This window comes from Borostomias antarcticus, assembly GCF_949987555.1.
Source record: "Borostomias antarcticus genome assembly, chromosome: 4".
NCBI lineage: Eukaryota > Metazoa > Chordata > Actinopteri > Stomiiformes > Stomiidae > Borostomias > Borostomias antarcticus.
The window spans coordinates 6641554-6785732 of NC_140237.1; the positions used below are offsets into that span (position 1 = coordinate 6641554).

At 43.7% G+C, this 144179-nt stretch overlaps 6 protein-coding genes across 9 annotated transcripts; 3 read left to right on the forward strand and 3 right to left on the reverse strand.

Moving 5' to 3' along the window:
• Nucleotides 1-15781: 15781 nt before the first annotated feature.
• LOC311308112 (ornithine decarboxylase antizyme 2-like) lies at nt 15782-17547 on the forward strand (the record flags this gene model as incomplete). The annotated part of the gene is given in 6 exon segments (XM_084437048.1): nt 15782-15795; nt 15929-16001; nt 16003-16083; nt 16530-16708; nt 17064-17149; nt 17417-17547. Coding segments are annotated over 6 exon segments (564 nt in total).
• Nucleotides 17548-19151: 1604 nt separating this feature from the next.
• psma4 (proteasome 20S subunit alpha 4) lies at nt 19152-26359 on the reverse strand. The gene is made up of 9 exons (XM_084436677.1): nt 26304-26359; nt 25717-25739; nt 25455-25497; nt 24753-24915; nt 22514-22591; nt 22280-22368; nt 22004-22134; nt 20960-21083; nt 19152-19417 (listed from the first exon to the last, which is right to left on the reverse strand). The coding sequence occupies exons 2-9, from the start codon at nt 25717-25719 to the stop codon at nt 19263-19265; spliced, it is 786 nt and encodes a 261-aa protein (XP_084292803.1). The 5' UTR covers nt 25720-25739; nt 26304-26359; the 3' UTR covers nt 19152-19262.
• A 1571-nt stretch (nt 26360-27930) lies between these two features.
• LOC311308559 (solute carrier family 25 member 44-like) lies at nt 27931-30424 on the forward strand. Its single transcript, XM_084437531.1, has 4 exons — nt 27931-28057; nt 28720-29390; nt 29574-29701; nt 29848-30424. The coding sequence occupies exons 2-4, from the start codon at nt 28763-28765 to the stop codon at nt 30037-30039; spliced, it is 948 nt and encodes a 315-aa protein (XP_084293657.1). The 5' UTR covers nt 27931-28057; nt 28720-28762; the 3' UTR covers nt 30040-30424.
• A 21672-nt stretch (nt 30425-52096) lies between these two features.
• LOC311307790 (cellular retinoic acid-binding protein 1) lies at nt 52097-56953 on the forward strand (the record flags this gene model as incomplete). Its single annotated transcript, XM_084436661.1, has 4 exons — nt 52097-52166; nt 53461-53639; nt 54145-54258; nt 56903-56953. 4 exons carry the CDS (start codon nt 52097-52099, stop codon nt 56951-56953), a joined length of 414 nt encoding a protein of 137 aa, XP_084292787.1.
• A 448-nt stretch (nt 56954-57401) lies between these two features.
• Nucleotides 57402-80701, reverse strand: LOC311308003 (paired amphipathic helix protein Sin3a-like). Of its 4 annotated transcripts, XM_084436916.1 has the most exons (21): nt 80565-80701; nt 77414-77621; nt 76872-77054; nt 76643-76749; nt 76170-76479; nt 75678-75929; nt 75384-75536; nt 74606-74761; nt 73525-73611; nt 73216-73334; nt 69844-70054; nt 69607-69723; nt 69218-69456; nt 68930-69113; nt 68069-68645; nt 67570-67739; nt 64549-64722; nt 64246-64338; nt 63884-63978; nt 61147-61354; nt 57402-59938 (listed from the first exon to the last, which is right to left on the reverse strand). In XM_084436916.1, the coding sequence occupies exons 2-21, from the start codon at nt 77597-77599 to the stop codon at nt 59720-59722; spliced, it is 3840 nt and encodes a 1279-aa protein (XP_084293042.1). In that variant the 5' UTR covers nt 77600-77621; nt 80565-80701; the 3' UTR covers nt 57402-59719. The 4 variants fall into 4 exon arrangements, with proteins under 4 accessions (XP_084293042.1, XP_084293040.1, XP_084293041.1 ...); XM_084436914.1 differs by lacking the exons at nt 57402-59938; nt 61147-61354 and having other exon boundaries at nt 62709-63978; nt 68033-68645; XM_084436915.1 differs by lacking the exons at nt 57402-59938; nt 61147-61354 and having other exon boundaries at nt 62709-63978; nt 75669-75929.
• An 8975-nt stretch (nt 80702-89676) lies between these two features.
• On the reverse strand, nt 89677-107481 carry taldo1 (transaldolase 1). Its single transcript, XM_084437080.1, has 8 exons — nt 107321-107481; nt 104328-104451; nt 102679-102786; nt 102329-102460; nt 100671-100846; nt 91806-92003; nt 90546-90691; nt 89677-90305 (listed from the first exon to the last, which is right to left on the reverse strand). Exons 1-8 carry the CDS (start codon nt 107418-107420, stop codon nt 90273-90275), a joined length of 1017 nt encoding a protein of 338 aa, XP_084293206.1. The 5' UTR covers nt 107421-107481; the 3' UTR covers nt 89677-90272.
• Nucleotides 107482-144179: the final 36698 nt, after the last annotated feature.

A 144179-nucleotide genomic window follows, 5' to 3' on the forward strand; every position in this document is an offset into this window, starting at 1 on the left:
TGAGGGTTAATGGGGTGCTGTCGGAGGGCTTTCCTCTGGAGCGGTCTGTGCGACAGGGGTGCCCTCTGTCGGCGCTCCTCTATAGCCTGGTTGCTGAGCCCCTAGGGGCTCTGGTTAGGGGGGACGACGGGGTGAAGGGGGTGCGGTTGCCGGGTGGTGGGGTGAGCGTTGTCCACCAGTATGCGGACGACACAAACTTCACTTTCAGGGATGAGGCCAGCTTGGGGAGGATTGTAGAGCTGATAGGTGTGTATGGGAGAGCGTCTGGTGCGGTGATGAATATGGATAAGTCGGAGCTGCTGTGTTTGGGTGGTGCGAGTGTGAGTGTGAATAGGTTCGGGTTTGCTATTAGGGACCAGATCAAGGTCCTGGGGGTTTATGTGGGTGGGAGGGGGGATGACACAAGGGATTTCACATGGTCTGGCATCCTCAACAGCGTCAAGTGTTGCCTGAGCCTGTGGTGGCGGCGAAGTCTGATGCTGGCTGGGCGGGTCACTGTTGTAAATGCATTAATCATGTCCAAGTTGGTATACGCAGGTGGGGCCCTGGACTTTCCGGCCTGGGTGTGAGCTGAACTGAATGCTGCCATCGTTAATTTTGTGTGGCTGGGTGGGGGAGTTCGCGTCTCTATGAAGACCCTGATGGGGGAGGTAGGCCGAGGTGGCCTGAAGCTCGTTGACCTGGATCTGCGTTTCGCCGCCATGAGGGTCAGGGCGGTGCTCCGGTTCCTCTACAGTCCTTTCCGGGTAGGGTGGATGGGGTTTTTCCAACAGTGCAGGCACTGCCGCCTGTTTGGATTGCTGGCGGGGCTCCCGAGGACGGTGGTGGCGGCTGGGGCTTCCAGGCTCCACCTGGAGATGCTGCGTGTGTGGGCAGACTTTCTGGCCCGTGTGCGTTATTACTGTGTTTCTGTGGCACAGGTCCTCTCCCTGCCGGTGGTGGGGAATCCCATGCTCACCCTTCATGGACGGCCGCTAGACTCCCCCCTGCTGCTTAGGGCTGGCCTGTATCAGGTGAAACATTTTGCACGGGAGTTTGTGCCTGGCTTTTTGGGTGCCGGTGTTCTGTTTGACTGTGTACAGGAGGTGGACGGTTATGTGGGTCGGGGGACGGTCCAGCGGCTCCGCGAGCGGGTGAGAGGCTCCCTCCCTGGGGCCTGGCGTGCTATGGTGGAGACTGCAGTGACGGTGGACAGGGACCCCTCGCTCCCCGGTCTTCTGATCGAGCGGGGCGTGGGGTCTGACCCTTTGGCGGCGGCGGAGGCGACGACGGGTTTCGTTTACTGGCTCCTCCGGGACAGTGGCTTCAAGCCGCCTGCTTCGGAGGCGGTCTGGACACGCGTGTTCCCCGACCTGGAGGTCGGCTCCGTCTGGCGCTCGCTCCGGGTCCGCTACAATGACCCTGTGTGCGAGGACCTGGATTTTCGCCTGCGCCACAATCGGATCTTTACGAATGTTTTTTTGCATGAGGTCAACAGAAATGTGAATAGGTTGTGTGATGTGTGTGGGGTGGAGCCAGAGGTTTTGATGCACCTTTTTGTGCAGTGTGCGGAGCTGGGACCTTTTTTCTCACGTTTAAAGGGACTGCTGGTTCATAATTGGGGGAGGGCGGTGTTGGAGGAGGCCCCGTGGCCTGTCCTCTTCCTTTTTGGCAGGTTACGGAGGGGGGGTGGTGGTGTGGGTGGCCTGTTGAATTGGATCCTGAGCCAGGCCCGCAGTGCTGTCTGGGCCCGCCAGAACTACGCTCATTTTGAGCAACGGCGGCCGGATGTATGGGTCCTTTTTCGGACTCGTGTGAGGGCTATGTTCCGTTTTTTGAGACCGGGGGTTTTTCTTGACTTTTTTGTCCAGGGGAATCGTTTTATTACTGTGGATGGGGGGGGAAGCTTCATATTGATCTTTAGTGTTGGGATGTTTCCTGGTTGTTTTTTTTTATGGGTTTGGTTTCCTTTTGTTTGTGGTGTGATGTCTTTATGTGTGGTGTGTGACAGATGTTTGTCTGTGTTGTGTGGTTGTGTGTCTGTTTGTTCTGCCTGTGCGTCTGTGATTGCCTGCTGGTGTGTCTGTGTATGTTTGGTGTTTTTGATGTTTCATGTGTGGTTCTTTATTTTTTCCTGTGGAGTTCTGTGGTCTGGTGCTGTCACCTAGTGGCAGTGGGTGGCGGTGCTATCTGTTTTCGCTGGTGTTGTGTTTTGTTTTCGCTGGTGTTGTGTTTTGTTTTCGCTGGTATGGTTTCCCTGGTTTTTTGTATTCCGTTTGTGGTCTCGTATCGTGCTGCTTGTATTGTTGAGTAGTATTATCTGTGTTTTTGATAATAAAAGTCAAGGTGAAAAAAACGCCCGCTCTCGTCCGATCTCGGAAGCTAAGCAGCGTCGGGCCTGGTTAGTACTTGGATGGGAGACCGCCTGGGAATACCAGGTGCTGTAAGCCTTTTACCATTGCCCGACGCTCACTGGAGAGAGCATAATATCAGACCAAGTTAAATTGTCAGAACACAAGATCATTCAGTCTATAAGTAGCCTGTCACCCTCCTCACAAGTGGCTTACGGCCATACCACGCTGGTGAACGCCAGCTCTCGTCCGATCTCGGAAGCTAAGCAGTGTCGCCCTTACCAAAAAAAAGTATACTTGAAGTTTATTTTCCCAAGTATACTTAAGTATACATTAAGTTTATTTTTAAGTATACTTTAAGTAGAAGTATACTTGTTTAAGTATACTACTAGTACACTTGTGAAATAAACTTGAGGTATACTTAAGTATACTTGGGAAACTAAACTTCAAGTATACTTGTGAACTAAAAGTGAACTAAATTGGCCCACTTTTAAGTATACTTAAGTAAACTCCAAGTGTACTTTAAGTTAATAGAGTATACTTAAGTGTACTATAAGTATAGTTGACTTGTATTATTCCTATACTCGAGTAGTACTATTCCTATACTTAAAGTATACCATTCATATACTCAGATATTTACTTAAAGTACACCATTTTTATACTTACGTTACAGTACTCATATACTCTAGTTATACTTAAAGTGCACTATTTCTATACTTTACATATACTTATAGTACACTCCTCCTATACTTACAATATACTTGAATTACACTTTTATTATACTTAAATTATACTACTGTTATACTTAATTGACACTTGAATTGTGCTAGTCTTATACTTAAAGTATACTATTCATATACTCAAATTACATTACGTGTATACTTAAAGTACACCATTCTTATACTTACGTTACACTACTCATATACTCTAGTTATACTTAAAGTGCACTATCTCCATACTTATTTCTGCCATGATGCCCGTGCTGCTCGCTGTCTGTCTGGCAGCTGTGGTCCAACGAGCACATCAGTGGGAATCTTGTTGGCGCGCTGCGCGCAATCGGTATTACTAGCCTACTTCTTTTTTTTTTTTTTAAAGCTATTTTGTAAAACTGATGAGGAGGCGAGGGGTGATTGTAATCACGACTGTAATCCCCGTTACTATGCAAATGTAACTGTAATCTAGATTACATATTTTAAATTGTACTGTAACGGATTACAGTTACTGTTTTTTTGTAATCTGATTACGTAACGGCGTTACATGTAATCCGTTACTCCCCAACCCTGCCTGTCACCCTCCTCACAAGTGGCTTACGGCCATACCACGCTGGTGAACGCCCGCTCTCGTGGGATCTCGGAAGCTAACCAGCGTCGGGCCTGGTTAGTACTTGGATGGGAGACCGCCCTGGGAATACCAGGTGCTGTAAGCCTTTTACCATTGCCCGACGCTCACTGCAGAGAGCATAATATCAGACCAAGTTAAATTGTCAGAACACAAGATCATTCAGTCTATAAGTAGCCTGTCAGCCTCCTCACAAGTGGCTTACGGCCATACCACGCTGGTGAACGCCCGCTCTCGTCCGATCTCGGAAGCTAAGCAGCGTCGGGCCTGGTTAGTACTCGGATGGGAGACCGCCTGGGAATACCAGGTGCTGTAAGCCTTTTACCGACGCTCACGGGAGAGAGCATAATATCAGACCAAGTTAAATTGTCAGAAATCAAAATCATTCAGTCTATAAATAGCCTGTCACCCTCCTCACAGTTGGCTTACGGCCATACCACGCTGGTGAACGCCCGCTCTCGTCCGATCTCGGAAGCTGTTCCTGTGTGGTGGCAGTTTCCTATTCCTGTGTGGTGGCAGTTTCCTGTTCCTGTGGGGTGGCAGTTTCCTGTTCCTGTGTGGTGGCAGTTTCTTGTTCCTGTGTGGTGGCAGTTTCCTCTTCCTGTGTGGTGGCAGTTTCCATGAGCTGCAGAGTCACCTGCTGCAGAGCTGCAGCGATCCCCAGGTCCTGAGCTGCAGGTCTCTCCTGAGGTCTCTCCTGTTGGTCCCCATACCCCCTCTGTGGCTGAGCTCCTGCTCTCCCTTGTGGCTGCGTTCCCACAGGTCCCAGTTCCTGTGCTCCCGCAGACCTTTGTGTTTGAGTTCCTGGGGTCCTCAGAGCCTGGAACGGCCCCTGTCCTTGTAGATGAGCCTGACCCTGTCCCCGACTCCAGCCCTGTTCCAGATCTTGTCCCAATCGTTGTCCTCTTAGTTGTGGCTGTTTTTAACCCTCTCAGTAGCCTCAGCCCTGTTAGCCTCAGTCTCATTAGCCCCAGTCTGATTAGCCCCAGTCTGGTAGTCCCAGTCTTATTAGCCCCAGTTGGATTAGCCTCAGTCTGGTTAGTTTCAGACATGTTAGCCCCAGTCCAGTTGACTCCTTCCTGGAGTGCCCGCAGCCCAGAGCCAAAACTGAGGTCCGGTTCCGGACCCGTCCGGTCTGACACACAGTCCTTAAAAGCCCAGAGCAGCCTCTTTTTTTGGCCCCGGTCGTTGGTGAACTTGGACACCTGGATATCCACAAAGAACCTGCAGAGAGAGAGAGAGAGAGTTTTCACAAAGGAATTCTACTGTTGCTGTATGTGGACCATGTGTGGTGTGTGTATGTATTGCACAGTAGTACGTGTGTGTGTGTGTGTGTGTGTGTGTGTGTGTGTGTGTGTGTGTGTGTGTGTGTGTGTGTGTGTGTGTGTGTGTGTGTGTGTGTGTGTGTGTGTGTGTGTGTGTGTGTGTGTGTGTGTGTGTGTGTGTGTGTGTGTGTGTGTGTGTGAGTGAGTGAGTGAGTGAGTGAGTGAGTGAGTGAGTGAGTGAGAGAAGCACCTGAAGAGGTTTGCTCCCGGTACTGAATTCCAGACTCGGTGCTGCTTGCAGAGCCCTTGGCAGAAACTCTGCAGGCTCAGAAGACTCTGCAGAGTGGAATTCAGGTAGCAGGTCTGCGCAAGGTTGGGGAACCTGGGATGGACAAACTCAGTGAGTAAGTAAAGTTACACACACTGTTTTGTTAGTTTGTGTGTAAATGTACTCTGTTGTGTGTTGGTGTGTGTAGCATGTCTAGCATGTGTGTGCAGCCAGTCCATTCTCTCAGAGCGTACCCCATGCAGACCAGCTGCTGGTGTGTGAGGGTGGCGGTGGGGGCGGGGCCTCTCTGTCCATCGGCGTGACCCCCAGGAACCCTGATACTCGCCCAGTCCAAACTAGGCAGAGCCGGCGCTTTCCGACCCCTGTGGTCCTTGATTGCGCTGAGGGGTCACACACACAGCCAAGGTTTTAATCAAGGTCCCGGGAATAATTAGTATGCCCCCCTTGCCTGTCACGCCTTCACCCTGTTTCAATAAAGTACTTGTTCTTCACCTGTCCAGGGAGCTGGAAGCGCAGACGTCCCAAAGGTGGAGAGAGCCTAGTGAGGCACCAAGGGAAGACACAGGAAACTACTAATAAACAACCGTACGCACCTGACGCACCAGGTGAGAAGTAGAACAATATACATGACTCTAGAACAAATATGATTTAGCATCTAGTCAGACGTTGGACAAGGAGACAACAGAGTTGACAAGAAAGACAGGGAGGAAGGCATGGAACGTACCATTCACGTGGGAGGGGGTGGTGGCTCCAACCACTTTGATGGGGATGGGAGCTTCAACCACTTTGATGGGGGTGGCGGATTCAACCACTTTAATGGGGGTGGGAGCTTCAACCACTTTGATGGGGGTGGCGGGTTGAACCACTTTGATGGGTGTGGGAGCTTCAGCCACTTTCGATGGGGGTTGCGGATTCAACCACTTTAATGGGGGTGGGAGCTTCAACCACTTTGATGGGGGTGGGAGCTTCAACCACTTTGATGGGGGTGGGAGCTTCAACCACTTTGATGGGGGTGGCGGGTTCAACCACTTTAATGGGGGTGGGAGCTTCAGCCACTTTAATGGGGGTGGGAGCTTCAGCCACTTTGATGGGGGTGGCGGGTTGAACCACTTTGATGGGGGTGGGAGCTTCAACCACCTTGATGACTGTGGCGGGTTGAACCACTTTGATGGGGGTGGGAGCTTCAACCACTTGGATGGGGGTGGCGGGTTGAACCACTTTGATGGGGGTGGGAGCTTCAACCACCTGGATGGGGGTGGCGGGTTGAACCACTTTGATGGGGTGGGAGCTTCAACCACCTGGATGGGGGTGGCGGGTTGAACCACTTTGATGGGGGTGGGAGCTTCAACCACCTGGATGGGGGTGGCGGGTTGAACCACTTTGATGGGGGTGGGAGCTTCAACCACCTGGATGGGGGTGGTGGGTTGAACCACTTTGATGGGGGTGGGAGCTTCAACCACCTTGGGGAGGCTGGCGGCCTTCACTTTGGTGGGAGTGGTGACCTCAACCACCTTGGCAGGAATGAGTAAGTTCACATCAATGGATTTGACCATTGGGGTCAAGGTGGCTTCAACCACCTGGCCAGAGGTGGTCTTACTGGCAGGGACCCCATTGGTCTCCTTGATGTGACTGACACTGGGTAGAAAAGAGAAATGGTGGCCAATATGAAACTGACTGCATGGTGGTGCTCCTGGATGATGTTTGATGCTGAATCAATGTATTTCTTACCTCTGTCGTGGGCTGCCTGCAGGATGAATTTGTTTCTTCTGTTTAAGAAGAAGTTGGTTAGATAAAGGTATGAAGCAGCTTTGCTTTTCATTTTCACACCAAAACAGTAAGCATGAGATAGAACACCTATTAGGCCTAGTACAAGTAGGCCTACCTATTCAGAGAGCATAGTGCCAGCTTCTAAAGCACATTCTCGCCACAAGCACTGTTTCAGCCAGCAGTTCACATTATTGCTTCATTGTATCACAATAGCCGAGCCGAATTCATAGCCCGGTCCGTTGGACTATATGAGCTAATATGAATAAAACGGGAACTGAGGCTGCTTAGACTAGAACTGTGCAGCAATTAACACACAGCTGTGACTTCTAGATGGTTCTGGCTACGGGAAGACGGGACACTGCGCGCGGTACCGACAATTTCCATAATAACGCGTTAGCCTATTGGAATTATTGATGGGGTAGATTGATTTTAATTTATGCTGAAATTACTGTAGGTCTACTCTACCAACCCCACATAGGACCTGCACATTTGAAGCTATACTTACAAATCCAAGTTATTTAAATTGGGCACAGATAAACGTGTCTTGGTCACTTGCGCTCTTTCTCAGTAACCTGAACGTGAAGCATATCTACAGCTAGGCCTATGCTACTGTAGCCTCATTACTATCATTAGCCTACTTATCATCCGCTGCATTACTACCAGCTTGTTCAAAAAGTTATAAATCTAGGTTCTTTTTTTTTTTTAAGCAAGGGGAGTTCTATGAATGGAGCGAGATAGCCATTATGTCTCCATCTTCCACCAGTGCCACCAATAGTCTACTACATAATGAAGGGAACTCATATGCACATGTAACTCAGTTATTTGTGAATATGATCAAGGCCTACAATGGCAGGTCATGATGTTGCCAAAGTTATGTTTGGATTCCAGGTCCTTGCTACATACATACATACATTACACACACACACACACACACACACACACACACACACACACATACATACATACATAGGACAGAGGGGTAGGAGCATAGGCAGGACAGAGGGTGCCAGCCTGCCATGTTTGAGTGGTGTTGTAGCAGGAAAAAAGTGTCACACACTCTGGCTCCATATAGCCCAGCTAAGCATTTTCTCTTTTAATAGAATTTGCATTTAAGCCTTCAGGCCTCCTTCAAAATCAAACACAGTATCTCGCAGGCACTGGTCCACAGCCCATAGTAACACATCTGATGGTGATTAGACAATTATGTTGAAAATAATTTCAAAAGGCCTTCTTCAGTAGTCACAACTCTTCAACAGTGACAGAACAAACCGCAGACCACGTCATCCAGGGCTGTCCGATTTATGGGGCACCCAACGGAATGCGTGGCCTGACGGTTGTGGATGATGAAACGGTGACATGGCTCCTGGACCCCTGTCTACTGTGGATGATGTAGCATGTCCGTAGAATATTCTCTCTCCTATGATGCTTTTAGCCTCTCTCACTCTGAAATGTAATTCAATGCAATGTATTGCTTCATAAATGTTCTTAGCCGGTAGACAAACATACTCCTGGAGCTTGCTCGATCGCCTTGTTGAGAGGGGTCAGGGAAGAATTTTTACAGCTCACTTATCTGGCCCCCGGGTGATTACTGTTTTTTTGCTTCCCTCTGGAATATGTAGAGAGTGGATCGTATGCCCACCTCCCTTGTTCTCTGTAAAGCGCATTGTGTTGCCTCTGGGTATGAAATGCGCTATACAAATAAAGCTTTGATTGATTGATTGATTGATAACCCGGGTGACCCCCTTACCCAGGCTCAGGGTGGTAAAAGGATAGCCCCTCGGCCCCGAGACTGGGGAGGAGAGGATATAACAAACCCACACGTAGAAGAGTGACAGGAACTAAAACCAATAAAATCACTAAACAAAGTGACAGAAATTACTGTCAATCATATCAACAGACAAGTTAAACATCAGCTCTAGATGAACATCATAAACAACTTAATCTAAATAGCCAATGAAAAGAGGTACAGAAAACACTTTAAGTCATCATTTATATTCAGTCCATAAGGGAACAGAGATCCCAGGCAGTGGATCCAAGTGTTCCCCTTGAACAAGCTTCCAGAAAGCTGCAGGTCTGCTGCAACTCTTAGTTCTTTTAAATCAAGATGGAAGACTTATATTTTTTGACAGGAGGGGATATTATACATGTCTTACAGTATGCATGAGGTGAGGTGATTGTAATTGATGTGGGGATCAGACCTGCTGGGTCAAATACGTTTTTTTATTGTATTTCAATTACTTTTAAATGCTTTTATACCACTGGGTCCCTGTAGAACAGGGGTGGCCAACCCGCGGCTCTTTGCCCGTCAATGTGCGGCTCCTCCATCCATCCTCCAAAAAAAGTTGGCTTGCGGCTCTTCCATCCTTTCATTAAAAAATAAATTCATTCATTCCATAAGAACGTTTCTCTCTCTCTAGTTTCGCTGTGCATTTCTTCCCGCCCATTTTAGTTTATTGCAGATTTGTCATAAAATCATGATTCGTTTCGCTAGTGAGGAAGTCGCGTGAGAACCACTTCAAACCAATCATATAGGTAGCAAATCACCTTGGTAACAAAATTATTAGGTGCGTTTACATGGACGGTTTGAATCGGTTTCAAATAGGTTTGGAAGACCAAACCGATAGAAAATATGTCATATAAACACCTCAATCCGACTGAAATGCCCCAACCCGATTGAAATTCCAATCGCTTTCAAGAAGGTAGTTTAAACCTTTTCGAAACCGTTTGGTCCGTCATGTATACTACCTTGAAACGGATTGATGCTGCGTTCTGCGTTCATTCTGCGCATGCTCAAGACTTGACTAATCAAGGCACGCTCGACAGTTCAGTAGTCAGCTGTTTGTAACCATCGTAACGCAATCACTCACGGCTGCGTGCGCGTTCGGTCGCATGTAAACATCCAACCAGTTTACTTTGTATCCCATGTATACGCTCAAGCTGAAATCAGCTTGAAATCAACCAGATTGAAAAATATTTGTCATGTAAACGCACCTATTGTAAACAAAATAATTAGCTTTGCGTGGGTCATTCTCTTTTACGACAAAAGCTAACGTAGCCTAGGCTACTGTACACAACCAAAGAATGGCTGGAAAGAAATGCGCAGCTAAAAGAAAATATGAAGACGAACACAGGACATTTTTTACCCGAGTGGGGAGAGTAATTTTTTCTTCATAGAACGTAATGGTAAGCCATTCTGTCTGATATGCCAGACATCATTGGGACACTTCAAAGCCTCAAATCTCGAGCCCAGTCCAGCCCAACCCAGCCCAGTCCAGTCCAGCCTAACCCAGTCCAGTCCAGCCTAACCCAGCCCAGCCCAGTTCAGCCTAACCCAGCCCAGTCCAGCCCAGCCTCACCCAGCCCAGTTCAGCCTAACCCAGCCCAGTCCAGCCTAACCCAGTCCAGCCCAGCCTAACCCAGCCCAGTCCAGCCTAACCCAGCCCAGCCCAGTCCAGCCTAACCCAGCCCAGTTCAGCCTAACCCAGCCCAGTCCAGCCTAACCCAGCCCAGCCTAACCCAGCCCAATTCAGCCTAACCCAGCCCAGTCCAGCCTAACCCAGCCCAGCCTAACCCAGCCCAGTTCAGCCTAACCCAGCCCAGTTCAGCCTAACCCAGCCCAGTCCAGCCTAACCCAGTCCAGTTCAGCCTAACCCAGCCCAGTCCAGCCTAACCCAGTCCAGCCCAGCCTAACCCAGCCCAGTCCAGCCTAACCCAGCCCAGTCCAAAATATATTATGTCAGAAAATATCTTGTTGTATGTATTAATTTTAAATAAATTAACTTTAAATGTATATTTAATGGACAATAATGTTTTTCTTCTTATTTTAGACTGGGGTGCCTTGGGATTTTAAGTACTAATGAAGGGTGCGGTGACTGAAAAAAAGGTTGAGAAACGCTGCTATATATGGTGTGGCTCTGGGTGGTACCACAGTCATTTTTGTGGCTCTTAGTCTCTGACTGGTTGGCTACCCCTGCTGTAGGAGATGTAGCTAATACTTCATCCACTGGAAGAGCACACATCTTCTTGCTAGGAAGTAACTGCTCAATCAAAGTGTACTGTCCAGGGGTTTAGAAGCAGAGCCCCTGGAGTAGGGCCCAGGATTTCACATTCTCAACCATGCAGATCCAGGCCCTGCTCTAGGCCCTGGTCTATGACCTTCTCTAGGCCCTGGTCTAGGCCCTGCTCTAGGCCCTGCTCTAGGCCCTAGTCTATGACCTGCTCTAGGCCCTGCACAAGGCCCTGGTCTATGACCTGCTCTAGGCCCTGCTCTAGGCCCTGCTCTAGGCCCTGGTCTATGACCTGCTCTAGGCCCTGCTCTAGGCCCTAGTCTAGGCCCTGGTCTATGACCTGCTCTAGGCCCTGCTCTAGGCCCTGCTCTAGGCCCTAGTGTAGGCCCTGCCCCAGTGCTGACTAGAGCCTCAGCACCCAGGGTTGTTACATGTTTAGGTCACTGGGTGGTGCTCTAGAAACCACATTTGTAGTAACAACTGGGAGCAGTTTAAAGGCGGGATAGGATTTTGGCAGCCCCCCAATAACAATGGTGTTGATAAGAGCTTCATTCACAGATATCTAGAGGTCTGCTGCCTCCTGGGATAGAAAGTCCGGACAAGTGTTGTCCCGAAAATGGTGACCCACTGAATTATGTGACCCTAGAGAGCGCTGTTGCACATTTTGTGCAGGTAGGCTTCAAGCAGAAATGGTGGCCGGTTTGTTGCTGGCTCTCCGATCATCCAGACTGTCTGAGAGGATGGGGAATCACCGTAAAACACTGGGTTAGTGTTTGACTTATGTATTGTGCAGGTAGCCTACAGTGTGTTCACATATCTGACCTGGTCACATATTCTGACCAGTGAGTGAGTCCCAAGTCCCAACTGAATGGCGGTCAAGGAATGGTTATTCTCCGTGCTTATAATGACATTTATCAACTCCAAACTGCCCAAAGCAGATAAATATATAATAATATATATAAGATATAAGATATAATAGATTCTGTAGGCCGAGGGGAATCTAACGATGTCCACCTCTTGACATTTCTTTCCTGGGGGTCATGTCCCCTCTGCTACAACTCTATACCCCTTGCACCACTTCCACACGACCTCTGATTGTTCCACATACCTTAACGGCACACACACTGCACTCACTGTATATAACACCGCTCACCCACCACACCACACTCTGCACACACACTGTACACACACTCACCACACCCCATTCTGTATATAGAACACACACTGTACACACACTCACCACACCCCATTCTGTATATAGAACACACACTGTACACACACTCACCACACCCCATTCTGTATATAGACCACACACTGTATACACACTCACCACACCCCATTCTGTATATAGAACACACACTGTACACACACTCACCACACCCCATTCTGTATATAGAACACACACTGTACACACACTCACCACACCCCATTCTGTATATGTGACTGCCACTGGAGGTTTGGTCCGGATGTCTGCAATCCTCAAAATGCACTAGAGGGCAAAATGCTTTCTTCTTTTTTTTCTTTTTTCCATTATATGAAAATTGAAGTTGCGAGGAACCCACTCAATATAACAAACAACACTTTTAGGATGAGTAAATTAGTCATATTTTGTCAGGAAAATCCATGTCCTGTGAGAAGTGTGAACAGCTCAATCTTTGAAGCCCGTTTTCAGATTTCAATGCATGGTACATCATTTGAAAGCTTACAATTTATACTTTCATAATATGTAAAACAAAACTCACTCATATAGTATGCCATCTAACAGCATTTTCCTTAACCCGCGTCAAATTCCTAGTATGTGTGAACCAAATACATGGCAATAAAGAGATCTTGAATCTTGCATTGAATCATAATGATCTTTATTTTGTACACAGTGTATTTTAATTGAGAGGCTGTTTACTTCCACACATCAGTTGAGGACTTTGAGTTATGGCACAGGCCCTTTTCTGTGGCCTCCACCTCTGCTAATTAGACTGATCATAGCCACCAGTCTTCCTGCGCTCACCTGGCTCCTGTTGGGTAATCATCATGAGTATATCTTACGGTGGCCCTGAAGTGTCACAACACAACACATCAATAAAAGTGACAACGCATCAAAAAAGTGGCAACGCATCAAAAAAAGTGACAACACAACACAAACCGGCCACAACACAACACAAACCGGCCACAACACAATACAAACCGGCCACAACACAAACCGGCCACAACACAACACAAACCGGCCACAACACAACGGAAGTGAGCCACAACACAACGGAAGTGAGCCACAACTGGGGGGGCGGAGTCTCACCATCACGCCACTATCCACGCCATGACCTCACAACTCGGCCTCAGAGTGGGCTAGAGACACACGGCCTTCACTAGTGGGTGTGGAGGGTGGCCCAGAGAGGGCTACACTGTCCGCGACTGACTATAAGACTCCGCCCCCTCAGGTCAAAACCATTCAGCAACAGTGTACCACTCACCGGGCCACCCACTGGCAAAGACCGTGTGTAATACATAATACATTCAGCTCAGTAGAGAAAATAATCATAGCTTTTATCAACGGCTTTCGTTCAGAGCAGACGCTTTTGTTGCTTGCTCCTGCTCTTGTAACTGTAACTGCCTTGTACTATATTTTGTAACTGCCTTGTAATGTACTTTGTATGTCGTAATTGCCTTGTATTTTGTATGTATTGTATTTTGTATGTCGCTCTTTCTTCCTTTTTATGTGTTATTTGTATTGTAAAGCGCTTTGTGCATTCGTGCTGTGAAAGGCGCTATATAAATAAAACTTACTTACTTACTTACTACTTACGCATTGTACAATGTAATGGTAAACAAACAAGAACAGAAATGTAAAAAAAAACTTGCCCCCTGAAGTTCTATAGGCATGACGCTTCTGATTATAGGCATTTGACCATTTTGTCGGGAAGCTAATTGTTATTGCTAATATAGCGCTTTTTGTTAATGCTAATATAGCGCTTTAAACCTAATTTTCTCATGAAGCTTTAGCAGATTCAGTCGGCATTGCACACCTATACTCTTGGGCATTGTCTCCAGTAAGTCTGATAAGAACAAGTTGTTAAGTTAAATTTTTTATGATTTGTGGTGTGCCAAAGTTTATTAAAGCGCTTTATGCTTACTGCAGTTCCTATTCAAAACATGCACACAGCACCCTCTGGCTGCTAGGTGGTATATAACATTGTGCCTGTGGTAAATGTGTGACACAATGACTTCAATACAGGGTAGATGGCAATGTTATATCATATTGAATCCAGTAAGAACCAACTACAAATCTTGGGTGGTCTTGCTGAATTTACCTGGTGGGCGGCACACGCCTTTGGAATTTCCAACACCCTCTTGGTGACATATTCTCAGCATCAGGTCCTCCAATGTGTTTTGGGCCTGGTTCATGTCTACATAGAACATACTGCACAGTTCTATTGACATCCATGCTGCACATGTACAATTCACCTGACACTTCCTGGCTGCTGTTTTCTGACAAAAGAGAAAAAAGGGAGGTTCTGACAAAACAAATTGCCACAAAGTATGCTTCCGATTGGGTTGTATTTATCTTTTATCATAGAACTATTTTCAATCGCCGTACATATGATTGTAAACTTCCGCTAATAGTTATTAATATTAGTTGAGACAGCTCAACTTTCGAGGAAACATGGGTTGATTTATATTCCTTGGCTCATATATTCCTATCAGAAAATAGATATGGTGTCTACTTTCTCTATGCAAAAGCAGACACGGCGGCTATGGTAATTATGATATTGCTATGATCATTATATTTATGGATGACTTACAAAAAAGTCTGAAAATTCGACGCAACGCCAATGGTCATGATGTCAGTCAGCGCACATGCGCTGTGTCCTCCGGACCCATAGTAATCGCAGAGTAATCTTTAGCATCTCTGAGTAGCTCTGGAGTCCGCGTGCTCGCTTCCCTGCCCTGCACCCGACGGGAGGAATAAAGGACATCTTGTACACCTCACGGATGGTGATTTTTTTTCCTGTTAAATTTCTGTTGAACAGTCATTTTGTTCGTAAGGACATTCCTGTTGAATTTTGCAAAATAATGCTGGCTACTGAGGAAAGGTAAGATTCGGTAGTGCAATAGGTTAGATGTTTAACTGATAATACCAAACCTCACAATCAGAATGTTTTGTTGTACTTCGCCAGTCGAAGTGTTGATTTACCGATGGGCATATGTTGTATTCTAAAGACATGTTAAACATTGTACAATGGGCCTAATCCTTGGTCTGAAATGAGGAGTCCTGTTAGTATGCTTTGAGTTTTAGATTACATGATAATCAATGGTAGGCCCTATATCCTAATGAATGCACTTGATTTATACGCATAGAAGTGGAGAGCTGGTCTAAACATTAAATGTCTATAATAAATAAATCGAATAGACTACAGTAACTACCCCCCATACAATAATATTGCTGTAGTCTCAAACAGAGAAAGGTCCATCGCACGAGAAGCCTTGCCTCAGCATAAACGTCATCCTCCCTCGGTTACACAACCACTACTTTATGCGGATGCCCTCAAGAGGACGTTACGTAAGACACTCTTACTTGAAAGGAGAATCATACCCCCCCCCCCCCCTCCATTATGCAACAGAGAAAGAGAGATGATGCAAAGATGAGAAATAGTGTAAATTGTAGCCTTCTAATCCAGGTCGGACCTTTTAACTATGAAAAGGACAAGGGGGAAAAGCAAGGGCCAGTGGTTTAGCCTGCATATGTCTGTCCCAACAGGACAGCAGCACGCAAAGAGGGTGATATACTCTAAAATGGGAGCGCCTGCGTACAGCGTTTGAGTTATTATTTACAAATATTTAAATCCTTGTGGAGACATACAATACAATACAATAAACCAAAACAGTTGAGTTGCTTGTGATAGCTGAGCCTCACCATGTTGTTCCTGTGGGTGGTCCCAGTCTGGGCGTGTCGTTGCTGAGGGCCAGGCTGGCCTGCTCCAGATCTGCGGCCCCAGGGCCTCTGTGGTGCTCCTGATGTCCCTCACCCACTGCTGAAGATCCCGGGTGGGCAAGGGACTGGCAGGGATCCCCCTCTTCAAGCGCCCCTCCACAAAGTGAGTCTTGGGGCTATTGTTGCTGACCTCTCACGTTTGATGCATAATTTCAGAGATATAGGTCACTGTATCTAACACTTAAGCTACTCTTAATAAGTTAGAAAGTTGCTGAACCACTTAAAGGAGTAGGACTACTCCAAATACAAAACTACATTACTACTGTCTGCATGTGATTTACATGTGAAACATGGCTGGTGTAAAGTATATGTTCAATGTTCAAAGATTGTATGGAGTGACAAAGCAGAAGGGCTCACATTTAATGAACTTGAATGGTCTCTACAGGATAGTGAATAAGAATATTGGTTTGGCAAACCCAACATCATCAGAATGCTAAGTTCAATACTGATTATCTTATGAGTAGCCTAGATGGTTTATAAAGAGGTTATTCTCCAATAGGATAGCCTTTTTGTGTCTGGAAGGATGTAAAGTGTTCCTACTGTTTTCAGGATGGGAGGCTGACGGTGACTCAGGTGACCTCTGTGCACGGGGGCCTTCATGTTCCTATCCTGCACTTCCACTACCAGCTGAGCGAGCACCGCAGTGCATGCTGGGAGACAGTAGTGACTGCGGATAGCCTCTTCCTGGAGATACCAGAAGGGCCTCTCGCTGAGGGTAGCAAAGAGGGGTGAGGATCTATCCTTACAACCATGTCACCTTTTTATAATCATACTGTGCTTACTGTATGTTACCAGACACAGGTTTTTGCAAATACATAGTTTGCTTCATGTATTTTTAGTCTATATAATTATATATATTAGGCATGTTGAGCAGAAAAATACTAAATGTTGTAGATCCTAAATTTTTCAAGTGCACTGTAATTATATTTGATATTAATTTAAGATGCCAATTCATCCAGTGGTACTGAAGACATAATGCAGCACCTGCTGTGTGACACTCTGCCTGTAGTATGATGCCCTATGTGGAGGGGAGGATAAAGATTCACAATCTGTTCATCATCCATTCTCTCCTCTCCTCTTCAGTCTCACCAGTCTTCTCAAGTTCTCGGAGGAGGATTTAGGAGTCAGCCATGTGTTCTTGTGGTTCTCCAGAAGCAGAGGGGATCGAGGTAAATCTAATGGAACATTTAGACAGGTTTACCTCAATATAAAGGGCTGTAAACAAGTAACAGAAAGGATGTTTTAGGTAATTTAGTAATTTTTAATCATTCTTACTCATAGACATAGGGTCACGTCAATTATGAATGACTGTAAATTGTGATAATGTATCAGAGTCATTGTATTTTATTATTATTGTATTAAACACTTAACAGGTAAATATGGTCAAACATACATGCATCTCTTATCATGGCACTGTGTTTGTCTGTGTCCTCCAGTGCTCCTCACCAAGATGTTCCACTACATGGGGTTTCAAGTTGTACAGCCAGGCCACCCTCTGGTGCCCATACAAGCAGACCTTCTGTTCCTGGTCTACTCCATGACACCAGCATGCTCTGATGAAGAGTGACCAGCATGTCTCTGGATACACTGTTCTTATGCTCTCATGGACAGATAGAACAGATTTAGGCCAGCACTCTCGTGAGATTTGGTTCTGCAGAAATTACTTTCTTAATTACACCTTGTACCAACAGTCTACAATAGCTTCTCTTCCATTTCTTCATGACCAAAGATCTAATCTGTGAACGGGATGGAAATGTCATCTCTCTCCCCGTCTGTACTCTTTGGCCCATATTTATCAAGCTTTGCAGAGGAGTGCTGATCTAGGATCAGTTGTTACTTTTTAAATTAAATAAGAACAGGTTGGTACCTGATTATGGACCAGCACTCCTACTCCAAGACACTTGATAAATAGCAGTGTTTGTTTCATAATGAGAGGAGTCCTTGAGCGCTACATGCTGTAGTTCAAATGCAGGGACTGGTTGACCTCTTTGGCTAGTTGGCCTTCTAGGACAGTAGAGAAAACCATAACCTATTAGCTGTATTTTTGACCTCTTGCATGTTGCCTGTGCCACAGCTTATACTGTAAGTGGGTCACCTGGTGATACAAATACTACTTTATCCTCTTACCTTCATGTAGCATTATACTAATAGTTAAAACTCCCAAAATACTTAATATGAGTAGATATTATTCAAGAAGTTAGCAATGTTACTGTGCATTTATTCACTGAATCTGAAGTCTTTAATATTGAGTAAGTTGTTTGATGTTTGCTCCCAGATATCAGGATTTAAGGTACTTGTGTTATATAGCAGTCACATTGCTCACAGAAAGGCTTATACAGTATTATGATAGCAAAACAAATCTCATATTTGCTGAAGCACTTTTTCCCCTATGTCTATGCATTCAAGTGAGTGGATTACTGTAGCTGGAACGTGTGAATCTGACCAACCACCTCTGCATTGTTAGGGCTCCCATAGCTGCTGATTTGAGTACACTCTGTTGATCTGAAACTGAGATATTCCATCCTCATAAAACGGTACACAGGGTCGTGGGAATTGTAAAACAATAAATGTTAATTTTGTCTCCGACTTGTCTTTTGTGATTTGTAACCAAGCAGTTACCCAGCGTATGGCAGGTGTTTTCAACACCCTTGTTAGTGGTACTAGATGGAGATTTTGCATCAGTCATGCAATAATGCTTCCCTTCACTGACAATAGGACATCATTTGAGGACCAGGATTTGGTTGCAAAACATTTCTAGAGCAAACTGTGATTCGCCATTTCAAAGAATAAGGAGTGCTCCTGAATGGACAGTGGGGACAGAACCCCACATTTCCCTCTGGATTATGATCTAATGATTGAGTAAACCAATTAGGTTACCCATTACAAATAAACCTCAAATAAATCTGACAAACCTCAATATTTTACACTTTACAAGAATGTAATCTAATGCATTTGATTTGACCCCCTTAAAGTAAGATTCAAGATCTTGACTCTTACAATAAGGAGGTAAAATCATCCAGGTCTCTTATACTGAGTAACCATCAGTGTTTAACCACAGCAAAGGAAAAGCTATCCTGAACTTGCTTCCGCCAGGTCTGCTGGATACAAAACAACATTGAATGTCTTAGTAGAGTTCATCAAAATCTATTGAATGTCTTCAACATTTTGTTGGTTGTTTTCAACATTTTATTAGAGAAAAAAGGAAATAGCGAAGCTAAACACGTTACAGGATGCGATGAAACTTTGAAATTATTATTTTTTTATGTGTAATTCAACAAGTGCTCATTTGTCCTTCTCCTTCTGCTCCTTCTCCTTCTTGTCCTTCTCTGCCTTGGCCTCTTCTGCCTCGTGTCGTTTGATCAGCTCCTCCACCTCCTTCTGTTTCAGAACCTTGATCTTGGTCTTGCCTTCCTCCCGGGTCAGAGTGGCTATTTCCACTGTGGAGGACAGAACATCCAGGAGTCTCACTTAAGCCCATTGCCTATTTCTAGCTGCTGTTAGTTATGCCTTAAATAGTCACACAACTGACATTAAAACAGAAGTCACCTCTAATGCTGTAGACAACTTGTACATAGGTCAACGACGTAAGGTTTTCAAAGTAGCAAAAATTATTAAACTGAAATTACACTTCCCTGACATTTTTTGTATGTTCATTAGTGTCACCTATACCCTTATATTAGTTAGGCCTTTATGTATGCACATATGAGCTAATACAGGATCCTCTCTATGAATATATAAGTTATGTATGATAGTATATGGTTATTGTGACGCCTGTTACAATAAATTGAACAAGCTAGATGAAGTAAACATGTTGTCCCTCATCCATGATCCATGTTCCTGTGGTAATGGAGTAGAAACCTAATATGTTTCAGCGTATAGGTATTTATTAACGGCCACCTTCCAATGGGGATCTATTAATGCCAAAAGCACTGCGACAAGACTCATTTCTGTCTTGTACTAGCAACATTTTAAACTGCAACAGAAAGGTAACCGACTCTCCTACAATTACATAGCATAGAGTCTATGTCCATATTTTCAGCTTTTTATGTGCATATTTAGCCGTATAAAAATGACCTCAAATCATCAGTATAATGGTGCGTTCGTTTGTGGTCGGAGGTGGCGAGTCGCAAGTGGCAAAATACCTACCTCCGACCTGTGTGCATTCAAGCTATAGCGAATTATATAATGATGATATGATATTGACGTCAGCCGGCAACTGGGGGCTGAGAAACATATCCGAATTTGCGACGAGGAAGTGCGAGTTCATGCTGCGTTTTATTTAATCATTCCTAGTAGCAAGTCGCAATTTGCCACCTCCCAGTTATAAACGAACACACCATTAATTCTGTTAGTCCCACCCTGTTGCTTGGCGATGCCGCGTCATTGTGTGAGCATTCCATTCATTAATGTCCATGACTGTAACCGTTACTGGACATCCGATGGCATTAACACAGTAGATACCCTCTCAGATAATTCTAAACTGCAGCGCTATTGTCAAAATTAACAACCCAGTTTAAAACCGACATAACGGCATTTTGAAAATGTGAAAACCGGAATTGTTTATAGGACATTTCGAGCTACAAAGTAAGCTACACTTGCTATCAGCTATCACCAAACATTGTCTGTTTTTATTACCTTAACGTTTTTAGTAAAAATGGACGTTGCCTCAGAGATAGCGTTAATAGACGCACGTCCACTAAACACCTAAAGCTCTGATTTAGAAAGTAGACAGGCTCCTCAGTAGAATAGACTATACTTTTACTGAGGCCCTTTTTTTCTTGCGTTTCTTGAAGCAGATGTGGTTCTACTGCTCCTGCACGTAAAACGTCTGACCGTCATGGGTGAGGGACAACATGTTTACGTGCTCTATATAACATAAGCAGTTGCCCTCTGTATACAGAAATAACTACCCCATCACCCAACAGCCATGTGGCGCATATTCATTGGGCACCTCCAGGGACTCCTTCTGAAATGCCCACCTTTCTCTGCCGAGAGCTTGCTGACATCCATGGTCTTGTTGAGGACCTTGACGGCCAGGGCCAGGGCAGAAGACAGGGTCATCTCCCCCTCTTTGAAATCCTGCTTCAGCATGGACACAGCAGCCTGAGGAAAACAGAGACCCTTTTCAACTACACAAAAATGAAAGCTTGTTTGACACTTTGACCTCATCTTCCCCCCTTTAACAGTGCATACAGCCACACAACATTTAATTTGTAATCCATATTTCTAATACCATTTGCCCATTTTAGCCTGATGGTCTAATGACCAAACCTTTGTTTTTCTAATAAAGTAATTTTGCAGCTAAGAACAGTGAGCGGGAAGCCTCTCTCAACCATCTCCAACTATGTGGATTGTGGAAGATCTGGACTGCATAGTTGAGACTGAACTGACTCAATGGATACCAGGATATGCTGGTGCCAAACCAGACAACAATAAAAAATAAAGAGTACTGTGCATCAGTATTGTGCATCAGCGCCATCTACTGCAGAGCATCTGTCTCAACCTTTGTTTTCTGTCATAGTCCACAGACAAGACATACAAATTAGGACTATTTGGTTTAATTAGGGCTACTTGGTTTAATATCTCCTCCTATAAACAGATTATTTGACATGTCATTTATAAGCTTAGTGCATTCATGCTGTTTTCCTACCAGTTCTTATGATTTTTGCAGTGCATCAATGGTGTAACACAAATGTAGGGTAGGCGATTTTTTTCAGAAGAATCACTTATATTTTTTGCAATCTTTACATCCCGACAGCAATCAATAAATAAAGTGCTCTGGCATAAATAAATACAATTTTAATCTGTGGTAGTCGCAGTACTGTAATAACCCTGTCCCAACATCTCACCATGCGTGGTTGAAACGACTGGATGGCCTACCTGCCTGTCAGCCTACCTGCCTGTCAGCCTACCTACCTACCAAGCGTCATTTGTTTTCCCTCAGTTTGGAGGAGTGGACTACGATGGCTTGCCGAGGGAAAGTCTCATGCGTTGTTGTGGTGAAGGTGTGAGCGCAGACTCACAGCGCTGTTGTTGCCGATGCAGGTGGCCTTCCAGCCTCCGTAGTTCCCGCTGGGGTCACTCTGGTACAGCTGGAAGCCGTAGTGTTTGTCCCAGCCCATGTACAGCAGAGACACACCAAACGGCCTCTTCCCTGTTAGACAGACAGAGACAGACAGAGAGAGACAGAGACAGACAGAGACAGACACCAGAAATGAATGGGTACTTGATATGAGTTCCAACAGTAGATTGCAGGTATGTATGGTAGCTCTAGAAGATAAGGCTGTGATCTGGATTACCTCCAAACTGTGTGTAGGCCTGCTTGATGTCACACAGGGCTGTCACCAGCTGCTCACAGGGGATTGGCTCCTGGTATTGCAGTAGATATCTGTAAGAAAGGAGCATCTGTTAAATCAAAAAACAATACAGAAGATGCTAGAAGCCAACCATAGGTCTTCCAATGCAATATTTTTCAAGTAGAAACTGAACAACAAATCACCATGGTCGGGGGTCGACGTCCCCAGAACACTTACCTCTGTGCAATTAGTCTGAGCTCATTGGTTAACACGTTGGCATCTGAGGTGATTCCAGCTACACTGCAAGCCATGTCTCTGAAAGACCAAGGGCACAAAACCATGTTATGTCTCATTTCCCACAACGTCCGTTGCAGCTAACAAACTATGAAATTGCAGAGGCTTATGAAGTTTATTTTTGTTTATCTGTTTACTTTCAAAATTTTTGTTTGAAAAAAATAATGTCCATGACAATAACGCAACGAATCCATGAAATTGTTGACAACAAATCCCATTGTCCATTCGTTCCAATGTTACATTTTTACTTGAAAAATGTCCCAGAGGGTCATGGCTCTTCAATATCATGTGCCCCTCACCCATGGCTTTCCTGTCCACCCATCTCAATCACTACCGTACCTCTCTCTACCTCTTTACTGTCTGTCTCTCTACCCCTTTACTGTCTGTCTCTCTACCCCTTTACTGTCTGTCTCTCTACCCCTTTACTGTCTGTCTCTCTACCCCTTTACTGTCTGTCTCTCTACCCCTTTACTGTCTGTCTCTCTACCCCTTTACTGTCTGTCTCTCTACCCCTTTACTGTCTGTCTCTCTACCCCTTTACTGTCTGTCTCTCTACCCCTTTACTGTCTGTCTCTCTACCCCTTTACTGTCTGTCTCTCTACCCCTTTAGTGTCTGTCTCTCTACCCCTTTACTGTCTGTCTCTACCCCTTTACTATGTCTCTCTACCCCTTTACTGTGTCTCTCTACCCCTTTACTGTGTCTCTCTACCCCTTTACTGCCTGTCTCTCTACCTCTTTACTGTGTCTCTCTACCCCTTTACTGCCCGTCTCTCTACCCCTTTACTGTGTCTCTCTACCCCTTTACTGCCTGTCTCTCTACCCCTTTACTGTCTGTCTCTCTACCCCTTTACTGTCTGTCTCTCTACCCCTTTACTGTCTGTCAAAGACAAAGAAAAACATTGGTTTTCAAACAATTTCAATCATTCTCTCATTTAGGGTGCGTTGGTAAATGCGCTGAGAATCTGCTCTCATTTCAGAGTGCTTGGGTTAGAATAGAATGACAGTTGGCTTGATTCACTTTGTACAGCTTGTGTTTACAGACCTAGGAATACGTAGCAAGCATACCCTAGGCTATGTCTAGATTTTTCATTTGGCTGAGTTTGAACTGTTATGCTGTTTTGACTGTTTGCACAAAAACAAACTGCTCATATTGAGGTCACAGGAGCAGCTATAGACTTAATTTAATGCTTGGTGTGAACGTTGATTGGTGCGTCAATTATAAACGTTTTAATTACCTCTGCCCAGGACGAAGTCCGGGTGAGGAGGTTATGTTTTCGGTAGTGTGCGTTAGTCTGTCAGTTATTTTGTCTGTCAGCAGGATTATGCAAAAACTACCAGAGCGATTTTCATTAAACTTGGTGGAGGGGAGGAGTGTAGCATGGGCCATTGAAGAACCCATTCCATTTTCTGGGAGTGGATCCGAATCACGGGGCAGATCCCCGAACTGCTCACTTTTGTTAACATTACCAGATAGACCAGACCCGTACATACAGGTATTTCACAATATTTAATACATCCATGACTACTTAGCTTCTGGCTATAACAATCAATAGCATGCTGCAAACGATTGATTCAGCTAGCTAGCTACCCCTTCTGGCCCCTGGGTGATACTGTTTTTTGCTTCCCTCTGGAATATGTAGGGGTGGGACCTATGCCCACCTCCCTTGTTCTCTGTAAAGCACATTGTGTTGCCTCGGTGTAGGAAATGCGCTATACAAATAAAGCTCTGATTGATTGATTTGATTGATACCTACCTATTTTGCAGGTATTAGAACCAAAATAATTTAATCATGGCATGATGGCGAAGATCAACAGCTTTGAATTAGCTAGTTAAACTTGTAGCTAGCTAGATTACTGCTGTGGGTCCTGTCATAGTTAGGTTGCTGAGGTACATCAGAGAGCAGAGCTGAAGAGCACCTGTCCAGCTGACCCCCAGCGGTGTCAAACCCAGCTGCTCATAAACTGACACGGTGATGCACCACCAGGATATTGGACTCCTGTCCACATGACAGTGTCCTGAACCCCAGATTGTTCCCAATGACCAGGTTGGCACCTTTCATGGCAGTTGGCCGTCATTGGTGTGTGAATGTGCATGTGAATGGGTGAACGACAGGTCATTGTGAAGCGCTTTGGATGAAAGTGCTATATAAGTACAATGTTACCGTTAATGTTAATAACTTACTCATTGAGCTTGTAGATCTTCTCTGAGAAAAACACTTCGTCAAGCAGTTTGTGGATATTGCGCCTCTCTGCAGCCAACAGCACTCCATCATTTGCTAGAATCCCCAAACATGTGCCTGCATGACCAATGGCCTCCATGGCGTACTCCACCTGATAGAGGCGCCCTATGAAAACAAACAGGCCTTATTAGTTAGGATTATTTAGAATACCAGCTCTAACTCAATTTATAATGTTAGGATGACAATCTTAAAGGTGTGTACTGTTCACAAAACCTGCGCTCACATGCTCATTTTGATGCCTACATGATGGCTTCAATCATTTTCTAAACAGTGCAGACTCAACTTGCAATATCATTGCCCATCACAACATATGCGGTAGGGAAATACTTTGACAAGTATTCACTTCAAAAGCCCTTCAAATGTAACCGGGCTAATTATGGATATAATATTACATGTAGCACAAGTCACAACCGCTTTGAAAAAAGATATAGAAATATCTCACAAGCGCTTCTATGTTTATATGTTATCATATCATGAGAAGAACACTTGAATTATATAATAATAATAAATATTAATTAATTTATATAGCACACTTTAAAATGTAGGACAAATCTCAAGGTGCTTCACAGAGTCCAGTTAAAAAAAAAAAAAAACATAAAGGGCAATAACTTTGAAAGAGACGAGTTATGAATAAGAACACTTGCCTTCAGGTGAGAAAATGGTTGTCCGGGAATCATATCTGCGAGACTAATTGGAAGAGAGAGAATTGTTGTGGATGGCACAAACCAAACAACCAAAAAGATGCTTCTCCATAAAATAGGCATCTTTACATTTTAAATAGTCAAGATGCCTATTCAGAATAAGTTATAACGTTAGTGTAATGGTCATGATTTTCTGATTCTGATCCCAGTGTTTTCTGATACAAGTTGAACACCACTGGTTTGAAAAAATAGAACATATACTCACCATTCTTGAAACGTCTTTAAAACCTGTAAACACCAATCATTTTAGGCATGTGTCTTTCTGGCATTCTGGAACAAGAACAACTGTCTAGCTAGCTACACTAATAAGCTAACATTAGCTAGTAAGTGAGCTTGCTAGCTATATAGCACTAGGTTAAAAGAATAAGCTAGCTAGCATCGACTCTGAAAAAATGCAACGCAATGTTAAGACTGCAGCGTGCCGTAAGGTGTTCATATTTTATTAGACAGTAAACTAGTACTACTGCCAATAGGTTTAACGGATGAGACAGCAAATTACTAGCATGTATGCTATCGGCGTAGCGTTAGCATTATAGCTGGAAACAGAAAGCAAGTTTCGCAGGCTAGCTAACCTGCTCGCATGCTTACTAATGCTAGCTAGCTTACTAATGCTAGCTAGCTACTAGCTACACATAACTACCCGGCTTCACATAACTTCCATTTGCAGGCTAACGTTAGTTAGCTAGTTGCTGGCCACAACGAAATCATACTTATATATAATAATTAGATTTAATTAAACACACATATTTATATCAATATTACTCAGTGCATGAAAGAAGCGACAACATTTACCTCAAAGAGATGTCGTTTTGCTCTCGGTTTGTTGCTGACACACTGTGGGCGTAGAGGCAGTGGAGCGGAGGTAGATTTCTCTGTCGCCAGAGCTCAGTCGCGCCATCTGTCTTCTGGGACGGGTTCTGGGTGGGATTATGTGGTGATAATGTTTATGATTATGTGGTGATAATGTTTATGATTATGTGGTGATACTAGGTCATCCCGCATTGCAGGATGCACCATGGAGTTACTTTGCTCGTTTCCTACACTAGCTCACAGCTGCTCATGCCTGTTGAGATAGAAGAGCAGAAGACACATTTAAGTTAACATTAGGTAGAGAAAGAATTGGCAAATTGGCAAGTGACAACATCAAAAGTCATGGCAACCAAAATAAAACAATGTGGTCACTGTTTGACAGGTGGGGTTCAAACAAGAGATGAACTTCCTACTACATGGTAAGACATTCAATGAAGGAACAACTACTTTAACAAATTCAACTCTGTAATGTCAGACTTCAAAAAGCGTATAAGATAAATTCACTATAATGACCTCTCAAAATGAAAAATAGGCTACTCCTAGGAGAAGGAGACATGGCACGTATGGCGGCCTAATATGTATCATCATGCCACAACCTGAGGGACAGTGAGTGTCCTAGACACACACACACACACACACACACAATACATGATATGGGGTCAGATGATAGAGCATCTGTAAGTGTTTTGCAGTGCTCATTTGTTTTTACCATTTAACATTACTCATGTGTACACACACCTGTTTACACATCTCCGTATTCTACAGTAGTAGCCTACTGTAGTAACTGCACATACACTTTAGTGATTTTTTTTCCTTTCGTGGGTTGTAGGTCTACTAAAAGAACAGTTGGCTGGTGGAGAGTGGAGTGTTGGAAGTTTAGATTGCGTGTAGTTTTTTGGAAGAGTTGAATTAAGTCAAACATGAATTGGTGTAGCCTATTATTTCAAAAGTGTCAATTTGAATGGCATAGGTCTACATTATAACAATTGTTGTACATGTTGCACATATACTTAAATGTATTAGGCTTGGGCTTATCCCCAAAACCTACATCCGGTGAGTCAGACTAATCATAAAGTGAAATCACGACCATCAATTTTTGTTAGGCCTAACAGCTGTTGTACGGTTTGCTACTACAGGTCTGCCATGTTTGACCAAAAGCTTGGAGTGAGATTTTTTTTTTTTCCTCACCCCCCCCCCACACACACACACGTAGTGTAAAGTCGGTTGCTTTAAATGATATTTGCCAGCAAGTGTCACTAGTGTACAGACAGTGTTAAATGTGGCCTCGAGTAACGCCTCAGTGCTTCAGAAAGCCTAATTTCGCCATAATAATAGGGTTTGTAGTTCCAGCTGTGGCACTCTAATCTACAATTTTAAGTCTACTCAAATCCATAGGGTACAAACGCACGCACACAACACACACATCCATATTACCTATAATACCGCATTTTTCCCTCCCTAAAATGTACCTTCATATGCTGACCTTTACCCTCAGTGGCGTGTCAGTGTTTGCTGTCGCTGATTGGTTGATTCACCGGCATGACATTCGACGGGGAACAGGAAGTAACTAGTTAGCCACCTAGCACTAGTTAGCTAACTGGATCCTCTACCCGCCGTCACGAAAGTTACCTGCAACTGGGGCGAATATTCCTTCAATTTGCGATTTCAGAAACACGTGTAAATAGGCGCCGCGATTTAGCTTATGGGTTAATTCCTGTAAACATTTGTCTGATGAGGTACGTTTTCCTAGAGACTGAGCTAGGTATGCTCTAACGTTAGCTTTCCAGCTAAGCTAGCTGACTAACACGTTAGCTCAATGATTTTTAGCTGTCTAGCTTGCAAGCGAGCTCAGGACGTGTGTCAAAATAAATGCCAGAGAGCTACAGGCTCAGTTGTAGGATTGATTTCTGACTTTTTATTTGAAATCAATAAGCAGCTGGATTTTTCGAGCATTTTTAGAGACTGCTCGATTGGCACTTTGCTTTGGCGGTGGGAACATTATGTCCTATGACCTGAAAATTATCAATGATAACTATACATTAATGCTGTGTTAGTCTGTTGATGAATGCATAACGTTACGTGCGCAGTTACGTTTCAGGAACAGAAATATCTTGCCAAATGACCATTGGCCCTCTAGTGACCTAAAACATTACAATGCCAAATTTGTCTTCTCAAGGTTGTCTAAAGAATGTGCATGACATTAGCCAGCTAGGCTAACGGCAGATATGAATTGTATGACCTTTAATCCTAGTAATGCAAAGCCACTCCGTTTAGTCATTGTTAATTTTTCAAGGAGACTTGGGAGATAATGACATGACCAATTCATAACAAATTGATAGACATTCAGTACCTCACATAGACAATGGTTGCTGACAATGTGTTTTGTTTACCCTATCAGGTAGATGCTTGTCTGATGTGGGGGGGCTTCCCAGGGTGGCAGGATGGAGCAGAAGAGGAACATCCAGATCATCGAATGGGAGGACCTCGACAAGAGGAAGTTCTACTCCTTCGGGGTGTTCATGACCATGTCCATTAGGGCCACCGTCTACCCCGCCACCCTCATCCGTACTCGGCTGCAAGTGCAGAAGGGCAAGTCTCTCTACAGTGGCACCTTTGACGCCTTCTTCAAGATCCTTCGTGCCGAGGGAGTGCGGGGCCTCTACCGAGGCTTCATGGTCAACACCTTCACACTTATATCAGGCCAGGCGTACATCACCACCTATGAGCTTGTGAGGAAGTATGTTTCCAACTATTCTAATGACAATACCATCAAATCCCTGGTGGCGGGAGGCTCGGCCTCCCTGGTGGCCCAGAGCATCACTGTCCCCATCGACGTGGTCTCCCAGCAGCTGATGATGCAGGGCCAAGGGGAGCACCTGACTCGCTTCCGGATCAAGCACAAAGTGGAGGCGGGGAAGGCCAAAATTACATTTGGCCAAACCAGGGACATTATTGCTCAGATTTTTGCGGTTGATGGCTTCCGCGGTTTCTACAGGGGATACGTTGCCTCTCTGCTCACCTACATCCCAAACAGTGCTGTCTGGTGGCCTTTTTATCACTTTTATGCAGGTAAAAGTTTTTTTTCTTTATTAGTCATTTTGTTTGCACTATCACCAATTACACCAAGGCAAAACATATAGAATTGTGTTCTTTGAATACATACATTATTACTGCTATAATCATACAACGTGATTGGACATGGCTATGCACAGCATTTTTCCAAGTACCTCACACTGAGTTATCTTATCACAGAACAGCTCTCTAAACTGGCACCCAGTGACTGTCCTCATCTGATCCTGCAAGCCATGGCTGGACCACTAGCAGCTGCAACTGCATCCACTGTCACCAATCCAATGGATGTGGTTAGAGCTAGAGTACAGGTACACACATCACAACTGTGGTAAAGAATTTTGTAGATGTTTGATTAGGATATAAACATTACAAGGGTCACCTTTTTGTATTTAAAGCCTTATTAGATATGTTTTCTTATTTTGTGAGTGACTACAGTCTTGTTTGTGTTTGACAGGTTGAAGGCAAGACCTCAGTCATAGAGACGTTCAAGCAGCTGATGGCTGAGGAGGGATTCTGGGGGATGACCAAAGGCCTGTCTGCACGCATCATATCCTCCACTCCTACGGCAATCGTCATGGTGGTCGGATATGAGACCCTAAAGAAAATGAGTTTGCGACCAGAACTGGTAGACTCTAGACACTGGTAGAGGACACTTGAACGTTGTTGTACTGGCCCGGTTCCATTTTGGCCCCTGGGCTCTACACGCATTGGTGTTTCACAGATACTGTATAATGAGACAGAATGGGTGATAGAAATATAAAAGACTACAGGTTTCAGGGCCAAATTGGAACTTAGGTGAACTCCATAGCATTGTTGTCTTTAATCTATTTCTTTTTGCCTTTTTGAACTGCTGCCTTTTGTTTGAAGTAAAGTGGGGGGGCATTTTATCACAGAATGTGGTGTGGTAAAAAAAAAAGAGATTTTAAGTTTTGTTGTATGTGATTCCGTGGTGTTTCATAATTTGCTTCATGACTGCCCAAATATTGAACTGAATCTATGTGACCTTTTTGTATTTCTATTGTCTGAACTAGAATACCTAGAAGTTCACCTCTAAAACCATGTTTCCTTTGTCCCTTCTGGTAGTAATAGTTAAAGGGGTAGTTCAGAATTTTGGACATAGAGGCCATTTACAACTTGCCCATAATGTTGATTGATGGAGAACATTTTCAGCTGATTCCATGCTGTCTCTTGTTCTGGCTTTAGCGGCAGTAGGAACGGCTAGCATTCAAAGAAAACTCAAACACTCCACAGTGCACCCAAATCAAATATGAGGACAGTCTGTTGGAGTCTCATTTGAGTTTTTATACCATCATTATTGAAGTCCAACTATTGCTGAACCAGCTTTGCACCAAACAAGGTGCCGGTTTGTTGCTTTGTTCATGCCGAAGACCTTCGGAGTCCTACCAACACAAGAAGTCAGAAATCAAAAAAGGATACTGCGGGTGGCTTAAATGAAATAATGCTATTTAAAGTATAACTGTGGGGGTGTAGAAAGCAGATTCTATATAATGGGTCGACATCAGATGTCAGTCACACTTAAGCCAATCAGAGCGCTGCTCCCAACTCTGTTGAAATGGTTAAATAATTTATTTACTGAGGTTACAAGTCGACACCAACCAAAGAGTGGTCTGGAAGAGTTAGAAGCACTCGGCGGACCGTCGGGTTGGTGTGAATTGGTTTAAAGTCATCCTAATCTGAATCCTAAGGACGGATACATGTTATGCCAGGTTCAAATACAATGGCCTAGATGATTTTAAGTAGTTTTAAAACAACATTTAATTGTTTTGTGACTGTCCATTTTGAACATCAAAAGTTCTAAATCTGCCATTTTCAAGACTTATCAATCTTATTGGATGACACAACGAGATGGACGTCCTAAAACTAGCTTTGTGTTGTGGCTGTTGTATTTGGACCCGGCTTTGGTTTTAACACAATTTTGTTGAAGCACATTGTTTACAATTAACCCATGTATTTTTTTTTACCTTTTCCATTGACTACCAGGCTGGAACCTACACTATGGTGGGAAATGTATCATGACTACACCTACACCAGTGCAGTACTAAGTAGAGAACCAATGCAGGGGGATAAACAGAATCAGGTTCATATGACCCACCTTACAAACTGATATTCATGTAGTATTAGTATTATTATGCTGCTAGTGTTTAACACCTAATAAACATAGCTGCACTGGAAAAAGTATGAAAATGTTCAGGTTTCAGGTCTGATGCTTTCAGGGGGTTTTGATTTTAGCAGGTGTAAAACCCGGCTTCAGAAAGTAAACTAACCATTGTAGGGTGGCTGGGGATTGCAAGGTCCATCGCAAGGGCTTTGGTGCCGACGTTTCCTTGAGCAAGACACAACCACCGTATCGCTCACGAGCAGCACGGTGGTGTAGTACCTAGTACTGTCGCCTTACAGCAAGAAAGTCTCCTGGCCTTTCTGTGCGAAGTATGTGTGTTCACAAGGGTTTCCTCCCAAAATAACCCAATACAAAAAACATACAGAAGAACAGATGCTCTTCAGTCCGGTCCCTGACCGAGACCTGGACTGAGCATTTGGACTTGGTCCCTGGGTGCCATGAACGAAGGAGGACAGCTTGGTTGGGAGAAATGCAGGGAACAATTTCCACCGGCAACCCCGAAATTGCATGTGTGTTGTGTCACCACTCACTGTGTGTCACGTGTGGCCGAATAAAGACCCCCCCCCCCCCCCCCCTGTAATTAAAATTAGAAATGAATTGGTCTGCGGTGTAGTGGTCTAAGCAACAGGTTCTGGTGCAGCTGCCCACTGGGGACCGGGGTTCACGCCCTGGTTTTACCAGATCCCAATATGGATGGACGGTCCATCATGTGGACCATCATGGACCCCACAGGGGGAATGGTGTATTAGGCCGCCCTCCAGAGGGAAGTTAGTCTAATTTTCCGCGAGGATCCGCCGCTCTACAGCGACCCCGTCTGGTGTGGGGGTCACAGGCTTGGGTGGGTCAGGTAGCTGGCTCTCTCTTCCGGACAACCAACTGTGGGGTTGTGCGACGGAACACTGTCGGACGTAGACAACTCCAAGTTGTGTTTTTGTGTATTGTGGAAGTAAATCTCTTGAGTGCAATCAATATGTGAATTATCTTATTTTTTTACATTTTGGGTGGATATTCTTTGAAATTACTAAAAACATAATGTCTTTAACAGAATATATCATTTTTTCTGTAATTCATTTTTCATTTTATTTTATTCATACCATAATCAGGCCTTTTGATGATTGATCAGACCTCAAAAGGGATCTACCCTACATCTGAGCAATTTGAAATAATTTGAATTAAACATTTGAGTGCCCAATAATTGAGGCATTACACTTTGTAATCAGCTTTTTATCAAAGGTCTATGTTTTACACCATTATACTTTTCCCACACATACTTTCCATTCCTTTAGAGAGTTTAGACTTACACCCTATTCTTACATTCCTATTCTTACATTCTGCGTCAGACCCATGCATTAAAAATAAAAACATAATTTCCCGCTTGAATCAGTTTTTGTCCTAACCAGCCACATCTACTAAATTCCTGGGCACAGCACAATGCTCATAGTCCAAAACCGATCACCTGTATTGATGTATTTTTGAAGCATCAAGTTGGATTGTCTGATCTGGTAGGTTTGTAGTTTAGTTGTGTGATATTATTACATTATGATTGGTAGTGTAATAAGTGGATCCACAAACCAGTGTAGGCTGCAGTGTAGGGTAATGGCTGGATTATATAAGCAATGAGATGCATGGACCAACTTTAAAGGGATCAGCCAATTATTATTTATTTATTTTATTACTGGGAATGTAACAGAAGGATGCAGACATGTATGCATATTTATATTCTATTATATTTATAGGCACTTTGGAGAATCTGCCTTAGCTCTGGTTCGCAGTAGCAGCCTTGCTACTGGAAAAAGAATCGGCTGCTGTAATCTTGAATTACAACATCCACAAAACGACATTGAAATGTTTCACTCATGAATTTGGTGTTACATCTTGTCTTTGTATCAATTGTTGGAATCTGAAAGCACCACTGTTGGAGCTATAAGACCTGAAAGAAGAGGTTTTATTATGATTTGAGTAGTGACATATTTTATGGTATTTGCTAGGGATGCACTGATATGAAAATTTAGTCCGATACCAATAACAGATATTGGCCGGGTTTCCCGATAAAGAACCTTCTTAAGGAACCCTTCTTAAGCAACCCTTTGCATGGGAGTTAAGAAGCTTCTTAACTCGTTCGGGAAACCCGGCCATTAACATTGCTGTCACGGTCGATAACCGATATTTGCTGATGTCAATATGATCTGTATAAACACAAGTTTATTTGATAATCAAATACTGAAAACACAGGCAAACACTGTCGCTATTTACAAAACATTTGGAAAAGCCGATAAATCATAGATTTACCGCATTGTTTCCACTCAAAAATAACACACACAACAGCTAAACAGAAATAATTATTGATTGTTCACATCTGCCCTGTTTTGCCGATGTTTTCCAATACAATATATTAAAAAATGACTAACATCGACCAATACCGATATGATTGCCAATATACTGTATGTGCATCTATAGTATTTGCTTACCTTGTCATTTGAGTTATTGATATTGTTGTTTGGCCCAGTAGAGCACTTTATTATTTAGAGGTTAATCTGACTCCTGCTGGGCTGTTTCTTTGCAGCACTTACAGTACCTGTGCAGGAAATGGGTTAAAAGGCAAGATGGCCGCCCCCATTGTCACAATTGAATTTGGGCTTGAAGCAGACACAATAGACTAAACCGTGAGTAATTATCACAATTATCCACGACTGCCATAAGCTGTTGCATCTAAACGCACTGAAACCTGTCTGTAAAGCAGTCAGGATTGTGCTATAAGGTTGGAATATTGGCACAAACAAATTGAAGACCTTTGCCGTTTTGGGCATTTGCTTGTAAGTATTTATTGGAATGATTATGGAAATGCACCCATATGGCAAATGCTGAAATGCCAAATGTGTTACAATATCCTATTTTAGGTTAGATAGGCTAGTTAGGACAATGTAGTGATATAATTTACAGTGTTGGGAGTAACTGATTACAACGCAACGGATTACTGTAATCAGACTACTTTTTCCAGTAACTTGTAATGTAAGGGATTACATTTGAATTTTCAGTAATCGAATTACAGTTACTAACCTAACAAAGATGTGATTACTTTTGAGTTGCTCACATGCGTGACCGTTGCTTTCATTGGGTTGATATGCACATGTGGTCTCTGCAGTCGTGGCTGAACTGACTGTTCATGTCATCAGGGTGGAGATGTGGGTGGAGATGTGCCAAGAGTGCTGGTAAAAGATCAGATTTTCTTGTGTCTATTATGATCTAAGATGCAAAACTGATCCTAGATCAACACTTATATGATTTGGGTAAGAAATAATCAGGTTTTAGAAAGTAACTCAAAAGTAAAGTAATCTGATTACTTTTCAGAGAGAAATCAGTAAAGTAATCTACTTTAATCTAATCTAATTACAATTTAAGTGAAAGTAATCAGTAACTTTAGTTGATTACTTTTATTAAATAACTTCGTTTAGTGTAGGATTAGTTAGGTATGTATCTGTGGAGTGGTTTCGGGGAAGAGCTTTAGGTCATCCGATGTATTAAGGGGCGTGGCTAGGAGCTCATCTAGAGATTGATCGAGTCCAGTTGGAGACGTGCCGGAGAAGAGCTTGAGGACACATCGTGATGAATGCAGAAGAAAGCAAGAGACCTCTGGATGCAGAGGATTGTCTATGGAACTTTCCCAATTGCTCTAATTAGCTAGTTTTGCTTCTGATGTGTGTCAGTAGGCTATTGGTTACTCAGTTAGTCATAGCTGGCTTTTGGTCAGTGTCGCGTGTCGATGGCAGTGTAGGTAAATTTCAGTGCTAGTGTTAATTCTAGTGTGGTGGTTTCATGGCAAATGGTCGCTAGTTGGTTAAAGGAGTAATAAAGGGAAAAATCATGTTTAACCCTGTTTTAAGGTTACTTCTGATCATATACAATGGTTCAGATCAAAAAGTTGACAAAACTAGCACTTTTGAGAAAGTCTGATAATTGCTCTACCACCGTTTTAATAATACAATGGATGTGGGGGGGCACCGTGAAAAATCATTCAAAAAACATGTTAATATCTCAATTTCAACCCACCGAGGTGTTAGTTGGCGTTCTGACATACAATTTGCCATAAAGTAAGATTCTAGTTCATCTGGAAAGGCTTTTTTAAATATTTAGCATAGAACTATTTAGTCGCAGCACATACGTGTGTAAACTTCCGCTTGAACAATAACAATAGCTACCGTAAGTAGTTCCGCTTCCTGAATCCCCTCTGCGGATTGATCTACACATCTACAACGGTTGCTTCAATACAAATCAATGGATTTCATAAAATGATCAATAAAACCCTACAGGATTCATACTTTGCAGCAAATTTGATGTCAGAACACCAACGGACACCAATTAGCCCCTCGGTGAGCTTCTTGTCTTTGAAATCGAGAGTTTAACATGTTTTTTAATGATTTTTCACGGTGCCCAACCACATGGCCGAAAACGGTAAATGCAGTAATACACGTTATAGCCAACTAACAAGAACGTGGGCTTAATCCTACTTGGACAAAGTAATGTAATGAACATAAAAATCAAACAAAGTACAGTTACTCTTAGCTACCAATAGCCTATAACCAGAGATTACCTGATAATAGTATGAAGAAGCTATCAAAATCCCTACTGAAGCCATAGCTAGCAACATAGGGCTAACACTAATCTACCGGGCATTTCTAAGCAATGATAAAACGTGGTAGAATCTCACCATTAAGGGATTGAACCAGTACACTTTCATCCCCTTGCTCAAATATAATTATACCTCACACTGTTATCCATCTCTATACTAATAAAAGACTTGCAACTAAAGAGCTACAACACAGTAGCTGGTGGCTAGGCTAACATTACATTATGTTTGTACACAGCTTTTTGAACCAGAATTTACCTGATCTGTCCGGGGCGTCGTGTTGAGCTGGTCCTCAGTGACTAGGTTGTTCAAGACTACCCTCCAGTGATGGTTGCAAGCGGAATTTTGACGATGTCCCAACTAAGTTCCACCATGGGAAAAGGGACAGGGGAGGGCATGCCATGCAAGCGGAATTCCGACGGTATCCCAACAAAGGTCCAAATACCGCTACCGACTCACCAGCAGAAATTCTCCAGCTGTTTAACAACGGTGCCCCTCTAGACACCCCCAAGTAGAAACACTCCAGCGGATTGTCGCTCTGATTCCGATGGATGACCAATATCTGTATGCTATCTCGGAAAAGGTTGGAGTGAAAGGATGAACGTGTAGAGGTTTGGGGTGTAGTCCCATAAAATCATCCCCATCATGTCTTGAACCCCGATCTCCCAGGTGGGAGTCCAATACTTTCACCGCTACTCTACTTGTGCAGTGGAGATCGGCGGGTTAATTTTGGTGTCCTTTATTTTGGTGTGCTGAGACTACTGTCTCTTGTGGTGCCAACAGAGAAATGCAGGTTAACATTCAACGGAGTAAGGGAGGGAGGGAGTGACAACCCGACAAACGCTATCTATGGTTCATGCACAAAAAGGCAGCAGTGTGCACTTGAGAGATAAGCTAACTATCCAATGTAGACAAGAATAATATCCCTCTAGTACTCAAGTCTTACTCTTATAGAGTATAACTGTTTTTTGAAATGGTTGAAAATATTGCTGTCCAGAGAGAGTGGCCTGAAAAGGAATGGGTAGCCCTTGTAGCGTGTTCTAGGGTTAGAGCTATGACTATGACCGGTATAATTTATGATTATACCGCGGTTATCACAAATATGAAGGAAAATGGATTTAAGGCATTAAATCAACTCGTATGGGGCACCACCCTGTTTTGTACAGGGAAACAAGATAACCTTTATCAATAGTCTAATTTATTCATCAATCTCAGTCTGCAGGAGGAGTTCTTGACTCAATCAAGTGACCTCAGATAATGTGATGATGCTCGGACGTGGTCAAAAGTTAATAATATTTATTGAAATTAATCGAAACTAATCAATTATCAATCAATTATCAAAATAATATTATAACACAATTCAATAATAGATGGAAAAACGTGGCAATATGAAAACACAGCAGAAATGAAAAGAATGATGTCAGATTATCACAGCCTATCCTAAATCTTCTAAGCTTAAACACTTTGGCATCACCCCACATCAAAGAGAACGCATGGATGTCAACCTTACAGTGATGTGTGAAGAACGTTGTCCGGGCGGTGTTGTCTGGCTTGAAGCATGGAGGAGGCACATGACTGATGGTCGCTCAGTTTGAGGAAGGGGGCAGCACGCCTGCGCTCCCGCTGGAACAGTGATAGTAGCGTTGCTGCACGAAGTTGAATTTTGCGGAGTTCAAAGTTCAGTTTCAGAGTTCACAAGTTGCAAATATCTCATTCAAAACCTCTGCTCTCGCCAGAGGTGGATCTTTGAAGAGTTGGTGGAAATTCCTAAACCCTGTGTCGACTACAGAGTTCTTAGATAGCGGTTCAGTATTCCACAGATACAGGCTGATTGTATCAACCAGACACACACTTGAAGTTACTGGAGAGTTGAAGGAGAGTGCACGAGAGAGCAAGAGAATAAGAGAACAAGAGAAAGAGAGTCCTTGTCTGATCGCTTTTAATGAGCAGAGAGTGAGTTGTGACCTGTGGGCGTAGAAAGGCACCCGATTGGTCACTTGGATCAATAACCCAGTGGGCCCTTGTTACCATCATCAAACAGAGCTCACATTCTGTACTCACTCTGGAATCATCAAATATCCCAGTTATGGTTTCAACATGATATGACATTTCCACAACATGCATAATCACCTGAGTCATGATTTTAGCCAAAGATGGATACCAAACTTGACTATGGTAGACTTAGCAGCATAGAATCAGTTATTTATAACACACAGTACAGTTGCATTACAAATACAGTGCATCACACAATAACCTGGTTCATCGGGCTTATTCATGTGGCGTTTGCATCCCATGGTGGAGATGGAGCAATTTCACTTTATTAAAGAAACAAGGCAAGAATGGAGGATCCTTTGTTCCACTGTGACTGTCTGTGGATGTGTATTGTTGGCCTGGCCTGCCGCCGGGGGATGGGGAGCAACAGGGTGTGAGAGGATTTCTTTATCAAGATCCCGCATTCCAACCTGAGGCAGAGTGTCCCACAATATCACAAGAACTGTTTTGTGGTCAGTAGAAATGGTCAGTAGCACGGCGTCATGTCCTCCAAGATGATCTGCTCATGAGAAAGTGGAAGCCTGTAGATTGGCCAGCAGCTGAGAATTGGAGTGTGCATAGGCAAATAGTGTTGCTTCTGGGGTATTGTAAGGTGCTACGTCTGGCCCACGAGACACCACTAACTGGCCAATTAAGTATCAGGAAGACACAGGCCAAATATTGAAACATTGGTCATGTTTAGTCGCTCCTGTCACTCGTGTCAACAGTTGGGAAAACCCATCCAGAAGGTCCCTGTAGCCCCCCTTACTCCCGTGCCTGTGGTGGTCCTTTTCAAAAGTGGTGATAGATTGTGTGGGTTCTTTGCTGAAGTCTAAGAAAGGGAAATAGTTCTTGCTCACCATAATGGACGTGACAACTTGTTTCCCAGAAGTGGTGCCTCATAGACACATCAAGGCAAAAACCATAATGGAGACTTTGGTGAAGTTTTCCTCTAGGTTTGGTCCGCCACAGCAGGTGCAGCATGATCAGGGTACATAATTTGTGTCTGGGGTTTTTCAGGAGGTTATGTGTGAGCTGGGAATTTCCCAACAGTGACGTCCACATATCATCTGCAGTCCCAGGGATTCCATGAACGGGTTCATCAGACGATGATCAAAACCTATAGCAACCAGTTTCCAGGGGACTGGGATGTTGCTCTCCCCATTTTGCTCTTTGCCATGAGGGATTCAGTGAGTGAGTCCAAGGGGTTCATCCCGTTCGAACTGGTAGTTGGCCATGAGGTTAGTGGTCCTCTAAAGTTGTTTAAAGAACAATACTTCAACCAAGGTCAGGTGGCTCCATGTTGCAGTACGTGTTGGAGTTTAAAGACCACTTGTGGTCGACGTGTCAAGTAACCAGGGATAACCTGCACAAGGCACAGGCCAGAATGAAAACTCAGTTTGACAAGAAGGCTGTGGAGAGCCACCTTGTGGTTGGCGATCAGCAGGTTTTAGCCTTGGTGCCCCAGCAAACCTCTAGTTTGAGTGCCTCATTCTGTTGTCCCTATATGGTGATGAGGAAAGTGGGAGCCAAAAACTATGTAATTAGCACGCCTGAGGGTAGGAAATAGACCAGGCAATGCCATATAAATCTGCTCAAGAGGTACCAGGGTCATCCGATTGGGTAGCTGGTGGCATGTGTGGCGATGGGGTCAGTTGTAGGAGAAGATGGTAGAGGAAAGGCAGAGGCAGGAAAGGCAGAGGCATAGGGTTCTGTTTGGGTAACTCAAAGGCTCTCAAAGAAATGGAGGGTCAGCTAGAGAATTTACTTGCAAAGTGGCAGGCTGCATTTAAGGGCCCGAGTGGCAGAGTTCCCCCCCTTTTTAGGGATGTCCCAGGGCGCACCTCTCTAGCCCTCTCTAGATCTCGGTGGTGCTGAGCCCATCAAACAGCACCCTTACAGGATAGCACCCTCTAAAGTGCAGATTCTGAGAGAAGAGATGTCTTATATGTTGGAGATTGGGGCAGTAGAGCAGGGACAGAGTGAGTGGAGTTCTCCCATAGTGCTATTTCCGGAGCCTGATAATACGTCACAACCCTGTTAAAGGGGAACGCCGCTGTCATAGCAAGTTTAGCTCAAATGTCGCTTTGTCCTCAATTAAACCAGTCCGTACACACCAATATTTAACCGATCCGTGCAGTAGTAAGCTAGCTCCTTTTTCCTCTGTGCGCGCACCCCCTTTTTAATGGAGGTCTATGCCTCTGCTAAAAACTGTGATAAACATGCATTTTCGAGGCAGGAAGCGCAGGGTGTGATCTTACCGGTGTCATTATGCTGTCATGTGAAATATATCGCATTCTCAAACCGAATATTGAAACAAAAGCTCCATTTGAGCCAGAACTATTTCACCGAATGCACTATACCATACCTTTCGCATTGTAAACTTCCACCGAGGTAAAGCTAAACGATTGTTTACATTCTCCTAGCCATGTCTAACACGTCAACACATGGGGGTGGCGATTTATTTCACAAGACAACATTCTACTGAGAGCGGTAAGGGGCTTCCTGGCGCTTCCTGCCTTGAAAATGCATGTTTATCATAGTTTTTAGCAGAGGCCCATAGACCTCCATTATAAAGGGGGTGCGTGCACAGAGGAAAAAGGAGCTACATGTCGTATACTCAGACTATAGGGAGAATAACACTTGCTGGTTCCATGTTTGAAACTTAGACAAGGCTAGTGGATTGTGATCTGTATACAAAATCACCTCTTGACTGGAGTGCGACACGTACAGTACACCTCAAAATGCTGGACCGCTAAGACCCAGAGCCTCCTTCTCAATGGTCCAATAAGCTTTCTGATTATGCTTCTTTGAGAAGTAAGCCACTGGTAAGCCACTGTTCTGTCACATCCGGCTGCATGAAGGTATAACATCCCGGCTGACGTGTTGTCACTTATGCCCCAAGGGGAGCCTACTTTCTGTTTGTCACTCAAATGACAGTGAAGTAGTTATTTTTCCTTTCCATGTAGACGAGGTCCCTCATTAGAGCAAGGACGGGAAGTCTATTTTTGAGTATTTGAGGGTAGAGAGCATAGGTGGGATACCCACTGAATTTTGAAAATTAGGAAGAAAGACCAAAAACATAACAAAAATAGTAAAAAAAATACATAAATATGTGACAGGTAGTACATTTTTAATATTTTTTGTTCTCTCGATGGGCGGAGGCTATTCCCTCTCAGCAGGCCCAGTCAATGGGCCTTTGCCGGTAAGTCTCATTCTCGTTTCTTGCTGGACCAGTGCGTTTTGCTATCAAATCTACTCTTCGCCATGGACTCCTGTGTGGAGTCATGTGTAAGTTCCGTTCTGTGCTGTTGGAAGGTAGAATCTCCACCCTCCACTCTATTCATGGGATTGAGCAACTCTTAGGCAAGCCGGTTCTTGACCAGGTGCAGGTGCCTGACCAGGCACAGGTACCTGACCTGGATGCCCGCCTCACTATGAACCACTGATGGTTGCAGAGCTGAAGCCTTTGTGTGGGGATATGGGCCCTGGGGAGGTCCTCTGGTCCATGCTTGGAGCACGGCCTATAGGCTGTCATGCTCCACCCCCAAGCCACTGGATCCCTGGACTGTCATCTGTCGTCGACTGCTGGCGCAAGGACAGGAAGCAAGGGAGGAACACTTCCCATGTAGTCTCTCCACCTCATTTGGCTATCCACCTGAAGAACACCTACGCGGGTCTGAGGAACCCCACCTGGGCACTCCTGGTCACAAGAGGATCAGAAGAGTGAGCTGCCACATCCCTCCTTAGTCCCTGGAGTCCCTTCCTGCGCCCCCCAGCTGCCCTCTTCAGCATCCAGTCTCCATTATCTTCACGCCCCCCCCCCATCCTACTGTACATGGTCCCCTGTTGCATCTCAGCAAGCATCGGAGAATCCATTCTCCACAAGAGGGTAAATGGAAGGTGCCCTGTCTCCAGCAGCGGTTTCCAGTGCCTCCTGTACATGTCAAGCCTTCTGCGTCTGAGCTCATAGTAGGCTCTTCTATGGTGTGTCATGTTCCAGTTCCGAAAGCGCAGACCTACTGCTTCCCAGGGGCCAAGGTCTCAGACATCAATTCCGTCATCACATCACTCATCAATGATCATCCTCTGGTCTCATCCCATCATCCATGTCGGGTCTAACGACATCAGGCTCCAGCAGTCTGAACGGCTGATGAAGGACTTCAAGGCTCTGGCTTGTCTAAATAATCCAACTGCCTTTAAGGAAAGGAGAGGGCTTGGGCTGATTCATTTAAACATAAGAAGTCTCCTTCAGCAACATAAATTAGATAATCTGAAAATCCTAGTCTCTCAGGCTGACGCTTATGTCCTGGTACTGTCTGAGTCCTGGTTAAAGAAGTCTGATAGTAACTCTCTTGTAGCTAAAAGCTATAGGAACGCCAAAAAACGCTTAAAGAAAACTTTGGCAATGACTTCCTGGTAGCAATCTCATACCCGGAGAAGGCCCTTAATTGGACAACCATCAAGGCAGGAGATAGAAAGGCTCTCCAGGCGTATGTTAAACTCTCGATTTCAAAGACAAGAAGCTCTGGCCGCCACAAATAAGACATTGTGGTGAAGAAAGCATGTCAGAGACTGTACAACCTCAGACAACTGAGGAAATTCAGAGCGTCCCACCAGATTCGACTGAGGTTCTACTCATGCACGATCAAGAGCATCCTGACTGGGAATATCCCCACCTGGTACAGGAACAGCAGCACTCAGGATCGCAAGGCCCTACAGAGTAGTACGGTCATCTTAACAGCTGAGCAGCTGTCTGTGCTACGAGTGCCTGACTCCACCTGCAGGTGGATTAAGGACGTCTTATCTAACAGGACACAGCGCGTCAAGCTGGGGAAGAACATCTCTGACCCCAAGTCCACCAGTACCGGCTCCCCACAAGGCTGTGTTCTTTCCCCCCCACTATTCTCACTGTATACGAACAACTGCACCTCCAGCCATCAGTCTGTTAAGCTCTTGAAGTCTACGGACGACAGCACCCTCATAGGACTCATCTCCAAGGGAGACGAGACCGCCTACAGGTGGGAGATTGAACAGTTGATGACCTGGTGCGGCCGAAACAACCTGGAGCTTAAAGGAAAATGCTCGTTTTTGACAACCTGGACCTTATTTACGACATATTATAAGAAGTTTGACTCACCCAGATCACTTTTGTGTTGTTCGGAGGCCTGTAGAAGAAATTTAAAATCCAGCGCGAGCCAGTATATCCATGTAATGGCGGCGCACGGGGCATAGGGAATGCAGTTTCTCAAAATCCATTTTCGGCCGCTAAACGGTTGTTTTCATCAATCACATTGCATGAATCGACAGTTGATATTCCTCTACGCGAGCCATTCTTTCGGTTTTCAAATACGTGGTCTGTAGCCTCTGTAATATGATCTTTACAAGCCTCTCCCCCACTTGCTCCAGCACGCATGCGCACAGGCCAGCGCGCAGCCTGCTATTCTCCGGCTCACATTCTCTGCGCTACGATCGTAGTTGGTGCCGAGAATATTGTCGTCGTCATTCGTCAGCAACAATCCGATCGTAGCGCAGAGAATGTGAGGGAGCATAGCCAGTGTAAAGATCATATTACAGAGGCTACAGACCACGTATTTGAAAACCGAAAGAATGGCTCGCGTAGAGGAATATCAACTGTCGATTCATGCAATCTGATTGATGAAAACAACCGTTTAGCGGCCGAAAATGGATTTTGAGAAACTGCATTCCCTTTGCCCCGTGCGCCGCCATTACATGGATATACTGGCTCGCGCTGGATTTTAAATTTCTTCTACAGGCCTCCGAACAACACAAAAGTGATCTGGGTGAGTCAAACTTAATAAGGTCCAGGTTGTCAAAAACGAGCATTTTCCTTTAACACTCTAAAGACTGTGGGAATGGTGGTCGACTTCAGGAAGAACTCAGCCCCTCCCCCCATCACCCTGCATGACTCTCCGGTTGCCACCGTGGACTCCTCACGCTTCCTGGGTACTGTCATTTCCCAGGACCTCAAGTGGGAACTGAACATCAGCATTCTGATTAAGAAGGCACAAGAGGATGTACTTCCTGCGGCAGCTTAAGAAATTCATCTGCCACAGACCATGATGGTACAATTCTACACCTCCATCGAGTCCATCCTCACCTTCTCCATCACCACCTGGTTCTCCTTGGAGTCGGCGGCAACATTTCACTGTGACTGTACACGTATGTTACATGTGACAAAGAAATCTTGATACCTGGTGTCACTCGCCAGAGAAGCAGCTTCGCTACCATAGCAGCAGAGAAGGATGTTCAACACAGTGAGCTTGGTGTAGAAACATCAGTGGAGAAAACAAATCATACCATCTGCATCTGTTGCTCTGGAACCCATGACATTTCCGCATGTCACCAAATGAACAAGAAGTCACACAGAGAAAGTGGAACTGCTCAGGTCAAACATGGATCTGCTTCGGCTGCCTCAACAAAGGTCATCTCAGCAGGGACTGCAAAAGGCACATCTTGTGGTGTCTTGTCAGCGACTGCACCCCACAGACTTGCATGTTCAGAAGAGCAATGTAAAGACTAAAAACATTGAAAGGACAGCTTTGGTTTCTTTGGAAAAGAAGCATGAGCATATCGGGGCTGGTGACAAACATTGTACTCTCTCCATAGTGCCAGTACAGGTCACGCTTCACAAAATCATCCAGACTTCTGCCTTTCTTGATCCTGGCAGCTCTGCTACCTTCTGCACAGATGCATTGAAGAATGCAGCTTTGTTCGGCTGCCTGGGGTGTATACTCTGGCAGAAATTCCAGTTTGAAAAGAGCACATTCCCATGCAAAAAGACATAAAGAAGTGACCATATTTGAAGGAGGTTCAGTTGTCGCAGATTGATGTAGACATAGGGCTCCTAATCGGAAACAGTGCACCCAAGCTCATGGAATGTTCTTAACAGCCAAGATTGATTGGAATAATTTGCCTGTCAATATTCGATCTTTATTATCTATTTACTTGTTCAAAAATGCTCTATCATCTCTTTATAGGAATAGCTGTGTATGTACGTAATCACACATTGTGATACAATGCTCTATAACTGTACTGCTGTTATCACTGACATTATTTTCCCATTTGTAATTTGCTCATTTCCATAAGTACCGTATGCAAGATCTGTTTAGTTAATTATGCATGCAGATGTGCGTATGCGTTTATGTGTGTGTGTGTGTGTGTATGTTCTAATTATGTTGTTATGGCATTATTGTTGTTGAGGACCCCCTTGAAAACGAGATGGGTTCATCTCAAGGGGTTATTCCTAATACATTTCAATAATAATAATGGACCTTACACTGTTAAGACAATTTTAGGATGGGTGGTGAATGGTCTACTTCATCGAGACTGTGCCTGCAATGACCCGTAGTCAACTTCATGTTTGCTTGTCAGACGCATCTCTCTTGACAATCTTCTACTCCAACAGTACAGCCATGACTTCCCAGAGAACCATGAAGAGAGGACCGAGATGTCAATTGAGGACAAGCGATTCATGAACATAAATGGAAAGCTCTGTAGGGCTTAAGGATGGACGTTAGTCCCTGCCACTCCCATTCAAGGCTAAGGATGCCCACTGACAGGTAAATGGCAGAGCAGCGTGCAACATCATTGAAAAGGAAATTCAACAAAAATCCAAAGTTTCACAGAGAGTATACTACATTTCTCGACTCCATGTATGACAATGGATATGCAGAGCCATATAATATGACCAGTTATTTGATTGGTGTTCTTATGCGCTTTCATCTGGATTCAGTGGCCTTCATTGCTGACATCAAAAGTATGTTTCATAGAGTCAATGTCCAGACATCTGACATGACCTACTTGCGCTTCCTTTGGTGGCCACAAGGAGATGTGACTCAGGATCTGAAGGAATACAGGATGACCGTGGATCTCTTCGGAGCCATGTCATCAAGTTGTGCTAGTTACCGTATGCCCTGAATCAGACAGCTAAAGACAACAAGGGTGACTGGTAAAACAAATGACCATTCCTCGCAAGGAACTGACCACCTCAGTGCTGGCAGTAAAGATGAAGAGGATTCTAAAAACAGAGCTTCACATCCCACTAGAGGTGCTGTTGTCTGTCCTGAAATGCATCCGAAATGAGAATCAGAGATTCAAAACGTTTGTGGAAAACAGAGTAAGCAGGATCAGAGAACATCACAGAGACATGTAGGAAGTAAGCTCAACCCTGCAGACCAACCGCTTACTGCTGCAGCTTTTACAGAGTGCAGTACCTGGTTCATAGGCCCAGACTTCTAAAGGCACCAGAGGAGGAGGACTGGCCTAAATCTCAAGCTGACCTTGCTCCCATTCCTACAAAGAATCCTGAGGTAAAAAAAGAGAAAGGTTCACTGTGAACACTGCTGACAAAGGACTGTGATGCTACAAACACTCTCCTGCACTACTTCTCGAAATGGAACGAACGACTGAGGGCAGTAGCATGGTTCCTCAAACTCAATGGGATGGCAAGATGGCAGACCCGCATCATGCCTGGTATGCCACCCCTCACCAACGTAGGGGTAGACTACTTTGGTCCGATAGCGTTGAAAAGGGGACGTAATAATAATAATTTTAATTTATATAGCGCCTTTCATGAAACCCAAGGTCGCTTTACATCAGAGCAAATAAACAGACAAGAGACAACAACAAGAACCAATTTAGCTGCCAAAGGCCTGGGTGAACCAGTGTCTTATTAGTGCAGACTTGAAACTGTCCAGTGTTGGGGTTAGGGTTATTGGAGGTAATTGTGGGGCGAGTAGATGATGCAGAATTTGACTGGAAGCCAGTGTAGGTGTTCCAGGGTAGGGGTGATGTGCTGCCAAGGTTTGGTCCGGGTGAGAACCCTGGCAGCTGAGTTCTGCACATACTGCAGTCTGTCCAGGGCTTTGTTGGAGAGCCAGAACAGAAGTCTGTTACAATAGTCCAGGCGGGAAGTGATGAATGCATGAGTGAGGGTCTCAGCAACAGAATCATTGAGTGAAGGCCGAAGTCTGGAGATGTTTTTAAGATGGAAGAAGGCATATCGGACAACAGATTTTATGTGGGATTGATATGAGAGGGTGGAATCCAGGATGACCCCCAGGTTGCGAACCTCGAGGGATGGGGAGATGGAACAGCCATCCACATGGAGGATAAAATCCCCCACCTTCTGACGCAGGGCCTTAGGAGCCACGACCAGGAGTTCCGTTTTTTTGCTGTTGAGTTTGGGTAGGTTGGTGGTCATCCAGATTTTTTATTGCGAGTAGGCAGTTGACTATGGACTGAGGAGGGAGCAGGGTGGTTGGTGAAGCGCTGAGATACAATTGGGTATCGTCAGTGTAACAATGGAAATTGTTTGAAGTAAAGCACTACGGAGTAATCTTTTTAATAATAGTATTATTGCCAGTAGGGCAATACATCTAGAGGTTGCCCATTCATCACACATGACTCCTGTACTAATGCCTTTGAGCGTTTTGCCTCAAGAAGAGGACAGGTGAAGGAGATGAGGTCCAATAATGGTACTAATTTTGTTTCCTCAGAGCATGAGTTGTAAGAAGCCATAAAGGCATGCAACGTAGAGCAGATAGAAAAGGCTCTCCATCAAAAATGGCATCAAGTGGATTTTAACCCCCATGGAGGTGTATGGGAGTGGTTAATCTGCCTTGTAAAGAAAACTGTCTTGTCGGTGACCACACAACAAATCCTTGATGATGAAGGTCTGTAATGTGTGAAGCAGAATCCAGTTTCAAAAGTCTTCCGCTGACCACTGTCTCTGGTGACTCAAATTGCTGATATTTTTTGGAAGAGGTGGGTCAAGGATTTTTTCCTCTGCTATAAGAGCGACCAAAGGAGCTGTCTAAGAAGGAACTTGGTTAAAGGAGATATTGTGCTGGTGGCAGATAACCGTTCTATTAATACATCCATGCAGATAACACAGCACCGCATGGATCGTGGCTGATGGCAGCGTGATAGACACAAAACCAGACTCTAAAGGCAAGGCAAGTATATTTGTACAGCACATTTCAGCAAAAAAGGCAGCTCAAAGTGCTTTACATGAGACATTAAAAGCATCAAGACAAAGTGCATGAAACACATAAAAGGTCATATAAAACGAAATGCACAAAAAAGGACATTTAAAACAAAATGCGGGAAAATAAAATACAGGAATAAAAGTTACAGTGCAGTGTATGAATGAATAATTATTTGATTTAATAAAAAGCAGCGGCAAAAAAAGAGTTGCAGCAACGGCCTAGTTCGCATAGTTCTTCTGCAAATCAATATGTGAATTCTGCTGGGGTGTTTCTTTGTAGCACTTAACTGTGCAGGAAATGGGTTAACACAAAATGGCCTACCATGTAGCTGTAGTAACATCTCTGTAACTATGAATCTACTCTACTGACAGTCATGTCTTTTATGAAGAATTTAGCCCATGCATAGTGCTCTGTAAATGTTCCTAGCCTAATAGATTTAAATATTTTCCAGGAGCTTGCTCGATCGTCTCATTGAGAGAGATCAGGGAAGAGTTTTTACAGCTCCCCTTTTCGGCCCCCAGGTGAACGTTTTGCGTCCCTCTGGAAAATGTAGGGGTAGGATGTATGTCCATCTCCCCTTTGCTCTCTGTAAAGCTCATTGTGCCTCTATGTATGAAATGTGCTATACAAATAAAGTTTAATTTGATAAAAAAGCAAGACGGCTGCCCCCATTGTCACAATTGTGCTAACAGGTTGGTATATTGGCACAAATAACCACCATTATTTAAAAAATATCTATACTATAAAGACATGTAGTTCAGTGGAGTACACAAAAGGACACCTTACATTCTGAGTACCTAGTAGCAGTTGTCAGCAGTAAATTTACTTCTTTTTTTAAAGATTGGCAGTGCTTTAAGATTCCACCTAAAAAAACAAACTAAATGCTGAAAATCCTGGCTGATCCCTTTACCGAAGTATCTGCTACAGTCAAATGCAACTTTCATCTCTCACAGGATAGAACAAGTATTTCTCTTTCACACACAATCACTCACTTGAGTGTAAAAAAAAGCACTGGAGCATTTGCACTTGTGAGCAATTAACTCCCCGAGAGCTTGTTTGGTAAACCACTTTGCCTGGGGCCTTGGAATTCTTTTATATCTAACAAGAAACCTTGCACCAGATTTTCGCAGTGTGCTTCAAGAAGTACTACAACAATCCTTCATCTCTTCAAGAAGTACTACAACAATCCTCCCTCCTAAGCACCTATTGTTTTTTAGATTATTATTCTTGTACTTTGCCTTCAGCAGTAGATTATGCTCTTAGTCACACGTCAAGATGCACTTGTGAGTTCTGGCGAGTAGTACATTGGCTTTTCCTACGTTAAATGCAATTATTGTTAGTCGCTTTGGATAAAAGCGTCTGCTAAATGACTGTAATGTAATGTAATGTAATATGTAATGCTTGTTATCTAAAGTCTACTTAGTAAGTGACAAACATAACAATTTTAATTTGAGTCATAATTCAGTCATCACTGTGTCATTTGCACACACTGTACCTGATTTCTTTAATTCAAGATGGATCATTGTGTTTTCAGTCAATGAAACAAACAAATCCCATAGGGATGGTAAACAGATAAATCTCATATTAAATTGTGTTGCAGTTTGAGGAATCTATCCAGCCCTTTGTGTCCTTGTTTAACAGTACCACCCCTCCTCAGTGGTTAGAATGAAATGAAGTCCACAAGTCCAGCCATCATCCTTACAGTGCCTGTAAGGTCAACCTTAACAAACGACCTTAAGAGAGAGTGATTTAGGGGTCTTTAAGATAGTCCATTTTGAGTCCATAGGGGTTGCAAGGCTTTGGAAGGGTTCAGGTTGGGGAACTCCCTTAGGAGAGTCCATTGTCCAATAGATATGAGAGGATTTGGCAGAGTATAATGTGATTCAGTGGTCTCAATGGCTAACGTCATTGGTTGATATTCTTGTATCCAGGGGGCACCAGTATGTCTCATTGGAGGTGACATCTTGACATATAAGGTCTCTTTGTGCTAGTTAATAGACGAGATGGATGGGCTCCATTAGAAAGGAGCCAATTTAGTTTTAATCCAATAGCTGTTTTACTACTACTCCACAGTCTCATTTGCAATGTGAATGCAGAAAGTATTGTTGAATAATAACACAGTGATACTGTCTCAGGGAAAAAAACTCTTAAAAGCTTTATAGTATATAGTAAAATAAAGGTTATTCGGATTAAATAGTGTATATTATATAATAGTTAAATATTATAGTGTATATTCTGTTTTGGATAGTAGTGTATATTTAAATGTATACTGAGACTGATTCTGTACGCTGACCCTGTATTTTGTCTTGTTTCTTCTGTTTTTACATTTGGGGACCACAATGGAAATAAGCCTTCTGGCTTTATTGTGTTTTAATCTTCTGTGATATATGTTGTCTATGTTTTTATTGTGGGCAGTTATGCCCTTCTTTATCACCTAATAAACTCAAATCAAATCAACAAAAAAATCTATTGTCCAATGAAAAGGAATTAATTTGCTATGCGAAATGTATGTAGAGCCCTGGTTGGCAGGCTCCTAATTTATTTGATATTAAATGTCATGTCGATACAAGGTATTATGCCGCTATTACTCCTGCATCCATCTCATCACCCCACAGGAAATGAGAACAATGGGATGTACAGGGAAAACCTAAAAAACATGCCCAAATCTGCAACTGCTCAGTCCATCCCAGACCCATCCTGGATATCAAAAGTCATTCAACAACTCCCTCTTCCATTATCCCTCCATTGTTGATGCAACTTCAGGAACCTCTCTCACGTTTGACCACATTGTGTTTTCTTGCCATTGAGAAATACACCTCCCAAAGACTAAAGACACATCCACTGATTGATGAGAGAAACAGTGGCAAGCAAGCGTGGGTGGGGAAATAGATGGAGCCTTTTTTTACATGACATTTCCTGGAGGGATGACAGAGTGCTCCCTGCCCTGCTCCATACATTAATTATCAACCGCTGTCTGGAAGGCACTTTGTCAAAGAGATTGATGAAGAGAGCCATCAGAAAGGGAACAAATCAGACTTTTGGTAGTGGTGGGGGTAATTGACCGAGTCAGGGGTGGGCCTCTTATTCTCATGGGGTGCACCACTGTAGTTTTGGGCGGTGCACAATTGAACTGAGCTCTTCTTGGAAAGTGCAGTAGCCAGACTGGCTTTCAGTGCTGCAAGGCCGAGGACCCAAGCATTCTACTCTCTTATACTTGTATGAAGGACGTAACAACAAAGAAATGTTGAATCTCTTGAATCTTGTATTATCTGAGCCAGGGAAAGAGATTGTCAAAAGGGACACATTTAAATTGTTTTCTCAAACTTGTCCTTAAGAATCATATGAGTTAAATCCTTCATGTAGTGCTGAGGAAGGTGCTCAGCTATTGTAACACTTTTTCAGACATCACTATCCCCATTTACATATCCAGACCAATATCCCAAATTGTATTTAGAGTATTTAGTTATTCTTCGTGTGATGACATCATAGCTCATAGATTATGGCCTCGTCTTCTGGCAGTGCCTGGTTTATTTGCATTTTCTATGGCGTCATTTATATTGCAGAATTGAAACAAGTCCATCTGAACCCATACGCATCAGTCATTAGAAATAGTCATTAGGACAAGGACATTTCATTCACTTTAAGTACTGCCCATTGAGAGAGGGAGAGAGAGAGAGAGAGAGAGAGATGTAGGGAGGGAGGGAGACAGACAGAGAGAGGAGGGGGTGAGTGGAGAGAGGGAGTAGGGGAAAGTGATAAAGCGACTGAGAGGCATGCTGTGAAGGATCATTAGAGGGAGAGAGAGGGAGAGACTTGGGAGGGAGAGGAAGAGAGCATACAGACCACATCAAGAGGCAGAGACACAGGCAGGTACATACTCAGCCTTCCTAAGAAAATGCCCAATTTTGCCGGCACTTGGAAAATGAAAAGCAGTGAGAATTTTGATGATCTGCTTAAAGCCCTTGGTAAGTCAACTGAGTACTTATTCTATTTAGAGACATCTGAGAGCATAATGTATTATCTGATAACTTTAAATCTTTCATATTATATCTAAGTATAGAAATGTTGACATTTCGCGCTCAACAAATTGCCTTCGAATGTCAACAGGTAATGCTGCAATTCACATATTACTTGGTATTCTAGGGTTGGTTTGTAAGGCTTTACTGCCTTCAAATGGTGCCAGCACCTTTTCAGTTAAAAGCCATGGGGTTGAATCAGCTCATCTGCACTGTTGAGACCAGCTGGGGTCTGAATGGGTGAGACAATTCAATTTGTCTCCTGTGACTCCAAATGAGATCTCACTCCCGCGGTCTTTGGTCTAGCCTACATATTGGCTTGGACAAAACTCTGCCTTCAGTTGCCATCGTTTGTTTTTCCTCATGGAACAAAGATGCGAGAGAGAAAAAAAAAAAAATTGGGGACAGATTGAAATTCCCTCCTCTGGGAAACTCAAGTACAGCGATTTTAATTGCAGTGGGAACAATAAGCCTCATAGTAGGAGCCAGGCGTGCGGGGGATGCAGTGAGAAAGCGGCTTGGGAAACGGACGGCGTAATGAATGGGAACTGGACGGACGTTCTCTCATTCAGTCGTGTGTTCTGTGACTGTATGACTGAAGAGATGCAAATACTGTATTCCTGCTACCATTTCCTGGGAAGAAGCGTTCACGGTCTCCAGGAGAGATGAACTAAGCGAGCGGGGCCAGCAGTCCCTGTATTCATCACCTTGGAATTGCGTCTCTATATTTGCAGCCATCTCAACTGAAGCTGCTGGAAGAGCCTGTATAAATAAGCAGTGGACCTAAAGGGTATTATTACTACTCTATATTAACACCAAGATGCATTATAGCAAAGTTACTATGCATCTAGCATGATAGCTAACCACAGATAGTTAACTGCAACTGTGTCTTCCTATTTTAAATGAGGACAAATTTCACCTTTGAGGAATCCAAAACTATTTTTTCTGGCTCAGTGGCGTCAGGGGCAGACCCACTTGATGTGCAGTAGCTGTGCTGTCCTTGGATGATGAAATGAGGGGAAAGAGAGGCTTATGAAATCTGGCATGACACACCAAAAATAACTTAGAACTGACTCAAGTCAAAGAAACAACACCGATGACAGTAGTATAACGTCATCACAGCACAAATGAATCTAAATGGTGTCATTACCTGACAGCAATTTTGACATCTGATCACTGGCCTTTTGAGGTGATTAACGCCATGACTGACATTTTCAGTCAGTTATATGCATGTGCTTCTCAGGTGTGAATGCTATGCTGAGAAAAGTGGCTGGAGCAGCAGCCTCCAAACCTCACGTGGAAATCAGACAGAATGGGGAGCAGTTCTACATCAAGACCTCCACCACTGTACGCACCACTGAGATCAACTTCCTCATTGGCCAGGAGTTCAACGAGGAAACGGTTGACGGCAGGAAGTGCAAGGTACCGGCTGGACTAAATGATGAATGCATCACAAGGACTGACATGTGAACTCTCTAAAACCCCTCCTTCTCTTCCTTGAGATCATCTCTGATCTAACATGACTTGATATGTAAAAGTAGGGTCCTCTATACACCTGTTAACAATCTGTTATATCATAAGTGATTTTCTAAGGAAGGAAGATAGAAAGGGTAGGTGCTAGGTGGGGGGCATTTTATGAGAGAATTTAAACAGTTGGCTGTCTGAGAAGTGGCCTCATTTCTGTGTATACTCATCTGCTGGTTTTAAGGAAAGGTGATGGCAATCACATCCAAATGTGTGTGTAAGGGAACAGAGACAGGACTGGACAGGAGAGTATTGAGACTTACCCCACACAGAGCTGTGATCTTCCATCCAGGTCCCTGTAGGAGGAGGATGAGGAGATATCTAGGAGAGGAGACCATATTGTTCTACTGATACACGCCCTCATTATTGGATCGCACTCATGCTTGAGCCGTTTTGTCCACAGAGCCTGGTCACGTGGGAGACAGAGAGCAAGATGTACTGCAGGCAAACCCTTCTGGATGGGAATGGCCCCAAGACATACTGGACCCGGGAACTGAAAGGAGACGAACTCATATTGGTAAGGAACATCAAACTGTGAGTAACACAACACAACTAAGGTGCTGGTCTATAAGAAATATACATTTAATGGCTATGTTTCACAAACAAATGAGAGAAACTTGATCGTCTATAACAGAACATATACTGAAGGTACATAGAACAAATGGTTGGTTTTAATCCTAGTCTTAAAATGGTATGAATAAAAAAAATGTTAGAAGCACTACAACACTTCTGCCAACACCTCTGCAAAGGTTCGAGTGGGATTTCAAAGTATGCTCTTAGGTGTTCTGGTACTGGCTGATGTAGCACCACCAGACGCATGTTGTTAAATCTTACCATCCCCCAAAGAGTTTGATGTCCTTGCATCCATCAAAAACAGCCCTTGACTTCCCATGCACCAGCTTTGGTAAACATCTGGCTTGTTTGGTTTTATAGACAACAATGACTGCTGTCAATAACTGTCATGTCCAATTCATACATAAGGACATCCTCTTTATTTAACCACCTACTATGGTTACAGTGGAAAATCGAGAGGAAAACCTGCAAGTAAGGACATGTTTTTTGGATAGGATGCAGGGGCTTCGCAAGAGATGAGCTTTGAAAAAAATATTAAATGTGTGTTTCCACCCAAAGGGTGTGCTCTTTAGTGAAGTCCACATTTGATTGATCAGTAGTAACATGATAGGACCATGTGGTTATGTTGCTGGACACAAGTATAAGTAGTCTGGTGAAGACGAAAAGGTTTGATGAAATCCCTTTTTTGTCAAACAGACAGTATTTCCCTCTTGTCGCACAATGCCAACTATTACCTGTGGAGCAAACAAGATCTGAGGAGATTTTTTTTTTATTATTAAAAAAAAAAAAAAAAAAAAAAGAAAATGAAAAAAATGTGTCCGTGGCCTGGATGATGTCAACTGGTGGCAAACTGACCAAATATACACCCGCGAGCAGGAATGAGTGAGGTCACAAGCATGCACTTAGTGACCGCAAGCAAAAAGCATTCACCACACACACATGGACAATTCACCGTGCGCGCGCACGCAAGCACACACACACACACAGTTCATGACAATAAGAGTAGACTAATTCCCCGCATCCCAGATTGGGCTCTCCATTTTGGATTCACTCTATTTTTTTTCTGACCCACATATGACTCAATCACAGAGAGAAAGGGAATCATCGACAGCCACCATGTGCATTTGGTTCTCATCACTGCCTCATGGTTCTTAAATGTAAATATTATACATATTGTCAATAAAGTGAACATCAACATGTCTGACTGTGCCCTCAGTTAACAGTTTGCTTGTCATTAAAGCTACAGTATGAAACTTTTAAGCTACAAGCCTGCTATGAACTAGCTATGAGCTATGGAAAACGCAGTCTGCCAGGGTAAATGTAATCTGCTTCACACTCAGGGTTTGGGTACACCCACACTCCCAAATAAAGCTGGAGGACAATGCGTAGTGCTGCTGATTGAATCCCTGGGTGCCCACTCGCTCCGAGCCCGGTGTGGCCACACCTCCACAGGAGGAGGCACCGCCGCTTTGTTTACGCTCCGTAGTTCCCACGCTTTTCACAGAGGAGCTCATTCACTGAGCCCCCTCCATTTATCATTGGAATATACATGTACATATTTAAATGTCATTTAAATGTAAATCTTGCTAAACATGTATATAATGTAGCTTTAAGTCCAGAGAGCTAATAGTTAATGATTAATTCTCCACTAAAACAAGCCTACTCTCATCCTGTTGACATAAGGAATGTGGCCAGGCCAGTGAAGAGGGAAATGAACATGGCCCCAGATCAAAGCTTTGGGGAGCTGATGAGGAAATTAAGCTTTCAAGGAGTGGAGAGAGTAATGAAGACAATATGTGGTGTACTCAATGTTCTAAGATGGGTGGAGGTCATTAGCATGAAAAGCCACTGGGTCTGAGAGTGGGATAGGATGAGGAGGGAGGGGGGGGGGTGTACAGTTGAACCACTTCTAGTATGCAGAATCCACTGCACCCTTTTACGCTTTTGTCCAGAGAGTATCATTTTACATCTTTTTTATTTTTTTATTTTTTTTTAGCTATGATTGAAACAAAGTACATTTGCTTCCAAGAAGGGTAAATGTTTCCATGAATGGTTTTGATGCAAACAGTATCACCAACTGTGCAGTGATGAGGCGGAGGAGGGGGTGCGGATTCTGGCTGCCGCCCAAGTCTCGCTCCTGCTCGCAATAATGGGCCTCATTGATCATGTACTGTTGGGGAAATGCCGATGGTCCCTGACACCACCTTGCCTTAATGTTTCCCTGGACACCCCAACACATGGCAGATGGACCCATCTTACCGCCATCCTTCCCTGTCCTCCCTCCCTCCTCCCCCATGTGCATGGATAGTGATGATCTGTGCTACTGACAAAACTTCAGTTGCAATCCTGCCATGCTTCTGAAACTCCCATGAATCTTTGGGGGGTTGACAATCTCCCGCTAACCACTTTTCTTTTCTTTCTTTTTTTTTTTATCCCCCCCCCCCCCCCCCCTCATTGATTTATTCACTGCGAGCTACTGAACCTCTTGATGTTGTACTGTCTGACGGTTAAAACACTTGACTCAAAACACTGAGTACTGATGTTAATATGATAATAATTGCAGAATTTGTCTCCCTCTTCTGTTTCAGACTTTTGGAGCCGATGATGTGGTGTGCACGCGAATTTACGTACGAGAATAAAAATCAAGCTCCCTGCACAGACCAAGCTCCCTGCACAGACCAATACAACGCTTGCATTACAGATTCACATTCCACAATAACAGAGCATCTTACACAAAGCAACTAACGAAGATTTAAACTGACCAATTTGCACCTGAACATAACATGCATTCATTTTTGTATTTTAATGTTTTCAGACATGGAGATAAAAAAAAAAAATCTCATTAGAGAAAATAAACAAGTTAGGAGTGTGGAGGTGTATAAAATTCAGTAGCTTAAAGTTTTCAAAACAGGATCTCGCAATCACTCAACGGAACAATGATCATGATGCACATCCAAACCTGGGATAGTAGTAAGAATAAGAAAGGAAATGGACACTAGCATGTGTATCTATTCAAAGGATAGTTTAATGCCAAACACCATACTACACAACATCATAGAAATCAAGAAAAGATGCGGTAAAGAGACACGGTAAATTGGATACAAATGCAGTCTTCGTGTTTATGTACAATCCAGCTGCCCGGTAGTTCTTGTTTCAATGTTCCAACACAGTAAATATAAAAATAAAAACCAGTCCTAAGATATAAACAGTTCCAAGATTGTCTGTAGCTGGTTACAGTATTGACAGAGCAGACTTATGCACAAGCGTTTATTAAAACTGTTTGAAAGACACTTCCTGTTTCTTAATATTTCCTCCAATGTGAACATTGTTGGGTAGCCATGTCAACTCACCCTCCTAGTAGTGGGATGGGAAGTTTAGAGAGATCTTTAGGTCAGATGATGTTCTGAGTGCTCTAGTTGAAGTAGGCCTTGTGCCTAATTTGTCATGTGAATTAAGGTCCAAAAATAACAGGTGGTATTAGACAACAAAAAAAGAGATAGCACTCGATGAGAGATGGTTTGCTCTCATTGAATGCAAGATGTCTTGTAGGTTACAAAGAAAGCTCTTGGCCACGAAGGACACCCTAGCTTTGCTCTCTCCATGTGCATCATACCTTCCAACATTTGTTTTGGCCAATTCAGACAAAAATGCATTACAGTAGGGGAATTGATAACAAATCCTCAACACTAGAAACACATTTGAGAGAAAACATTCATATTTGTATTATACAAAACAATAGCTTGCCATTAAGCAGTTTGCATTTATTGCTTAGTTGTTTTTCTTCCTGATACAACTCTACAGAGGTTGTATGGTTGACATTCACATAAAATTATGTAAATTTCAAAACCTGTTTTGATAATATGGACTCTGCCGGGACTGGATGAAAATTTCTCCACCACCATTTCTGTTGTTGGTACAAAATAAAATATCCTCAACACATCCTCATGAAAGTGTAAGCAGACATGTTTTAATCCAAGTTGTAGCCCATCCAATAAAATATTTTTACTATTTAAAACCCACATTTGTGGTTACAATGTTTTCTCTCTTTCGATCGCCAACAGTGTTTTAAGAAATGGGTCATAACCAGCTAGATCTTTTAGATTACAACTTAATCTTCACCTTGCAAGGAAGAAAACAAATCTTGACACTTTCTGTCGGAATAGAAAAGAGCATTATTATGCAAGTTAGGACCTATTTACCAGTACTTCAGAACTAACAAGTGCATTGAAAAGCATGAATTGTTTCATGGCTACATTCATTGTTCAGAAGGTCTGAATGGGAATTTATGCCAATGTTTCAGTAACTCAATGCTGTCTTGAAACATATCAAATTGTGAATTTCAAGAAGAAGAAAAGATTCTGCTATGCTAATGAGTGCTTGTACTACAAAAAACAATGAAGAGAACACAAAGGAAAAGACTACTAATAAACATCCTTTGGTAAAAACCATCATTAAAATGTTTGCATTTTCAATATACTTTTTTTCAGCAACTTTTACCTAAGGTTCATACTAAGTTTGTTAGGGTACGCTACACATCAATGCACATCTGTGTAATAAAAAAGACAACTATAAACAAGCTATTTACAGAACGTGGTCAGTATGTGTATGCAGTTGAAGTTTTACTGAACTTAACTGGCTGGTAAAACCTGGTGTACTAGCATAGGTTTTCACTACATTTCCATAACATGGTTGCCAGAGATGTTTGCCCATATATATTGTGCACTACACAAACCAGCACCACTGGGAGAGAGAGAACATTCACCGGCTGTACAATTTTACAGTTTGAGACCAAAATCCTCGTCATGGCTTGATGAAAACATGGTTCTTGTATCTGCACTAGTCTAATTGCTCTAACAGCATGTTAGATTTATGGTTTGTTTAGTTCTTGTTTATGAACTTTTCCTTGGGATTTGTGGTCCTCATAAAAACCACAAAGTATACATGTTGGTGAAAATGTTCAATTGCTCTCAGGGAAAGACCCCACATTATTGAGCAGTTAAATCTGTATGATTACATGTAAGGACAGACTCCTATGGCATGCTCTTTCTGCAAGGTTCTTCTGACATTGATAACCTACATCTGTCTTAGTCAAGCTGACAGTGGAAGATCAAACCAAACTCAGAAGTTAAATTACAACTGCTCCTGTCCAGGTATGCTCATAGTCCAAACAATGCCTCCCTTCTGCTATCTTTAGAAGTGGTCAATTAAAAAGCCAGGGATAAGCATTCAATTCATAAGTGGCAACCCCCGACATCTCCCACAAGAAGTAGACCAATCTTTATTAAAGTCCAAATAAAACCAACTTATTTTTACTTCTCCAGACTGCAGCACCCAAACACTTTTTGCCACATTGGTTTCTCTGACATGAGTGAGTGATACTATACAAGCATTCTTATTCAGGGTGGCTAGGGGGCTCCATACTTTACACGGTACTTGTTGATGTTCAGGTAGTGGAGGATCTCGGGGTTGCAGGTGGTAGTGCAGGGTAGCAGGCCATCCCGCCCCTCCCCCATCAGCCAACTACGGTTGTCGGCGGCCATTTCGCTGGTCACATGTTCCTTTGCCCAAGTGTCCACCCAGGCCTGGAAGTGTCTGTGCAGGCGAGTGTTCACTCGTTGGTGTGACTGGGAAGACATGTAGGAAATACCGTGGTGAGCTACCATGTGTTTTCATAAGACTCCACGTCTAAAATGTTAATTTTCAAGCTTATTCCAATGAAAAAGCAACAAACTTTGTAAAATAAACAACAAAAAACGGAGGGTTCAAGACTGCGAGCTAAACACTTGGATTTGCAACAGCAAATTTTAATTGGTCCCTGGGGTGCAAGTGAAAACATGTATCTTTGCTATGTTTGCTTCTTGTTTCCCCAATTCATAATCATGATTTAGTCAAACAGTATGTGCCATCGACTCTTCATTGACTTCACTTTCTCTATATAGCCCAAGCCTACCGTTCGATCATATTGGCTTCAGTCACTCCCTCTCCACTCCCTGATAGTAAAAGTTTCTCAGCCTGACAAATTACTTCTTCTCAACAAGGAAACTGAAAGCAATTATTTCCGTCCTTATCCATTGTATTTTGGCATGCAAATATGAAACAAATGTCACTAAAGTTTAAAAAAAGGTCCAATTAGTTTTTGTGTATTTTCTTCCTTAAGTACATATCTGTCATCTCTAACGTTTAAATGGTTTCAAACGGGTAAAATATGAAATAGGCCCAGTCCTTCCACCACTACGACCTGTTTCAAAAGCCCCAAAATATTGTTTACTTGTATGAGCTACCATTAGCAGGTTTGTTGATAGTGTAGCATTGTGAACACAACATAGAAACAGGGGACTTAATGCAGATAAATCGTGGTTGGGATTTAAGTCATTTTATGAGTTTGCACACACTTTAAAAAAAGACACACAAATTACTTTTGTACGGGAATCCTGGTAAACAAACTAATCCGTGGTTAAAATACATCTTCTATCCATTACAGTAGAACCTCAGAGATCCAAAAAGTCTGGTCAACCGAACAGGTCTCAAAACAGGGAGTCGCCGTCAAATTTTACATTTTACTGTAATGTGAGTGTTAAGTTGACCTTTATTTTGAAGTTCCTTGAAAGAAAGCTATCGAACATGATGTTCTCATGTTATATGAGGCTCGGTTTTCAGTCACTGCTGTAGAGCAACTTGTGTGTCCTAATTTTAATCCGTAAAAATGTCCAAACTACAGCTATTCAGAGATTTTTTCAACAAGCAATTATCAGCGACAGCCTACATTGAGTGGTAGTGCGCAGTGTGGGGACATGGAGTGGAAGTGCCTACTGAGGAGGACGATGGTGCCTACCTGGTGAGCCCGGGTCAGCGCGGTGCGCCTGTACATGTAGTCCTCCGATTTGAACACATACACCATCTTGTAGGAGTTGAGCTTGAACATGCACTCCATCTTCAGGTCCTCATTGTTGTCCTGGGACTTGTCAGATATCCCCTTGGTCATCTTCTCTTGCTGCAGTTGTTCCCAACCCCTCTGGCATTTCCTTATCCGCCGAAGATTCCTGATGGGAAGAAGAGAGACTCACATTACAATGAAGGTAAAACAAGTTCATTACTTGTGCCCAAAATTCAAGCATTCAGTCATGTTTACAGGGAAAGTTCGCGCAAATTTCAAAATAGTTTTGTGAAATCTTGGTAAAACATTAACACACCATTCCCATAAAACCTGTCCACCCAAACAAAACATTTTAAGAGATCACCACAAGACAACATTTTCAGTCATTTAGTAATTTTTGACACAAAGTAGTAACAATTATGATCACTTTTAGTCTGAAAGCGTATTGTGAAATTTGAGAGGACTGTCCCTTAAAACAATTGTCTTGATATCCATGCGTAGCAACTCACCAGATCACAGTTTATTAAGGAATCAAATCATTAAAGGGAGGGTGGTTCTATTGTAGCAGCAGCAGCAGCAGCAGTATTTCTGTACAGTGCACTTCCGTTTAACATTCTTTTGATGATTCTATTGTTAAGTCTAAATATCCTTGGCATACAATATTTTGGTCAATCAAATTGAATCCAATTTTTGCAAGCATTAAAAATGCAATTATACACCCCGCTGGAATGAAAGTTTTAAATGTGTACTTACCACACAGGGTAGAGGTGAGCGAGGACTGAAACCATGAAGCATATTTTGCATTCAGGGCTCCACTTAAAGACATAACAGTGAAGTAGCCAATTTCCAATAAAATGTGAAGAACAAAAACTTTTTTATATTGCTGCCAAAAGTTAACAAGCCAGGATATGGGTTGAAATATACTTTGATGTGCACATACTTCCACTGACGATGTACAGAGCGTATGATCATGCAATGAGGATCAACTGCAAAAGAAACTGCTGTTTTTTCACTGCTGTTTAAAGGATCTCTAAGGAAAAGGAGATTCATTTCTGTTCTTTGGTGCCGACCTCCGATTTGATATGAGAAACAGAAAGATGTGGGTGAGAGCTGATAAATCACATCTAGTCAAGACAAGGACCACATTTATGCAATGGGTTAAAAAAGAGGAAAACTGAATAGGATTTTCTCTTTTGCCTGGGTCTTTCCAGCCCATTGAAATGTTTATGATAATGGACAGCCATCTCAAAAAACAGCAACAAGCACTGAAAATCAAAGACAGGCTTGATGTGCAACACTCATCTGGGGCTTAAAATGGGACCCAAACACCCCTCCATGCAATTCTCAGATGTCTGGAAAGAAATACACGAACATTTGAACATACAATTCAGACCATTTTATTCACAAGCCCCTCTCTTCTGTACAAGCGTTGCAGATGTGTGCTTGACCAGGGTTTTCATGAGTTATCAGCACTTGAAAACTTGTATAAAACCTCACCCACAACAAATATTGCAACGGGAGTGCACTGTATCCTTAAATTGTTTTACACATAATATTGAGTACACCTAACACCCAACTTTCAATCGTACATTTACAGTTATCTAAACAGTGATTAAATAAGTCACATACAGGACGTTTCATATGAATACAATCACAAACATAGGGCATCTGATGATAGAGTAAATTGAAAAAAGAAAACCATGATTTCATCCCAATCCTTTTCTCTGATAGATGTTCAGTCTTGGCCTATAAAAGCCCATGGTCGTCCCTATTGTTTTCTAGTCTCATTTCAGAGTCACATAGGAAAAATAGCTGATGTTACCTCACGTTAAATCTTGAGACCAAGTGCATACCATAATTTGTTTATATAGGTTTAGCTCTATCAGAGAAAATCTTTATTGTACAGAACTCTAATGAGTGAAGCTATAAAAATACTCTCCCTTACTTGCATAAGAAATGTGTTAAGTAAACCCACAGGCTTTAACTTTCAATTCATATATCAAACCAATATAGATGCCCTATCTGCACAATAAAAAAAATGCATGATGCAATACAGTTTCAACACTCAAACCCAACGATTTGATGAGTTGGTTGGAAAAATGTAAAGTTCAAATGAACACTAGTCTACAACTATAGTCTAAAAAACACAACACTTATAACTAAAGAGCCCCATTAAAAAGAGACTAAAGTAATGCATAAATAAATAGCCCCTCCTATTAAAAAAAGATGGCCAGATAAAGTGCAATCTTGGTGAGAAAAAGGCAGAGGGGCCAGAAATTGAGAAAAAAAAGCTCCTGAAGTTCCCAACCAATTACTTTTTTCCGCCCACATAGGAAGACAGGAACCAATAGTATTTTTCCAGATACTTTTTGAACTCTGACAAACTTTTTAGGGGAAAAGAAATGTTCAAATCAGCTGTTGTCTGTCAATCAGTGGCAGAACTTTTCAACAAGTGCTTCATCAGATCAGCCAGAGGGCTCCAGATTGAGACTAAGTGGAGCCCCTGATGGTGGGGCCCGTGCAAAAACTGAGCTGGAACCTTCATTCTATGGGAAGAGAGCTTGCACCGGTTCTGAAATAAGCCATTTTTGTCAGCTGGTTTGGCTTGTGAAACAGGGCCAGGCTGGGTGGCTGGCTAGTTAGGACATTTGCTTTGGCAGTGTGTAGACAGAGGGACACACGGCCGGAGCCTCACCTGGGGAGGAACACAGGCTTCTGGGCCAGATGCTCGCGCAGCTCTGGAGACGCAGAGTCCGAGTTCAGATATCGGCCCACGTAGTCAGACCACCGCTAAGAGATGAACACAAACAGGAACGATTAGAAAACAGCAACACACAATGCAGGCACCTAGGAAACATAACGTACAGGGGCTCAGGTGAAATACATGCATACATACTGTACAAAGAAAAGATGCGCAGTATGGAACAAAGACTTCTGATTCAGCTAATAGAATAATGTCCGAAATACATTCCTTAAATGGAAACAACTGTACAGAACTCTGGGTGTGTTTCTTTCTACATTGTGATTCTGATGGGGCGTGCATGCATATCCACGCACCTCTGTTTCTGCAGGCTCGTCAGAATTCTCCTCTTCTGTGTCCAGCAGCTCCACAGACAGGTTCACACACCCTCGACTCTTCACAAACATCAGCTGCACCACAGAAACGTTGAGAAATTCAAATGGAAAGAGGACATCATGTTAATGATTCAATGGGAAAGGGGGATAGAAGGAGAATAGAAGAGAGGGAATAGGATTAGAGGAGAAAGGAAAGACTGGGGAAGGTAGAGAGCTAGCAGGGTGTTGGACAGAGATGGGTGGAGACAGAGACAGAGAGAGCAGACAGAGGAATGCTTATTGTACCTTGAAGCAGTTTTCGTCGGCCATGAGCTGCTCTGCCTTGCGCTGGTACACCCCCTCAGCAGCAGCCCTGGAGGCCTGGGTGGACAAGGTGCCCCCGGTGGCCTTGTTGGCGCTTTCATTCAGGTACAGGTCGGTCACCCGCACACAGACATCGTCACTCACAATGTGCTGGAGCTTGAGATGGAAACGACAAGCAATAATTAATTTAAGGTACTTGGTCTAATTTGTTTCTCAAAAATATACATAAAACTTTGCTTATATCAAGTTCTTATTTTGTTGAAGAAACATGCGAACTACTTGACCTGCTAGAAAAAGAAAGACTTTGACAAAGGCCGCTAGGCTGAAATGTCTAAATAAATCACCCAGCATCAAGAGCTTGAGTGTGCGGTTGCTTGTCTTTTTCTAGTATATTTCATCCTTTACCAGCACCTCTCCAAGTCTACGATGTGTGTTTTCTCTTTTTTACGAGAACTACTTCACCTGCCCCACGACCATCGTGGTGGTGTGCAAGATGTAGGAGCTGTAATGAGGCTAATGCTCTAGGCTCAGTCAGAGAAAGTGTGCATATTTGACAAACCGCCAGGCAGCCAAGTATCAAACAAGCGTAACGTTTATTTGGGATAGGTGGCTAGCATAACCACCAGTATGTGTGAGATTTGTTTGGACAACAGCTGGTGACTTGATATGTTGTACAGCAAACAAACTGTACCAATATCATTCATGGTGATACTCGCCAGGTAACGTCAGCCAACTCAAATTTGCCCAGTTGTGGGGGTGCATGATATATCGGCAATCATATTGGTATCAGCCAATGTTAGACATTTTTTGCCGGACATTTTGCAGAGGAAGAAGGTAAAGACAAATGACAAATACATGAGGGTCTCTGCCCAGACACTAATTATTTAAAACTTCTTAAATTAAAAAATATTTTTTAAATCATGTGTCTGAAATCCCTCACAGCCATAGACACCAAGGGAAGGTTATGTTCTTGTTGAAGGAGTGAGAAGCTGGCAGTTTGACCTTTTCTTGGCCTTTTAATAAAACTTCTTAGGTTCTACAAAAAAAACTTAAAGGGGTAGTGTGCTATTTTGGACATTTAGCCCTATTTGTAGTCTGTCTACCATGAACCTTAAACAGAGATAAATATTGAGCTAGCTGCAGTTTTTATGCAGGCTCTAACTGGGCTACAATGGAAGTCAATGGGGCATACGTAAATGTGTTGAAAAACTATGATGAATGTGCTTTTCTGAGATGGGAAGCACAGGATGTAATCTTAACAGTCTCGGTATGCTCTCCTGTGAAATGTATTGCACTCCAAATATTTTTAGGTGTTTGGCATGACTTGCACATAGTCCTCTGTGGGAACAGTGAAAACAAGCGCCAGGGGAATGCGTATGTCCAAGCCATGCCAAACATGTAAAAACATTCGGATTGCGATACATTTCACAAGAGAGCATACTAAGACTGGTAACATTACACCCTGTGTTTCCCGTCTCGGAAAACGACTTTATCATAGTTTTTACAACGCAGTTACATATGCCCCATTGACTTCAATTGTAGCCAAGTGAGAGCCTGCATAAAAACTGCAACTAGCTCAATACTGGAACGATGTGGTCTCTATATTCCAGGTTCATGGTAGACAGACCACAAATGGGGCTAAATGTCCAAAATAGCACACTACCCTTTAATCACACGAGGCATGTGGCAAATCCCAACTGCCACTGTATGTATGTATGTATGTATGTACAGGTGCATCCTAAAAAAATTGAATATATATTCTAGATCCATTATTACACAAAGTGAAATATTTCAAGCCTTTTTTGTTTTAATCTTCATGATTGTACAGTATGTTCAGTATGTTCATTTATACACTCAGACACTCAGTCTGGACTCCTTTTGCACAAATTACTGCATCAATGTGGAGCGTGGCATGGAGGCAATCTGCCTTGAAATATTTCACTACATGTGTCTATAATCTATGTCTCTAATCTATAATATATGAAAATTTGCTAATTTTCTGAGATGCACAATATTCTAATTTTCTGAGATGCAACTGTATGTATGTATGTATGTATGTATGCATGCATGCATGCATGTATGAGGGATGTGCTAATAAGTTTAGATAAGTTTTACAGTTTTTGAGAAAAACGGAGTGATGGACTTCATAATTCCTGCCAGCTCGAAGCATATGGAAGTTTCTACTCACTTCGGCCTACATTTTGGTGGTGGTTGCAAAGCGATAGCACAAACGACTGATGTATGTTTTTTTTAACATATTATTTTTACTTTTACTTACTTTACTTTTTTTTTTAGTTTTAAAAAAAGGCCTCTAACTAGAATAGACTATACTTTTACTGAGTTTTTCCCTGTATAAATCAATATTGGAAATGGGGAAAATTAACTTTGACAAGCACCCCAAGTGGCGGCCTCTGATACATGTGGCAGACGAACTAATGGTCCAATCTAATATTTCAACAATCGGGGCTTGAATGAAGATTGTTGAAATTAATTACCCCACTGGTTTTTCTCACTCTGTTGCTAGGCACCCCTTACATACCAAGTTAGATAAATTCAGCACCATGCACTGTCCACCAGCTACTGATTGCACTGTGGCTGCAGCTTCACACATCAGCACCATACGGTAATGGTCAGCCTGACTGCTTTAGTTGCTTTACAGTCTCGTATTAACTTGCATGATTCAGGTGCAGACCTGCAAACTCTGGAGTAGTGAAAAAGGTGACAACATACAAAACTAAAACCCTCTAGATTCACTGAAACTACCATGGTTAACATAAAAAGGGTGACTGTAGCCAAAAGGTGACAAGTTTGCAGGTCTGCAGGTGGGATAAATTAAATCTGGACATTTGGGATTTTTTTCATCATGGGTATACTTTTTTGTAACTTTTTTAAGTGACATTTGGGGGCCCATGATTGTAAATATGAATTTATTCTTAACGGACTGTCCTATAAATTAAGATTAACCAAAACTGAAAAATAAAGGTGGTTTGTGCCGTCACTAACCTGCCGGACAATACTCTGGATGAGCTTGTCCATGGTGAAGGCAGTGTAGGCGTGGATTGTAAACATCTCTCTCAGGGAATCCTCGTACTGAGCCGGCTCCATGTTACCATCCAGAAGGTTCCGCACCATCTCCAGGAAGGCTGAGTAGTAGTCCTCTACCTCTATGTCCACTACAGGGAGAAAGTAGGGACAATTCTAACGGGTGTAGTGTCATTGGAATTCATATTTCCCAAAATAAATGACGTTGTGTGTCACAAGGGTCTATTGTGGGAAATAATATCATTTTTCAATGTACTATAATTGGGATATGCATGTGCATGTGAACTTATTGCTATGAATACCATGGCATTGGCAAGCCAACTTGGCATTTTTACCTTCTAATCAAAAGGAAATGAAACATTGCTAATGCTTTTGTAGACTGGGTATGAGCTCAACTTGAAAGACCGGTAGGTATCATATCCACCTGAGTTTTGTACTGAATCGTTGCCTCTGGACTTACTAGGTTCCTTCAGCCTGAGCTGGATGGCAGGATTCTCACTCTTCTCCCGTTTGACTCCCAGGATCTCCCTCTCCCACTCTCTCTCCCGGCAGTCCTCTTTGATCTGTCTCTCGGCCTGCCCGTAGATGCGTAGCAGCCGCGAGCAGAGGATCTGGTGCAGGCGTAGGAAGATGTACCAGTTGTTGTTGACGTAGTAGAGGTTGTAGGCGTCGTCCAGGCCCCGCAGCTTCTGGGCACCTGTGTTGCTGAAGAGAAGCTTGGACTTTCCGGAGCTGCCACCCGGCAACCCGTTGTGCTTCTTCGCGCCATCTTCGTCCATCTCGGTGTCATCTTCCTCGTCCTCGTCTTCCTCTACATCCGAGAGCTCCCCGCGGCGAGCGAACAGCATGTCGGGGACCAAGTGGTGGATGATCTGCTTGATCTTGTACTTGTCTTCTTTCTGGATGCCCACCTGCCTCTTGACATGGTGGATGATGAGGGCAGCGGCGTCCTCCAGGATCTGACTGTCCTCGTAGGTCAGGGTCATGTGGGGACCACTGGGCGGGGTAGCACTGTCCTCGGATGCCTGCTCCTGGCGCTGGGAATGTTAAAAAGCGAAACATTATAGTAATCTAGAAGCTGTAACATTGTACAAGTTACCAATTAAGACTGAGTGGCTGGACCACATTTTTTAGGCAAAGGTAATGTGGAGAGGGAGTCAGATTTAGAGACAACAGAACAAAAAGATTCCATCCTGATCAGCTAGACTGATACACCTCATGTGTACCACCAACCTGCAGTGGACCATTAGGCTGAAGAGCCCATTAAGACAGTTGACCGTTTTAGAATTTGAGAGGTGATCAATATTACTTTGTCTCTTACCTCATCATAAATTGTCTCAATTTCATTGAGCAAGGTCTTTGAGCGGAACACCTTGGTGTCGTTCTGTTTGAAGTTAATGCCCTGATGGTCGAGTGACTTCAGGTAGTACTTCTCATTCTGCTCCCTCCAGATCTTATTGAAGCCCCGCTGGGCCTCACGCCACTCCTCCTCCTTCATCTTCAATCTGAAAACATTTACAACAGCAAAGGATTTACATCTTTAAACAGCTGCTTAGACCGATAATCCTGGTTTTGGAATATTTGCACATGTGCAAGCAACACAACTAGCCTCTTGAGCACAATGGGGACGGATACAGCCGGGTTCCTTTTGAGGCCGTCGATAATGTCCGAAGCCTTGTCGCCATATATCCTCTGGATGGCTTTGCGGTGGATGACCTCGGAGCAGCCACCCATGGTGTTGTCCAGCCTCAACTTCACCTGCTCCTCTGCAGACATGCGCGAGAGCCTCCTCTGAACAGTCTCCAGGGCTCTGATGGTGGCCAGGTTGGTCTCCAGCACAACATCCAGCTGACGGTATTATCAGGGACAGTGAGGAATATAGAGAGATTTACAATGCTATTCCAATGCGCCTGAAGACAGGATGTCCTATCCAAGCTGGTAAGGTTGATTTCCAAAAACAAAGCGTTCTGAAATTAATTTGAATGTGGTATTCCTCACCTCAAAGCGCTCATCTTCACATCTGTAAATGTGCTCCTCGTATTGAGTCTTCTTGGAACTGACAAAGGTAGAGTCCTCCGACCACGAAGGGAACGACACCCAAGTGTCATTGAGAACCTAAAATAGGCCGTAGTATCAAAACTGTAAAAGCTTGACCAACCTCCATAACAAGCCGCTGAACCCACTACAGTGTCACCACAATATCTCACTAGTCCTAAAAGTACTGAAAGCACCCACCTCCTTGCACAATGGGGTCCTCCCTGTGCACTTGGGCTGTGTGTAGCTCTTGGGCAGTGCCCTGTAGCTGGAGCCCAACCTCTTACAGGAGGCATAGTCGATCTCCATGGCGATGCCCTCGGTGGCCCTCTCCTTGGGAAAGCTCTCGATGTGGGTGGACTCTCTGTAGCCAAGGAAGTTCTTGAACCAGGAGAACAGCTCTGGGAATTTTCTGTGGATAACATTCCAAAATCAACGACAACAATCCAGACACTCGCAAAGCTTTGTGAGACCTCAGAAATAAGTAAGCATATTAATGTAAACAGGAATCTTGCATAAGAAGCTTATCCCAATGCTTCCTGTAAATCTGACAATGTATACTGAAAGAACAGGCATCAGCTACATAAGGTTTTCCTCTCTCTCTAGAATGTTCTAGTGCAGTGGTTCTCAATCTTTTCAGGTTCAGGGCACCGCTATACATGATTTTTTCAGCCACAGCCCCTAAATTACATTCTTAGTTTTGACTCTCGGTACCTTATATGATAATTGTAATGTGAGGGTTTCCACAATGGTGTGGCAAAGTGGAACCAAGGAGGGAGAGGAATTCGGTGAAGCCCAGGGGGAGTCGAGTCACTCAAAAATCATTGTTTACACAAAGTTCTATTGATTAGATTAGATTCAACATTGCACCATAGCCTACCAGTAACTTACTGGTTCCACATCAAAACACAATGAAATACCGTTTACATCGTAAAAAGCGATTTTTTTCTGAAATGCATGTCATAACGATCCAATTACATGTTCCTTTGCATCTACATTAAACTAAGCTTTTCCACGGATTTTACAATTTTTGAATGATTATTTGCGAAGATCGAAGAGGAACAATGCGGATTTCGTCCTGGTCGTGGAACCACCGACCAGCTCTTCACTCTCGCGAGGATCTTGGAGGGGGCTTGGGAGTTTGCCCAACCTGTCTACATGTGTTTTGTGGACTTGGAGAAGGCTTACGACCGGGTCCCTCGAGAGGTCTTGTGGAGGGTTATGCGGGAGTATGGGGTGAGGGGGTCCCTACTTGGGGCCATCCAATCCCTGTACACCCAGAGCGAGAGCTGTGTCCGGGTCCTCGGTAGTAAGTCGTCTTCCTTTCCGGTGGGGGTTGGCCTCCGCCAGGGCTGCGCTTTGTCACCAATCCTGTTTGTGATTTTCATGGACAGGATATCGAGGCGTAGCCGGGGGGAGGTGGGTTTGCAGTTCGGTGAGCTGGGGATCACGTTGCTGCTATTTGCAGATGATGTGGTCCTGATGGCATCATCTGCCTGCGACCTCCAGCACTCTCTGGATAGGTTCGCAACTGAGTGTGAAGCAGCTGGGATGAGAATCAGCACTTCTAAATCTGAGGCCATGGTTCTCAGCAGGAAACCGGTGGCCTGTCCGCTCCGAGTATGAAATGAGTCCTTACCCCAAGTGAAGGAGTTCAAGTATCTGGGGGTCTTGTTCACGAGTGAGGGAACCATGGAGAGGGAGTTTGGCCGGTCGCTTTACCGCACTGTTGTGACGAAAAGAGAGCTGAGCCAAAAGGCAAAGCTCTCGATCTACCGGTCTATCTTCGTCCCCACCCTCACCTATGGTCATGAAGGATGGGTCATGACTGAAAGAACGAGATCACGGATACAAGCGGCTGAAATGAGTCTTCTCCGGAGGGTGGCTGGGGTCTCCCGGGTGAGAAGTTCAGTCATCCGGGAGAGACTCGGAGTAGAGCCGCTGCTCCTTTGCGTCGAAAGGAGCCAGTTGAGGTGGTTCAGGAATCTAGTGAGGATGCCTCCTGGGCGCCTCCCTAGGGAGGTGTTCCAGGCGTGTCCGGCTGGGAGGAGGCCGCGGGGCAGACCCAGGACTAGGTGGCGGGACTACATCTCCGCAGTGGCCTGTGAGCGGCTAAAGATTCCCCAGGCAGAGCTGGTTGATGCTGCTAGGGAAAGGGATGTCTGGGGCCCCCTGCTGGAGCTGCTGCCTCCGCGACCCGACCCCGGATAAGCGGATGAAGATGGATGGATGGATATTTGCAAAGATATTGGGCTTTCTTCCCACGTTTTTTCACGGCACCGGCAGCTATGTTTAATATCACTGCCTCGGTTCACAAAGCATTGTGTGAGTTTTCATCTACCCCTCGGTTTCAAGTCGGCATCTGAAAACCCTCATTTTGGAGGACTGTTTAAACGTCCACTAGCCCTCGATATGCTCCCTTGTCCTAGAAGCTAAAAGTAATGGGACACACTACCCTACGCGTGAACACGTAAAATGTAGGGGTGGGGCCAAGGGCTATGGCTAAGGGGGGGTATTGGGATTGGGCCATAGTCTTCATAAGGACCAATGCACATGATGAAGTGTGAGGGAATAGTATAGTCTTCATTAGGACCAATGCACCTGATGAAGTGTGTGGGAATAGTATAGTCTTCATTAGGACCAATGCACCTGATGAAGTGTGTGGGAATAGTATAGTCTTCATTAGGACCAATGCACCTGATGAAGTGTGTGGGAATAGTATAGTAGGAGAGGAGGAGAGCTCCTATGGTGAGCAGGTTATTATTGTTTATTGTTGTTGGCAGTAGGCCTAATGTGTTATTTCAAATTTTTCGTTGCGCTCCTGAATTTCTTTCTGTGCTCCTACATTTTTTCATTTAGGAGCACATGTGCTCCTAGTGAAAAATGTTAGCTTAGAGCCCTGGTTAATAATTGTTAACATTAAATAAATGCATTATACGCATTTCGAACATCTGCGGAGAATGGTACTGAAAGAGCGCAGGGAACACTTGACTGAGGAAGGCTTTAACAAACACCTGTTCACCTGCAATAAACACAGGCTACATGAGTGCTCCAGTGTTGGGCTGTGGGTAGTCTTTTCGAAATGCCCAGGAAAAAATGTCTTTCTTCTATATGCTGTCCTGGACTGTTGAGCACCAAACCCTTCTTTTCTGAACTTGGCTGAAGCGCGTTGGACTATGTGGACAGCCCTATTTGGACTCTACCTATTTAGATAGCGCAGACTCCGTCTGATGGAATGGCAGTCTTATGTTACGGTAGGCTGGAAAAAGCAAATCCACACAGGAAAATAAATAGGGCTATCTGGGGAAATAACCTCACCTTATACATTTAGTGGTGGATCAAGCCCCAATGCTCAGTTTATGAAAGCATGGGCCTTCATTAGGACCGCACGCACTGCATTGCAGCGTCATCAAAGCTATGTCAAAAGAGAACTATATCTATGTGTATATAGATATAGTATATAGATTCCCACTCCCATTCACTTTTTTCCCTGTCCTGTCCCAATCACGTGAATAGTGAAATTACTCACGGACTCACAGGAGTACCGAAAAAATGTCAGCCTCTAATGCTTACCCCAGGAATGGTATCACTAGCTGCACAAGCTCTGCCCGAGAGATCACTTCCTGGTTGAAGATGAGCAGGCATCGCAGGAAGTTGTCGTATGCCTCGGAGCTCCGGAGAGCTTTTCTCACCTGTCAAAAAGTACACAAATAATTACAGCACGCAGTGCAGGGAATAACATGATGGGCATCATCGGACTGCTCCGCATCCACTCTTAATCTATTTAAATAAGGAAGAAAATATTAAAAGATGACAGGAATCTGATGTATACAAGGATTATTTGTTCATATAAAATGTTTGAGATATTAACATGAGACCGACCTTCTCAAAGAAGAGAGACTCTGTGCCAAAGCCATGTTTACTGACGTCTGCCATGGCAGGGTCCTTCCCCAGCAACTTGGGCTTCTTCTGCCAAGTAAAAAACAACATGAGACACAAACTAATGACCTGAAGGGGTTAGGCCACGTTCAGACTGGACTAATGACCTGAAGGGGTTAGGCCACGTTCAGGCTGGACTAATGACCTGAAGGGGTTAGGCCACGTTCAGGCTGGACTAATGACCTGAAGGGGTTAGGCCATGTTCCGACTGGACTAATGAACTGAACGCGTTAGGCCACGTTCAGACTGGATGCCAGAGCACCGTGAAGCGTCCATACTTATGCGCGCATTTCTCCCCGCTGGTAACCAAGCAACCCTGCCTCTCTGCATTTTAATCACACGCGTTCAGATGCAAAACTACTTGTTGGTCAACATGGGCGCTGGTGTGAACAGTCACGTTGGTTAACATGGGCGCTGGTGTGAACAGTCACGTTGGTTAACATGGGCGCTGGTGAGAACAGTCACGTTGGTTAACATGGGCGCTGGTGAGAACAGTCACGTTGGTTAACATGGGCGCTGGTGTGAACAGTCACGTTGGTTAACATGGGCGCTGGTGAGAACAGTCACGTTGGTTAACATGGGCGCTGGTGAGAACAGTCACGTTGGTTAACATGGGCGCTGGTGAGAACAGTCACGTTGGTTAACATGGGCGCTGGTGAGAACAGTCACGGTGGTTAACATGGGCGCTGGTGAGAACAGTCACATTTAACATGGGCGCTGGTGAGAACAGTCACGGTGGTTAACATGGGCGCTGGTGAGAACAGTCACGGTGGTTAACATGGGCGCCGAAAGGAAACGGGCTGCGCTTTGTTGCGCTTTCGCGTCAAGTCTGAACCCGCCGTTAGGAACAGTTCAAACTTCAATATTTAAGGTATTACACATGATAATAGTGCCAAGTTGCTTAGTGAGGAGTAATTTCCCCCCTACTCCCACTTGCAGGGAGTTTTGTAACAAGTTTTGTTCACCTGCATTATTCTTGTAACAGCCTAGTAGTGGGTCTATTGACAGTCTAGAAGAGGTTTACCTTGACCGGGGGTGGAGCACCCACTCCAGAGTGCCTGCGGATTGGAAGGCCGTTCTGGTTCAGCCTCTGCTTGTTGTTCAGTAGGGGTCTCTTGACTGTCCCCCCGTGGTCGTTGCGCACAGACTCCGCCCGGTCTGCGGTGGTCTTGCTCAGGAGCTGAGAAACACACATTTTAAGAATGTTTGGTCACAAGAGCAAAGTGACAATAAGTATGTCAAAATACAGTTGCATCTCTACTATAATGCCATAAACTGCATCTATCTGGGACAAGATTATCTCGAGAACTAGGCAATGTATAAAGTTGACATTTGGCAGGTGTATTGTAAAAATTGGTTCCGCGCGGCAGGATACACCAGTGCCACATCAACCCAATACCAAGGGGCGCCTTACAATGCTACCAGGACCATAGCTACAGATGGCCTGTCATCAGCATTCTATTCTATATAGATAAGTAATGCGGCAATGAAAATGAATATATTAAGATTTTGACTTCTTCGTTCATGTCCCGACATGGGTGCATTTTTTTTCGGGTTGTGGTGTAAGCCGGAGGTGATGATTTGAATGGTGAATTTGTTTTATCTATGGATAAAGGTGAATTTGGATTTATCTGCCCCTGGTGTTGTGAGTAATGTTTTCTATACATATGCAACTCTGCAGATGTAAGGAGTCTCTGTATGTCTCTGTATTACTCTGTATTAAGTGGATGGAACTTGGAACGGGCATTGTACTAGTTTTCAGAAATGGAGTTTCTCTTGCAATGCAGAAAACTCAATCTTACCACTGAGCTGTTGGCGTCTGGTAAGAACTGTCCAAACTCTGAGAGCAGGTCCTCCTGGTTTTTGAAGAGTCTTGCCACCTGAGCGTAGACCTCCTGCTCAGTCAGGGCTGGAGTGTAGTTGCCACCCGCCTCTTTAGCATTGCGCTGCTCCTTCTGCAAAACCATCAACAAGGCAAGTGTTACGGATGATTCCAAATAAATCCTCAAGGGGTGGATTATTTTCACTGGAGGTAAAAATCAATGAAGAGACACTGAATTGAAATGCCATCTGTGCGCATCACTCACTGTTCTAACCTGGTAAGTGTGCAAGATCTCCAGGAAGGCTTTGTAGATGTCAGGCTGACCCTGGAAGCGGTTCTTGATCTTGTTGACGTAATTGATGGCATGGTTGAACTCCACGGGCTGGTTGTTCTGCAGAGGAGGGCCACTGGAGGGCGTACTGCTCACTGGAGTATGGGACTGGACCGAGGGGGAGCGAGGAGAGGCGTATGAGGGGATAGATGGGTTGGGCTGGCTGGTCGGGGTCAGGGCTGGAGACTGAATTGGCTGTTGGGAGATGGGGAAATTACAATGAGCTCTTCCTTCCTGTAAACACTAGCATTAGACATAGATGTTGTCCTACCAGTATACACCCTTTAATAGCATCAATAAGACAACAACCACAACTAATAAAGGTTTGCGCAAGCATTGAGAACATAGGTCAATTAATTTGTTTCTAGTTTTGAAAAGTTGCATCAATTATGAAAGACAATTAGTTTTTGCGCTATAATGAAAGTGTAGTGTGACCTTGCTGGACTTTGCTGGTGTTGGCTGGGAGGGCAGTGCAGGTGCTGCGGTGGTGGGGGGTCCGGGCTGCGGCGGGGCCTGGTGGTGGGGAACAGGCTGGCTGGGGGGGCCCGTCACTGGGATGTTCTGGACCGAGATGCCATGGGGGGTGATGTAGTGGATCTGACCCGGCGTGGTCACGTTGACCAGGTCGTTGGTCTGGACCTCGATCTTGTAGCCCGGCGGCAGGAAGGTATTGAAGCCCATGATGAGGTCAGGGTGGCCTTTGAAGAGCTGGGACACCCGACTGATCACTCCCGGAGTATCAATGCTGTGACCATGAAACACAAGGCCAATATGTCAGGATCTCAATTTCACTTTCTCATTTATTCTCACATTATTTCTGCTGAATGATAGGGCTGTTGAATGTCTACAGCGATCATTTTTATATTGAATATCAGGCGTGGTGAAGAACTGTAAAAACTGCAACAGACCTTTGAGACTTGAACTCCTTCATGATATCAAGAAAGTCGTTATAAACTTGAGGCTGATTCCCAAACTGCAGTTTCACTTGGTCCAGATACGACAGAGCATCTTCAACCTGCAAATACAGTGATTAAAGGTAAGGTAGGCGAAGTAGCCTCGACTTTATCCACAATCCAGTGATTTCAGTGATGGCCCTAAGCAAAGCTCTCAATGAAAGAGAAATTAATATAGACGAACCTTCAGTCGCTGAAACTGCTGCTGTCCCTGTGATGAGGCCATGGGGGCTGGCGGGTGGGCGTGGCTCTGGACCACCGCGGGCCCTTGGGATTGGACTGCTGGGCTGTGAGGGTGGGGCCCTACATGTGCGGCAGGACTGTTGGCATGTCCGTGCCCACTGGAGCTCGGGGTCATGGTTGGAACCTGAAAAGAAAAGCAGGAAAAAATCTTTCTACTGCTCGCTCCAAATTCAGGCCCTAAGATTCGACTCAAGTAGTTTTGGACCTACGAGGAATTTGACTTGGGTCTGTTGGTGCATGACAATAAAAATAGTACAACAAGACGACAGGGCAGTGCATAATACAATAATGAAGTATGCAATACAATATATCCAATATAATCTTTTTTTTTTAGCAGACACACTTATCCAAAAAGATGGTTAAGTGCCTTGCTAAAAGGCACGTTAGGCATCGGCTGATGAGAAATCACATGTCAATTGGCCTGGTCTTGAACCAGTGTGATTAGAATTTTAGCAAAGTAAGAAGCAGCAGCCGAACCCATACCTGGTATCCCTGGGGGATGGAGTACTGGATGCCGGTGGAGGGCTGCATGTTGTCTGAGACGGCCTCGTACACGGCGGGGGCTGGAGCGAGGACGCGGTGCTGGAAGCCTTCCGCGAGACCCGGGGCGGCGAGACGACGCTGCTGAGACGCAAAGACCGTTTCCTGTTCCTCCACGCGCCGCTTCATTGTGTACTCATACTCGAAGAGACTGCAATAAACAAATACATGGAATAAATTAGTTAGTGTGTAGGCCCACCCCAAATTCACCCCCTCAATTTGGTGCCTTTCTGTATTTATGTCTGGATTCCACGATTCCATCAGATTTCCATCTACATAGCTAAACTAACCAGAATTTTAAGAGACGCAATTTCTAGTGCGTCATAGGCCCAAAACACGTACCCAACTGTTCATGAGAATAATTTATTTTACACCAAAATCATTATTATATACAGGTATCACATTGCCCCAACAGTAGTTTCCATTTAATATGAAGTTTGTTCTGAGCCTTGTGATTCCCACTACTTACACATTGGTGTGTTTCAGGCCAGAAACAACAAAGAATCATAACTTTGATTCGTGTGGATCATATGGGGCACAGAGAGCACTGGTCAAATAGCAGAACCATGACATTAAGATTCATTGGTCCTCTGTGTGTGCAGCATAACGTCTCCCTCCCTCTGCTCCTGATATGAAGCTGAAGGAACGTCTCCCTCCCTCTGCTCCTGATATGAAGCTGAAGGAACGTCTCCCTCCCTCTGCTCCTGATATGAAGCTGAAGGAACGTCTCCCTCCCTCTGCTCCTGATATGAAGCTGAAGGAACGTCTCCCTCCCTCTGCTCCTGATATGAAGCTGAAGGAACGTCTCCCTCCCTCTGCTCCTGATATGAAGCTTTAGGAACGTCTCCCTCCCTCTGCTCCTGATATGAAGCTGAAGGAACGTCTCCCTCCCTCTGCTCCTGATATGAAGCTGAAGGAACGTCTCCCTCCCTCTGCTCCTGATATGAAGCTGAAGGAACGTCTCCCTCCCTCTGCTCCTGATATGAAGCTTTAGGAACGTCTCCCTCCCTCTGCTCCTGATATGAAGCTGAAGGAACGTCTCCCTCCCTCTGCTTCTGATATGAAGCTGAAGCTCAACGCCCTGCACTCTGAAGAAGTGTAATGTGCCATGCAAACTCTAAACATACTAACGTTAGCCAGATGCATACATAGCTATACGTCCACGTCACTGCATTCGAGATTCAGTGTCAGAGCATGACTACCTTATCCAACTCCATTCAACACAGCATCGACAACAACAAAACTGACAAGTGTGTTCAATCTCGAGGTATTTTACGACCATTGCACGAACTCTAAGGACATAAGCAAAGCAGACATCAAGCTAGCTGGCTATTGCTAAATTTGGCCAGCAAATGTGTAGCCATACAATGTTGGCTGGTGTGGTTAGTCCGCTTACATGACATTTGGGGCACATAATGTTAGCTGGATGGCTAATTCTGGTTTGCTGCTACACATATAATTCAAAGTAAAGTTAGCTAGCTGATGTAGTTCTAGTTAACGTTACCCAACTATCGTTACTAGCAAACAAGCCACGGGTTTGTCTCTAGCGAGCAGCTAAAATTAACTAGCTAACGTTGGCTAACTACAAACAGACTCAAACCAATACGGTCATGCAAATGGCCAGTTAGCGTTAGCAATCCAAAAATGCAATCCAACGCGAAGGCAAGGATTCATAGCTAGCGCCAGCTCGCTCGCAAGCTAGGAGAGAGACTGCCAGCGCCACCACTCTGGCTGACGTGAGACCTGCCCATCCCCCTCCTCCCAGGACTGGACGCCATCATCGCTCTGCTTGCTAACGTTAGTAACACGGCTAGCGGGGTTAGCTAGCAGCAACGTTAGTAACACGGCTAGCGGGGTTAGCTAGCAGCAACGTTAGTAACACGGCTAGCGGGGTTAGCTAGCAGCAACGTTAGTAACACGGCTAGCGAGGTTAGCTAGCAGCAACGTTAGTAACACGGCTAGCGGGGTTAGCTAGCAGCAACGTTAGTAACACGGCTAGCGGGGTTAGCTAGCAGCAACGTTAGTAACACGGCTAGCGGGGTTAGCTAGCAGCAACGTTAGTAACACGGCTAGCGAGGTTAGCTAGCAGCAACGTTAGTAACACGGCTAGCGGGGTTAGCTAGCAGCAACGTTAGTAACACGGCTAGCGGGGTTAGCTAGCAGCAACGTTAGTAACACGGCTAGCGGGGTTAGCTAGCAGCAACGTTAGTAACACGGCTAGCGGGGTTAGCTAGCAGCAACGTTAGTAACACGGCTAGCGGGTTAGCTAGCTATTCTCGTGCGCGCCCGAACTTGTGCGGCTAGCCACCGTTAGCCACTTTACGTCAAAATTGTTTCTGCAACTATAATTGTTTCGCTAGCTAGAACAAATACTGTTGCATTCTAACCAACGTAGTAAGTAAACCGAACGAGTCTTCGAACAAGAAACTAGACCCTTTTCAATCTGGATTGAGAACAAGTCGACGGCTCTTCTAACTTAGCTCACTAGTAGCAGCATCGCAGTTAGCAGCCTGCTAGCGACCCTTGCTCGGCCGAAGCGAAGCTCCAACGGCAGCTAACTTAAACAGCCGTGGAGCAACCGATCAATGGCCGACTCAATGCCATTTCCTGACATATCCACCAGAAAGCTGGCTACTAGCACTGCCCGACAAATGCATCCATATCGATATTCTTTTCAGACCAACGTTAATGTGAACTAGCTCGTCCGCTAATGCGTTCATGACAGCTGCTGAAACGAGCCAGCCCGTACACACGACGGCAAAGAAGCTAGCCTAGCTAGCACTAGCCAAAATGGTAGCTATCGTTAGGTAGCTAACGTTGCCCGATACATCAACATTGATGACCTCGGGACATTGTTGTTAACCTGGTGAATATCATTACATGCGCTTAGTACATTTGCAAAATAATCGAAACGCTATGAGACGTCCATATTGGTAACGCTTACAAGGTTAAGCAGCTAGCTAATGTCAGTTCACCTAGCTAACTAAACGAGCTCCGAATCAACCAGCTAGGTGAGCTAGCTATCACTACCTAGCTGTTATGTAGCTAGCACAGCTAGCTAACGTGAGACATCGAGAGCTGACTAAAAACTTACCTCGCAAGACCGCAGCCGGCAACAACTCGTCGCACCAAAGTGCTCAGATGTAGCTAGTGGGTTAAGCAAAGAATTGCACGAACACTTGTTTTCAAAGTTGTTGAAAAAAAGTTGATGGTACAGTCACCAAGTGAGATGTGTGAAAAGGACGGCTGGTGCTAGCAAAACCGCTAACAACAATCTGTGGCTCCGTTCCTTGAGCAGTGTCAGAGGCGTGGCTCCACGGGGGCGGGCTGGTCTCCTCCCATCCCACACTACCATTGGTCAGGAGTGGGGAATTCAAGCAGGTTTTAATAGGGAAACCTTACTCTTCTGTCTCCGTGTGGTGGAAAAACATGGTGAAAAGCCGTGGATCGAGGTTGGTGGGTCTCTTTCTCTTCCCCCGTGTATATCTGTCGGATCCTTTGATAAACACAGTAGCTTATGAAGGCGAACCGGCTGCATTTTGCCGCCACTGCAGGTCTCTCCATGTGTAACTGCAGGTCTCTCCATGGGTAACTGCAGGTCTCTCCATGTGTAACACAGTCACGCGATAGATGAACATAGCCTATAAGAATCGTATCAGACTAATAACATTTGTCTATTAGTTAGTAGACGTACGTGTAGCATATATTATAGCTTACGACTGCTGTACATCATGCTTCGCGGTGGGGAAGGTATTCGTATGTTGATGTGCGGTGCTATTGGCATTGCTATTGGGCTTGCGTCCAAACAGCGCTTTAGTGTTGAGGCCAAAATGTGTAGAATCTTATTCCACTTGGACACAAGAGTCTCCCACATGCCTTCGGGAAAACTCTAGCCAAGATTTTACAGTAGCCTAGGCTATGTGTTGTTTCAATTTCAACAAGGGTCACGGTCTTTGTTTGGGAATGGACCAACTGTGGGAAACTATTTTGAAATCATGTGAAATACAGTACCTCACCTCAGTGCCACACATGTTGAATGCATTCAATGTGACTACTGGAGAAAATTAATTTTACAAGATTAATAAAATACATTTTAAATAGGTGTGTCATAGCAAAGGGATACTAATGCAATACATTCTTTACATTTATGTATTTATTTCTAATTCATTTTGACATTTAACATTGACAGAGTACTTTGTGTTTATCAGTCACACACAAAAAAACAAATTAAATCAATTTTGATTCCATGCTGTAGCACAATAACATGAACAAGTCCAAGGGGGGTGAATACTTAGGCCTATAGGGTTAAGGTTGGGCCGAATCCTACAGTAGGCTACAGAGGCTACTGTATATGAGCAGAACCTAACCAGAGAAGCTTTTTTTCACAGTCCACCCCACTCCCAGTATTCCCCCCACACACCTTTTCTTTTCCTCATACAGTTGAATACTTCTTTTTGACCAATAGAGAGGACAGACCCTCTCCCCGAGTCAGGGGGAGGCATCATCACCTTGTAACGGAACTCATATTCCTCCTTACCTTTGTCTGAAACATACGGGAGGCCATCAGTTATTCCAACATTTTGACCGTTCAGGAGATGGTCAGGAGGCAGCACAATATATTAAGATTTTAAATGCTCTTTAATGATGTGTTAAAAAGTCTGCCTACTAGGGGTGTGCCGGGAGCCCACTATTTGTATTTGTATTTGACAGCTAATTATTCGGATTTGTATTCGGAAGTGGGCGGGGCTTAAGCCGGAAATAGGTTCAAAACGGTTTAAACTGAGGGGAAATGCCATTTCTTTAGCCTAATATTAATTGGCATTGCTGTGCTTTCAACGCATCAGAATTGCTGTTTATATATATTATTAATATCATTAATTATGAAGTATAATTCCTCCTCATCATCATCCTGTATGTTTTTATTTTAACAAACTGAAGTGTCAGAACCCCACCACCACCCTTAACTGGGGGACATTCTAGGCTACATTTAGTTAGAAACTGAAAAATATTTTTCTAAATCAAAATATAAGCCCTCATAGCGACTTTGCTAGAACAGCTATAGCTCTATTTCTCCCGTCATAATATCTAATATATTATCTGCAACCATGTGACACAGGCAGCATGGTGTAGCCTACTACTAATGGTTTTCACAAACCCAGCAATAAACATGTATTACTATAAATATAATTGAAATTAATTATACAATTAAATGTAGCCTAGGCTATAGGCTAATAAGCTGAGGGAAATGACTATAGCATTATATCTGTCTAGAAAAAAATCACAAGATAGTGTCCATTAACAACGCCACCAGTAAGCATTTTGTGTCTACAGGCCACTTGTTTGAAAAAGTTGTCAATGATGCCTTGCCAAATAAAATCCTTCCAACTAATTTCTAGTTGACCAGATAGATTCATCTTCTTCATCTCCCAGCTGCTTCATTGCTGAACCTTTAACACATTTTCAATCTGACCATCCAATCAGGTATTATTTAAGTTTTGGGACTTGGAAGGGATTTCATGCTTTCTCGCTTCCCAAAGGTGGAGATCATCTGATCTAGATGATTACCACCCGTTCTCCAAGCTATTCTGCCTAGAGCCAAGAAATTGGAATCTCTAATCAACAATGCTACCTGATTATTTGAACAAAATGCACATTTTAAATGACATTTTATCAATCATGGATATTCATTGAATTATGTACAGCATTTGATATTGTGGACCATATATTACTCCTAAATAAGCTATTTTGTTTTGGGTTGAGTCAGAGTGCCTGCAATTGGTTTAAAACCTACCTGATAGAACACAATCTTTCTAGGTCATCCTCAGACGAGCTGTCCATCGGCGCTTCCAGTCACCCCGATCCTCCATACATCTGCTTTCCAGTCCTGCATTTTTCTTGAGTACTCAAGGGACTCTATCGTTGAACAGAAGAAGCTGAGTTTGATTTGTCAGGGGAGGTTGGAGTTCCACACACTGGCCATACCGTTCAGGGCCCTCCACGCAAGCGCCTTCCTCACTTTAAGGTCTTTCTCTGATCAGTTGACTAGTCTCACATAGCCAAACCTATCTCCACACTTCAGAGACCGGTCTGGCTGGACATATTACCATTCTGCAATAGGGGGGGGGGGGAGAAACAGTATTTCTTTAAACCAATCGCAGTCGTCTTGGGCGGAGCCAGCCCCGGACGCAGCGACGGTGCTCTTGCAAAATAGTCTGGATCGAATCTGATTGGTGCCGAGAGAACCTCTCGGCCCGAATCAGATTAATTTGCGTCGTCAGTCTCGCCACTGATTGGGCAGTGTGACAACAAATGACAAGGTTTATTGCCAAAACCTACATCCATTGAGTCAGACTACCAGTTGACCCATGAGCCCAGGTATTTTAAGTCAATGACTTCCCTCAGAGCAATGCCTCCTGTTGTTGTTAGAGGTGGATGGTCCGGGAGGATGTTGTAGGTGATTACCTTGGTTTTCTTGACATTTAGCCTAAGGTCAACCTTGGTACACTCTGTCTCCATTCTGCACAGGAGCTCCTGTTCTTGCTCTACGTCTTCCGACTGGATTGTAATGGGGCGTGACCTAAGGTCTAGTATGATGCCCACAACGCTAGGGAAGGTAGGGCCTACTGTGGAAGAGCAAACCCAGATCAGCCAGACACCCAAATGCAGGTCACAATAGAACCAGGCCAGGTCACGCCTGGCTTATGTGTGTTGGCTGGCTTGTTTCTGTGCGGGACTGGTAGGACGGTAATGTCTGATAAATAAAGATGGGTCTTGTCACCTGGACACATCAGTTCCAATGCTTCCAATGCTAATCCAGCACAATGAGAGCGGGATAGCCAGTAAGCTCATGGGCTCACAACAACTAGCAGCAGCTTCCATAACATTAATGGTAGCGGTCAGTGGCTAAAGCTGACGATTCCTTTCATGTTAGCTATATTGCTGCAATGGGTTCAACTTTTGTTTCTGGATAAAGGTCATGACTTGCTGTTTTGCACTTCCCTTTAGGTGGTGAATAAGTAGACCCAGGACACAGTGGGTTATTTGGACATCTACTAGGATCTTGATATTATATTGATATGAAGATATGAAAGTAAAGTATTTGCCCTTAGAAGTAAATTGTAATTAAAATGGTTCTTAGCTAAGTAACCTAAGTGTAGGCAGACTTGAAAGGTCAATTGTAAATTGACATTGTCATATAAACATGAAACTTCACTTACCTCAGCAAAATGGTCTATTTTAACAAATGCTGGGTTTTGAAGCCTCGGCGCTACCAATAAATAACTTATTTAGACGCGTTTTGTCCAAGTGAAATTCTTTTTCCGAGGTAGTCTTCTTCTGTGGTGGTGGCAATGCTTTGAAGCTTCAACCCAGCATTTGTTAAAATAGACCCTTTTGCTTAGGTAAGTGAAGTTTCATGTTTATCTGACACTTGTAGGCTAAAATGAGCGCCTCTCCTAACTAGGCCGACACCGATTTATTTTGACGGAAAAGTGAATGCACCAGCAAAGGACTGTTGACAACCGGACTGAGAAGGGCTACATTTCAACCAGACATTCCAGTGAAACCAGATAGTCAAAATAACTTACCTGATATAAAATGGGCACCGCAAACGTAGGCATTTCTGATGATTTCCTCAGTCCAGTCCGTACGCTTAATAATGCCGATTTCGTCTGTCTTCATCTGCTACGGTTTCAAGAATGCGCGCGCATTGGCGACTTGTGCCGACTAGGCTGTAAAAGGGTCTATAATTAACAAATATGACCCACGCTCGTTACATAACTTCTACAACATCCAGTGACAAAATATGTCATGTTACCTTGGCATGTCCACACCAAGGATCGAACTCACAACCTTCCCCGTGATAGGCAGCGCACTATCCACTCGGCCACCGCTGACCTGGAGATTCTGTAGTCTTTTGGTTTTGATGTTCTGGGACTACTGCCTCTTGTGGTAGCAGCAATGGAATTGCCGGTCAACAACACGACAGTAAGAAAGAAAGAAAGAAGCACAGACAAAAAGGATTCCCTATCTTTGGTGTGTCGGCTTACAGCCAACACACAAAAACACACTTTATTTAGAAAAATACAATAGTAGAAAAATGTACTGCTCATAAAAGTTTAATAAGGATTAAAAGAGTCCTTGTGAAAGTAAACAGTTCATAAGGTCCGTCTGTGAATGAGGGTGCTGGTGGGTAGGGGCCTGGAGCGCTCCCTAGCGCCCTCTGGTGTAGAAACGTCCCAGGTGGATTCTTTTGCTGGGGAGGAGAGAGACTGGAATCAGCGTAGGGCCGTAGCCTGCCAAAGCTGACTCTAGCACACTGTTCGGACGACCCCCAGATAACCTACACAGGTTGGTTGGTCCCTCTCCCACTGTAACACCACTAAACAAACACAACTATGCTGCAGTTTACGGGACTGTCAAGTATAATTTGTATAAAGTCAGTTTGATGGCTGGTAATATAGATAGTTGGCACTTAGCATAGAGAGAATGAGATCATTCACACTTGGGAGCCTTCCCGGCGCACATTTACACATAGCTGTGGTCGATTACCACTCATCATGGAGTAACACAGTTGCTTACAGCAAATCTATAGACCACACACATGATATCATCACAGTTCGCACTGAAAAACCTACTATTTTTTGGTGCCGGTGCGGAACCAACTTTTGGGTTCCCGAACTCATTGATTTTTGGTCGAAATGCTCAGAAATGTTCAAAATTTGGTTAACGAACCGGTACCCTCTTCATGGAAAAGGGCTAAGAATTTCCTTCAGTTAAACCAGGATAAAACACACGTGCTGATCATTGGTGAAAAAGTCTATCTGGGCACTTAAAACACTGACACTGAACACCAAATGCCAAGTCAGAAACCTAGGTGTCATGTTGGATTCAGATATTCATTTTGAGGCCCATATAAAGAATGTGACAAGGACATCTTTTTATCACTTGAGAAACATTGCTAAGGTGAAAACCTTTCTCTCCCAGGCTGATACAGAAAGACTAATGCATGCTTTCAACTTCAAATAGTACAAAATGCTGCAGCACGTGTCCTCACTAAGACTAGAAGGAGGGCTCACATCACACCAGTCTTACAATCACTACGCAGGTTACCTGTCAGTTTTAGAATAGATTTTAAGATTATCTTATTAGTTTACAAAGCACTCCGTACTCATGCACCTGAATAATTGTCAGGCATGCTTTTACGATATACACCAAGTAGGTCCCTGAGGTCCTCTGGCACTGAACTTTTAATTATTCCTAGAGCCAGGACCAAGAGACATGGGCAGGCAGCCTTCCGTTTTTACAGCCCCAGCCTCTGGAATACCCTGCCAGAAAACCTAAGAATGTCTGAAACTGTGGGAACTTTTAAGCAAGATCTTAAGACATACCTTTTTGTCCCCAACTCTGCTACAGCCGAAGGGGGGGGGACTTTAGGTTGGCCGGTGTCACGTCGTGAGTGAGTGAGTGAGTCTGTCAGTCCCCACGTAGTACCAGAACCCATCACAAAAGGGGCGCCTTTCCAACGCATTTTTCCATTGACAAGTGCATTTAGATCTTTACTTCAAAAACTATGCTTGGTGTCTCAGTATAGTCTCAGACAAGTTTACTCGGGAAACCATGTACTTTCTACATCCGCAGAGAGTAGAGCTTGAGGTGTTTAGTAGAGATAGATATGACTGTATTTCAACATTCATTAGAGGACTTTTGATCATACAGGTGCATGGACTTGTTTAACAACTAGTGAATGTTGCGTCCAAGGGTCATGCCTCTTGATTCCAGATTGCCGCCATGCTATATAAAATCACACATTATGCTGTCTTTCTTTGGTTCATTATAAACAAACAAAGCCAGAAAATTGAGGGGTCTTCTATAGGGCAATATAGTGGGATCTCTGTTTAAAAACACCTAATGAGAAGCAGGGGGGAGAGATACGAGGCTGATCATCTATAGGCAGTTATGGGCGTATAGAGGGTGAGATACAAGGCTGATCATCTATAGGCAGTTATGGGCGTGTAGAGGGTGAGATACAAGGCTGATCATCTATAGGCAGTTATGGGCGTATAGAGGGAGAGATACGAGGCTGATCATCTATAGGCAGTTATGGGCGTATAGAGGGTGGGATACGAGGCTGATCATCTATAGGCAGTTATGGGCGTATAGAGGGAGAGATACAAGGCTGATCATCTATAGGCAGTTATGGGCGTATAGAGGGAGAGATACAAGGCTGATCATCTATAGGCAGTTATGGGCGTATAGAGGGAGAGATACAAGGCTGATCATCTATAGGCAGTTATGGGCGTATAGAGGGAGAGATACAAGGCTGATCATCTATAGTCAGTTATTGGCGTATAGAGGGAGAGATACAAGGCTGATCATCTATAGGCAGTTATGGGCGTATAGAGGGAGAGATACAAGGCTGATCATCTATAGGCAGTTATGGGCGTATAGAGGGAGAGATACGAGGCTGATCATCTATAGGCAGTTATGGGCGTATAGAGGGAGAGATACGAGGCTGATCATCTATAGGCAGTTATGGGCGTATAGAGGGTGGGATACGAGGCTGATCAATGTGTGCACATTTCCAGGTGGACTGGGATTTATAAAGGGGAAATTAGGTGCAGGTGTGTGTGCACACGGTTTTATAAATCTGATTATTTTTGTGCACATGCCATTTTCAGGGCACACTGTGAAAGGAGTGGCAGCTCCGGAGCAATAGTTTGTTAAAATTAGCCAACATGTAAATTAATTAAAAATCTGTCACCGTCTGCCGGGAACTCCAGCATCTGTTCCAAATATGAACGCTCTCAGGTACGTTGTCTGAGGAACATCCTAACAGGACCAGAAACAGAGAATAGCTCATTTATGTGTTAGATGCGTAAGATGTTAGATGTATTAATGTGTTTTGTGTACTGGGCTGTTCAAAGGCAGCATGTCCTGTGGTACCATCATGTGGTGTTTCTCAAGGCTGCGCTGCTCTGCACTGTCCAGGATGAACACTGAAAATACACTTCATGTTCATGGGTCTTAAAAAGGGAAGTTTGATGATAACTATGGCGATAGTTATGCTCCTCTTGGAGCAATTTGAGGAAATGTACTATATGTGCCAGAAAATCTTATCACTGGAATATATGTGGACAGTAGCCTACCCGATTTCTTCTAAATGTACATGTCTTGGTGTTAATATATAGGCTTATTGAAAATAAGAGCTTGCACATTCACTATGCCGACCAGGTTCAGGACAAAGAGGAGTAGAGTCCGCACACTGGAGCATATAAATGGACTGTTCCCAATAGTTTTAACATTTAGATCATTGTGTGCTTCATCAGAATGATCAGAATATAGAAGCCTAACCTCTTTCAGTGTAACCTATTGAAAGACCACACATTGTTCATTCAGCTCTGTGACAATAGGCTCTGTGCACCAGCTTTACTATTTCCTTAAAGTCACTTGGCTTCTTTATTTCCTGTCCAATATGATTGGATTAAGTGATTAATCAGGTGTGCGCTGGGTCTGCCACACACCTGATTAATCACTTAATCCAATCATATAGGACAGGAAATAAAGATGCCAAGTGACTTTCAGGAAGTATTGGAGCTGGTGCACAGAGCCTATGGCAAGATACTGATGAACCCGAGTTCATTGACTGCTGCACCGATGCAAGCAGGAGTGAAACCTCAACTCCACAGTAAAAAAAAACATGACTGTACCTTAGGGCAAACTGTAGTCCAGTAGAATTCTCTAGCACTTACACACACCAAACTCAAACCAGTCACTGAATCCACCATTCCTTTACATCAAAAAATCTTCAGGGATGGAATGATGCAAAACTGGATAGACCAGAGTGCGGAAGAGGAAAAAGTAACAAAGTACACTATTGGTGACGTAGCCTACACAGCCTGCTTTGAATTGTGATGAAGGCTGACATTCTAGGCATTGGGATACAATTTTCCCCAATATTAATGCATTGGGCTTGTATCCAAGCGCAAAGCACATTCAAATATTTAATGTATGATGGTTGTGAAAACAGCAGTGTGAATTCAGCATTACTGACACCAGGTGGAGCTTAAGAGTTCCATTTCCTGTAATCCAAACCAAGAGTTTTTCCAGGTGCTACCACCACGCATGTCTGAATGAGTACAGATGAAACATATTCCTTGTTCCAATGAGAAGCTAAAAAGACACAAGACAAAGATTGTCACTGAGGAGAAAGTTTATTTGATCAAAACAGTAAAATCCTAGATCAGAATCCAGAGGAATGTCATAATTGATACACTATTGTTTAATTTCCTAGATCTAGCCTGCAAGGCTGAAAGGCAACACCATTTTTTTTATATATTTGTGTGTGTATATATATATATATATATATATATATGTTTTTGTTTTTTTTAACTACTGAAAAGATGGTCCCTGCCTGCTGAGTAGGCAATTGGTCCAATTGGTCACCCAACAAGTCACTACCCAAAAAACCTGGGCTGAGTCTGATTGCATTGTTCTTTTCTTCTGAGCAAATCTCCAGTGGGCGCAACCACTGTTTATTTCGATGTTAGAGCATGTCATCAGTGCTGGATTCACTGTAAATGAACCTCTGAATTATCTACATGATCTGAGGACAGGGAGATATAAACAAATGACTTCAGAGTCAATCCGAGCCAAGGGGGGGTGAGGCTTCCGCTTAGTGGGATCCTAAAAAAGGGGTTAGGAGGGAGAGGAAGTCTGGTCCCTTAGACCCCCACCACAGCGGTGGACAGAGCCCATCATGAAGCTCGTCCCCACTGTCTGTGAGGGGGTGATACCTTCTCTTCTACTGGCCATTCTTCACATTCAGCATCTTCTCCTGTGGAGCAGAGATCAAATAAGATGAGTATGTAATTGTTCCATTTTCCTACAATGTCCACTTGGCCTATAACAAAAAAGCTGCTGGTCTCAACTGTCCATTTGATATATTTTCAGCATATCAAAAACAATGTGCTTCATGCTGGTCAGCAAAAAAACACTGCTGTCGACCAAAAGCAGAGCCACCAAGTGGTTGACTACTATATGGCTCAGAAAATGACTAAATGGTTCCCTCCATCACCTTGATCATGGTCTCCAGCTTGACGGCATCGGCAGCAAACTTGCGAATGCCGTCCGAGAGCTTCTCCACAGCCATGCGCTCCTCGTTGTGCTGCCAGCGGAACGCCTTCTCATCCAGATGCACCTTCTCCAGATCACAGGCCTTGGCTAGAAGCAGTTGAATGATTACAGTTGGTCAAAGTAATTCGTTATCCATCATTTATACAACAGCTAGTTCCGACCGCACATTGTGATTGGCTAAGACGCATTCCAAGCCGTGCTATAACCACTATATACCAACGGGCAAATAACCGGTAAACGTATCACTACGCTTTGATACATTGTATCATGACGTGATGGATGTATGTAGACTATTAAACTCCCGTGATACAGTGTATTCAAATCAGCGATTCACGTTCGATACACCAACTGTCACATATTAGCCGCTTGCTTGCTCTGTTTACGTTGTGGACCAGTCCAGCTGTAAGCTGCCTATAGCAACGGTAAATAATTGGTAACTATTTCGGATTGCGGAGGGCCGAAAGCAACACAATTTAGCGAAATTGAACACTAAACCCTTTTTTTTTTTTTTTTTTTTAAGATATTTAATGACATTGCTGTCCTGTTTTATAAAAGCAATAAGACACTCGAGGTCGTGCTTTACTGTGGTTATTGACACGGCTGTGGTGCGGCCGCAGGCACGACGCAAAGCGGAGTAACCAATAACCACAGTAAAGCACTCCCTCTCGTGTGTTATTGCTTAAATATCAGGAGCAGATATCACTTAGGCCTGAGGTGGCTGTTCTATCAGTAGAATTTTGTGCTGGTCTGTTGCCTCGGCTTCCCTTCAGCGAGCCTCCGAACTAGTGGAGGACGATGGTCAGCTGAGAAAAGAGTCCATTCTGGAGCACTGGAGCCAGTGCAGAGATTCAGACATACACAATGGTAAAGTGAGGTGAAGTATGTTTTTCCTACAATTTAAGGGCACTCCGTCATTGGTTCATTTATATCCTTTACATTTTTTGCATTACATTATAACTTTTGTAGTCTGAAAAAGTTTAAGATAGAAAGGAGAGACTAAATAGAAAGACTAAATAATAACACGTTTATATTAAATACATAAAATTAACATTTAAATTAGGAGGTTCTCGTGGCCCCATTCTCATATCAAAACGACCCCACGTGGGGCTGCGACCCCTTGTATGAGAATCACTGCTTTAGGCAGTGTGCTGGCATCTTGTGAAACCTATGAGGCAGTAACCTATACAGCAGGTTTGCGCACCTTTCTGCGGTGTGAGGGTGGGCTTCACGACGGCGTGGTCCTTGCTCAGTTCTCCCAGCAGGCCGGGGGAGATGGTCAGCAGGTCGCAGCCGGCCAGGGCCTTCACTTCCCCGATGTTCCTGAAGGAGGCGCCCATCACCACGGTGGCGTAACCATACTTCTTATAGTAGTTGTAGATCTTTGTCACACTCACCACCCCTGAGTAGCAAGATGGAGAAATATAGATGCTTAGTTACATGAATTCCTCATTTAGGGGACTACAGTATAAAGGACAATTTAACTTGAGCTGTAATCAAAGTCAAACTGTTATAATATATCAAATCACAGCAAGCTACTACAAGTAGGGATGTGCGCAGATAGTCATTTATACGACCTCACTCACAGTACTCAGGCGTATAATTGTCACACTATCGGTGACGGGTGGATAATAACCCAAAGCCAGCGTGAATAGGCTTGCTCTTGAGGTTTAGTCCTATGCATGTTCCCATTGTTGCAGTCTCTCAAACCGATGGATATATTTGCACAAATGTTAATGTGAGCACACTTTAGTGGCAATGGTACCCCTGACCTAGTTACCATGTTAAATTAGACTACATTTAAGACCGCGGATGCTGTTTTGAAGCCACATTTTATTCAAACATTGGTCCAAAAAATTAATAAATGTAAAATAAATCATAAACAATAGGTCTTTGGGGATGAGGACGATGCCGTCAACTCAAGATGAGCTGGAGTGATACTGGGCTGAACGCTTAACCCACTGAGCAAAGACCCAGTTGTGTGGTGGCGCAGGAAGGCCCAGCTTCCCCAGACTGTAGGCTACCAGCTAACATCACTACCTCCGTTTCAACTAATTTATTACATTCAAAGCAATCATATTGAAATTATTAAATCAGTTGTGTAGTGGTCAGCTTAAATGAAACCATTTTGCAGTATCAACACACTTTTTGGCCTATAGGCCGCAGCCTACATCAGGCCCAACATCAGCGGTTCCCTGGGTGATGGAGCCCAGGTTCCCTGGGTGATGGAGCCCAGGTTCCCTGGGTGATGGAGCCCAGGTTCCCTGGGTGATGGAGCCCAGGTTCCCTGGGTGATGGAGCCTTCAGTACGGTTGCCTCTTAACTATGGAACACGCTAGTCCCCTCCATCGGTAAATCAGACTCTCGGACTGTCCATCTTAAGCCCCCCGCAGACCGCATCCGCCACCGCCACGACACAAAACGACGTTCCAAATAAATAGCTCCCATTGTTTCCTATGGAAGCCCGCACACCGGCGGCGTGCCGACAGCTGGCGACAGCTGCCGACAATGTCGCCCCGGGTTGATTTCGACTCGGCTCTATTTTTTGGAATGCGGCTGCCGACACGTGGCAATCCAACTTGGATTAATGCATGTGATTTCCTGCAATGCCTGTCTATTAAATATATGTAAAAGTAAGCTAATCATTAAAAGTTAAACATTTTTATTCCCATCTCTTCCATGTCCTTGTTGTGTCGTTTAGGCCTATTGTTTTGCTAAAATGTAGGCTAGCCTACATCTATTTTATTAACGGTTATTTTAGTCTACCCAGCTGTATTACAATAGAGGAGAAAATAATTGCCGAGGTGCAGAAATATCCAATGCTATGACCCCATGTCCAAACATTACAAAAGACAACATAAGAGACCGGTGCTGGCGAGAGATTGGTGAAATCGTGGGATTATCAGGTAAAGTACTCACTATGCTGGGCAGTCTTGAGTCTTGACCATGATAACATGATAGAGTCAAATTAGCTAGTGTTAGCTAGTTGGACTGGTGATAACTGGTGACAAGTTTGAAAAGTATCTTTAGCCACGATCATCTTCGCCTACATTCATCGTATGGAGATAGTGCTAGTAGAAACAGCACCAGTCACCAGGTCTGCGTTCAGCCCCGACAAAATGTAGCTAACGTTAGCAAAACGTTTATTGAAACAGATCAGGTGGTGGATTGAATCACTCTGCTGATTGGGTTAAAGTGGGAACCGTAACAAAACGGTGCACACAGGTTTATAGATTAAATATGGCCCAGGTGCAGGCTGTGTCTATATGGTAGGCTATACCAGACTGCCCTCTAGTGGTGCCTACTGTACAGAATAAAATAACGTTATAACTATTATAATATTTGCTATGTGTAAAATAAGTATGAGTAGCCTACAGGTACATTGGAATTCTTGTAATCGCTTGTCCTTACAGTGTCAGTACAAACCAGTTCCTCAGTCCAGTCCTAGGTACTCCACTAGACGTAAAGGTTCCCAAACGGACAATTAACATTACTATCTGTAATCTATCAGTATCATCCTCATCTACTTATCCCATCCCTTCCCTACTTATCCCATCCCATGACTGTTTGTGTCCATGACATAGTCAGTGCAATTAAATAACATGGGTGTGTTATGTACATAGCTATAATAAATAATCCTGGGGTTGAACTATGACCAAAAAACTAAACTGCTAAATCAATATTCCTTCCATAGTAGCATAACTGTAGTCATGTTCATTTTGAATAAAAAATGGCATGAGTGCATGGATTTATATAATGAATTTATTGTTTAGTAATACTACTACTGCTGGTGGTGGTGGTGGTGTGTGTGTGTGTGAGAGAGAGAGTGTGTGTGTGTGTGTGTGTGTGTGTCTGTCTGTAGTGGTGAGGGAGGGGTGAGGGGGGATTGGTTTGGTTACACCCTTCCATCCCCCAGTACAGACTGCCCTCTGGGGAGCTGAAGAAAGCAGTCAGCTTGTCACAGAGGTGCCAGGTGGTATAGGCTGGTGAGGACTGCATTACATTTACATTACATTACAATCATTTAGCAGACACTTTTATCCAAAGCGACTAACAATAATTGCATTTAACGTAGGAAAAGCCAATGTACTACTACTTGCCAGAACTCACAAGTGCATCTTCTCTCTAAAACAAGTGACTAAGAGCATGATCTAGTGCTGAAGGCAAAGTTCAAGAATAGCAATCTAAAGTACAGTGCAATACAATACAATACAATCAAATACAATAAGTGCTTAGGAGGGAAGATTGTTGTAGTACTTTTTGAAGAGATGAGTTTTGAGCCTGCGACGAAAGATGGGCAGCGACTCTGCTGTCCTGACATCAGTGGGCAGTTCATTCCACCACTGCGGGGCCAGGACAGAGAAGAGCCATGACCGTGTCGATCGACCGCAGGGGCCTCGGAGTGACGGGGCAACCAGTCGCCCCGAGGTAGCAGAGCGTAGCGGTCGGGAGGGGGTGTAGGGTTTGACCATGGCCTGGAGGTAGGAGGGGGCTGTTCCTTTCATTGCCCTGTAGGTTAGCGCCAGAGTTTTAAACTGGATGCGAGCCGCTACAGGGAGCCAGTGTAGGGAATGGAGGAGGGAAGTTGTGTGGGAGAACTTGGGGTGGTTGAACACCAGGCGAGCAGCAGCTTTCTGGACAAGTTCCAGGGGTTTAATGGCTGACGCCGGGGCCACAGCGAGGAGGGAGTTGCAGTAGTCAAGGCGGGAGATGACCAGGGCCTGGATGAGTACCTGCACCGTTTCATCAGTGAGGAAAGGGCGAATCCTCCTGATGTTGTAGAGCATGAATCTTGAATTGAGCTTGAGGTGATGTGTCGTCATCCACTCAGAGATGTCAGCCAAACACCCAGCTATGCGTGTCTCCACTGCCTGGTGGTATAGGCTGGTGAGGAGGACTGCCAGGTGGTATAGGCTGGTGAGGAGGACTGCCAGTTGGTGTAGGCTGGAGAGGAGGGCTTGGTTTGCCTACACCCATCCTGCCAGGCCAAACTGCCCTATGGGGAGCCGAAGTATGCAGCCAGCTTGTCACGGAGAATGTAGGCATCCCTGGGTCCTCTGTTACACAAGTATCTGTTTTGCTCAAGGAAAAGGGACAAAACAATATCAATAGTAAATATCTAGCTTGTGTGGGAGAAAGGTTGTGTGTGTCTTAATAAAATCAAGAATAATATTACCTGCATATAGGCTACACTGCTAAAATGTTGTAGGTATATGGCATTATGTGGCATGCTCATTATACTTGGATATCTTATACATAGCCTAATTTGCCTACTAACATTTGTTAACTATGTTCTTACTGTTGCCAACTTGAAAACAAACACACCAACTGCGGTTGGTGCATATTACTAATGTCTACACCAGATGTTCTTGTTAGCTACAATGTTTTTCCTACTTGAAAACAGACACTCAAACACTGCGGTTGATGCATAGCCAAACGTTAGGCTACATATTAGCCTACTAACGTCTGTTAACTATGTAGCACTAGCTACGTTATGAGTGCCAGATGACAATGTTTTGCCATAAAATGTTGCCTGCTAGAAAAACGTGGTGCATAGCACAACATACCTGTACTAACGTCTGTTAACTACGTTATGTTACATAACATACATACATAAGGTCCGTTAACTATGTTATCTAGGCTAACGTTAGCACAATATTGCGAGTGCCAGATAGGCTAGCTACAATGTTTTGCCACAATGTTGCCTACTGAAACGGACACAAAAACGGTTATGTGACTGATACAGCATCAAAGTAATTGTTTCTAAAAGATACAAAATCACTTAGTGATTTTACAATCACAATAGCTTAGCTACTATCACCATTATTTTATTGAAGAAATTATAAGATTAACTTACCCATTGCGAGGTTGTTGGACATTTGTCATTGTCTGATCAACTGGGATTTTTTTTTATTTTTAAAGTGCACTAGAATGCGTCGAATGTCGCAGCCTGTGTGCGGGGCTAGCCGGACACGCCGTCGTGCGCCGTCGTACGACATCGTGGCGGATGCGGTCTGCGGGGGGCTTTAGGCACCACTAGAGACGTTTCCAGTGAACTGATACATTTTCAGAGCCACGAAATGCATTCATGGGCAGAGGTCTATGCTCTCTGAGCACACTTCTAGTTTGTAAATGAAACAGAATGCAGACAGGCTTTTGAAGCAGAAGACCATAGGGAATGCAATGGCTGCTATGATATAAATTCAATATGCTCTCTTACTACATTAGCCTAATAACATCTCACTAGTACATGTGGTCAATGTTGGTAGGGAAATAAATATTAAATACTTTTAGGATAGAGACTGATTTTACCTCAATTACTGAATAAATCAAAATATTCAATATAAAATAACAATGTGGCTCCGAGTACCATGGTGTGCATATTTTCCTGTCTGTACATGTATATTGCCTTTCAAGCAAAAGGTTTTCCTTTTTCGTCAGTCACACAAAGCACATTTTTATGTAGGCCTATAACAAAACTGATTGGCCTGGGAATAACACTTGTTAAATCATGACACCCCTACTGACTCCCACGCAAAATACCAACATTTGACAACTGCCCCTATAGCTCTTGCCTATAAGCCAATATGTTCTTTGTTCTAGTGACAGCCCTTAAGTGTCTTACCGAGACATACTGTGCTTCAACATCTGCTACTCTATACCAAAGGGAACTAATGATGTTGATTACTTTAAATGAGCACCAAACTGCTAGGATAATTTCAGCTAACTTTGCAATAGCCATCTAGGGTTGGGCACTGTGTACTCAAATATGACATCACAATGTGCATATCCTAACATCACGATGGTCGATGACATTGTCCCATTGTGGTTTTAAAAATAAAAACCTAATCCTATAAAATAGCCTACTGATTATTTTTTAGGTATGCTTAATGCTTAAGTAATATTAAGCATTAAGCATACTCACTACATTCTTAGTCTTTTCATTAAGGTAGGCAAAGCTACCTTTTAAATACAGCTGCAAGCAGCGATATGGGGGCTAAGCAGTAAGCACAACCATCGCATCAAAGGCAACAAGTGAAACACGCCATTCTAATCCCTACCGCAGTTTTGAAGATCGGGCATGTGGTTCAGCATAAACGCGCTTCCAGCTTTGATACGTTGATGGCGCTAGAGAGTTTGAAGTGTCGATATAGACTTGGTGACAGGGGTCATGGGACCGTCCCCAATGAGTGTGCCAAATGTGTTTTTGATACATCAAAACGTTACGGAGATATGACCACACTTCCTGCGAACGCAAGATTCGAAGAATCCAGTGGCACCTGAATTTTGAAAGGTTCAGATTGACTCTTTCTAGGTTGTCAGTCAATCTAAGCCTGACAATCAGAAATAGGCCAACAGTTTGAAGTAAGGCCTTATGATTTCAGCGGACAAAATCGCGGAATTAGGTAATACAAATTTAATCAACTGTAAAATGTAGAACATCGCAAAATTTTCCATAATTTGGCTATAATTGATACATTAAACATATGTGGACATGATACACGAAAATGAACTATGCACTATGAAATGCGTTTTTAAAAAAGCAACAAGACGATGGGCAAGTAGGCTAATACAATGGTGTATGACCGGTGTATACCCCAACACTGACACCGGTAACAGCGGCAATCCTAGAACTCACCGACCTCAACAGAGGCTGACAATCATGCAGCTACTTCAATGGAGATGTCTGTGATAGATGGGAAACTTGGTGGAGCTCATAAGGTACTTCCATTGGCTGCCTATTCTACATTAGGTTATTGCCTAGATTCTTGCATCACTTTTTCAGGTAGGCTACAGTAGTAGAGCTCTGTATTGAAGTATTGCCTTGATAAAAGTTGAATAGTGTTGCATCATTACACATTTACATTATTTTCACCTCTTTCTGATAATAAAATGACTTGTGTAAAACACCGCATTCAGTCAAATTAAAACGGAGGAAACGGAATTTGGGAAAGAATAAAACTTATTTCATATAAGGCTCTGCTTGCCCCTCGGACCAGCCATCTATTTTCCTTTAGCCTAAAGGCCGTTTCAGACAGGGAGCGATATTCTGCCTGCGTTCTCGCTCGGATCATCGGGGGACGCACGCGTCCTGCACGCAGTGGGGAAAGCTGACTACAATTCAGCCCTTGTCGCGGGCGGGAGTGTGCACGAAACGAGCACGCGCGCGACAACTTCACGGGGTCGCGCCCGCTTGCCGCTCCGCCCCAGATTGTCCGCGGCTCCCAAATTGTCCGCTCGCCTCTCATTGAAAATGAATTACAATGCGCGGATATCGCTCCTCATCTGAAACGGCCTTAAGGTTGAGGTCAAGTCTGCCATAATAGCGTTTTATCGCAATGAACAACACGCAACAAGTGATTTTCTGTTCAATAGATGAAGGACCTGTATTCTACGGCAGCGTGTAATTTGACAGCTGGTTCGTTTAGGACCGTGGGAAGTAGCTAACTGGACTTATTAATGAAAAGCCCTATGGTCTCAATGTGGCAATTTGCGTGGAGAGTTGGTGTCATATTTGTCATGGAAAAAAGGTAAAAACTCACCTGATAATTAGGCTAATGCTATATTATTTTAACAGCATAGTATTTGTTTTGCATTAGGCCAATCATAGCAGGCTAAGTTTGATTAAATCGTTTAGCTAGACATCGGAAGGTGTATGCCTAGTCTTAAAGGACAATGCTCGTTTTTGACAACCTGGACCTTATTTACGACATACAAGACATTTGACTCACCGAGATCACTTTGGTGTAGTTCGGAGGCATGTAGAAGAAATTTAAAATCCAGAGCGAGCAAGTATATCCATGTAATGGCGGTGGCACTGAGAATGCAGTTTCTAAAAATCTATTTTCTGCCGCGAAACGGTTGTTTTCATCAATCTGTCTTGATGAATCGCTAGTTGTGCTTACATAGAGAGCATAGGCCTGTTGTGGTATTTCACATGCCTCTGTAATATGATCTTTAGAAACGTCTTTAGACACGAAATAGCTTCCTCACTTGCTCCAGCACGCATGCGCACAGCGTGCTGGAGCAACGATTGCGCGCTGTGCGCATTAGTGCTGGAGCAAGTGAGGAAGCTATTTCGTTTCGAAAGACGTTTCTAAAGATCATGGCATGTGAAAACCACAACAGGCATGCTCTATGTAAGCACAACTAGCGATTCATCAAGACAGATTGATGAAAACAACCGTTTCGCGGCAGAAAATAGATTTTTAGAAACTGCATTCTAAGTGCCCCGACCACCGCCATTACATGGATATACTGGCTCGCGCTGGATTTTAAATTTCTTCTACATGCCTCCGAACTACACCAAAGTGATCTCGGTGAGTCAAACGTCTTATAATATGTCGTAAATAAGGTCCAGGTTGTCAAAAACGAGCATTGTCCTTTAATAGGCTAATGGATGAACAGCATTCAGTGGAGATCATGTTAATTTACCAATAGGTAAATTCTCATCTGTTAAGTTTTATGACACAGATTGTGACTCAGATGTGTTAATGAATGTTTAAGCAGAAATAAAGCTATATTAAGCAACTCGGGTATAAGGCGCATGCTGCCTGGCTCTCGCTCCAGTTTGCTGTTCCAATTCTTCATCAGGGACACAGTATGGGAAATAACTGACAAGGACTAATTATTTGCACAAATGTAACACCCAACTGTTCATTGTGATAGCCTAAGTGCCCTGCAATTACTTTAACACGATGTCACAATGTTTTCTCAACCATGACATTGTTAATTTGCCCAACCCTATATCCATCTACATAATGCCATTAGTTAAATTGGCAGACCCAAGCAGCTTGTTTATTAGTGCTGTCTGATGAAGCCATGATTTCTATTTTCTATTCACTTTTACCATATGATCGGTCCTGTTTTTTTTTTTTTTTTTAATACCATCTACTAATAAACTATTTTAATTTATACTGTAAAGCACTGTGTGCTCCATTTGCTAATATAAGCATGTGCTATATAAATTAAATTGGACTTTGACCATGATTCAATCCATTCAAATCTCTCTGCCAAAGTACCATCGAAACTAGCTAATCAGCGCCATCACGCATTGCCGTTCACTAACCTGGGTCCTCGTGAGGCTCGTAGCTCTTGCGGTCGGTGTTTTCCTTGTACCAGTCCAGAATACGACCCACAAAGGGCGAGATTAGGGTGACTTTGGCCTCTGCACAGGCCACCGCCTGGGCGAAGGAGAACAGCAGTGTCATGTTGCAGTGGACCCCATGCTTGTCCTCCAGCTCCCTGCAAAGATACATTCAGGCAGGCAAGTTGAAGGACACCAATAAAGTTTGTGCATTTTCACAGGGAGGGGCTTAAGTCATGCAAAAACATGCTGCTGTAGCAATCAAGAAAAACCTGTTTACTTAAGATTGCAGGAAAAGTAATGCTGAGGAAAATGCTTGTTTGACAATTGACAGTGTCTGTCATTCAAGGAATAAAATGAATACCAACAAATGGGAGAACTAATTTAACTCAAATGTGCAGTGTTATAAACTGTCTTTATACCAAATGTTGAGTACCAAATGTTGAGTACCCAGGCAGTGATTGCAAGATTTTGGTTAAATACATTTTTTAAATCACACCCAGGTGGGGAAGCAATCCCACAGCCAGGTTTATGAGCAGTGGTTTAAATCCCATGCTACAGACAGACACACAGACGGACACGTCATGTATAGAAGCAGCTGTACCACTTAAAAAGATATTTAGACAAAGTACATCATCAGGTTTTTGTCTCAAGTGCCCTGGCTATTCTCAGCACAAGAACATATCCATGCCTTAGTTGGTTATGGTCAAGGGGTCTGGAGGACATCAAGTGTGCATCCATAAGAAGCTCACTGCCCACTGGTGTATAAGGTCATAGTTGGAGAGAACTCTAGCCATTGGACTGAACCTATGTATGGCTAGGTACTAGGTACAGACCACTGACTATAAATGTGGGTGAAACTGAACACCATGTTGTCTGATCAGGGAACGTTGACTGCCAAAGCGTTTCTCTGTGATTGACCCAGATCTGTATGCTGTTATATTGAATAAATGTTGAATTTGATCTACAATTCAGTTCCGGCAATCTACTTTCCTCATCATATCAGTACAAATCCTTCCAATCTGCTAGGTCATTCCACCTGTGCCCACTCACAGGCAACCAAAAACAAACATTTGTGGGCTACATATATTCTTCTGTACCGAGTTATTTGATTTTCATTTGTGTTTTGCAGCCAGTTGGAGGAAACTTTCACGCCAGTATCCCTGTGGAACACTTTCAACACCGAGTCTGGTCTGAGGGCAAAATGGAGTGCGACACAATATTAGGGAGGTGTCCCTAATGTTTTCTACAATCAGTGCAATTCTAACATTCCACAGATATTGGACTGGACTGAGATCTGATGACTGGGCAGGCCACTGCATCAAGCTGAATTAATTGAGGAAGCAAAAGATTGCTATTACACCTGCAAAATTCACGATTGGTATCTAATATTTTACTTTTCTAATTCATGTTTGACGTTTAAAAACTTCAATATTAGTAGTACAACTTTCATGTTTGGTTGAATGTAATGACAAATGGCCAAGCTGTGTTGCTATGCGTGATAAATAAAGATCAAGCAGAGACACGAATCTACATTCCTCTGAGATTTGCATTTTATCTTCTCTACGCCAGAATGGCTCTCACTCCACTGATTACACGCCAAATCAGAAAACTGACAAGAGAACAAACTGCACATTCACCTGCCGGCCTGGATGCCTTCCCATGTGGAGGAGAGTTTGATGAGGATGCGCTCCTTGCCGATGCCGGCCTCTTCATACAACGCTATGAGTCTCAGCGCCCGAGCCACCATCTCATCCTTATCATAGGACAGCCTGAGGTTGGGGATAAATAACATGGCTTCAGTTACATATTGCATATCTATATAAATAGTCAATAGTCAACTTGAAAGTATTGCATGTTTTTCTCAACACAATATGGAAGGAGTAAAGAGCAGGACAAGCGGTGCATTTTAGAAGCCAGGAGCTCCATGTTGCTAACAGTGCTGTGACCTGGCCTGGAGCAGCTCTGAGACAGGGGACTTTCCTAGTACCTGGCATCCACCTCGGTGGAGACCCTTCCTGGGATCTTCTTGAGGATCTCCAGGCCGAAGCTCACAAACAGTTTGTCCATGGTGTTGGTCACCTGCTCCTCTTCGGTTCTGGTGGACAACAACAAAGCATTGGAAAATATTATATCCTGTTGACAATCCTAGTGAGCAAGTGGAGCTCCACGGTGCCGAGCTACTCTCACCCTCTCAAAGCGATGGATTAGGTATCCATCCGCAGCTCTACCTAGCCGCTACAGGCTACCCTCATAAGGCCTCTTGGCTATTCTAGAATATGAAAATAAATCAAATAAGTACAGCCAATAACTCACAACAAATGACAGCTTTTCATAGAAATATAAATCTATCCTTAAATTTTGGAATTTACAAGATAAAGACAAATCTTCAAATCACTTTTGGTAGGTTAAAACAAACTTCATGAATTGGCAGGCTTGCAAGCAGAGGACTTGGTGGGTCCTGCATGAAGATTTCAATAAATTCCTGTATCATGATGCCATGGTGAAATTTTAGTCCAAGCCAAGGAAGATAAAGTGCAGCAATCAATCCTGTGCAGTGTTCATGATGTGCTAATGTTTTACAAAGATCATAGATCACACAGCTTATTTTCATGCATTAAATGCATCTTATTAAGTCATCCTTTCCTTGTGATCACTTTGTTTTAAGTCATGTACCGTATTGACCTGAATATACTGTATGACCATCCCCTTTTTTCCAAGACTCATTTTTTGAGAACGACTTTTAGAAGACCAAATCTTGTTATTATAAAGAACTATAGTCTATTTGGTATTTCTAATACCAATTACTGGTAGGCTATCCATCTCACAGTGAAGAAACAACCATGCAGCCCATCAGAGGCAGGCCTAATGTGGTGACAAACAAGCAAGTCCTGGTTGACTATAATGTTAAAACTTACCAACAAAAAAAAAACATTTCAAAAACCGAAAAGGTCAAAATAACGGGCAGTATACACAATCGCAATAACAAACTCATGATTTCCATACACCGTTTGTTTTTCACTGCCGTAGTTTTTGTGTTTGAAAATACACGGTAGTGAACGAGTCGACTGGCTGACTATGGTGCTCCAACGCTGACTGGATTCAGTCAGGAGGGGACAGGCCATTTGGTGCCACCTGTTGTCCTCCATGTATAATAACATGTAAAAGTCTAGACCCCGAATATAAGACGAACCCATTTTTTTCTGACGTTTTTCCGTCTTATATTTGGGTCAATACAGTAAATACCGAGCGAGCAAGAACATGAACGCAAATAAATTGCAGTCCGCCTGCTGCGCCATCGGAGCAAAATCAACTGCACCAATATGCCATCCCGCACACCTGGTCTGTCTAGGGCCTGAAAATAATTCTAGGGGAAACACTGATGGCATTGTGTTTAGACGCACAGCACGTGGGATATAACCTCTCTCAAGTGTTGACGACAGGCTAGCTTTTGAGAGGTGTGGTTCCAAAGGTCACCACCGTTTGATGCTACCACTGAAGGATTCAGCGTATTTGCTTTATCATAAAAGTCCCTGTTAAATGAGCCAGATGTGTGTACACTACAACAACTTTCATGGTAACTGGATGAAAAAACCTGCCACTGGAAACGTGGTGAGAATTTGTGAGTGTGAGCCTTACCCGCCCTTTGCGATGCCGTATTTGATGGCCTGATCCAGTAGATGTTGGTAGGCGGGCATCTTGGCAGCAGCCAGAATGAGAGACGGGTTGGTTGTGGCATCCTGAGGCTTGTACTCCTCAATAGCTGCAAGGGGAGATGTGGACAAGGAGTTTGAGTGGCAACCAGAAGTCAAATTAAGGTTTGTGTGGCACCATGTTCCATACTTGAATTACTGTAACCAGTGATACATTTCATAATGGAAAGAATTACAGCTCTTACGGTAAAACGTATTCTTCTGTAATCGTCTGTGACATTAACCACACATCTTCCTCATATTTCACATCTTCCTCATTCAGTTAAAGCCATTGAATTTATGAAAGACAGATTATCGCTCTAATTCAAAAGATTTCACAAACGAATACTTATAAAAAGGCGGTTGCTGAAAGACAATTGAGGCAATGAGTCTGTCGAGCTAAGGGGTGGGAACTGCTGACAGCTACTGACGGGTGAAAATTAACTTTTTGGCTCACGGCGAGTCACCTGCCATGGGGACTCTAGATGGAAAAAATCTACCGGCCAAGTTTTTTTTTTTTTTGATAGCCTTCCGAAATCTAGTCGCCAATTGGGAATTTTACCCGCATTTGGCCGGTGGCAGGTGTTAATTTTCATCCCTGGCTACTGAGCACAAAGGCCTCCTGTGTTTGTCAAAGGAACTCATTCTGAATTCTAGTTCTCACAAATGATAAACGTCCTTCAGGTCCTTTCAGTTGTTTTGGATAGGCTCCTCAAATCTAGGCCTTCATTTATTAATTCAATCCAATGGAGCCCGATAAATATATAGACCTCTCTCCCATACTATGGCTATGGCAGTTTCAGCAATAGATACAATTCTTTTAATTAGATATTTAGAATTGTGCCCCTTTTTTCATTTATTTCTGGTTATGGTCACATCATTAGTAGCAAGTCATCAAATGTAGGTGGGTAATCAGAGTAGTTGCACAGTAGTTGCAGTGTGTGCCTCCTCATGTGATGCAACCATCATGCACAAACACAGAAACAACCAGTGAATTTCTCCACATGGGTTAAGCAAGTGTGTGGGCTGTGGTCTTTTTCAAACGCTGATGAAGGCTACGGCTGAAATGTGTCAGTTTGTTAGTTGACCTGCTGTTAATTTAGCCTATTAAAACTAGCCAAAAATATAATTTCAGTGAGTGCAGGTTTTCCTTCGTTCATTATATTCCTCTAACCATGGCACTCAAATGTCATGTGGTAAGAGAGGGGGATCAGGTCGTTTCAAGCTTGCAGCCTACTTGCAACCGGTGACATTTGGAGGCAGATTGCAAAAAAGCGTGCTCCTTGTCCGGTGATAACACATTTTGAAACATGTAGGTCTGCTTGATAACAAAAGCTAGCTAAGGTCTACAGAAGGCCACATCATGTTTAACACCTCACCACGACTAATAGTCTCATTTACAATAAACGTTCTGGTCTAACAAAAGAGAATGTTATGTTGCAGTGTTCATCAGTAACATTTATTCAGGTGTTAACCAAGGAATTTGGCAGTCTATTTTGGACCAGAATGTGACATGCATCTTCCAGGCTACTCTAACTAGTAGACCAATGGGAGTTAAGGTTCCTAGTCCAGAACTCACTGTGAAATAAGAAGCCAAAAGTTAGGTTATTTGGAGCAAATTTGAACTATTCGGAGAGATAACCCATCCTCTCCCTGACTTGGAAAATACCATTTTGGATTCACTTATAAAATATAAATTGACAATATAGCTATAAAACAAATAATGCCTTCATCTGTACAACAGTCCCGTAAAAAGACAGGGCAGTCATGCTTAAAAGATCAGTTAGTACATGCTATCACAATCAGCTAGGTGCCATTGCACATAGAATATTCTAGTAAACCATTCATGCAAGTCAGTGGTGTCACGCCTAGTTACAACAGACACGGAAACCATTTATGTTCTGTCATTCTGACTGGTGGAGAAAACATGAGGAAATGTTTGGCTTGCATCACAATGGAGTTAGTGTGAATTCATTACTTCACACGACTTCCTCCTATGACAGGAGAACACAACTATGCCCCATATGCTGTTTTAACTCTAAAAATGAATGGGAATTTGTATTGATATTTCAAGACTTGTTATAATCCCATTAACGTTAGTAGGCAAGTAACGTTAGTGTTCTCGGGCGTGACAACTGATCCATCTGATAACATTCACACACACTAACATTCACACACACTAAACATTCACACACACTAAACATTCACACACACTAACGAGGATGTTACACGTGCAAATAGCCTGTTGTCAAAGTAAAAGATAAAGCTCTTTAGAAAAAGTGCATGTAGACCTTAGTGCCAGATCACTGCTAGTGCCTGGATAGTTCGCCCACTCGCCAGTCAATGAACATTACAATCTGTAGTCAGCTAATGAACATTACAATCTGTAGTCAGCTAATGAACATTACAATCTGTAGTCAGCTAATGCTAGCTAGTGCCAATTTACCTTTAAGACTAATCAGTGACGTTACCGTTGAAGATACACTGCTAACGTTAGTTACAGCCCAATGAACAAGCTGTATTCACATGTTGCATCGCTGTAATGTTACTAGCTAGCCATCAGTCATCTAACGTTATGTCCCTAGATATAGATAGCTAACGTTACAGCTCATTTAACCATCTTAAGTACCATTAACCGGCTTATGCATTGGGTCCGACTGCCACGGTGTGTCTGTCTGCTTAGCTTCATTTGGACAAGAGATTCCAGTAGTACTTTCAAATTGAAATGTGTTTAATGTCACGTTAACTAAACGCAGATACCAACTCGCTGCTTAAGGCTATCTAGCTAGCTTCGCATTACATTGCTAGCTGGCATCCAATTACATAGCTAGCATCGCCACCCACATATCTAGTTACGCATTAACGTTATACAAGTTCTCGGCTCGTCCATTGACATGGCGGTCGGTCACATTAGCTACTTAGGAACTGCGTGAACGTTACCATTGAAATCTCCAGTGTCTGCCACGACCACGGTGTGCTTCTTCAGCTGGTCCAGCGCTGACTCCATCTTCCGTCGTTTATCTGGCGACACGCTGGACATGCTGAAGGAACAGAGAGCTTTTATATACAACAAGCACGTGAGACACAAGTATCCTGAATGCACGCGAGCGCGGTGAGGGGTAAAGGAGGCGCGCGACAAGATCACCCAGCTGTCCTCTCGACCAATGGAGATCACCCAGCTGTCCTGTCGACCAATGGAGATCACCCAGCTGTCCTCTCGACCAATGGAGATCACCCAGCTGTCCTGTCAACCAATGGAGATCACCCGGCTGTCCTCTCGACCAATGGAGATCACCCAGCTGTCCTCTCGACCAATGGAGAGCGGACCTCGCTCACACACCTCCCATTGCAAGATGATTCAACCAATAGTTTAATTTCAAGGGTAAATACCCCAGTTTGTAGGGGTACGACCAAGCCCCCAGGATTCGAAATCTAAAGTGAAGGCCTATTGAACCCATGGATGTATTATATAAACTGGATACAGCCACTCCATTCACTGGCCGCTATCAACAATGAAGCCCTATTGAACCGCGCCATCTTGGCAAAATTTGTAGTCATTTGACTATTTCCGGTGACTTTTGACTTGCGCAGTTGAGCTTCTCTGGCCGACGCGCGTCCACGAAAAAGTTCACATTTATCTGAAATGTAGACGCAGGTTCCCGGCTCTCTCGGCTCTCCCCGCTTTGATTTAGCAATGAAAACCGGCTTGCATATTAACCTGTTTTTGTCAAATATATCAATTGGAGAAATTATTTTTTGATCCTGGCATCTTAGTTTTAACAGGTTAAATATAATTGAACATGTTTTGTTTGCTAGTAGATGGTATTCATTCCGTTCGCGATAACGTTATTGCAGCCAGGCTAAATTCCTCCAGGGAGCCAGTGACAGGCGAGTTGAAGAGCTTCACTCCCCGCCAGCAGGAGCTTTGGCCGCGGCTACCGCATCTTGGATAACCCGCTGAGTTCGTGGCTGCTATTTCACACTCGCCCTTGATCAATCCCAATACCGATCCATGGTAACAATGAATCAATCGTTCAGATCAGATGGGCAGTGCTGCATGCATGTTACAACATCATTGTTACCTTTATTAACATAACCATAGCCTACATTTATCTCTCTAACGTTAGGCTATCCATCTTACACCAGTCGGCCATTCGATAAATGGAAGCGGTGAACGCCAACGTTGACTGAAAACACCCAAACTCAGTGTATCGTTTCATCTTCATGCTACACATCAACTCCTTTACATTGTATGTGAATAAATTCCTGTTATTCTAAAAATATCCCATTTCTGTCCATTCCTGGAAAAGGCTAATAATTGCTGTCAAATGATCACTCCAGTTTATCACCGTATCCCACTACCATTTCAACTATGCACAGGAGATTGTCTTATATATATATATGTGTGTGTATGGAGCAATTGTTTTTAATGTCCGACTTTTGTCTGTGCTGTTCAGTAAATGTGCATCTGTCCTAATTTATTGTAGCCTATCTACTACACAACCTAGTTCAAATTTATGAATCTTCCGCGGCGTGATCATTTCCAAACCAAATTGCGGGGGGGGGGGGGGCATTAAAAGCATTACAAATTAGACATTAAAAGCATTAAAACGAAATGTGAAACAGCATGACAACATACATATTCCTTGATTATTTGTATGCTGTGTTGTCCCGTCTGAGTTTGTCCTGTTCGTGATTAGTTGAAATGGTAGTGGGATACGTTGATAAACTGGAGTGATCATTTGACAGCAATTATTAGCCTTTTCCAGGAATGGACAGAAATGGGATATTTTTAGAATAACAGGAATTTATTCACATACAATGTAAAGGAGTTGATGTGTAGCATGAAGATGAAACGATACACTGAGTTTGGGTGTTTTCAGTCAACGTTGGCGTTGACCGCTTCTAGCTATCGAATGGCCGACTGGTGTAAGATGGATAGCCTAACGTTAGAGAGATAAATGTAGGCTATGGTTATGTTAATAAAGGTAACAATGATGTTGTAACATGCATGCAGCACTGCCCATCTGATCTGAACGATTGATTCATTATTACCATGGATCGGTATTGGGATTGATCAAGGGCGAATGTGAAATAGCAGCCAGGAACTCAGCGGGTTATCCGAGATGCGGTAGCAGCGGCCAAAGCTCCTGCTGGCGGGGAGTGAAGCTCTTCAACTCGCCGGTCACTGGCTCCCTGGAGGAATTTAGCCTGGCTGCAATAATGTTATCGCGAACGGAATGAATACCATCTACTAGCAAACGAAACATGTTCAGTTATATTTAACCTGTTAAAACTAAGATGCCTGGATGAAAAAATAATTTCTCCAATTGATATATTTGACAAAAACAGGTTAATATGCAAGCCGGTTTTCATTGCTAAATCAAAGCGGGGAGAGCCGAGAGAGCCGGGAACGTGCGTCTACATTTCAGATAAATGTGAACTTTTTCGTGGACGCGCGTCGGCCAGAGAAGCTCAACTGCGCAAGTCAAAAGTCACCGGAAGGCCAGAAAAGCACAACTGCGCAAGTCAAAAGTCACCGGAAATAGTCAAATGACTACAAATTTGCCAAGATGGCGCGGTTCAATAGGGCTTCATTGTTGATAGCGGCCAGTGAATGGAGTGGCTGTATCCAGTTCTATTAATACATCCATGGGTACGACCAAGCCCCCAGGATTCGAAATCTAAAGTGAAGGCCTATTGAACCGCGCCATCTTGGCTAGATTTGTAGTCATTTGGCTATTTCCGGTGACTTTTGACTTGCGCAGTTGAGCTTTTCTGTCCGACGCGCGTCCACGAAAAAGTTCACCTTTATGTGAAATGTAGACGCACGTTCCCGGCTCTCTCGGCTCTCCCCGCTTTGATTTAGCAATGAAAACCGGCTTGCATATTAACCTGTTTTTGTAAAATATATCCATTGGAGAAATTATTTTTTCATCCAGGCATCTTAGTTTTAACAGGTTAAATATAACGGAACATGTTTTGTTTGCTAGTAGATGGTATTCATTCCGTTCGCGATAACGTTCTTGCAGCCAGGCTAAATTCCTCCAGGGAGCCAGTGACCGGCGAGTTGAAGAGCTTCACTCCCCGCCAGCAGGAGCTTTGGCCGCGGCTACCGCATCTCGGATAACCCGCTGAGTTCGTGGCTGCTATTTCACATTCGCCCTTGATCAATCCCAATACCGATCCATGGTAATAATGAATCAATCGTTCAGATCAGATGGGCAGTGCTGCATGCATGTTACAACATCATTGTTAGCTTTATTAACATAACCATAGCCTACATTTATCTCTCTAACGTTAGGCTATCCATCTTACACCAGTCGGCCATTCGATAGCTAGAAGCGGTGCCAACGTTGACTGAAAACACCCAAACTCAGTGTATCGTTTCATCTTCATGCTACACATCAACTCCTTTCCATTGTATGTGAATAAATTACTGTTATTCTAAAAATATCCCATTTCTGTCCATTCCTGGAAAAGGCTAATAATTGCTGTCAAATGATCACTCCAGTTTATCACCGTATCCCACTACCATTTCAACTATGCACAAGAGGTTGTCTTGTGGTCATTTTCATTAAAAAATGATTAGCCTGATCAGTTTGTTGTATGTATTAAGCCCTTTTTGAGCGGTGTGCTTTGACTACTCTCCTTTTTTGTGGTCATTTTCATTAACACATTTGATTAAACATCCGCACTGGCCTATGAACGGCTAAAGATTCCCCAGGCAGAGCTGGTTGATGCTGCTAGGGAAAGGGATGTCTGGGGCTCCCTGCTGGAACTGCTGCCTCCGCGACCCGACCCCGGATAAGCGGATGACGATGGATGGTATTAAAAGACTTTAGCCGGGACCCCGTTGATGTTAGAATTAATAGGCTACCTTTATTTGTGGTACTTGAACTTGTGTCTGCGTTTCTGGCTTGCCATCATGGATGTATTGTTCATAGGCTATGTTTATCGGATGAGATGCAGTTGTCCGGGCAGGTCAGCTAATGTGATTTACGAATGGAAATACATGCTTGGGAATATTTAGACATTTCAAACTTCCTCTGTTAAGGTGGTGCTGGGGACAGCGCAGACGGCCTGCATGGCAGTAAATTATCAAAAATTAGGCAAAATCTATCTATGAAAATAACCTCAGATTGAAACATATTTTGTGGTGAATGAGGCGATATAGGCTTAATGTGTATTCATACGGAGATAAGATTCGATTGATCAAGGGCGAATGTGAAATAGCAGCCAGGAACTCAGCGGGTTATCCGAGATGCGGTAGCCGCGGCCAAAGCTCCTGCTGGCGGGGAGTGAAGCTCTTCAACTCGCCGGTCACTGGCTCCCTGGAGGAATTTAGCCTGGCTGCAAGAACGTTATCGCGAACGGAATGAATACCATCTACTAGCAAACAAAACATGTTCAGTTATATTTAACCTGTTAAAACTAAGATGCCTGGATGAAAAAATAATTTCTCCAATGGATATATTTGACAAAAACAGGTTAATATGCAAGCCGGTTTTCATTGCTAAATCAAAGCGGGGAGAGCCGAGAGAGCCGGGAACGTGCGTCTACATTTCACATAAAGGTGAACTTTTTCGTGGACGCGCGTCGGACAGAAAAGCTCAACTGCGCAAGTACAAAAGTCACCGGAAATAGCCAAATGACTACAAATTTGCCAAGATGGCGCGGTTCAATAGGGCTTCATTGTTGTTAGCGGTCAGTGAATGGAGTGGCTGTATCCAGTTCTATTAATACATCCATGGGTACGACTCTGCACATTACTGGGAGAGCGTAGCAGCAGAATGATCCGGGTTCTACAGGAGTGTTGGGAGTATGGGGTCAGGGTAATGGATTTGGATGAAAAGCAAAGGGAAATGCAGTTGAATATAGGCAGAACAATATTCACTTTAGCACCCCTAACCCTATTAGTGTAGTTTCCCCATGGGTTTTCCAGAAACCTGAAGTAGATTTTTAAAAAAATGGAAATAATGGAACTTAAGAAGGAGTGGGCAGATTGTGAGAAAGGGCTTCTATCGACAGTCACATGGACATTTACACAGATGGGTCTAAGGAAGAGCATGACAAAGTTGGCACAGGGGTATATACACAAGACAAAAACCAGCATTGGCAGGAGGTTACCTGATAATCTGTCAGTTTATACAGCAGAAATGATGCCAGTGATAACAGGCCTGCGGGTGGAAGGGGTTCTCCCAGACAGAGTGGTATTCTGTGTAGACTCTGCCTCTGTGTTATTTAGCATCAAATCTTTAGACTCTGACCTAGTTCTGGAAGTTCATCACAGCCTTTACATATAGCAAAGCATAGGCAAGGAGATAGTTTTCTTCTGGGTCCTGATCTTGAAGGAAATTAGGTAGCAGATGAAATAGCCAAAAGTGCTGTTGGAATGGAATATATTCTGAATGTCTCATTTGGAAAGGAGGAAGGAAAGGCTATATTTAAACCAGGCCAGGTCCTGCCTGGCTTATGTGCGTGGCTGGCTTGTTTCTGTTCAGGACTGGTCGAACGGAAGCTAGTCACGCCACTGAAATAGCTGTGAATTGAAATTACATGAAATAATGTCTCATGAATTAAGATAGGTCTTGTCGCCTGGACACGTCAGTTCCAATGCTTCCAATGCTTCCAATGCTAATCATCTCATGGGCTCACAACAACTAGCAGCAGCTTCCATAACATTAATGGTAGCGGTCAGTGGCTAAAGCAGTTACACTGATGATTCCTGTAACGTTAGCTAATTTGCTGCAATTCTTTCTGTTTCTGGACAAAGGTAAGGGATAAACCCAGAAGGCTAGCGGACCTACAGCGGGTCCTCAATGGACCAGCTGGCAGACCTTCGGCTGAATCTGCTGGCGGGTTCCTGGCCATTTGCACATTGAATGACAAGCCGACCTCTGGCGGATTATTAGCGTCAGGGATAGCGGTCCGCTAGTAATCCGAAATGCTCACGCTATTGCTCCACCGCCATTCCACCTGTAGTTTATTGTCTATATCCTAGACCCATTGGCACTAGGATTATGGATTTCTATTGCTAAATTAACTTACTCTGAACATTTTTGGGGTAACCCTTCCTTTCATAGTCCCCCAATTACTAAACATTTACCTAGTAAATACATGCAAAGTATAGCCTAATATATGTGACTGGCACCAGAGGTTTGGTCCTGATGTCTGCCAAGGTCATTTTTCTGTTTTTTACAGATTATGAAAGTATGAATTGTAAGCTTTCAGATGATGTGTCATGTATTGAAATCTGCAAATATTTGAAGATATGCTTCTGTGAATGCTCGTACACCTGAATTCACTAAGCAGAGAAAAAGGGCTTCAAAGATTCAGAGCTGTTCACACTTCTCACAGCCAGGTAATGGGTGGGAACAGTAGCTGGTTAACCCCGCCCCAAACCACTCCCCAAACCACTCCCCCACTGGACTAGCTGTCATTATCTGTCAGTGGCTGTCAGTGGTGGTTTGATGGGCTTTTCAATGACAATGTTGGCTAGAAAGCTTACTAAAAAGTAATACATTAAATTGATTAAAGGCAGCGTTCATAATTCTTTTCTATATGGTAATATATGCACAATGCCCATGTATTATTCTATGAATAGTTCCAAAATGACAAACCATGATTCTACCAACAGGCCTCCAGCAACCCTTTTTTTTTTTACTGACATAGGTAACATGATGCAAACATAAGTTGTAAAGGTACATACAATAGCAACAATATGCAAAGCGAACAGGTACATTGACATTCTTGTCTTTGCTTGTCCTCAGTATCAGTGTTGATCAGTTCCTCATTCCAGTCCTACTGTAGGTATGCAGTTAAATATTTAAAGGCAATTTACTGGCAAACTAGCAGTCTATCAGTATCACGCTCATCTACTTATCCCATCTGATCATGGATGGCTGTGACTATGTCCATGATACAGGCAGTGCAATTACATAACATGTCAAGTATACTGTACAGTAGTATACAGTAGTGCAGTCAGTTGTCTATTGTATAGACAAGGTGTTCAAGTGCTCAAGTGTTGTCAGGTGTTGGTTCGAGTGTACAGTGGTGCAGAGTCAGTTGTCTATTGTATAGACAAGGTGCAAGGTGTCAAGTGTTCACTTATTGGTCCAGGGGATGGCATGTGTGCCATTGTGATAATGAGAGTGAGGGCCTATGTATAGTACAACCAGAGTACTATACACGGACAGCCTTCTTCTTCTGAGCTAATGGTTGGCAGGGGCTTCTTCCGAGCCACTCTTTGGCAGAGGGCAAATGAGCCTCATCATAACAGAATTCTCTGATCTTCTCAGAAAGATACTGCTGTCTGGCCATGTCCAGTCCGGGTGGAGTTTGCACCTGAAGACCATCTTTGAGGGGGCTGGACATCAGCGTTGCGCAGCAGCTGACACCTAACTGGTGTTGCATCACGGTGTTATCTGGCCTCAACCACACCAGGCATGCCAGCATCAATGCTGCCATAAAACATAAGGGAATCTCTCGGCCCGAATCAGATTAATTGGCCTCGCCAGTCTCGTCACTGATTGGGCAATGTGACAACGAATGACGAGGTTTATTGCCAAAACCTACAGCCATTGAGTCAGACTAACTACGCCCTAGCCACTACGCTACTGGGGATCTGTGGTGTCATAGTGTTTTTGTTTTGATGTTCTGGGGCCACTGCCTCTTGTGGTAGCAACATAGAACTGCAGGTCAACAACCCGACAGAGGAAGGGAGGGAAGGAGGGAGGGATTGAGTGACAATCAGACATTTGCTGTCTTTGGGGCGCTGGCTTACAACCATGCACAAAAATAGATGAAAAAGTGGCAGGAGAAATGGGTCGAAGCTGACAAAGGACAAACATATTACAGGGTTCAAGAATCCATAACTTCAAACTGTGTTCAGTTGGGACACAGGAGAAATGAAGTCAAACTAACAAGATTCATGTTTTCATCATACAGGACTCAAGAAGACAATGTTCATGGTAGGGAAGGTACAGTCAGATGTTCTGAGTGTAAGATGGTAAAGGATGTGGTGCTCATGGTACTCATGAGTTGCAGTAGGTTTACTGAAGAGAAGGAGCAGCTTAAGCTGTAGATTGTAGAGGCAGGGAGAGAGTGGAGTCTGGAGGGATTGTTGGGAACTATAGGGAAAGTTGTACTGTATAACACAATGTACAGTAGGTAGGCCTATCTATTATGTTTCACTAACTAAGTGAATACCTCCAGCGAGAGGACCACGCAGGCAGAGCAGCCTGGGGGTCCTGAAGCTCTTCTCTGTCCTGCTGAGCTCCCAGGCACAGATGACAGAATGGATGGGCATCCTGAGCAGCATCCAGGCAGGAACAGCAACACGGAGCCCTCAAAAGGGCCTTTGGGGGACGAGTGTGCACACTCTCCTCTTGCACTGATTGCATGAATAGAAGACACTGGAAGAGAACCCACCCAGTGGCAGTTTCTTCTTGCTTCTTTCTTCAGTCGCTCACCTATCATCCAGGCTTTGGGGAGGGCACCTGTACTCTTACTGTCTGACAGATGCGCATGTTTTTTTGTGTATTTTTTTTTACCCCAGTTGGCATTGAGCCGACCTCAGAAGTGTGTGGCAGGGATTAAACACCATGACCGACTATAAGGGATCTCCATCCTCCTCAGGAGGTGAAGACTTGTGAACAGCCTCAACACTTGATATGCACACTTATATGCACACAACAGCCAGATGGCCGTCGCACCTGAAGCGGAGGAGTGGAGGGGAAGGAAGAGCACTCATTATCTCTGAACACGACGTCAGAAGGGTGTTTAAACAGGTGAACACCAGGAAAGTTGCGAGACGGTATCGCAGGGCGGGACCTCAAGGTGTGTCCAACTGGCTCCTGTATTCAGTGATATTCAACCTTTCCCTGGCCCTGTCCACCGTCCCCACATGCTTCAAGAAGTCCTCCATCATCCCCGTAACCAGAGGCCAAGACCAGCCTGCCTCAATGACTACCGCCCGGGAGCTCTCACCTTCGTGGTGATGAAGTGCTTTGAGAAGCTGGTCCTCACTGCCCAGCACACTAGACCCCCTTCAGTTCGCATACAAATCCAACAGATCCACAGACGATGCAATAGCTCACATCCTCCACATCCCCCCTTCTGCACATTGCAGAAAGTAGACAGAGGTTGTCTCAAACTGTTACAAACAAAAGATCTCAAACAAACAAAATCCTCACGAGGCAGCATGCTGAGGCAGGTGTGGAAATCAGCCCAGGTGCAGTCATTCAGCTCTCTAACCCACAGCCTGTGGGGTTCTGGGAACTGTAGTCCCACAGGTGGCCATTTTGGGCTGTGTTCCCACAGTATTCTATTAAAATCCAATCATGTTTTCATGTAAAACGTGTGCTTACATACAGTAGGTTTGACTGAACCAATGTCAACCAATAATGTGACATCCACCATCCAACTTTCAGCAACACACAGCTAAGATTCATTATTTGGCTAGTGAGCAACAGCATGGCATGTTGTCTTTGGGTGCTCGCATTGCATTAGTCATTCAGCTGACGCTTTTATCCAAAGCAACTTACAATAATTGCATTTAACATAGGAAGTTAGTGTACTACTATTCACCATACCTCGGGCATCTCCTTTCTTAAGTGACTAAGAGTATAATCTAGTGCTTAAGGCAAAGTGCAAAAGTAAATAACTAAAAATACAATAGGTGCTTAAGAGGGAGGGTCGTGGTAGTACTTCTTGAAGAGGTGAGTTTTGAGCCTATGGCGAAATATGGGCAGCGACTGTGTTGTCCTGACGTCGGTGGGCAGTTCGTTTCACCACTGTGGGGCCAGGACAAAAAAGAGCTGTGACCATGTCACAACCTCAAACCCTTGTTCCATCTCCTAACTGTAGCAGTTAACAAGAAAACATGCCTGCGACCAGTTTGTATATATATGTGTACACCTAGACCCTTCCTCTTCCTCCTCAAAATGCCCGGCCCCAACCCAGTGCTGCACAGCAGCTACAATACACAACTATATTTCTACATTCTGTTGGATAATAATACAAGCATATGAATCACATGGATAGACTGCAGGAATAATTCACAGATCTGAGTGCTTATTTCTGTCACACAAGAGAAAAAGAAAGAACACATTTTTCAAAGTTCAGAACATTACCATCTCCAGGTATAATAGTTGTGTTGTTCTGTTTTCCACTAGGTGTCACTGTTGCTGCAGCTGACTTGGATTTACACGTGTCCGATATCCAGTTGAATAAAAACCTTTCCTGTTTCATTACAGGACAAGCCCGCTAAGAGGGAGAGAGAGAGAGGGAGAGAGGTGTTACTATACAGAGGAGACTTAAAAAGTTACACCAAACAAGGAGATTTTTTAGGAGAAGAGAGAACTACAGCTCAATAGTAAGAGGTAAGCAAAATGTAAACTTTTTATAGGAAATTATAATGAATGTCTTGTTTTCACTCTGGCTTTTTGGCGTTGACATTTGCACGCACACACACACACACACACACACACACACACACACACACACACACACACACACACACACACACACACACACACACACACACACACACACACACACACACACACACACACAGTGTTTTAAAGTCATGTTCCATACCCCCCCCCCCTCCTTGACTCCCTGTCTCTCTTCACAAAGCTTCCTTCACAACTAATTTGGAGTGAATTTTTTGGGTATTCTCTATTACTTTGCTGGGTAAAACAGAGCATTCCTATATAAACAGTGGGTGTGTTAGCTCTTCTTTGCCACTCACCATTACAGGATTGTTAAATATACTACAGCTGGCACTGTATACTTATCATACATCTGCTTCCCATACATTCTCTGGTCAATATTTATGCACTTTCCTTAGCAACCAAATTGTGGATGAAAAAGTAACCACAGGTGATAAGGAAAAGGTCATCTCCTATGTCATCATAATGGGGGGCAAGGAGGGAGGTGGAGAAATTGAGCTCTCATAGGCCAGTGGAGTGAGAGGGCGGAACTTTCCCCATAGTCCTTGATGAAAGACAGAAATAAACTTAAGGAAGAGAATAACATTTCTGGATTCCAAGCATTCCCGGAACCGTTCCCTCCCTTGGCTTTCCTTTTTTTGGGGGGGGGGTCTGCCCACTCACTGCCCAAAACCATGAGAGTTGGCTAACATGTGCAGTATAATTTGCTATGGTACAATGCCTCCTTTAGAATGCAGACCAAGAACCTCCACGTGCTCCATGTAACTCTCGATGTGGCTCGATGAATGTTGATACTACTTTGAGTTCTGAAACACAACTTCATATGAGAGAATTATTTCTAATCCTAACCTCAAAATGCGTTGGCGTAACATGAACATGTTGCTCTGTCTGCAACCAGACAGTGACCCATCTTTATCATCCACTGTGACTCCTTCTGTACCACTGTGATGTGGACACAGTCTGTCAGTACTGCAGTACAGCTGAGCCCTGCAAGCACTCAAAGAAGACAGCTTCCTCTCCCACGCTTCCACAATCCCAATATGGACGAACCAAGGAACTGAGGAATCCTTGGCAGCTGTCCAGTGTTTACAGTAACTGCAGTTATACAAGCTGAGAGCAAAAGGACAGTCACAATCATTTGGGCTCTAATATTTTGCTGCATTTGTGATGTCACATACTCTTTAACAAGGCCAGTGAATGTTTCCAGAGGGGTGGGGGAGCGAGGGTTTTGTTTTGCCCTGCAGCTGGTGTTTTCCTGTGGGTTCGTTCTGTGGCCGACTTGAGGCCCCCTCTAGGTGTGGTAACCCTCTGGGTAATTATCCCAAACACTGACTCCACAGAGAGTGGATATGCCAGCACAGCTCTGTACTGTAGTAAAGGTGTGTGTGTGTGTGTGTGTGTGTGTGCCTGTGTGTGTTTGTGTATGTGTGTGTGTGTGTTCTGCTCCGTCTCAGCTATTATTGGCAGCTTAGCCGTGTGGAGAAGGAGGTGCTATGTGTATCATTAAGTGTTCAATACTGCTTAGCCCTAATATATTTTATTCCCTGCTTATGTAATATAATTTGTGGAACCAAATAAAGTATTCAAATGTGTGTGTGTGTGTGTGTGATAGAGAGAGAGAGTGAGAGAGAGAAAATACGTGAGTGCATGTGAAAGAGATCATTTAAATTGTATAAGGGAGAGATGCAATTAGTGTGTGTGTGTGTGTGTGTGTGTGTGTGTGTGTGTGTGTGTGTGTGTGTGTGTGTGTGTGTGTGTGTATAAGGAAGAGAGAGAGGTCGAGAAAGAGAGATTGCATGTGTTGACGGGTGTCATACACAAGGCACAGATATTGTAGCTTATCAACAAACCAAAAGTTATTTGAGGCAAGATAAAAATGCTGCTTCAAGAAAAGAACGTCCAACTAAAGTCAACTATCAAGACAGAATGGTACCACTAGGTTTAACTGCTCTGCATTTTATACATACTTCAGAAAATGCACTTGTGATGCTCCATTGTGCCTCCTTGTCAGTATCTGACTTGTGAGCAAGTTGGTCATATTGGTCTTGTTTTGAAGTGTCTCTTCTGTTGCAGAAAGAGCTGATGTTACGTGTAGAGTTGAAACCATGAGCTTGGACCGCACTCGTCGTCCCTCTCAAACAGTCACTCCCATCCTCTGTCTCACACAACAACACACATCTGGGCAGCACTAAACCCTTTCTTTCTTTCTTTCTTTCTTTCTTTCTTTCTTTCTTTCTTTCTTTCTTTCTTTCTTTCTTTCTTTCTTTCTCTCTCGATCCTTCTCTCTCTTCAATGTCATTATTCTCTTTCCGTCAAACTCTTTTCTTTTGCTCTTTATGTAACATCTCTCTAATATCTCTCAATCCCTCTATCTAATATCTCTCTGTCTGTCTCTCTGTAACTTTCCAATTCCCTCTCGCCAACAACACTCACTAAATATCCAGCTCTTTCTCTCTTTTGCCCTTTCTTTGACCTCCCAATCTCTCCTCTCTTTCCTTTGTCTATATGTGTTAGATTCCTACAGTATCTTGCCCCTTTTGACATTTCTGGCTCTCCAAAGTTTCAAAAGAGATCCAAAGATCAAAAGAGATCCAAAGATCTCCAAAGTTTCAAAAGAGAGATAACTGCACAGTTGGAAACCTATAGATTTGACATCTCCATGGGCAAGTGAAGTGTAGGATAATTAGGGCCCGAGCACTGGCGGTGCGAGCCCCTATTGAAATTGTAAGGATTATTATTCTTCTCCTACCTTCTTCTTCTCCCCAAACAAATGCCTTTTTGGCGGCCTAAACATCGATAAAAACACATGAAACTTTGCAGATACGTCAGTCCCAGTGAAAAATGTGATATTTCATGGGTGACGGAAATGGGCGTGGCAAAACGGCTCAAAAGCGCCGCCTGGAAAATGTAAAACTCCTCCTACAGATTTCATCCGATCAATTATCGGTCGGCTTCATCTTAAGACCTTTGTGATCAAAAGTTATCAAAAAAAATTAGTTTTCACCAAACACCCTTGCCGTGGTGCCCCGCCAAATTCTGACATTTCACCATAAAACAGGACGTCCTCATAACTCCTACATACATTATCCGATTTGCACCTAATTGCTCACGCTTCATGAAGGTCGTGTCCTGAACACATCTATGCCTCGGTATTGAGTCAAACTTATAGCGCCACCTACTGGTGAAACCACAAATGCGTTTTTGGCGACCTAAACATCCATGAAAACGCTTGAAACTTGGCAGTCAGTCAAAAAATAATAATTTTAATGGGTGCCGGAAATGGGTGTGGCAAAACGGCTCCAAAGCGCCCCCTAGAAAGTTTAAAATGGCGAGCCCCACCTTCCAGTTTTTCGTAGGCAAACGAAAGTTGATAGACATAGCTAATTTATCCACACCAGTGGCGGCTGGCGACTCAAAAAACTGAGGACAGGAGGAAGAGAGGCAAACCGCACATGGGCACAGGGGGGCACTGCATGGGCACTGCATATGAAAAACTGAATAACACTTTCTTTAACTACATGCAGCATTTATTTATCATATTCATGATAAAATATTACAAAACAACAATAAAACATTGTAAGCAATAGTTGTAATGGATTGTACTCTTCTCTAAAGAGAGAAAATAATTGATATTGGTGAGGTGCTGGAGAGGTTAGGTGATTATGAAAAAAAAAAATGATTAGGGGACACAGGTGTGCTGGCTCTCAAACAGTTTGTTGGCAAATAGATTTGACAACTGGACAATGGAATACGTTGAACAGCAAATGCAGTATCCAACAGTTCGCTCATGACTAGCTAGCAATGGTACAGCTATGGGATTAGCTCATTTGGGTTGCTGTCAAAGCTGCCACTCTTATGTTGCTATAGCCTACAATTATCAGAACAATATGAACATTCAGTTTAAAGTTTTCCATCCACCCATCCATCACTGGATGAGGAATAAGCACCGCAAAGCGATCAATTCTCACGCAAGCAGGAGCCAGGCTGGGGATTTCTCCGATCCGGTGTTGCGACCCAGTCTAGAAATGTTTTGGACAATTGTTGCCGACAGTTTGTTTGCCGACAGTTTGTTCCAGCCAATCTGCGCGCCTGCCTATGCCGTAGCCTGACGTGCACCTCGTAGCCCCGTACAGTAGCTAATATTACTGGCTAATAGCCAGCCAGTGGAACTGTCGTGTTCAGACGGCTCTAGCTCAAAAAGTATTTATGTCAGATTAGATATTTAGATGGCTAGAATCAAGACAAATAGACGAACAGTTTGATGTATAATCCCAGCTGGCATTTCAACGTTGATTCACGGGTGATTCAACGTCATGTGACTATGTGAATCAACGTTGGATTAGGTTTTGATTTTGAAAGGTGAATTAACGTTGATATCGCGACGTTGTTCCAACATCTTACTCTTCAACATGGGTGAATTAAGGTCCTTAAATCACTGCTGAATATGTGTTGAATTTGAAAGGTGAATCAACTTTGAAAACTTTGTTTCAACGGCTACTTTTCAACATGGGTAAATTAAGGTCTTTGAGTCAACTTTGCATCACTGTTGAAACTGCAACTTTTGTTCAACTTCTTACTTTTCAATCATGTAGCCACAGAGAACAAAGGCGTGAACTTTTTACAATTTTGTTTTACATTAGAATCAAGATGCACATGTAGGCCTACAACAGCAGTGAATGGGGTTGCAACACTGACAACTGTGCAAATAGCAACAACATCAATCCAACAATAATGTGAAAAATAAGTGTTTGTGGCACTGGCATGCACACACACAAACACATTTTGTGACATACTTCTACAGTATACAGCAATGCTACAGAAAAAGGCATTCACAGTCAATCTGCCGGCTGGTAACAGCTTTTAGCTTTCTAAACATACAACCTCTGCAGCACAATACAACCCAGGATGTAGCCTATGTTAAAACGCGAAAGCAAAACAAGCTAAACAATATATTAACCTTACAATCTACAAGTAGAGGCAAAAGTTGGACAACAAGGGAATTTTTATTTTTTATTTAACCTTTATTTATACAGGTAAAAAACACATTGAGTTCAGAAGACTCATTTACAAGTGTGACCTGTTCACAATCATTCAACACTCGTTACACTAAATTACAAACAACAGGACAGAATTACAAATAAAACATACAGGACTATGTGTAACAATAACAACAATAAAAGTCGGAAGTCTAAAAGGGCAAAGTGCATGGGGGATGTAATGGAATGACTGGCACATTGCTCAGCTTGTATATAAGTAGATACTAGCTACGTCCAGCTCGTGCGAGACAAACATTACACACGATGCACCGCACCAAAATTTCCAAAGAAACTACGGTGTCCATAATAGGACATCCTCGGATGTGCACGAAAGGAAATTCGAATCTCATTCTTTGTGCAAGCGCAAAATAAGGATTTGTAACCAATAAAATGTATTTATTGCAAAGATATATAAAACAAAACCTTTGTTGGGCCACTTTTTACTCATATTGTGCATTTAAGGGCTATAAGGCAGGTTGAAGACATCATGTTGACGTTGTTGTACATCAACCAAGCCCCCAGGATTCAAAATCTAAAGTGAAGCCCTATTGAACCGCGCCATCTTGGCTAAATTTGTAGTCATTTGGCTATTTCCGGTGACTTTTGTACTTGCGCAGTTGTGCTTTTCTGTCCTACGCGCGTCCACGAACAAGTTCACGTTTATGTTAAATGCAATGAAATGAAAACCGGCTTGCATATTAACCTGTTTTTGTCAAATATATCCATTGGAGACATAATTTTTTTATCCAGGCATCTTGGTTTTAACAGGTTAATTATAACGTAACACGTTTTGTTTGCTAGTAGATGGTATTCATTCCGTTCGCGATAACGTTATTGCAGCCAGGCTAAATTCCTCCAGGGAGTGACAGGCGAGTTGAAAAGCTTCACTCCCCGCCAACAGGAGCTTTGGCCGCTGCTAGCGCATCTCGGATAACACGCTGAGTTTGTGGCTGCTATTTCACATTCGCCCTTGATCAATCCCATTTTGTGAACTTGTTCGTGGACGCCCGTAGGCCAGAAAAGCACAACTGCGCAAGTACAAAAGTCACCGGAAAGCCAGAAAAGCACAACTGCGCAAGTACAAAAGTCACCGGAAATAGTCAAATGACTACAAATTTGCCAAGATGTTGCAGTTCAATAGGGCTTCATTTGTGATAGCGCTCAGTGAATGGAGTGGCTGTATCCAGTTCTATAAATACATCCATAACATCAACGTACAGATCTTCAACAGAATTTCAACGTTGATTTCTAGGTATTTTATCAACCTTTTTCAACCATTGAGCATTCAATATTGTTTCAAGGTTGAAATGACGACTGCATATATTTTAAAGTTGAAGGTCGGTCGTGTGCCAGCTGGGATATCCCATAATACTTTCGGATGTATTATATTATGGAGCTACGAACACACAAAAAGTCTCCAATGGCACAGGGAAGAGAAACAGACATGAACGCCGACTCAATCGGCCTTCACTGTGGTAAATCTGGAATCTGGAATGTGATTGGACTAACAAAATGTCAATATCTGAATCCTGTTCAGACAGGGCCTGAGTACTAGCCTTCCTTGCGGTAACTTTTCAGCGTTTTGGCCAATCACATATTAGCAAGAAAAAAAGGCATTACATTGATTTTATAGAAAAGAACCCGCCCTAAGGGAGGCTAGCCTCCCTTCCTTAGATATCTATGGGTCCTCCAGCTGCATGTTATAGATATCACTGTTGGAGCTTTAGAATTTCAATAATGTTTTTTTATCCATAGGGAAAACCTGCTTTATGAACAAAACTGAGATAATATTAATTATGAATAAATAAATTCATATATTTATATTTTAATCCCTCTCTTCTCTCCAAAAACTGAGGAGGACTGTCCTCCCCTGCCTCAATGGATGCCTCCTCTGATCCACACACACAAAAAAGTATCTTGGAGCCATACCCTAAATCCAACAGGAAGTCCGCCATTTTGCTTGTTTTTGACATTTCCATTCCTTGTACTTTAACGAACTCCTACAGATTTCTTCCGATCGACTTCACACTCAGTCTGCTTCATCTGAAGACCTTTCTGATTAAAAGTTATCAAAAAAAAATTATGTTTACAAAACACCCTTGCCGTGGCGCCGCGGCGAATTTTGACGTTTCGCCATAAAACAGGAAGTCCTCATAACTCCTCCATACATTATCCAATTTGTCCGATACTTCTCACGCTTCATGAAGGTTCTGTCCTGAAGACATCTATGTGTCAGTATTGCGTCATACTTATAGTGCCACCTATTGGTGGAACAGGAAGTCCTCAAAACCCCTACATACATTATCCGATTTGCACCAAATTGCTGTCGCTTCATGAAGGTCGCATTCTGAACACATCTGTATGTCAGTATTGAGTCATACTTATAGCACCGCCTACAGGTCAAGCAGTAAGTCCTCATAACTCCTACATCGAGGTACCGTCCTGAACACATCTATGCGTCGGTATTGAGTCACGCTTAGAGCGCCACTTACTGGTGACAGGAAGTTTCTCTCAGTACTGGACATCGAAATAGCACACCCTTTAACGGCACCGCATCCCGACACGCGTGGGGTGCAAGGGCCCGCTCACTGCTGCTAGCAGCCCTAGTTGAGTGTGAATTTGATCATTGTGCAAATGTTTTTTTAGACTCCTCGGCAGTGTGACAGCAGTTTACAGCTATCCTGATGTCCCATCCAATTTGGCACATGGGAGAAGTGCTTTTAAAATTGGCGGTTGCATTTAAACCTCTCTGCAATAATTCCATGTAAAATCTGGTACTTGTGATTGAGTATCCCAGGTGACTTAGCAACAAGCTCTTCATGCACTAAAATTGTTCAGTTAGCATAATGGTTTAGGTTGGGTTGTGTCAGGTGCATTGGCAAGTCAGAGGACTGCAGCTCGAATCCAGCATGAGCAGTTAAAATTTGATTTTAATCCAGCCAAGTAGGCTTCCTACTATGAGGAATTTGCCTTGGTGCATAAACTTAGCGAGGCAGAACAGTGCAATATAATACAATAGCCTACAGTCTACAAAAATGTAGGCTATTAAATAGACTACACAGCTGTCAACGTGGCATGCCCAAACGAAAATCTAAAGGCCGGACTCCACCTGTCATATTTAGCAGCGTCAGTAAAATGCATGGGATGATATTAGCCTACGTTCAGTGAATTCTGTATCAGGAGAACGGCACACAGTTGGACCCGGCGCATCGGGGCTATTATTGGACAGACAGCACTCTCGCTTGGTAAAATAATGAAAACCATTATTATAAGATAAATGATATAAATATTATAGTGTTGCAATCCTATAATGTTGTACAATTGTAGATTTGAAGTAAACGCAATCACAAATAATTTTAAATGAACGTCTGCGACGTCTTTTGCACGTATAGTCCGTTGCCTACTTAAGACTGCTCTTCCGTGTTCGTAGATTCTGTTCTTAGTTCCCACATGTGAGAACATTGGTGAATGCCAGAATCTTCTTTGAAACGGTGTAAGTGAAGTTTAATAAGAAATGCTTCCTAAGAAATGCTTAACTTCGTTGGTGAATGAGGCCCATTGTGAATGTGCGAGGTAAACTTATCCTGCTTGTTTGTGTCTTGTCTTTATGGTTTTGTGAGCAGTTATTTTACAATACAGTGCCTTTAGACCCACAGGCAATTTTTAAATAGAAATCATTATTTCTCTTATGCAACTTTCAGTCCATTGCTGTTTTGAATTTGGGGGCTTGCCAGGGAGTTTGGCATGAACAGACGCACTCAGAAAACTCAACCAACTACTGCTGTGGCAGAGGACCAATTTAATTATTTTAGTCCCATCCACCCCACTGGTTCTTTCAGCTCACTGTCTTTCTAGTGTCACATTGCTGCTAACAACATGACAGGTCCTTATTTAACTAGAAATGACCTCTGCCTATGAATGCATTGTGTGGCTCTGTGCAAGCAGGACATGTTTGTTATTGCTGCATCTTTAGGTTGAGAGCTTTATGCCAGTCTAAACACTGTGTCTCTGTGACCTTCCCATGTTGAGATATGGGCGTTTCCATCCCCTCCATTGACAATGAATTGGGGGATTTTTTTCCACTCAAATCCAAAAGAAGCCATCCAGCCATGAGAGGAGCTGATCCAAGGACAGATCATGTTGTGTTATTGGTGAACTTATTTAAGGCAGGATTTTAGGAGGCAATGACCAGGGTAATGGGCCCTATGCGCAGCACTTGATCTGCTTATAGGCAGAGCCGACACACACACACACACACACACACACACACACACACACACACACACACACACACACTCACACTTCACAATATCACACTTTGACATCTTTACTGACAAAAGCTGGAGAGAGATGTGACAGATTGGATCTTCAAGCCAGAATGTCGCCTTACAGCAGTTTGGGTGTTTGAAATGGAGATCTACCACCCACACTGCCTCTCCACATCTATAACAGGCTATTTGAAGTTGCAGGCACTCAAGATCTATCTGCAGTCAAGTCATGTCCTCATTGACTCTTAAACATTTGACAGTTGATTTGATCATACTCTGTCACCTCACTGTCCTTTGAGTGAGACCTGAAGGACTACCTTGCGTTAATAGCTCTGACTGATAAGAGACAACAGGTGAGTCACTCACTCTCAGTCTTGTGGATTAACACAGGGGACCACAGGGATTGATCCATGGATCAATTATATTGCTAAGATTGATGAGGCGGCTCGGTCGTCCAAGTCTGAGAGAAGGTGTGATGATGATCTCAACATTTTAAATGAAAACAGACAGCCAAGCATCTTAAAACACAATCTGAATGACTTATCTGGCTGGACTAAAGACAATAACATAAAAAATTGAACCCTGTAAAATGTATATTTTTTACAAGGAACCCCCCTAACCCAATGGAGGTGGGCCTTAATAACATTATGCTGGAGACCGTTACAGCAACTGAGCTTGTGGGACTGATGACCTCAAGTAGAACACAAAGGTGAAGAAATCCACCAAGAAGGCAAACTGGATGTTCTGTTGAAGGAGGCGTTAAACCTTTGGTCCCCAAACTGATTAAACCACAAACCTATTTGCACGCTGTAGTGGATTATGCTGCAGAGGTGCGGCAATTTGGCCTCACTGCAAAGCAATCATGCAAATTTCTCTGCGTTTGCCAAGATTTAAAATCTTACATTTGGAAATATTCAAATTCAAATTCAAATGTATTTATATATTACATTTAAAAATGACTGCGGTCGAGCCAAAGTGCTGAACAGATAGGTGATAGACATAAGTTGATACAAAGTAGATTTAAGCAATAAACCACTCGAGGCTGTGTGTTATAGTGATTTTATAACAGCTAGGGGGCGTTGTTAGGCACGACGCAAAGCAGAGTGCCTAAAACCCCCCTAGCGGTCATAAAATCACTATAACACACGGCCTCGAGTGGTTTATTGCTTTTATACAACGGTTACTACAGCTATTAGTGTAAAATAGACACACAGCAATGTAAAATATTAACATTTATTCAAAACGAAGCATCATTCCCTCAATTCCACGGAGCAAAATAGTTCCCCTAACAAATGGGTTGCCAAGCAACAACAACAACTACAATGCATTGGATCAAATGGGAGGCGCATTCATACTTAAAATGGAATGATATGCGGTCCCAGGTGTGTGTTACAAAGTATTTTAACATGGCTTCCAGCCAATCAGAATCAAGAACCAGAACTAACCGTTGTATAAAACATAATACATAATTAAACAAAATAAAAACAAACAATACAGGCACAGAATAAAATATCAGCAACAGTACCAGAAGATATATAAAACACAGAATGATGGGATGTCATGCTGAACTAATCAAAGGCTAGGGAGAAAAAGTGCGTTTTGAGGAGTGATTTAAAAACCCCTAGGGTCTGGGACGATCTAATATGGATGGACAGGCTATTCCTGAGCCGAGGGCCAGCAGCTGCAAAGGCTCGGTCCCCTCTCGTTTTAAGCCTGGTTATAGGCACATCCAGCAGCGTTTGATCAGCTGACCTTAACGCTCTGGCTGGGGAATGGTGATGCAGGAGTTCGTCTAAGTAGGGCCAGCCCTTTCAATGTTTTTAAAACAAATAAAATAAGCTTGAAATTAACTCTAAAACTGACAGGAAGCCAGTGAAGCGAGGCCAGGATGGGGGTGATGTGGTCTCTCTTTTTGGTGACAGTAAGAAGGCAAGCAGCGGCATTCTGAACAAGCTGTAGGCGCCTGAGTGTAGAATGGTCTAAGCCCACATATAGGGAGTTGCAATAAGGCTGGAGGTAATGAATGTATTGGTTACCCTCTCGAGGTCAGCTGGGGAAATGTAGGGCTTGGGCTAGCAGTCTTAGCTGGAAGAAGCAGGATTTGACTACAGAGCTGACCTGTTTGTTGAATCTGAAGGTGCTGTCAAGGATCACTCCGAGGTTCCTAACGGAGGAACCGATGTTGGAGCTGAGAAGGCTCGGGAGATATGCAGGGAGAGGTGGGAGAAGCCTGGCCAAAGATGATTATTTCGGTCTTGCTCTCATTCAGGTTAAGGAAATTAGTGCTCAACCAGGATTTGATGTCACTCAGGCAGTCGAGCAGAGGCTTTGTTGAGTCCTTGCAGCTGATTTTAAGGGGCAGATAAATCTGAATGTCATCGGCATAGCAGTGCTTCCTAAAAATGGAACCTAGGGGCAGCATGTACAATAAAAAGAGTAATGGGCCTAGAATCGAGCCTTGGGGAACCCCACAGGTAAGGGGGGCTGCAGCAGATGAGAATTCCCCTAACTGAACTGAGAAGCTCCGGTCTGACAGGTAGGACCAATTTAGGGCAGAGCCGGTGATGCCGATGTGCTGCTCGAGCCGAGCGAGTAAAATCCTATGGTCTACCGTGTCAAAGGCAGCTGTCAGGTCCAGAAGCACCAGCACAGCAGGGCTGCCTGAATCTGTAGCAAAAGTAGATCGTTAAAAACTTGCAGGAGGGCGGTTTCGGTACTATGGTTAGCTTTGAAGCCCGACTGAAATTTCTCATGGATACCATGGTTAACTAAAAAGGACTGCAGCTGGTTGTAAACAGCTCACTCCAAGACCTTGGAGAGGAAAGGTAGATGAGTGATGGGCCTAAAATTGGAGAGAGTAGCAGGATTTAGATTTTTCTTTTTGATCAGAGGCTTCACCACAGCGTGTTTGAAGGCACAACCTGAGCTAAGACAAGTATTTATCAGCAATAGAACAGTTGCTCCAATTAAGTCAAAGACGTCTTTAAAAAGGCGAGAAGGGATGCTGTCTAAGGGGCAGTTTGTAGGCCGCAGGCTCTTCACTACATCTGAGAGGGCAGACAGGGATACAGGCTCGAACTGGTGGAAGACAGCAGGGCACGGGGAAGGAGCAGGGTCTGGGACAGCACATGCTTGGGCTGGCCTGAGGGCGGAGACTTTGTCTACAAAAAACTTGAGAAAGTCATCACATAGAGAAAGCGAGGGGACAATGGGTGATACATCACAAGGATTGATGAGAGAGTTCAATAAATTAAATTAAGACTTTTTGACTATTATTGGAGACTGAAGTGGAAATATACTCAGTTTTAGCAGCTTTTACGCCTCTCTGATAGTCAGACAGGCAGCCACGTAGGATTTCTAAGGAGACATGGAGTTTATCTTTTTTCCACTTCCTCTCAGCGCGCCGGCAGGCGTGTCTGAGAGCGCGGGTAGAGTTATTTAGCCACGGCTCAGCAAGTGCTTTGGAGTGTCGGAGTCTATGAGGAGCAATAGAGTCCAAAATCTCAGTGCATGTCACATCAAACATGGAAATAAGTTTGTCAGCACTGAGAGCACAGTTCGCATCCAGGGCAAAGAACGATGAGTCATTAAAAATATCCGAAAACTGTGATGCAGTCCGAGGGGTAATCGAGCACAGGCGACGTGCGGGCGCACAAGTGTTTGAGCTGGTGCAAGGTGCTATAGTTGTAAACAGGACGGGTAGATGGTCAGAGATGCATGATGCACAGATCTCCTTTACAGAGACAGATAGTCCAAATGAAAGCACAAGGTCCAGGGTGTGACCCTTTTCGTTCGTCGGACCTGTTACACATTGGGTGAGATTAAAGGAGTCGAGGAGATTTAAAAAATCCCTGACCAGGGGTCTTGATTCGCAGCACACGTGAATATTAAAATCACCAGAAATTAAAATACTGTCATATTTCACCATGATCCCAGATAGAAAGTCCGCAAAGTCATTGATGAAGCCCTTGGTGCATTTAGGGGGGCGGTAAATGACAGTGCTGAACACAGGGGAGGCCAGGTTTAGTTCAAATTGCTGCAACTCAAAGCTAGGGTAGCAGGTTGTAGGTTGAAGCAGCCGACAATGAGGACTTGATCTGAAGACTGTGGCTATGCCCCCACCGGTGCCGTGGTGCGAGGGGAGCTGAAGAAGGTACAGTCAGGAGGGAGGAGTTCGGAGAACGGTGTAAACTCGCCAGCATGGAGCCATGTTTCCGTCAGGAATAGGAAGTCCAGTTCACAGGAGGTGAAAAAGTAATTCAATAGGAAGGTCTTATTTGTTATTGACCTAACATTTAGCAGAGCCATGCGAAGGTTGCGCTCCGGACAAGTGAAAGGGGGAGTGTGCAGTGATAGAGGGGGGGAAGGAGTGGATTTCTGCAGAGGTCTGAGTACACAGAAGTTTACTGGACGCCTATCCAGCTGGGGTTTAAGGGATCTGTGAGAGATGATGGTGCTAATGGGATGGACAGGGGACGGTGGAATTGGGGAGGTAGCGGTGGAGACCACCAAGCCAAGATATGAGATTAATTATCTTGTTTTAAAGGTTATTTACTAGTTTCTATCTTTTTCTATACTCGAACCAGCTTATTTTAAGACAAGTATCAAGTAAAATTATCTTGCTGCATGGACAGATAATTTCACTAGTATTAAGTTATTTCTCCTCAAATTCAGTATTTATTTATTGTATTTTAATTAATGTTTTTGCAGTGATGGGTGAGAACTGAGAGCAAGCAAAGGGTGAGAACTGAGAGTCCAGCAGAGACCCGTCATGGTCGTACTGGGTCAGACTACATCTACCAGGCTGCCTGGGTCAGACTACATCTACCAGGCTGCCTGGGTCAGACTACATCTACCAGGCTGCCTGGGTCAGACTACATCTACCAGGCTGCCTGGGTCAGACTACATCTACCAGGCTGCCTGGGTCAGACTACATCTACCAGGCTGCCTGGGTCAGACTACATCTACCAGGCTGCCTGTCAGTGCCTCAGCCTAGAGTCTCTCCAGAAGATACGTCTGTGCCTAGAGTACTCATGCTGAAGAGAAACATCACACGCTACATGCATTCACATATAAAAATACCATGGGATGCTCTATCATTATACCATGGTGAGCATTAAACATCACTCATAATAAAATGTCTGTGTTACACAATGCAGTGTAGTTGAATGCACAAAATGTCACCAGCATAAATAAGCATAATTTGAAATGGCAGTATAATCTTTAATATAAACACGGGTGCGCGCACACACACACACCCTGAACAAAACAATCAGAAACTGAACCAAAACACACTTATTATGTAAATGTGTGTTTGGATTTATCCCATCATGTCATTAGTATTCACAGTTCACCACACAGAAGTCCACGGTGACTTGCTCTCATTGAAAAGTTCGCAAGGTGCTTTTTTTACTTTCACAAACAGGGGCTTAGTTTCCATGGAAACAAATCTGTTGGAAATCACGGCGAATGTGTTGTCCAGCGATAGCCTCCCCCATCAACTCCTTTATCTCTGGAAAAGTGAAAAGAGATTGTTGCTGCAGCTATGTTTTTCACAAGAGTGTTAGTGATTGATGAAAGCAAGTCTGTTGGCACGGAGGCTCAAGGAAATACTGTTAAAGCTTTAGAATAATCTATTCTTTCATTTCTTACTTTTTCTCTTTTATTTCCTCTAGCCTATCTCTTTATCCCCACAATGTCTATTTATACCTTACAGTACCTTTCTGCATAAAGCGCTTAAAAAATCTGACGCTTCTCTCAACCAATACCCACATTCACACCTCTCTATGCACACATCAGGCTATAACTGATTCACTTCATATCCTGTATACAGGATATACCTGCACTTGTTGACCCTTATTGTTTGCTGTATGGTTGTTGAAGCACACTTCCTGTTCACCTGAGAGTGAAGAGGCTGTTAGCCATAATAACATCTTGGCTGTCCTTTCCCATCGCAGTGACAGGGAGGCAGGGGACATTTTTAATGAGGCATGCTGTCATTATTTATTTTCCAGGTGAGAATACTGTTTATTTATTTATTTTTATTTAAGATCATTGGGGTCACTTAGGGGACCTATTCATCATCAACAGTCTTGTGATGCCACGGATGGCAGAACTGCAGTCTGCATGCAGTGTGCAAGTTAACCACTGATGTGTGGGTGGTAAATCTCCATTTAAAACACCCAAACTGCTGTAAGTCGACATTCTGGCTTGAAGATCCAATCTGTCATATCTCTCTTCAGTTTTTGTCAGTAGCGATGTCAAAGTGTAATATTGTGAAGTGTGTGTGTGTGTGTGTGTGTGTGTGTGTGTGTGTGTGTGTGTGTGTGTGTGTGAAAAAGTCTATGTTCATGTTGGTGAGGTAGGCTAATGTGCTTTATGAAAAATTATTTTTCTCCTCTGTTCCATCAAGTGCTTTTATAACTGCCCTTCAGTAGTTGAGGAGTAGACTGTCGCTGTAGAGCTAATAATCTGCTCTTACTCTACTTCTGTCTGTCACATTATCCTACTGTTTTCAGTACCTCCTCTTTCACTATTCACTGTCTTCTGCTAACAATAATGATGATATTGATCATTAGGCATGGATATGTCGGCTTTGTATGTCTGGTGTATACAGGCATACAGTCATACAGAGGTATACAGTCAATGAAATGGGTGTTGAATATTGACCATACTTGGACATCTGCTGTATATTTTACCTTCTGTACAAACATTAATTTCACAAACATTTCAATTTAAATTGAGACACATTTCACACAGTTGTTTTACTCACAGTGGGCTGTTTTGAAATACAATACAGAACTGCGTGACAGGTTTTCAGATTCAGAAAAAGTTATTGATCCCAGAAGGGCAATTCATTTGCAGCCCATAAACCCCATCCACAGATAAAAACACAGACAAACATTCACAGACAAAAGTTATAGTGTATGTCAGAGAGACATCAGATCAACATCACGCCAGCCTGTTCTATGCAGGGGCAGTGTAGCAGCAATAATATAACTACAACATTAGCCTATATTATAGTAGAAATATGAAATCACAGTACATGTACAGTAGATTCACAGTTTCAGAACAGCTTAGTGGCTGCTGTCAGCATTTAATAGACTGATGGAAGAAGGAATGAAGGACTTGGCATAGCGGTTTGTTCTCCTGGGGGGCGCTATGGACCCGAGGGCATTATTGAGAATTCACTGACCAGAACGTGGTCTGATTGGCTAATTATCCTTTTTGCCTTCTCGGCCACCTAAAGAGAGCCCAAGTCCCTCAGTCCCACTGGAGCAGACTTTTACAATACCATTTAGGCTGCTTTTTTTTCCTTCACAGACAAACCATTAAACCAGCAAATAAATGAGAGCACGACTTTCAACGAATGACTGATAAAAGTTGCATATAATCGTTTCATAGACATGGATGGAGTTGAGCTTCCTCATCAAGTGGATTCTTTGTTTTACACACTTGACTGAGAGTCAGCCAACTGGCATGTTATAGATCTGACTTTCTTCACAATAATTCTGTATGTTTTGAGTATTCTCTGTTGACCCTGTTTTGATGATTCAAGGTAATGAGCAAACCCTGTAGGTTTTACCTACTGTACAATAGAAGTGCAATCACCTAGAGGTAAAGGTTCTCTCCACTTCTCTGAGAGATGCCAGACCAGGGCAAGTCAGGGTATAGCCGGGGAAAAAGCACTGCGTACGGCAGCCCTAGCCCTGGTCTACTCGACCAGTGAATGCTGCGCTCCAGTCTGGCGCCGCAGCGCTCACACCCGCCTCATCGACCCGCCTATCAACCAAGCCTTGCACATTGTGACGGGATGCCTGCGTCCTGAGGACAACCTTCCCATCCTTGCAGGCATCCAGCCCGCTGGCCTCTGCCGCACAGGAACCACAGCACATCTCGCTTTCCGGGCCGTGGAGACTAACCATCTGCTCCACGACCGGCTCACTGTAACAGCGGAGCCTCCACGGCGTCTCAAGTCGAGACACCTTTTGTGCCTGCCACATGGGATCTCCTGCAGCAATGCAGAGATCTTAACATCAGCGAAGCAGGATGGGCGGACCACACCTGGCGTGCAGAGTGGGAGGAGAACACCTCCAGACTCCATGATTTCATCCCGGCCGCCGGTCCTTCCCCTTCTGGGATGGACTTACCCAGACCGGCGTGGGTGAGGCTTAATCGCCTCTGGACCGGCATCGGACACTTCCGCTCATCGATGCACAGATGGGGCTTGGTATCCTGTGCGGCTTGTGAGTGCCGAGGAACAAACCGCAGACCACGTCATCCAGAACTGTCCGATATATCGGACACCCAATGGTATGCATGGCCTGACGGTTGTGGATGAGGAAACGGTGACACAGCTCCTGGAGGTGTGCCTCGATACATAATCGGGGTGGTAAAAGGATAGCCCCTCGGCCCCGATCTTGGGGGGGGGGGGGGGGGGTAGCAACTGTCCTACAGTAGTTCTACCCTGCAGATAGATCCACCCTGCTGTGTGCACTTGTCCACTCCCCTGTAGTGTGCACTTGTCGACTCCCCTGCAGTGTGCACATGTTCACTCCCCTGCAGTGGGCACATGCTCACTGCTCTGCAGTGGGACATCGTTTACTCCTCTGTGCACTTGTTCACTCTCCTGCAGTGTGCATTTTTCCACTCTCCTGTAGTGTGCACTTGTCCACTCTCCTGCAGTGTGCACTTGTCCACTCTCCTGCAGTGTGCACTTGTCCACTTCCTCTATGGTTTCTTTTGCCAGCCACATCCAGTGTTAATTTTGACAGCAAATTATGATTTCATTTTAGTCATAGTCTGTTGACTAAAGTGCCATTTAGTTTTAGTCATATTTTATTAATCTGACTTGTTTTAGTTTGTCTAGTTTTAGTTTAGTTTAGACTAAATATCATTACGATTTTAGACGACAAAATCTACCGTAGATTTAGTCGACTCAAATTTAACAGGTTTAGTTCAAATGTAATGCATTATTTAAGTGTTTCTCTAGAATGTCCAAACTCATATACCTCACATACCACCCTGTCTGGATTCTGCCCACAATCTCCTGGTGTTAAAGTCTGCTCATTGCCTTCTGCACCTCCTCCTCCACCCTCCATTTCCTTACGGTCGCAACTCTGGTGTTCGCTTCCGCCACGGACCTGTCAGAAGAGTCCCCTAGCTCTATCACCGGTCTTGTCTTCTCTCGCCTGAACCCCAATGTGATGGATTTTAGGGGTAGGTGGAGTGCGTTCCATCCGTACAGGCCTGCTGCTGAGAAGCACTGTGGGAGTCCCAGCCATTTGCGGATGAAGGAGTTGGCTTTGGCCTCCATCCTGCTTACAGCTTCAGAGGCCACATTGCCCTTGGGTACAGGGTGAAGTGGTAGCACCACACCTTGTGCTTTCCGGGTAGCTGGCTCGAGTCGATCTTGGCCAGGCCTTCTGCCGAAGGATGTTTTTTCCCATGTCCTTGTCTGAGAGACTGGATGTATATAGTCTTCCCAGCCTTCAGATGGGCTGGTCCATGATGTGGAGGATGCCTTCCCCACCGATGGTGAAGGTAACTGTCCGTGATTTCTGCAGCTTGAACTACATCCTTGCCCAGGTGATCAGCTTGTCCAGCCTCTTTAGTAGCACGGTGCAGTTCGAAGTAGACATGTGATGTCATCCATGTAGCTCCTTAATGGGGTGAGCTTTTGGCCTGAAGGCAGATGGATGCCACCCATCACTTGCCTTGCCCCGATCAGGATGACCTTGAATGCTGCTACGAAGAGTATGGGGGAGATGGAACATCCCATAGCAATCCCTACTTCCAGTTGTTGCCAGCCGGTGGTGAACTTATTCAGTGCTAAACACATGTGCATGTCCTGGATGTATCTCATGATCATGGTCCTGGTGTTTTCTGGGATGCAGAAAAAGTCCAGGGCATACGCTATGAGCTGGTGAGGCACTGACCCATAGGCTAGGTCTAACCAGACAACATGCAGTTATTTTTTCTCCCTCTTGGTGGTCTGGATCTGTTCCCAGATCATCGAGGCATGCTCCACATAGCTTGGGAAGCCTGGAATCCCATCTTTCTGGCAGCTGGTATCTATGTAGTTGTTCTCCCTGAGGTAGTTAGTCATCCTTCTTCTCTCCACCCGTCGGTCAAGCTCCTGATGTTTGCAGACGATACCACCCTGGTGGGCCTCATCTCCAAGGGGGATGAGTCTGCCTACAGGAGGGAGATCATGCGGCTGCAGAGCTGGTGCAATTGTAACAACCTGGCCTGTCACCAAAGGGAGTTCGAGCCCAGCAAAGTGCAACCTTTTAAGCTGTGTTAGTGCTTTTTGTTGGAGTAAAGCTAACCCTAGCCCTAACCACACACGTTTAATACTAAACCCTTATCACACTAGTGTAAATAGTAAATGGATGGTAAATGGACGGCACTTAAATAGTGATACCTCTCATTCACCCATTCACACACACTAATGGCGGCAGCTGCCATGCATGGTGCTAGCCTGCTAATTGGGAGCAATTTGGGATTCAATGTCTTGCCCAAGGACCCTTCGACATGTCATCAAGAGCCAAGATTCTAAACGCCTACCATACGATCATTGGACGACTCGCTCTACCTCCAGAGCTACAGCTGCTCCCCAGTGTAATTGTGGGGAACTTGAATTAGACAACACCCCCCCATATATTTATTTTGTTAATATTATGCATTTCTTAAATTTTTGTCATTTATCTTTGTGATTACTTTCATTGTGCATTCAGTAGTAAAGAAGGACTAAGCGACTCTATCGCAGCTTGTGTATTAGTTCATCAGACCGTGAGCGAGCATGTTCAGAGAACGATGTATTGATTGCTCTGCTCTCATGTTCAATGCATATGTTGCAGGTAAGCAGATAGATAACTGTCAAGAAGTAGCCTCAGAGTGTCAAATAGGATTAGTGTGGGATAGTGTGGCCAATTTGAAATGCCCAAGAGTAGCCTATTTATCAGTTGGCATTAACGTTACGGTACCTGAAGCTATGGCTAGCTATCTAGTAGCTAGCCACAGGAGGTTATATGGTCGTGTGTGTATGTGTAGTGTTAGCTGTCTGTTTTAAAGCGTAACTCAGTCTGTTTACCCCTTTACTCGGTAGGATATGTAGTATGTAGTGTAATTATGTGAAGGTAGTTAAGCCGTTTTATTTTGTTTTAACTCATTCTGTACGATTACTATGCCATTAGCCGTGAGCTAATGTGAACACAGCTTGATTTTGAGTTCATCAGACCGTGAGCGAGCATGTTCAGAAAACAATGTATTGATTGCTCTGCTCGTGCAATGCATATTTTTCAGGTGTAATGCATATTTTGCAGTAAAGTCAACAAAACTCCTACACACTTGGGTGTCATCCTTCAAGTGTGCAAAAAATACCTTACCCTGATTTGGCGATGAATTGTTATTTCGTTAAAATAGAAAAATGATAACTGTAGGGAATTGTACATAAATTATTATTAATATGTTGGTAACCCACTGGCATGAACCTCAGTCAGTAAACATACTGTATGTGTTTCATGTACATTTGAACACATACAGTACATTTGATAATTCCATTCAGTATGTATGACAACACCAAATGAAATAATTTTCTATGGCTATTTCTAAAGGCTATACAATATTGCAATTGTAATTTCTGATCAATAATTAAAGGACAATTTTCTGAGTTCTTCTCAAAGGTTGACGTCCGCAGACTGACACAAATACAGATGGAAGTTGATGTTTTGTTATTGCTTTCCATCTGAGTGGTGTGCTCAGAAGATGCACCCACAAAACGTTTCAAGACAATGAAACAAATATGATCGAACACATTGTTGGCTTCTTCAAAAAGCATAGTTTTTTCTTGTAACTAAACACCTGTGCCCTTCTCCTGGATTTCTGACCAACTGACAAAGCTCCCTCTGTGTGCTCTCAACTATTCACATTGCCCGAATGCATTCTTTAAATCCATTTAATTTCAATGGCTTTAATCATGTCGGTGAACTTGGCCAGTGTTTCCTGTGGAATTGATCTCTTGGTGTGGAGGTGCCAAGCTCAAGGCTGCCAAAATAGGGAGGATTTCTATACCAAAGCGGGGGTCTGGGCGTCCTCCCCCAGAAAAAAAAAAGTTTCAGAGACCTAGTTTCTTGTATTCTGGTGACTTTTAAAGAATGAAAATAACAAAATCGTGAGACATATCATTGAAAAGTATACTGAAACAGCATGTTTAGCCTACATGAAATATGCTTTCTTTAAAGGAGTAGTAAAGGGAAAATCATGTTTAGCCCTGTTTTAAGGTTACTTATGATCATATACAATGGTTTGAAAACTAGCACTTTTGAGAAAGTCTAATAATTGCTCTACCACCGTTTAGGTCATACAATGGATGTGGGTGCGCACCGTGAAAAATCATTCAAAAACATGTTAAACTCTCGATTTCAAAGACAAGAAGCTTTCAAAGACGTGCGCCACAGCAAAACCTTAACAGTGGAAACACTGCTTTAATATACAGTAGGCTTTATAGCCTAATTTGTATTATTATTTTTTGTATCAAATGTATGGTGTGGTGGCAAGGATTTTGCCGTGGTGGGTCACCACGGCAAAACCTTACCAGCGGAAACACTGCGTGTCACAATATCAGGAAGACAACAAACACTTCGCCCCGCAAATGTATCTACATGCACATAAAATAAGATCGGTATTTACCTGCATTGAAGCCATTGTTCCAGAAAGTCGATTGAAGTAGCTACAATCTTCCAGTCCAGTCTGCTCCACGCACGTTTGTTATCATATTTTTTCCCCATCGTTACAGCGAGTGAGTGGGGAATTGTGGGAAGTGTGGTTCTTAAAACGCAGTGCCCATTTTATCATGACCAGAGGGGCCGGCAAAGTGCCGAGATATCTCATGTAGCTTTAAGGACAGCAATACACTTATGAATAGGCTTATGAACTGTTTTGGACACAATCTTTTTGCTTCTCTGTAAAGATAGGGTGTGAAATATAATACAATTATTTGTGGTTTATTCTACACATTAAGCTGATTGATATTTCCATTACTTGTAACTCTTGGGTCCCTTGCTCATGTCTGCTGCCTCCTCTCTCTCTCTCTGTACTGTCACTTTATCATTTTACATTAAGGAGAGCAATACATTAAAGATATTCATAGACTTTACTGTACTGGTTTGGTATTTGTCAGAATTATGTGGATCTAGCCGCATCAGAGGAGTCACTATCTAGATTAATAAATATCTTCAGTATAAATGCATCAAAGAGACTAGAGACGACTCAGGGAGGACCATAGTAGTACTTGCTGAGATACAGGGCCATACACAGCCAGTGCCTATCCCCAATATAGAGGACCCATCCTTCTTTGGAGGGTTGGAGTGCATGCTAAGTGGGATGGGAAACTACCCAGGGGTTTTAATGAGGTGTGGGACCCAGTTCTGGATAGACAGCCTTCAATACCTCGGCCTCGGACATCAGTGAATGTGCTAAAGGATATGAGCAAAGCTCTGGGGCTGGTAGATATCTGGCGTCTCCATAATCCAACATCCAGAGACGACACATACTACTACCCGCCTCTCCAGGACATCCAGAGACGACACATGCTACTACCCGCCTCACGACACTCTCTCCAGGACTGACTACCTATTTATCTCTGACTCCATTGTATCATCCACAGTATCCTCGGTATTATCCACATCTCAGACAATGCCCATGTGATGATCAGTATTCTTCCCTTTCATAGATCTATCAGGACCCAGGGATGGAGATTGCATTCAACCCTCTTTAAAGAAACTAATCTACCCATGGCCCCATCAAAGGGACTAGCCTGGGAAGCTATGAAAGCCTTCCTCTGAGGCCATGTTATTCAACATGCCTCATTTAAGAAAAAACATAGCATGGCCAGACAAACTGAATTAGAAAGGCAGATCCAGTTATAAGTTATAAACATGACATGTCATCTGCCAATCTGACCTCCTTAACTTGTCTTAAATACGAGTTGAACACTATCCTTACCGAGAAGGCAGAGTTCTCCCTATTCAGAGCCAGACAGAAACAGTTTGAAGAGGGGGACAAAGCTGGAAGAATGCTGGGTAGATATTTAAAGCAGAGGCAGACTATGAGTGCCATAACAGCGATCACAGACCAGGGGGGGAATCTCTCATCCAACTCAACTGAGGAATAACGGGAGTGTAGTATTTAGAATTTCACATAAATACTTCAAACAATTCAATAGGCTTTGTAATATTTTTCTCAGAAACAAAAAGCGCCCTAGGCTAAATTGATAAAAGTTTCAAATGCCGGTGGATCAGAGTGGGCTAGGTATTCAAAACATGCTGTTGTACTACTATGCCTCTAGTCTGAGGCCCCCCCACCCCCCGGTTCAACATTGAAAGTACACTTTGTGATGCTCTCCCTCCTCTCTACTTTATCACGGCAGTTCCCTCCAAAGAGGTTCAGCCCTATATTGGTAACCAGCCAGTGGATTTTTGGAAAAGAATCTCAGGCCGGCTTGAATTCAATCCCCACTTAAATATGTAAGCTTGCATCTGGCTGAATCCCAAACTAAAGATAGAGAACAAACCATTCCTTTGGAAACAGTGGGTGTTTGGAAACAAAGGGTATTATAGTGCTAGGGGACTTATATGAGGATGGTGTACTGAAATCTTTTCTGGCACTGACACAACAGTTTGGACTCCCTCAACAGCAATTTTGGAGGTATCTCCAAATCTTTTATTTCAGACATGTGGTCCCACTAAAGTCCTGTCAAGTTCTGACGTTCTCTCTTGTGTAGTCACTGTGTTCGGTATGGGTCATATGGGTCATGAGCAGGGGCGGCGCATGCACTTGGCATACAAGGCAATTGCCTAGGGCGCCGAGGCACTAGGGGCGCACAAATCTCCACTAGTACCCCCCCCCCCCCCCTCCCGCCCCGCTCAACACATCTCCCGACAATCGGAATTCCCCCCCCCCCCCCCCCCCCGCACTGTCGTTATTTTGCCTAGGGCGGCCAATCGCCTTCCGCCGGGCCTGGTCATGAGGCCTCAATATATTACTCCTCCTGGCTGCTTAAGGACTCCACCAACGTGAGCTCTAACTTGAACTTGAAGTCAGTCTGGGAGAAAGATTTAAACTGCACATTTACAGATCATGAATGGAATAACATCTTAAGGAATTATAAGAAAACATTGAGGGAACTAAGAACAAGACAGTTCAAAATAATGAATATGGTGTACTTGACCCCCTCAAGGCTACACCAAGTTAAAGTCCCAGTTAACCAAAATCAGAGATTTGCTTGAAAACACATTCTATGTGTTAGTGATGCATTGCTGATAACATGTAAAAATGGGATGAACCATGTGTAGTACTGAATTGTGAAGTTAGACCAGTTTTGTGTTTTTGACCAGTTTTGATTTCTGGATTTTCTGGGCGGGCTTAAAACGGTACCGGATGACGTAGAGCGGTGTTCTTAGCATACCCCCGCCCTAACACTATATAAAGCTAGAATGGATTTGAATCTTCGGTTCTCCTGCTCAATCTTGAGTCTAGAATTAGCTAGTTTTAACCAACAGTCTAGAATTAGCTAGTTTTTCTTAGTTAGCAATGCCTATGCATAAAACTAAACGAATATGCATCCTTCCTGGATGCCAGCAGGAATGGGATGATAAGGTCTCCTTCTTTCACTCCCGAGTAAAGCTGAAATGAGAAGCAAATGGTTAGCATTTTTGAAGGGCCATGGTGTTACAGAGTCTGTCACCGCTAGCGCCCGCCTCTGCAGCAAACATTTCACTCCCGAAAGCTTCTGCAATTATAATATGAGGCTTTTGGGTTTCACAGACTCACGACTGGTCCTGGTGAATTCGGCGGAGCCAACCATCTCCCTCCCCGGCCTCCATTCTCCTCCTGTCAACCATCTCCCTCCCCGGCCTCCATTCTCCTCCTGTCGCATCAACCTTTGGTGCCGACACCGCTGCCTTGTGTGCTTATAGCTAATTAACGTTATAACGTTAGCTAGGTAACGTAAGCAATAGGGAAATACACTGCTACGTTAATCTACAAAATGTGTCTTGACATTTATGTGGTAATGTCAGCTATGATGAATTATATTATATCTTAGGAGGAATTATAGCTAACATTAGCTATGTAGCTTGCAGATGGGAGTGTGTATATAACCTTAGTCTAGCTAACATAGCTAGCAGCACCGACCAGGCGACCACCCACCAAATAACGTTACGGATGATATATTATGACTATAAGCGTTAACTATACAGAAACTGCCTGCCATATTTGTGGCACCTGATGTGCGTATGGGTTCACCGGTAATGGTTACAATATATTTGTCCAGCGGGAGACCGGGAGGCGGGAGCGAGGGGGATGGTTAGGTAGACCAGCTGCAGCTGGAGAAAGACGCACCCTCTCCCAGGGAAGCGGTGCTCGGCGGCTACTGGCTGAACATTCCAGTTCTGTTGGATATGAGAGGGAAAGTTGAAGCCGAGTGCTCGTTATTCTCACACATAACATTGCCAACGAGAGTGGATGAGTCTGTCCCGATTATCAACTCCGGTAGTGTACGCTTCTTCGCGCTATCAGCGCTGTTCAAGCCAGTGACTAAAAGGTACATTTTAAACAACTTTTTCCATTGATCCCAAGGGACGACAGGATCGCCTGGGAGGGATAGGAATGGGTCCGGAGGTGGCAGGGAGAAAATAGGGACAGACTCATACATTCCTCGTTGCCTGTTTTTGTATTTTGCATCTAAGGGCAGTAACACTGGCGCGTTGGTATAGAGTAGCTACAGTTTTACCTGTGTTGTTTGTCAGGAGGTAGGTTAGGAGGAAGCATCTGTGCGTTTGACTCATTAGACAAGTGTAATTTCAACTCCTCTCTGTTTTCACAAAGCTGTGCCTTCCTACCACAAAAGAGACGGCGTGCCAGTGTGACAATATGCAGACCAGAGAACGGTACTATTTGACAGGTTCTTCCCTCCACACCCCCTCCCCACGCAATTGGGTGTGGCTTCGGTGCCTTCAGCAGACACGCCCCCACA

Bases quoted from the DNA above. Each gene is read 5' to 3' on its own strand.
- psma4 (XM_084436677.1), bottom strand. The intron at 24,916-25,454 runs GCAAGTGTTCTT...TTGTTTTCATAG, and splicing joins AACCATTTTCTCACCTGAAG to GGCGCCTCTATCAGGTGGAG. The intron at 22,592-24,752 runs GTAAGTTATTAA...TTGGTCTTTCAG, and splicing joins AAGATCTACAAGCTCAATGA to AGACATGGCTTGCAGTGTAG.
- LOC311308559 (XM_084437531.1), top strand. From the start codon at position 28,763: ATGGAGCAGAAGAGGAACATCCAGATCATCGAATGGGAGGACCTCGAC. The intron at 29,391-29,573 runs GTAAAAGTTTTT...ATCTTATCACAG, and splicing joins TTTTTATCACTTTTATGCAG to AACAGCTCTCTAAACTGGCA. The intron at 29,702-29,847 runs GTACACACATCA...TGTGTTTGACAG, and splicing joins TGGTTAGAGCTAGAGTACAG to GTTGAAGGCAAGACCTCAGT.
- LOC311308003 (XM_084436916.1), bottom strand. From the start codon at position 77,599: ATGAAGCGGCGCGTGGAGGAACAGGAAACGGTCTTTGCGTCTCAGCAG. The intron at 75,537-75,677 runs GTTAGAACAGTG...ATGGTTTTGCAG, and splicing joins AGATCTTGCACACTTACCAG to AAGGAGCAGCGCAATGCTAA. The intron at 64,339-64,548 runs GTACAATAAGCA...TCTGTGGTGCAG, and splicing joins CCGACGAAAACTGCTTCAAG to CTGATGTTTGTGAAGAGTCG.
- taldo1 (XM_084437080.1), bottom strand. From the start codon at position 107,420: ATGTCCAGCGTGTCGCCAGATAAACGACGGAAGATGGAGTCAGCGCTG. The intron at 102,461-102,678 runs GTACTAGGAAAG...CCCCAACCTCAG, and splicing joins TCCACCGAGGTGGATGCCAG to GCTGTCCTATGATAAGGATG. The intron at 90,306-90,545 runs GTGATGGAGGGA...TCTGCTCCACAG, and splicing joins AGCTGGAGACCATGATCAAG to GAGAAGATGCTGAATGTGAA.